Consider the following 144,179-nt stretch of genomic DNA (forward strand, 5'->3'; position numbering starts at 1 on the left):
CTCAAAGGGCTTATTTATTCAGGCCCAATGCACTTGGGCACAAAAGGAAACCAGGACCCGAGGAGGATCAAGAAGGATTCATAGTTGGAGGCAAATTCTCCCACCAGTTTCATGCTTTCATACTTTTTCCACCTACATCTTTATATTTTCTTTTTTTATTTCAACACTAATATCCTTTAGAGTATGATAAAGAGTGTATTGTTTTCCTTTTCATTCTAAAGTGGCGATGGTTACTTAACATTACTAGTTGAAATAAGTTTTGTAATGTTTCTGGTGATATGTTTTCATTAGTTTTCTTTTTTAATTTATTTCAAAGTCACAAAATCAAAAAAATTCAGCAAAATGCAAAATTAGAGTTCAAAATTAATATATATATATATATATATATATATATATATTCCTACTAGAAAATGTCGAATACAACGAATTTTTTTGTCAACCCTCTCACACTCAAATGATGAAATTGTTCTCTCAAACGTTGTGGTGGGAGAAAAAATTGAAGTAGACTGGAACGGAGATATGGGGGTGCAACGGAGATTATTTAAAAAAGTGAGGTTATGTTTCATTTAGAATTATTTAAAAAATTTAAAAAGATTAAAACTAACTTTTTTCACAACTAATATGGAGGTGGAGGAAGAATTTGTAGAGACAATTCAGACATGAGTCCAATATTTAGAATATATATCATTAAAATATGAACTTTAAACATAATCAATCTTAAAAAAAATTTAGTTCATAAGGTGAGATTTACGGATGACATGATAAACCACATAAACTATTGTTAGAATAGACTTATACCATATTAAAAAGTAAATTTTAAGTTTAACTCAACCTTACCAAATTAAGTTATAAATTGAAGTGCACCTTATATATTATTATATCTTTATCTAGTAGATGTGTATCTCTAATGTCAATTTTTTTTCAATTTTTTTCATTTTTCAACTAAACCTTTTTTATTTATACTCTATTTCTCATTTTTTTCCCTCTACCAAAATAAATATAGGTTGAATATATTAAATTTAATATAACATAAGTTTCATACAGTAAATATAGGTTTAAATATTTTTTAGTTCTTGCAAATCTATCAACTGTGAGTTCTATCGAAATTTATTTTGTATGATCTGTGTAATTTTTAAATCTTCAGTTTTATTTATAAAAAAAAATGTTTATGTGACTTAAGGAATTTCTACAAGATAACGTTACCTTACAGAAGTGTTTACTCGCTAACATCATACGGAGTGGCACACGTTTTTTTTTTTTTGGTAATTGATACTAAAAAAACACCAAAAACAAAAAGTTAGGAACTTACGAGGCAGTGTTTAGTTTTTTTTCTTTAACTTTTCTTCTTTTTTAGTGAAGATGTTGTTATCACTAGTTTACAATCCATGGAAAATCGGAACTGTGGTAAGATGAAGAATTTTAGGAGGGAGAATAGTGACTTTGATGATGAAAATAATTAGCATGGAAGATGGTTAAGGGTAGCATTAATAAAAAAAAAATTATGTAAGAAATCTGATTAGGAAGGAACAGGCAAAAATGATGTATTTATAAGAGATGAAATGTTCTGAGTTTAGTAAGGAGAATGTTTTTCATGTATGGGATCTAATGAAATTGACTGGGTTGTAAATAGAGCAAGTAACTGGTGGGTTAATTCCGATTTGAAGGAAAAATAGTTTTTAGATGTCGAGTTTCTTTAATGGAAGGAACTTTTCTATTATTGAAGGGTTTTGGAAGGTAGAGAATGGGTTTCAAGTCACAATTGTGAATGTATATTATTCTGGTTTTCTAGGAGAGAAGAAGTTGGTGTGGGAGGAGATTAGTGACTACAGGTTGAATCAGCTTTCAAAGGCTTGGTGTGTTATTGGGGATTTTAATTCAATTAGAAGACAAAAGGATAAGAAGAGTTCAATTTTTGTGTCAGACTATAGCAAAGAAATAAATGGTTTTAATAATTGAAAAATCTGAATTGGCAGATATCCCGTTGGTTGACAAAAGTTTACCTGGTATAAACCTAATGGGTTAGTGAATAGCATAATTGACCGGGTGTTTGTGTCAAAGGAATGGTTGGAAGCTTGGTCGCATTGTAAATAATTTCTCTTAAGTAGATTTGTCTCTGATCATTGCGCAGTTCTATTAAAAGATGTTATTTACTGGGGTCCTAAACCATTTCAGAGCCTGTACGTCTAACAAAGCGATAATAGGTATAAAGAGTTTGTGACAATTAAATGGCCTAGCTACGAAGTGCAAGGAGAAGGAATGTATATTTTCAAAGAAAAATTGAAAAAACTTAAAGCAAATCTAAAGGTTTGGAATAGAGAAATTTTTGGTAATGTCCACGGTATTAACGAAGGCTTGCTTCAGATGATTAATGAGTTAGATACAAAAGATGATGAAAGTGAATGAGAAGAGTCTGAGAGGGTGGAAAGAAGGTCTCTTTTAGCATAATTTAGTAGAATTCTCCTTAAACAAGAGGCGAGAGTGCACTAGAAAGCAAGACAAAAGTGGTTGAAAAAGGATGATCTAAACACAAAGTTTTTTTCATTCGAAAGTAAAATGGAGGAGTGCAAGGAACAAGTTACATGGGGTTTTAATTAATGGTCAATGGTGTGAGGATAAGGATGTGGTCAAAGAAAAGGTCAAAGAGGTTTTCGAAGCTAGATTTGTCAGGAATGATGTTTTCCAGCTTAAACTGGACAACGTTAGTTTCAATTCTATTTTAGGGGAGGATAATGAAATTTTGGTTGGTGATTTTTCCGAAGAAGAAATCGGGGAAGTTGTTTGGAGTTGCGATAGTACGAAGAGTCCTGGCCCAAATGGTTTTAATTTTGGGTTCATTAAATTTTGTTGGGATTTAATTAAAAAAGGACGTGGTGTCAGCGGTGAAAGATTTTGCAGTCAATGGTAAATGGCCTAGGGGGTTAATGTCGTTTTTATGCTTGATTCCAAAAGTAAAAATCCCTCAGCAGTTTGGTGAGTTTAGACCTATTTCATTGGTTGGATGTTTATATAAGATAATTTTGAAATTGTTGTCATTACGACTGAAAACGATGATAGGCAAAGTTATTGACGTTAGACAAACACATTTTGTTGAAGGAAGGGGTTTGCTGGAGAAGCTTGCGAGAGGGCGTGAAAAATTGTAGGATCTCTCTCTGGTGGAAAGATTTGAAGGAGGTTTGGGGTTCAAAAGGATGGGGAAGGAATTTTGAAGATGCTTTCAAGTGGAAGATTGGCAATGGAGAAGAAATTTCCTTCTGGGAGGATTGTTGGGTGGGCGATGAGGCTTTAAAGAATGTCTACTTGAGGTTGTTCTCCTTAAGTTCTTGCAAAGATGCTAAGGTGGTTGAGCTTGAGAATTGGATTAATGGTGCTTGGGAGTGACAACTAACTTGGAGGAGGAGTTTTTTTGAATGGGAAAAGCCTTTGGTGAGTTTTTTTTCTAGGTTTTTCAAGGGTTGAGCTTTGACTTGGAAGAGATGGAAATTGGATTTGGAAAGATGGGGAACTCTCAGTTTATACATTAAATTCTACTTATAATTGTTTAAGGAGGGCACGAAAAGGGGAGAATGTCTTTGCGTATAAAAAGTTTTGGAGGAGTAAAGATGTTCCCTCTACACTTATATCTGCTTGGAGGGTGATGGAAAATAAGATTGTTACTATGGTCAATTTAGAAAGGCACGGGATCGCGGTTGAAAGTCTTTGTGGGGTGGAGGAAGAGATTTGTCGCCACTTGTTTTTTGAGTGCATAACAGCTTGGTGTGTTTGGTATCAATGTTTTGCTTGGCTTAGTGTGATGTCAGTGTGTAATGCCTTTTCAATTAATGATATTTGGAAAGCAATTTGGATTGCAGTAGTTAATGGGATTTGGAAGTACAAGAATAATGTCATTTTCAAAGGGGAGGTGGTTGACGGTTTAAAATTGTTTGCTATGATTCAATTAAAGGTTTGGTCTTGGATTACCTTCAAGTCACACTATGTTTTTTTTTTCTTGAGTGGTGCATTTATTCTTTGTTTTGTATGAGGTTGGTTAAGTGATGTATTGTCATGTAACATTGAGTTGGTTTGCGAGATTTGACAGGTTTAGTATAAGGATTGGACTACCCTAAAGTGATTCTTATTTAATTTATTGTTTATCGCTTATTAAAAAAACTGTAAAAAAAATAGCTAAAAAATCTTCTATTTTTAAGACAATAACACGTTCGCTTCCCAAAATTTAATGCATGTTGAGGCTAAAACTACGTCTGAAAAAAATAATTTAAAAAGTGATAAAAATAAACTATTTTTTTTAAAAAAAAGTAAATCAATAACGCACTGGTACGTTTAAAATTGATAATTATTTATTTAAGAACAAGCTGCACAAGATACAATATCCTTTTAGAAAAGGAACAACATTATTTTTGTGACATTTTTAGTAGAATTGAAGTAAACAATTCTAAACACTCTTGGTTAATCAACTTCGATCATCCATCCCTTCTTATCTTCAATAGTACCAGTTTGAATTCCTGAAATGGTATCGTTCAACTCTTGACAGATGGTTCCGGAACCCGTTATATAGTCCATCCTGCATGTACACAACTTCATGTTTCAGCCAAATTTGGATGCGTGTCACCCATTCATATCTCCTCTTCTAAACAATTGTTATAAAACATACTGTAGTAACAAAGTCCTATTATCTAAAAACAATCTGATAATATAATTTATAAATAAAGTGTAATAATGGACTTTTTAGTAAGAATTATTATTATTTTATTTATTTAAAAGTTTAGTGAAGTATAAATATTATTGGCCTTCTCACCGGCGATTTTGGATGTCGAGTTAAGAGTTAAATTGTATGTGTGTTTGTAAAAGGGTTGAACTATCCTGAAGTGGTTCTCATTTATTAATTTTTTATTGTTGATAAAAAAAAACTAAAAATTAGACCATTATTTAATACAATTTTTTTCTATGTTTAATATAAATTAGGACATTATTTACCTTTTATTCTGGTAGGTGATACTCCCTACCGGGGCAACACCTACTGCAGTTCCTGTGCAGAAAACTTCATCAGCCTCAGCCAATTCATCCACACCAACAGTACGTTCTTCTACCTGAACCAAATTGGCCAATGTAAAAGCGTATTTCAAACAGAAACTCACAAAAACAATACAAAACTTAACTCTGTAAAATCCATTAGCCAATGTTTCTAACATCAGGCCTAAAAAACTGTCTTGTGGTCAGTTTTGAGCTCTTTTTTCTTACTCTCCAGTTAAATACTTTTTTTTATCACTATTTGTATTATCTTTGAACCGTCAAGATAGATAGATCATACAGTAAATGTTCACGTCTTTCAAACTCAATATTTATGTACATAGGAAGTTTATACCAGTTATAAGATCAGCACTCACTTGAAGGATAATAGACAGTTAGATTGAGGACTCTTCGGAACTTTAAAGAGCATTAAGCAAGAAACAATTAAAGGATAAATAAATATTAGGTTGCGTGATCATGTAGCAGCCGCATATATGTAATTATATAAATATAATACCTGATAGCCATGATCACGGGCAATTTCAATTACACTTTTTCGGGTAATTCCGGAAAGAATGGTTCCATTGGTAGCAGGAGTAGCGATGCATTTTCCCTGTGAATGGAAGCAACTAGTTAAATTAGCCTGTTATAAACGTATATGGCTGAAGATTTGTCCTTAAAGTAATTTTATTAAATCGTTTAAAATGTGCACAATTAACAGAAACAGTTATAATGAAGGAGAAGATGAATAATTCGAAGAATAATACCTTGGCAATAAAAATGTTACAAGAAGAAACCTCCTCCAGATTTTGCTTGGTGGCTGAATCAAGGTATAACACATCTGAAAATCCTCTTTTCTTGGCTTTAGTTTGTGCCATCAAAACCTACACGTGAAGACGAAAAGCAAATTGAGCACTCTATTTTGCACAAGTTCTGAACCCTATGAAGGTCACGATCTGATTCATTTAGTTGGTGATGCGTTTCCTAGTTAAATTATTCCAGGATCTACCGCTAAAGAAAAATGAAAAATATTTTATTAATATCCTCTGTCACTAACACAGATTTGGCCTCGCTTATGTGACATTAATTGACGTTGCAGACGTGATATTTGATGAGGATGTGACACTGGCTCTATATTATAATATATGACTCGTAGCACATCAAAACTGGTTACTCGTGTGTCTGTAAGTGGTTACTTATATAACGCATGCAAAACTGGTTATGTGTGTAAGTGGTTACTTATGTGACGTTTATGGCCACCCACTCTTCATGAAAAAAAATTCAATTTTTTTTTAATAAGAACCATATATTATATCGGTTAGATGACTTAACCGGTATAATAAATACTCAACCATAGGTTCCTCCACATATACTGGCTCACGCAAAACTGGTTATCCGTGTGTCTGTAAGTACCTATGTGACATTTATAGTCACCCACTCTTCATGAAAAAAAATCAATTTTTTTAATAAAAATCATATATTACATCGATTAGATGGCTTAACCGATGTAAAAATCATATATTACATCGGTTAGATAGTTTAACCGATGTAATAACTCTATCAGAGCTAGTTACCCAGCCACAAGTTCTGGCACACGCAAAACTGTTTACCCGTGTGTCTGTAAGTGGTTACCTATGCGACGTTTATGACCCACCCACTCTTTATGAAAAAAAAAATCAATTTTTTTTAATATAGGTCATATATTACATCGGTTAGATGACTTAATTGATGTAATATGGGTCATCATGAGTAAAAAAAATATATTACACCGGTTGTTTCTAAGGACCGATGTAATATATTCTTGTTTACCCTATATTGAAGTTCGCACTGCTCATTCGCGTACAATCTAACTTTGTCACGTCATTGTCACATTTGTAATGTAAAATGTGTGTCATGTTCATAGGTGTCAATATATTATGACAAAAAAATAGGCTCATTTTATACAAGAGTTGATTGAGTTTTTGTTGTTGAGTGAAAGACGTGAAACGCATACCGGTGCATAATTGGAAATGGTTTTAACGTTTCCAGTGCCGCGGCGAGAAGCACGGTCAAAGTTCTCCTCCACATGCAAGTTGAGCGCAGCCGAACCCTCCTGTGGTGCGAATAAACCACTTGAAATGTTTAAGCCATAAATTGAAGTAATTGTAATGTGTAGCGTAGATAAAGAAAATGAAGTTTGACAGACCTTGAAATAGTTGCGAACAGGGGAAGCGTATATGAGGAATGTGTATTCAGGTGCAGGAGCCAAACCCAAAACTGGACCCGTTCCTAAGAGCAGAGGCCTAAGGTACAAGGATCCTTTTCCCGGCGGAGGAATCTGCTTAGCTTTTATTTTTAGAATTGAAACTGGAAGCAATTAATAGTTGAATAATATAATTAATTGTCGTACCCAACGTTTATTAGCCAAGACAGTTTGTTTCAAAGCATGAACAAAATGATCGATGGAAGGGGATGCCATGCACATTCTTTCTGCACCAATCTTCATGCGAATGCCATTTTGTTCAGGACGGAAGAGTACCACGCGCCCATTTTCTCTTCTGTGTGCTTTTGTACCTTCGAATAATCCCTGTTTTCGTATTTCAACAACAATTTCACCATTCCCGCAATAAACAAAATCTTAAATTCAGAGTTCTTACTGTATCATATCACTTTTCATTCATCAAATATTCGGTTTTCCTTCTGTTTTTTTTCTTTCCAGGAGTTAATTAGAAGGCATCTAAGGGACAGTCGCCGCAGAACGAAAGCTCATAGCTCATAAACATGTAACTATCAAAATTACAAAATAAAAAACACCAATTTTACATACTTTTATGAATTTATTATAAAATTAATATTTTTGTTAACCATATTTGTAGGAAATAATTATTAATTATTTTTCTAGAAATAAACTAAATTAAAATAAATTATAGAATAAAGGAATATTTTATTTTATAAATGTTGAAATAAATTATCTTTAAATATATCGATATTGAATTTGTTTTTGTAATGTTTACACAATACATGTTTAAAACTGTAAATATACTAGAATTTACAGTTAGAGGAATAAAAATGATACAAGTAAAAACTGTTAATGTTAAGAAGATAAAATATTTGTTAAAAAAAATAAGTTGTTTATTATACACACATATATAATATTTAATAACAAAATTAATAAATAATATTTACAATTATTAATTCAATATAAAAAGGTTAATAAATTCATTTAATTATAAATTAAAATTATTTATAATTCTAAAAAAGTAATATTATAAAATAAAAATTATTATAAAGATATGCAAAAAGAAATCGTCTTGACTTAATTGTATGTAGGTAACGGATAAGACTAGACCGCACATGTCTATGGCCCAACTTGAGGTCAGTGACCTAACTTATATTAGGTGAACCTTTATTTCCGTGTATTTAATTGAAAAAAGCTAAAGTTGGATAATTGCAGAGTCTTTAAAGTTTAACAAACTATCTTATTTAAATAAATATTAAATTATATTTTAAAATAATATTGTTATATTAAATTGTATATCTATTTACTTTTGAATACTAAACATTTGACCAACGTATAAAACATAAAATTACAAATAATTTATATTTAGATCTAATAAATTTAACCTACTTGTTTTTAGTTTTGTTTTATGTTTTGAGTAATAACTATTTTATATTTTACAATTCGTGATTTTTTTAATATATAATTTTTTTCATTGGCTTATTATCTAATAATTCTATCTAGATATATTAATTCTATCTAAAAAACTTTAATATCCAATAAATCTATATACATGTTATTAAGCTGTACTAAACGTTAAAAATTCAAACTAGACCAAAAAAACAAAACTAAATAACATACCAAACTTAGGCTTTAGATTTCTAATGCAAACAAAACACGTTTAGACAAAGTTTTCCCTTACTATTTTCAACCCTTCCTACTTTTAGTAATTTCTTCATTCAAACGTGTTTGATAATCTCAATTGCTTATAAACTAATATGGTTACAAGAAATTTGCTTTTTATGCGAATTTATTTTAATAATTCTTTCCTGGAATTTTTAAATTGCTTGAAGCTTTTTTATTTTTTATCAGTAATTTATTTAAAAAATCTTTTTTTTTTCAAATAACTGAATATGATCGTTTATCCAATTTATATATATAATAAGCCAATTTGAAAACTATTTATACCAAACTTTGAGTGAGATTATGAAACACGCAAGTTCTTTCAGTGGTACACACGTCCATATTGTAGAACCATACAAGGCAGCACATGTATAGAGTTAAAGAGAATTTGAAATCATACATACCTGACCATAATTTAGGACCCCAGCTGAGGGACTGAGTTCAATGTTTCCATAACGACTGAGTTGACCTTCTCCAAAACTTTGGCCCTCACAACATTTACTAATGTACATATAATCAGTAGGCATCAATCCAAATCCAAGGTTGTCCCAATTCACATCAGCATAGTCCTCATCACTGTGTTTTGTTTTGTTTACAAAATAAAGAAAAATAAGAACAAAGTGTTAATTAGTTGATACACATTATTAATTCCAAATATGGGTATGTATAATAACCATTGCTTAAATTGGTAATTAATAGATTGTATAGTTTTTATACCTGTAAGTAGGGTTGGGGCTCTCAAGAGGACAGGGCTGAGAAGCAAACCTATTGTAAGTTCCTATCTGTTACAACATAACACTACACTTTAAGTAAATGTTTTAATCAACTTCACAATAACAGTACCATTTTTTCATTTGTGTTGTTAGTTAGGTTGTTGGAGTAGAAGTTTGGTGTCCAATTTTTCATTTTTAAACAACCTCCACATGTTTTCATTTAATTGCACTTTTTTGGATTTTCTTGATTGTTATTGTTTAGTTCTCATAATCTTTAAATGCTTGTTTTTATATTAAATTTTATTCAGTGATTAATCAAAATATTCATTTGTATAAGTATGCAAAGTAAGATAAAAATTTAAGAAAGAAAAATAAATAATGATTGAATTTGTTAAACGACTGTAGCCAGTAAAATCTTGTTCTTTAAAACTTGGTATGTAAATAAAATAAGCAGAAAATTGTACCAGATAATTAAAAATATGCGAATACACCTATATACTTTTTAATAGATATATTTATCATATATAAATTCTGTTTGATACTTTATTTTTGACATAGAATTTTGTTCAAGAATCGATTGTGAATGATATGGTTAAGTGATTTAGATTTTAATTAAAATAATTGACTAAACTAATTACAAAATTAATAGATTATTTAAATGATCAGTTTTGGATGGAAATGAATTCAATTTGATAAACACTCCACTTTTATGAAATATAAGAATAGAAAACGTGGGAGAAACGTATAATTTGATAACACTAAGTGAGAAAAGAAGAACACTAGAAACATCTTCCCCTAATATGAGGATAAGGTAAATGTCCTCATGGACATGGAAATGATAGGGAGCCAACCAGAATTAAGAACATTATCTGCAATTTCATTAACAACATTATCTGCAATTTCATTAACAACATTATCGGCAATTTCATTTGTTGATGATAATAAACTTTCATTTAATATTGCTCACTAGATCACGTGTCCCCATAGAAATAGAAACGAATAATGGACATGAACTTCATTTTTTGTTAAGTTCTTGTATAAAACTTATAAAGAAACACAAACAAACTCAATATGGAAAATACTTCTTTCCTAAACAGAAACACTGACCGGCGCTTATAGGTCTTTTGGTACAAAACATTTAGAGTAATGGATTCAAATCAAATCTCAAAAACTATGTATAATGAATACATACATATCTACATATACATATACATATATGTATTAAACTTTAATTATTAATACTAAATTATCCATTATGTGAGAAATATAAATTATAAATCTTTTTTACACAAATTTTACAGTACGAACTAAATATTATCTTTAAAATAACTTTTTTAAATAATTATTATAAATTAAAAATCATAGTATTTAAAGGAAAAAATTATAATTGGATGAATAAGAAGCAGTTTCTTATCTATAATTGTTGAATGATGTTAGAAATAAATTTATCTCTTTAAGTATTATGTGAACTTATTTTGTATGGATAACCTCCACATGGTACTACTGAATATGGTTAACACTAATTAAATTTCCGGTGTGACGTGAGGATCAGTATCCTCATCTTAATATATGTTTTAAATTATTAAATTATTAATAATTTATTAAGGGACGTAAATAAATGAATATTTATTATTTCCTTTGATTCTTAGTTTAATATTTTTTTATTTTAAATTTTAATTATTCAATTTGTTCAAAACTCACAAATTTAGAAATATATTTTTTTATCACAATTTTAATTACATTTTTTTTTTGTTTTTTTGGTTTTGTTCAAGATTGTTTACTACATTTCAGGAAATACAAATTTTAAAATTGAGAAAATACAAATTTCAAATACATATATTGTTTATTTTTTTCACATGAGAATGTTTTAATTTTAATTTTAAGTGTTAAACGTTACACATTTGTTTTACAAAAAAAAAATCATTATTTATCAAGTGTACTTCTTCAATATTTAACCAGTTTACTCTTCTTCTTCTTTTTCATCACAAACCTTACTTACACATTTTTTTTTTCTGTGTGATTTTATTTAAATGGTGTATTACAATATTTCTCAATTTCATCCAATCACTTAGTTTCTAGAGTTTAAGATTTAGAATATTTGAATTTTATCCAGTTATTATTTGATAGTTTGATTTCACAATTAAATGTGTTATCCTTATAAAACTATTAGATGGGAGTTTAAGGGACTGCTAAGCACATGCTAATTTTTTGGACAAGAGTTACAACATTCCCTCCTAAGTTTCCAATTTAATTTAATTCATAATTTATTGATAAAAAAATCTACTTAATTATAATTTATTTCTTGACATTTGGTATTGATAAAATAAAATATATATCTTTTTTTTATCAGCAAAAATATATCTTTTAACATTATATCCTTGATAATCATGTTTATTTTTTAAAAAATTTAGTTAATTAATATTTAAAATGAGGTGTATGAGCGTATCTATTGAAATAAGAAAAAGATTTCATATATATTAATATGGAAACTAGGATATGATAAATTTTGACTTTTAAAATAAAAATAATGAAACTACACCTATATTATATTCCGTTGTTATCCCTAATCATTATTCCACTAGAGAAGATATGTTTGTTTTATTTATATTTCTTCATCTTTCATCCATCAATTAAGAAAAATAATCATAAAATGAAGATTAAAAAAAGTCATTGGTTTAATTGAATCTTTAAACCACATAAAATTAAGATCTCACTCATGTAATTGAATTTTCATATTATTTTAAAAAAAATTCTTATGAAGAAAATACACATATTATCTGTTTAGTGTAAACAATATAATAACATAATTATGGGATCTGGTTTAGTTTTCCATATTATATAATTTTTATAAAACCATTATATTTTTACGGTTAAATGGTTCTTATAATTAGTCCTTCATATAAGATTGGTTTGGAAGATAATATGTTAAATATAATTAATTAATATGTTTATATATAATTCTTACCTTTCAGATGAAATGGAGTTTTTATCGGATAAGGATCATTCAAAATATATGACATGGACAAAATTCAAACCTAGACTTCAAAACAAAAACGAATTTTAAGTTCTTCTTCAAGATGACGTGGTTTTCTCTCTGTCTTCGTCACACATGAGAATCTTCAGGAATGTGTACAGTGTCCCTAGATCTGTCCATTTTTGTTCCATTAAATAATATTTTTGTATTATAAGAAAATTCATAACCAGTAATGTATATCTACAAGATTAGCAGCATGTGAGGTTTGTCTCCTTTACAACCAAACAATGAGGTCTAAACTTAGAATCATATACTATAGTGGATTTGAGTTTGATGAATAAAAAAAATTGTATTATTATAATTTAGGTCATAATTCTTATCATTAATCATATATTTTATGTTATCAAAAAAAAAAAACGCAAAAAATATACGAATTATCAACCGCATACATTAACAGTGTAACCAATTTTAATGTTGCTCTACTGCATATGCTAAATCTGTTCTTTTGGTCGATTATATCTGAAACAATGTACGATGAACAGCATGCATTATAAGAGGAAATTATAGTGCGGATGGAAAAGAGAAGGTAGGGAAGTAAGAGAAACCTTGGAGAACGCAGAAGCAGAAGTAGTCTGAGGAAGTAATCTCCTGAAACTGGAGAAGGACACAGTGCTTCGGATCATTGTGCTCGGTCCAATGGTGAGGAAATTAGGATGCTAAAATTAGCACTGGTGTTGTGTGTCCCCGGAACACTGTGAATCCGAAACGCCAAATAATTGAGAACAAGAAAAAATGTTATAAGAAGATTGAAGAGAGAGAGAAGAGAGGACCAGATACACCCACCTCTGCAATCAGAACATCCATTATTTATACATGCAGGAGTTGCTTTCTTTTACTCCTTTTAAACATTACATATGTGAAAAACATATTTTAATAAATTTTAAATGCACGAGTTGCTTTCTTTTTTCCTTTTAAACATTACATGTGAAAAAGATATTTTAATAAATTTTAAATTTAATTCAATTTTATAAAATCAGTTAATAAAGTAAATTTTAACAAACTTTTGTTATGATATATTTTAAATAAATTTAATATTATATTAAAAAACGATTTTAAATTTAGTTTAATTTTATAAAATTAATTCATAAAAAAAAATATATTGTTTATATATTATTAAATGTTAGTTTTAGTGATTCGACATAGATTGAGACCCTCATCTACTTCTTCTAAAACAATAGATTGAGATCCTCAGCTACTTCTCCTAAACAGAATTATCAATTTTTAACTTTAATTTATACTCATTATTTCCTTATATATTAATATAAAATGTTAAAACTATTGAAGATAAGGATAAATGTATTGAAAAGTTTACTATCTAATCCTCTCATGTAAAAGGTAAAAGGATGAATCGTAAATGGCCAGCACTGCTAAAGGTGGCTGTACATATCCAATATCCAAAATCCTTTGCCCATTACCTTACCCATACCACGTGGATCCACATCCTCTTTCATCCTTTAGTGGAAATTAATTATTCATAAATATCTGGTAAAGTGGAAAAACACATCAAGCTAAATCCCATACTTCAATTTTATCTTTGATTTCAAAAATGAAGGCTCAAGCAAGTTTCATTTATGTAATGAGTCTATATAAAAACCCAATTTTAATTTAATTAAAAAATAAATAAAACTTAAATTTAACTCGTTTGCCTCATTATTATTTGATTAATTAATTGAAATTTAAATTACCTCTTAACTTTATCAATTTACTTTTTGTTTAATACATTTCGATATAAATGATAATCTGTATATAAAATATGCAGTATGTAGACTTCAAACGTTCTATTATTGCATTTATATTGGCCAATAAATAAAAACTCAATTTATAATTTTTAAAAACAGAATTTGAATTTAATTATAATACAGAACTATTGAAACTACTTCTAGGTCGATCCGTACATTCTTCCTTCCTCTTCTCCAAACGAACTCCTTACTTCCCTTTTGTTAAGTATAATTTGAATTGATGTTGAGAAATACTTGAATATGAGAATTTAATGAAGTTAATTATCATAGAAATTGTTCCTTAGATAATCTGGTAGGCGTTTCGTGGTAGGAGTATGGTAAGGTGTTTTGCTCTTTATGTATAAGGGTTGAACCACTCCTGAAGTGGTTCCCATTTATTTATTTTTTATTGCCGATAAAAAAAATTATGGTAGAAATTGGATAAGAGATTAAGTAATTAAATTATGATGGATGTTGACTTATTTGTGAGGAGTTATGAACTTTCTGGTCGTTGAAGATGAAGATGAGATTATTGTTTTTAATGAAATGTTATGTGTTGAATTACTATATTTTGATTAAAGGATAAAGTGTTTTTTTATAATTTAGAGTTATTGTTGATCAATTGCATGTTTGAAATAGTTGGATTCTGATGTTGTAAAACCTAAATTCTAAAATTAATTTGAAATTAAATGAATATAAGGAATGATTGCATCTAAACATTGTTTGAGTTATAATTAAGTTATGTGATCTACTTTGAGTTTGAGATAATCATGTTGAACTAAATCAAGGTTATACAAGTTTGGAAACATTGATGTAGTATTAAATATTGTTTTAAAGTTGGTTGTAATTATAATGTTTTTTCTACATATTTTTGTGACTTGAAACATTTCTCACCCAAACAAAAATGAGAGCAAGATAAATCTCTCTCTTTTAGATGATTCTCACTCTAGTTAAAAATTATGAGAACAATTGATTTTTTTTTTTGTTAATGTTCGCTCGAGCAAGATTTCGTTGCTCAAGTGAAATTGTGTTGCTCAAACAACTTTTATATGATGAAATTAATATATTTTTAAATTGATAAATTTTATGTATATAAACAAAAATAGGTTTGACCACTAATCAAGAGGGAAATGAATTGTTTTTATATATATTTTTACTATTAATAGACTTTATGAAGATTGATTCTTCAATAAATTGATATGAGAGTAGGTTGCTTTGCAATTATAAAGAAACGTTAGAGATAAAATAAGAAGATAAAAAGATTGCACAATACATTTTAGACTGGTTTGAATCTCCCCAATTCTACACTTATTATTGATCAGTTAACTTTGCAATAATTGTCTCCCCTATTTATAAATGTTTATATTATAACCACAATACACTTGTGAAACACATAAATAAACTCCCAAGTAATGCACATATCAACCTCTTGAAAACCCTTAAGAGATATTATGCCAAGGAAAAATTCAACACCGTGTGATTTTTACTAAGTGTAAAGACACCCAACTTTAGACATGATCATGCATAATCTAAAAGGCGATTGATGTTCAATAAAAAAAATACCATGTAAAATGCAATTGTTTCTTCTGATAGACGAAACAATATTATACAACATTTTCTTTTATATAACATAACACTTACATAATAAGAACATACATTTACAGTATTAGACGTTATGCACAAATAACATTTTATCGTTTGAATGTGTTTGTGTGTTTACTATTTTTGCATACTGGAAATATTCACTGCCTTTGTCTGCCAAAGACATTTGTTAAAGATGAAAATAAAGTCAACGTCAAATTATAATGGTACACTTGGTCAAATAGACAAATGTGTTATGTGGTGAAAAATGAATGAAAATTTTGTACACTAAATTGAAAGTGCGAGTCTCCGATACTCAACTAAAAATAGAGAAGCATTCTGTCAATTGAGATTGCCAAAAGGATTTATACTATAGTAAGGCAGATTACTATACTTCCAAAGTTTTCAATAGGTGTTATAGTCTCCATGTTCAAATTTAATACTGGTTTTCTGACCTCACTCTTTAGTCACTTGATGTGATTTGTGATAAATAATTGTTGACATTATTCATATAATTAAATTAAATGTATTATATGTCACTAAAAACATTAGCTCATCTTTTTGTTTTATATAGATACAACATAGTTCAATATGTATATTATACAATCATATATTACATGCATCCAAACATATACTTTAAAATGAATAATATACCTATAAATTTCATTTATGCATATTTTCTTCATTTTCTCTTGATTGAAAATCATCAAGAGAAAATGATTTGTCTCTCTCTCGTTCTCGTTCAAACAAAAGTCTCTATTTAAGTGAAAACATTATCATTTGAATGTAAACTTGTCACTTAAATGATAAATTCTCATAAAATTTAATTAATTTCTATATCTCTATTTCATTTTCATTTGAACAAAATAAACCAAAAATATAAATTCTTTTTAAAATTTTCAAGCCTTCCAAAACTTATTCTATCAATTCAAACATCTTTAACAAGTTTAAAACCTCTTTTAATTCTACATTATCAATTAAAAACTAATTGTAATTAGTCTAGTTCAAAATGACTACCTAAAACTAAAAAATAACATACCATTATATAATCCAAAAAAGTTATCACATACAAAAATTCTTGATTAATAATACACTTTTTTTTCTAAATACCAATGTATCATATGTTATCATATTCTCAAATTATATCACACAACTAGTTTGCTAGTACATTTAAATCATTTCTAATTCCTCAAAAATATGTTATTCAACAACTCAAAATCTAAGGCAAACTTGGGACAATCTCAACTCATCTTAAATTATTATATTTCAATTTAAGATTCAACTTTATACAAAATTTCAAATCTAATTTATCAGATTCCTTACTTTTATTATTGTTCTCTTTTATAAAATAATCCAAAAATTAAATAAAGTTAGAGAAATAATTTCTCTTATAAAATATGATTCACAAACAAAACATATCATTCCATACCTAACTAATAAATATTAATATATTCAACTTAGATCCACATGCAAACCATAGAAGAAAAAAGAAAATTAAAAATTCGATAAAAAGAAAATTTTATCGAAAACACAATTTATTAGGGTCAACTTATCCTTAAACCCATTTGTCTTCTAAATTGTATATTATAACTGAAGAAAATATAAAAAAATGTTCTATTTTTTTAAAAGAAGATTGAGAGAATATGGAAAAAAATCACGTTTAAAAAATAGTAAGATTTGTAAAATTAATTATATAATAAATATAAAAAATAGATTACACAATAAACCAGTTAAAAAAACTCACTAAAGTCTATTTTCTAAATAGAAGGTAACTTTTCAACTTGTCTTGATCCTATATTAATCCTAGGTCGGATCAACATATAATTTTAATTCACTTTAAAAATTTAAAAAAAATGGAGAATGAAAAAATTAAATAAAAATTAGAAACTAATTTTTGTAATAAAATCATATTTTAAATTATATAATTTTAAAACAAATCTTCACTTTTATATCTAATAAATGACATTTATTTTTGTATTTAAATAAAATAATACTTACTAATTAAAAATAGCATTAATAAAAATTAAATAAAATACATTTTTTAAATACAAAAATTAAAAGAAAAACACTGTATGATTTAACCATAAAAAACTATATTCATCTCTTCTAAGGTTTTCTAAAATAATATTTATATTTTTTAATTTAAAAATAAATATTCACTTTACACTCATTTTCATTATTATTATTATATATAATAAAAAATTAATAAATTTAATCATATATTTCATAAATGTTTATTTTTATATTAAAATAATATGCTGTAAAAAATAAATTTTTAATTTTATAAGAATTTATAATTGAGTGGTAATATATTTTACATTATCATATAATAATTAAATTATTTAGTTTTTATAATTAATTTTTAGTTTAAATTTAAATTTTATAATTTATATTTAAGTTTATGTTAATATATTGTTTTCATATAAAATAAAGAAAAAAAAAGTACTAATTTATTTACACAGATGGGTAATATTTAGTGAAATATAAAATATTAATGTAAAAGCTAAAAGAGATGTCTTTGTTATTTAATTAATTATTTATTTTAAATTATGAAATATATGAGTATCATTTAATAAGTTTTTCCTTTAAAACCTAACTGACAGCATTAATGGCGAGTGTAATAGATCAGTTATGGAGACAGTGAGTGTTGGGTGGGTCTAAATCACCCATCTTAACTTTCAGTCCGTGCAATGATTAGGATTCAAATTTATGTAGAATAGAAAATTTTAAAATTTAAATATTTATGATTTGTGTGTGGGAATTATGGACTGTGAACAAGTTAAGATGCATTGTGTAGTGAACACAAATTATTGAGTTCTATTTTTCATGAACTGAGATGCATTTGAGTTTGGCCATTTATGTTAAGCTGCTGGGCTATGTAAAGTAAAGGCATTGAATTCAGCATCCCATACTTTAAGCGTTTCTTTGTTTCTTTCTATGGATTTCTGGTTCACAAGTAAAAAAAATATGAGAAATATGAGATGCCAGCTATTTGAATCTTGATTTTGTGAAAAAGAGAATGAGAAAATATATAATGGATTTTTTTTTTCTCAATTCATACGAATTACTTAAAAATAAAATGATTTTTTAAATTATTATTAATGTATAGTTTTTATATGATTTTTCACTCTTTTCTTAGTTTCTTATTTTAAAGCAACAACAAGAATAAAGAAAAAACATACTCTCACATTTTCACACCAAATCTCACATATAAAATAAAATAACATTCATTTTAAATCTCTCTCACACTCCATTTTTTGTTTTTCAATTTTGATTCATCCAAAATTACTTTTGTATATATGTTATATTTCTATCATCGTAATAATTGAGTAAAAGAAAAAATGTGAATACAAAAACGTGGTTGCGCTTGGCTTTTCACTAGTAATTATTATGTTTATGAGTTATAATTTATTTAATTATAATTTTTTATGAAATTATTTTTTATTGATAATTACCTTATATTTTTTTTAGTATTTTTTATTTTTTATTCTTACATGGTTTTTAATATTAAAAATAATATTTTTATTTATTTATATAATATTCGATTTATTTTTTAATTTTATAATACAGGTTTAATATTTTTAAAAATTAAGTGGAGTCCCTGTTTTTATTTAATTTGTTAAATACATTTTTTTTAATTATAATTTTTAAATTATACCTATTTACATTTAATACATATTTATTTTTTCTAAAGTAACATTTTACACCTTTAAAAAAATTTAAAAAATTCTCTCACAACCATCACATCACTCACAAACTCCAATAAACTTTCTTCACACATTCATCCTAACATATTCTAATCCAAACATCATAATTTTCTTCACATTTTTCTCTCACATTCTCATATATTCACTCCCTCAAGTCCTCACACATTCTCTTCCTAATCCAAAGACACCCTAAATGCGCACCCATAGAATTGGGAATTTCAATTTTACCCTCTCCAAATAAAATATTATTAGACATTGAATGACTTTGGTTTTTAGTAGTGGTTGGTGGTGATGGTTGGTCATGTTGTGCTATAGTTGATGGTGTAATTTGGGTGAATGTTTCATTTTTATTTTTAGAATGAATAATTTGATGATTTTTTTATTGTAAAATCTAAAATGTTAGTTAAAATTTTGTATTTTGAGATGTACAATTCAAAATATAAAATATGTATTTCGGAATATTCAATATAGAATATAAATTTTGTATTATGGATTGTACATTCTAGAAAACATAATTCTATTTTGGAATGTAAATTATGAAATACAAAATTACATTCTTGATAGTGAACATTATGGCTGTGTACTCAGACATGCTCAATTTTTCTTGTATGATATCCTCTACTACATTGTTTGATTTGTTTATTTAACAAGAATTTAATATTATTTTAATTCAATTTAAAAAAAGTTGACATATTGTAGGTAAAGTGATGATCAATAGCAAATTATGTGAAATTACATATTCAAGTATGACATCAATGTGTCCACAAACAAATAAGGTCAAAATAAAGGATCCTAAAATAGTCGAGCAAATAGGTTTGCTAGATCTACAAATTGTGGGCCTTTTACTTTGAACATGTTGAAGCCATTCATTCTATGCATGACAGTTTTTCTACATGGAAATCAAGCAACGAGAAGGGAAAAAAGATAGTCCACATGAACATGAATCCTTTAATTAGATATGTATGTGATTCTTAGATGAATTTTTGTGTGTTTTGAAGTTCTAAGCTTTGGTATGATTTGATTGTGTGATTTTGGATATTGTAAGATGTGGAATATGAATCTTAATCAAGACATAGTATTTTCAGGAGAGAGAATACTCTGTTAAGATTGTTTAGGATGTGCATTTACCAAGGATTCGTTTAGAAGGAGGTATCATAACTCTAATGATATAATTAAATCATATAGATGAATTTATTCAGGTGGTGAGAGTCGAAGGAGGTTCATATGAATGAGTCAGTTGTTTGAAATATAACTAACATGACTTGTTATATGAGTTAACCATGTCATATTGGGAGATGTGATATTGAGATTATTTATGTGCATAACTATGTGGATTTCACAGTGAGATAGTATGATAGGTGCAAATCTCTAAGTATAAGTCAATGCATGAGTCTTCCAAAAGTATAGTCAAGTGTCTGAGTATGTTGGTCAGTAAAAATCTGACATGAGAGTAATTTGAATGATGAATTATGATAAAATTCTTTTATAGTTATCTTATATGTGATTATCGTGTATTTACACAGGAGCAAACAATGTTGCAGGTGATAGAGTTTCTCAATGAACATTTGGAGGATGAGACGTGTTTATATTGAATTTTTTATTTTTAAACTTTTTTTACATATTAAAATATATATAGAAAAAAAATAGTTTGAAATATAACATAAGATAATTATATATATTTATACGTTAATTATATAAGTTTATATGTTAATTATATATTAAATATTTTTTATTAAATATAGATAAAAATATGGATGTTAAAAAAAGTTCATTTTCATGAATACTATTAACAGGAGGGACTTAATTTATTAACAATTAGAAATATTTAAATTTATGTAAAACTTAAAATTTAAATAAGTCATTCTTTATTTTTTTTTCATGTGGAAAGAAAATGTAAAAAAAAAAATCAAACAAAATTAAATGATAAAAACTAATTAAAAATATACAAATTTTATGTATTCAATAGAATAATTTTTTTTAAATAATTGAAAATATTCAAAGATAGTATTTTGTAATTAAAACTTATTTTTATTATTGTATAGTTTAACTAATATTTATTAGATTTTTATTATTGCTTTTGATAAATATTACAGGAAATAGTTTATTTGTTTTGGTTAGAGGAAGGGGCACAAACCCTATCATTATGGTAATATTAACTTTTTTTTAGTAAAGAATAAATTGAATTGAAGAACACTATAAAAAAAATAAAGTAACTTCTACAACACCTAACCTTAAAATTTCAGAATCACAGAACATTTACAACATATAGGTATTAAAGAAGGTAAACTCAAAAACTAAATCCAAAAACTAGTTGTTACTGGACCAACAAAGTTGTTGTTGGACCGGCATTAAATTGGCAGCTTTCCGAAAACTAGAAAAAGTCCTCTGCTGCATCTGCCCTCAAAATAAACACCTAAGCTGCTCTTTTACAGTATATGACGAAGGTTGGCCCAATACTATCTTGTCGTGTTCCATGTTCTGCTGCTTCATTCATTCTCGCAAAACACTTCACCGCTACATCATAACCTGCACTACAACACCTTCCACACCTCTCAACCAGCTCAAAGGTAACTTAACATAACACTACATTTTAATATCAAGATAATATATAAGACAAATTTTAAGCTCCATACCACCAAAAGACAAATAGTGAATAATCTAGCAAAGGTAATATAAAGTGTGTTGCACATCCCTCTATGAAGACATTTCATTGTATATAAGTGGGTATAAACCTCACCTTATGAGCCAATTTTATAGGGTTGAGTTAGGCTTAAAGTTCACTTTTTAATATGTTCTACCATATTGATTATTTTGTTGCTATATGAATTCAAGGGGAGAGAATGAGAACTCAACTTTTCATATTTTATGTTTTATCCATGTCTATATATGACTGGACTTGTATCATGGTAAAAATTTCCTCCGCATTTATCTTTGTTTGAGTAAAATAATCTTATTTCTATGCTTCGAGATGCACCAAATGACAGAAATCCAAAAACTTTTCCACAAACTATTACCCTTTTTATTAAAGCAAATGCATGAAAACTATTCAAAATGATTATCCAACACTTTGTGATTCTAAACTGATCTCAAGCCAACTATGACACATATTCCAAACTGTGAATGATACCTTACATAAAATAAGAATGTGTGATGTTGACTCCTCTTCCCTCCCACAAAGGGTGCATATTGTATCCCTCAATATAACACCCCTTTTATACAGGTTGTGCTAAGTTGCTATCTTGTTCGATAAAGCCCTCCACACATAAAATATTAAAATTGAGTTGAGGGCATAACCTTTAGATTCCAAAGATATGCAAACGACGAGATACACCCTCCAGTTCAATGATTTGCTAACTTTGTATAAGCAGATTTTACCGAGAATCTATAATAAGGGGTTGTTCCAAAGCCAAAGATCCTCCTTATCTGGATGTAGTAAAACCTATAATAAGATTGCCATAAAATCTTCTACCATAGGTTTTTCCCACTCAAACCACTTCCTTCTCCAGCAGAAAACCCACTCCCAACCTCCTCTAGTCCATCTTCCGAACCTACCAACAGGTCCATCTTTAAACATAAAATTATTATAGTTTCTGGAGTAACTCACTTTGAGTTGAGGGTAAGCTAGCCACTCGTCTTCCCAAAATTTGAACTTTGAACCAGATCCAACTTGCAAAATCACATTTCGAACCATCTACTTCCTTGATCTGAGAGGCTTGCTTTGAATAAATCATACCACCATCTGGATTTATACTTATTTCGATCTAGTGTAGTTAAATTTACCTTACTCCAAGAATCGTACTTTGATTATAGGACATCTTTCCATAGGGCAGTCTCAGGGGATTCCAATCTCCATAACCACTTTTCCAAGAGTGCCTTGTTAAATATATCAATGCGTATGATACCAAGACCGTCCTCCTCTTTCGGTTTACAAATTCTCCCAACTAGACCATGCAATTTTCCTTCCTTCCACACCCTGTCCCCACATAAACTTTCTTTGTAATTTTGTGATTTTCTTACAAACACCTATTGGGGCTTTAAAAAATGATAGGAAGAACAAAGGTATGAAATTAATGGCAAATTTTATAAGACACGCTCTTCCCGCGAATGATAGGTTTCTCCCTTTCTACACCGAAAGTTTCTTTCTGATCTTTAATAGTACATGCTTTCAAAAGGAACACCTAGATGGATTACCTCCAACAGGAAGACCAAAGTAGGTAAATGTAAATCCATTAGGTTACAATGGAGTATTTCAGAGTACATATTAACTACGTTCCTATCAACTCCTATTACACCTATTTTGCTCTTGTAAAAATTTACTCTAAGACAAAATCCTAATTGGAAACATCTTAGTATAGTTTTAATACTCATAATATTTTACACACTAGATTTGTAGACAAAAAGAGTTTCATCAACAAAATAGAATAAATTCACATCTACATTCTTGTTTTCAACTTTTATTCCTGAAATCATATCCCTTCTTATCGTTTGATTTACCAACCTAAAGACACCTTAAAGAAGCCATCGAGTCTCGCTATCTAAAATTTGAATTTTTATTATTATTAGCAATTTAATACTTTTGTATTTTCTTTAATGCATCATTTATTTCATTTTGTTTCTTAATGAACAATAAAAGAATCCCCCACTAAAACCTATTCCATAATAAATTGTTCTCTTTGGACCATTCCACATCTCTCTCCATTCTTTCATCTTCAACCTCTCACTCCTTTCACTATATCTTCTCTCTCAGAATATCATGGTCTTTGATATCTTTAACCCAGGCTTCGACTTGCTCTTGGTCCAAGATCAGTCACAAGAAACACTGCACCATTTACTACTTTTATTAATATTTTTTAATTAATTTATTAAAAATGTTATAATATATAAATTTTAATATTATAGTAACATTTTTAAATGTTACTATAAATAATATAAACTTAATATTGTAATATAATATAGATAAATATTACTATACCAAGCTAATAAATAGTATATATATATTTTTAAAATATCACTAAAAATATTTTTCTTTTAATTAAATAAATAAATGAATTATAATTATTCTATATTTTTCAAAATTATTATTCTACTACATATAATTTAATTATTTGTCTACTTGTCTATATTTAAAAATAAAAATATTTAATTATTATATTCACTAAATTAATACTACTAGAAAAACAAATATTTTCTGTTAATTTTTTTGAGAAAAAATTTATTTAAAAAATACTTATAGATTTTTCTATAAAGTACAATTTGCAAGAAAATGTATTTTAATAAATTTGACAAGAAATCTGTAATCTATTTATTTGTATTTTTTTTATATTTTTTGCAAAAAAAAAAATGAAACATTGATTATTTTGTTAAAGTAGTTATAAGAATTTTATTAATTATTTTATATTTATATGTTTAGACATGTAAAACTTTTTTAAAAATTCTTAATCTCAAATATTTATTTAATCATAACTAATTAAATTTATTTATTTATTTTATATAAATATTTCTATTAAAATTTATCATAAACTATAAATATTATCATATTTTTTATTTGATAACTTTATATCATATTAAAATAAATATGATATATAAAACTTTCAGACTATTTTTCGTAGTGTTCGTGGGTTTCAGCACAGTGTTAGCCAGTGGTCGGTGTCGGTGTCGAACGCGGTGCTCGCGGACGGTACAAGTCTTTCCGGAGCGGTTGGGAACAACACTGTGGGTTTTTATGTTTTTGCTTTGATTATTTTTTTCTATTTCCTGATTCGTTACTTGATTTGGCACGAATTGATTGCGAATTTCTTGATTGGTTGCACGAGTGAGCGCAAGCAGAATTTGTTTGATTTTGTTTTGTTTCAATTGTTCTTTGATTTTGATGTGGAATCCGATTCGGAATTCATCCTTTGAGCTGATTCCTTGAAACTCTGCAATTCAAATTACTGGTGATTTGACTTGGAATACGTGTTAATTCGTTGGTGCATTCCACTCGGAATTGTTGAAGTTCTGTCTAATTGGTGAATGGGAAGCAGTTGACTGCAGTGTTGGCGATCGAATGGCGGCACTATTCTGGTCATGACGTATTCATTGAATTGATTGAAACATTTCATGGAGCACTTGGTAAGCATTGTTTTCAGTTTATTATGAATAGTGTGTAGAAATGGTTAAATAGTCAAAATATTAACACTGCAGAATTTTGGAAACTATTTAATAAATGGTACGGGTGAATTTTAACCTTATTCCACTTTCAATTCAAGAAATCACTAAAGAGCGTGCGAGTTGAGTCTATGAGCATCTCATCCTATCTACCATCTTTACAAATGGCTAACTTTTCCTACGTAAACCAGTTTTATTAATAGAAGAACATAAAATTGCAAATTCATTGGATCGGAAGGGACATTTGTGAAGGGTTAGCAGAGAATTTTGTTGTGAAGTAGAGAGCCGAATCACCTAACTCAGAATCCTGGTTAAGTTCCATGGAAGAAGAGCATCAATATTCTGAAAGTAGTGAAGAACTACAGACCCAGAAACCGGATGGAGAAGATCAACAGTTGCAGCATCAATACAAACTACCTGGAGCTGAAGAGAAATTAGTATTGCAATTTATGGATTCAATGCATAACTACCTATCTCTCTTTGATACAGTGTCCTCCACACTTCGACAGGTAAAAGCGAAACCCATTCATTACAAGAAATTGGTAGCATCTTTTTTATAGGTATAATTTTATGGTTTACCAATTGCTTGAATTTAATTTTCGGACCTGTCATTCTGATAGAGAAAATGTTACCAATAGAAGGTGAGGTATAATACTGGTTGGATTACTTTATCAACTATTTTTTTATGATCAAATGGAGAGGTTGTGAAGTTTTTTTGAATCAGCTAGTAACTCTAGTTGAACCCTTAATTTGGCAACTAAAAGTTTCCTTAGATATAGTATTTGTCCTTTCCTTTTGGTAACCATTTATAATATATTAACAGGGATGGTTTGACTTAGCAAGTGGTAGATATTCCATGGGTGCTGCTCGCATTAATAGTTCTTTATTGGACCTGAAATTCCATTCAGCTGCTACAACATTGAAGATAACCAACTATGATGGTAAACATTTTTTACTAAAGGAAATGGTTGCGAGTTGAGACTGCTTGATTCTGGTTGTGTCATTTTCTCACCCTAGTGTGCTAGCATGCTTTCACTTTCATTTTTATGAAGCCTTTCTGTAACATGTTCTTTTTATCAATTTAGATGGAACCTCTGTTTTAATATATGAACACGCTTGTCTCAACAGGTATACAACCATGCTTCATGTTGAGTAAATGGGTATCCTCTGAAGAAAAGAGTGGTCATGAGTTAGAAGATGAGAATGTGCAGCCACAAGATAGTAGTAGTGTGAAATCTTCCGGTATGTTTTCCCTCTCCCTATGCATCAAATAATGGTTCTTGTAGTTCATTTGTTATTTGATTCTGCTGCTTAATGCTTTAGTAGCTGTTAGCGTTTCTCATTTTGTTACATATTTGGTTGTACAAACTGCTGAGGTGATCATGGCTAAGAATTTATCAGGACGTGCAGATAATGCTGACGTAAGTATTATACAAATGTTAAACTTCCTCTCATTAACATATATTAAGCATTACAAGTAGAATTGAATTTGATCTCTAATGTAATTGCTATCACGAAATATGGTGAATAAATCATAGAATTTTCTTAGCAAAAGTTCCTAAATTGTCAATTGAGCTACTGTACAAATCTTGATAGTGTCTTTTTATAGATTCAAAAGGAGCGATCCAAGTCCTTATCAGTTTTTGGAGTTCTAATTTCCCCCAAGCTTCGAGCCTCCCAGCTGTCATTTGAGAGAGGTGAATAACAGGACTAAGGATCTTAATTCCCCTCACTTTCTTTGCAAATGTGATTTTAGTCATCTGTCTATATATTGTACTTGTCATGCAGGATATATCACATTCTGTAAATTGAAATTTTTGCAGCACTAGAGACACTAGTAGAAATAGCTAATATGCAATCCTCATTGTTATATTCTTTTCACCAACTTCAGAAGGTGGAAGATACCAAAGAATGAAAGTATCATACCAGCTCCTTCTGGTACAGTTTTAACCTTATTTGCTTCTGTTTCTCTTTTACTCCGTCTGGTATTGAGGATTTTTTTTTTTTCCTTTCAATTGCATATCAAGACTATAGTGTTTTATTTGTTAGACAAGTCAGATATCATTGTAGTAATGTAAATAATGAACAAAGATGAAAACAAATATGCAATATATTTGGGCAAAATTATACTTTAATTCCCCAAGGCTTATGATAATCAAATTTAAAGTTCACTATTTTTTCATTTGATATGAGATCCTATTGTTTAAAGTTAAACAAAATTAGTGTTTTCTATAGGAACTGGATGTGCCAGTTTTATAACACTAGGTGTGTTTTTTTGAAATGTAATTTTTTTTATAGGTATATATAAAAAAAAAAAATCACAAAAATTGTTAACATCTTCAGTTTCAAACAGATATTAGCATGAAATAAGAAATTAATGCGGTTTGGTCAAACTGACATTATCATAAGGGGGTAACTTTATTTTCCTATACAAGATTCTCTTAATTGGGGGCCAAAAGCTTTTTACTTTTCCCTCCACTTAAAGGGTGGGGGAGGAGAGAGAGAGAGTGTGAACAAGAGAAATCGGTTTAGAATAGGTTATTGATTTACCCCTTCTTCCATGGATGTACTGTTCAAGAGGAAGGATGTGAGTGGATATCTATGATTTGGATCAAGGGATGTGCAGAAAAGTGAAAAAGAGGATATACATGTGAACAGTAAATATCTTCCCCCTCAAAATGAAGAGATGTAGAGGGAAAACTATGTCAGCGTCCCTTATTTCCAAATTTACAATGCTTCATTTGAATGTATTAGTATTTTAAAAAAATTATTGTACAATGTTTAAAATATATATATATATATATATATATATAATATTTAAAATGAAGAAACAAATCATAATAAAATTTAAGGAAATTTTAAGTTTGTTTATTATTTTATAAAATATTATAAATCAGTGTAAAAAAAATATAGTTAAATAAAATATTTCATTTATATATTAGTTATTAGAGTATATCAGGTAATATCTATTTTTCAAGTTCTAATCAGATATTTTATTAAATGTGATTAGATTTAATTAAAATTAAAAATATTACCTGGGTTGATCATGGCCATCACCAAAAAGTTATACTAAACATTTTTCATTTATTTTATACTAAATATTTAATTTATTTAATACAAAAAATCTCTAAAAACAATCCATCATTTAAAATAATTTTATTCTAACTTAAATTATTCATTAGAAACTGAAAATATAATTAATATATTTCACGTATTTTTACATAATTTATTAATAAAAATTACACTTTATTATAAATATTAGTTATTAAATAAATTTAACTAACACAACTATTTAATAAAACAAAATAATAATAATAATTAATTATTAAACTATATCGAATTATACTACTAATACGTTTTTATTCTTATTTTTTATTATAATTTTTTATGGAATTTTTTTCTATGGTTAATTAAGTTATATTTTTGTTACCGTTGATTTTTTAAATTGTTTTATTGTGAGGTTTTTTAATATTAAAAAATAGTAATTTTTTATTTATATAAGATATGATTTATTTTTTAATTTTATTGTATATGTTTAATATTTAAAAAAATTATTTGAAATTCTGTTTTTTTTTATGTTTATATTAATATATTTATATATATAGTTATTATGTTTATGAGTTATAATTTATTTTATTATAATTTTTTTATGAATTTTTTTTCTATTGTTAATTACGTTATATTTTTGTTGTAGTATTTTTTATTTTTCATTTTCAAAGAGTTTTTAATATTAAAAAATAATATCTTTTTATTTATATAGGATTTGATTTATTTTTCAATTTTATTATTTGAAGTTCTATTTTTATTTAATTTGTTGAATACATATTTTTTTTAATTATAATTTTTATATTATACATATTTATATTTAATATATATTTTTAATTATAATTTTTAAATCTACGAAATGTGAAAGTTTTTATTTTTAAACAAAAAACAACTCATTTTATTATTAATTTTTTTAATAGACAAGGGTTAATTTGTAAAGTAACATTTCACATTTTTAAAAAAAAATTAAAATTCTCTCATAACCATTACATAACTCACAAACTCTCATAAACTTTCTTCACACATTCACCCTAATATATCATGATCGAAACACTCTCATTTTCTTCACACTTTCCTCACACATCCACTCCATCAAATCCTCACACATTCCCTTCCTGATCCAAACATAGCCTTAGTAAGAATTTAGCGGAACACGTGAAGATGATTTTTTTTCCCACTTTATTAATTTCTTACACACCCTGCTGCTGGAATGCATCACTTGTGGACAATCTGATTTCAGTATTGGGAATCCAGCATTTGCTGATTATTAGATAATTTACTAGTTGTTAGATAAAATAAATTTGATGAAGAAAATAATTTTAATTTAAAAAGTAAAAATTATTTTCCTAAGATGGTGAAAACATTTAAGTCCATTTTAATCAATAATACCATTAACAGGAGGGACGTCACTGATGTGTTTTATATATTCTGCATAATTTACTGCAGGTTTACATCAGAACCAAGATTGAGAACTGTGCCTGGTATCACATGCCAATGATTGAAAACTGAAACACTACCAACCTTAGTTGAAAGCCAAATCTTTTCGACATAATTTTTTTTCTTCATTTCACGTTCCAATATTTATGACAAGTTATTTGTATCTCCTTTTTACTCAATAAATAGTGGGGTAATAGATCCATAGAGAAAGAACCAGATGCTTGGTGATTAACGACAATAGTGCGCAAAGAGTACCGAAATGATTACGTAGATTGCAATCAAAACCAAAACTGTATTCATAGTGCAGACAAAAGTGGTGGCTTTGTTGACATGGACGATTGGTGAAGAAGAAAAGTAAAAAAAAGAAAAAAGAGAAGCATGTGGAAAAGCCTAACTATAAGCACAAACCCCATTTCTCAGTGGTTGATGGGCCTTAGAGCCCGGAACATATCTCAAACCTTATCTCCAACATCCCATCTTCCTTGCAAAAATCAAAATTATAAAACATCCTTCAAGTTTGTTGGCATAGTTACTAAGCACATTTTAGCTACTGTCCATCTTAATATTTAATGTCTTTTTCACATTTTTATCCAAATATATGTTTCAGTGATTTAAAAAGGAGTTTGCAAAGTTTCGGTCTTAATTCTTAATATTTTGACCTTAAGTATATAAAATAGAATACGCTTTGTGTAATATCTGAGGTATATTGTCACATTTACAATTTTCATTAATTTCTACTAAAAAAAACTTTTTAAATTTTCGACTTAAAAAATTTAATATTTAATTATGTATATCATGTAAAATTGAATCACATGAATGAATTTTCATTACTTTATTGCCAACTTCTACGCACCATAACCATCATCAATTCATCATCATAATACTACTTTAGAATCAAATACCCAATCATGCCAAATTATTGGTTGGTCCACCTACTCTATCCTTGGCACCATGTCAACGTGGCACCGTTGATTCATTTGCATCTGTGAAAACAAAAAGGAATCAGTGTGTACGTGCCACTTACTTTGTTCACCAATTTGCTAGCAAACTGCTAAGGAACAAGATGATGAGAAAATCAACATTTATTGGAGAACCAGAATCAGTGCTATGCTTAGGACATCTATCCTTCATTTTGAAGCTATCCATGTTTCTTTGTTTTCTCTCTCTGGTTCCATCGTTTTGGTGTCTAATCCAGTACATTTGGAGTATGAGACTGTTTTTTTTTTTTGTTTAATCCCAATCATGATTTGGTTTAATTGATGCTTTTGATTCTCTATGGTTAAGTCAATATCTATCTAATCTGACAAGAGCATTGTTGGCTTAGAGACTATTTATACACAATATATGTTTTCATGATAGGAAATACTTAGCCCACTTAATTAGTTACTATTCTTTTTATCTTAAATTATCTTAAAAGTTCATCAAACCTATTTTATAAAATTTTAATATTCATACAGAACAATTAAAGGTGTAGAAAATTCAAATAATTAAGGATAACTCATCATTTCAATTTCTCAATCATGATCCATTGAACTAATTGATTCGTCGGTGATTCATGTCAATCATCACCGTGCAATTATATTTTCTTAACCCTATTGTCTTATTTAAACTAAATATATACATTACTTCTTCTTAAATAACCATTTGAGCTCCGTTTTATTAAGCATTAAATATACGTATTGACCTTTCTGTATGTATTCGTATACTGGCCATAAACCATTTCTTCACATTTACGAATTATAATTTATGTTTTATGTTCACCAAGCAGTGCAGGATAGGTTTGATGGCCTAGTCTTGCTGGTTTTTTACTTCAAATTCTCATTCACACCACAATTACGAAACACAATACTCTTAACACCCCTTCACGCCTCTTTTCTATAATTTTATAGTTTTTCAGCTTGTGGCATTGAGATTTACCAAATAAATAATGATTAGGTGTGAAATTCTAAGGGTTTAAAAATTTCATCATTAGGTTGTCATTTTCTAACCCCATAGAACTGAAAACAAATCACTAATCCAAAGTTGACTTTAATCTCACTCACAAGCAACTTAACCTTGTTAGGAAATCCATGTAAAAAAGCAAATTTGGTAACAAATGCATAAATTTAAAAAATTGGTATTTATTTTTCATAATAGAGTTAAAATAGTACACCCCTAAATAATGAAATCATGATGATGGTTTCAACTATTGGATTCAAAGATTAAAAATGAGAAAAAAAAATGCTTGAGAAACATGTTTGCTAGTGGATGTTGCTTTCATTTTTCACTTGTCATTTCTTGCTACCTTGATGGGTGCGTAGCTACCTTTCAAGTCTAACCACAACTCTGTCTTTTTTTCTTCACAGGCAATCCTTTTTTTTTTAATTATAAAAACAATTATTTTAACTTGTTGAACAAAAGTTTATTAAAAGTAAAATCTGGAAACATCAAATTAGTTTAAATATTAAAAATGTCATAATATTTAAATTTAAATTGTGTCTCAATCCTCAGTAATATTAATAATAATAATATTTAAATTATTTAAATATTAAAAATATCACATTTTTGTTGTTTGTGTCTATAGTTAGACATTTCCAGTAACATTTGAATCATTGTTGGATAGAGTTCAGCCTTTTTGTTTTAGTATTAAAAATAAAAGTTATTATTGCTTCAGTCTCAAACATATCCTCTTTTTATACTCCAGTCAAAACTCAAACAATTTTATTTATAAGAAAATAAGTTACGTATATTTCCCAACATTATGTTATGAGATTAAAGAGTATAAAAGTCATTTTAATAATCTCAAATGCTACATTAAAATGTTTTCACATAAACTTATTCATTCTCCAAAGATTAGTTAAAAAGTATTAAACGCAGAAAATATATTTTTTTTTTTTTACGAGACAGAAAAAGTTAGTAAACAATACTTAAGAAGTTTAAACTTTTACTTAATATTCATTAACAATTAATCAGTTAATATAAATTAATAGATTAATTGAAGTTAATATTTAAAACAAAATTAATGAGTGAATTAATGATATTTGTAAAGCTGTTCTTGAGTCAAGGGTGGATATACATTATGGATATTGTGGGATATGTCTCCACAAAATGTTTATTTTATTTGTTAACGTATGAAAAAAAAAAATCATTTCCATATATATATATATATAACTGTGGTTAATGCTCAAATATAATAAAGATGATAATTTCTATTAAAATAGTTAGTGTCTCCAAATTTAAAAATAAAATTAAAATTCGTACTGATAATGACTACAATAATATTGTAATTAAAATTACCATAAAAAGAATAAAAATAAAAAGGAAATCGAAATTAAAAATAAGAAATAGTATTTGCAAGGAATAAAAACCAAAAACGAGCTAAAAAAATTCTAAAAAATACTTTCATTTAAAAGTAGAATGCGATTTACATACCACGTAGATATGAAAGTTTAGTTCCCAATAAGAATTTGTTCAAATTTAATTATTATTTTTTTCAATCGTGGTTTAATATTTCCTATAAATACTTTATATTTTTTTACAAAAACAATTTAAATGACTCCTTTTAACGACATACTGTGTTTTAAGAATTAATGCATAAATTTATTTAAACGATAAAAAAAAGTTAAACTAATTGTATTTATATAACTTTTTATTTGTAGTGATTTTTTTAAAAATTAAATTATTAATGCCATATTTATAATTAAAAAAATAGTTTTTTTATTGTAAAGAATAGTATGTTATAGAAGATACAAAATTCAATGAAGTTTTCATGTTATGTAGATCTGTTCTATTAAAAAAAATTACGATAATACATCTTAAAACTATATTTACGTTAAAAATGCACTTATGTACTATTTCGATTTCAACAAATAGAAAAACATATAATCAAATTAGTCAAATAAAAATAATTACAATGACACGGTTTTGCTATTTACAATAAACCGCCTTATGGAGGTAACAAAGTTACATATATTATTTTACGAAAATTATTATAAAGACGTTGATAACATTAAATAATTTTTTTCTTAAATATATTGATTAAATATAATTTAAAAATAATTATTTTAAAAAAAATATTAAAATAAGACTAGTAGAAAATGGTTTAATTAATTTTTTAAGTTGAAATTTGTATATTTTTAATTAATTTTTTATTAAAAATTTTGTTCTACTTTGAATATTTAAAATTTATATATTTTTTCAATTGAGTCATTATCATGTAAATTAGATTGATGTAGTTGTTATTTTGCATAGTAATTATTTACATGCCTTCATATGAAAAATAAATAAATAAAATGTTTGAATTAAGTTTTAAAAGTTTAGTAAATTGAATATTTTGAATTGTGTCTCTATTAAAATATTTTTTTATTTAGTATCTAAAATTTTTATATTTTTCAGTTGAATTTTTATTGTCAATTCGAATGATATGGTCATTTAATGTTTTGTATTTTTAAATAGAACATCACGAATTGGACAATAAATAAAATGAAGTTCTGGAACACTAATTTTCTTATCAAACATCCTTGTTTCGCATCTCTATATGGTTGATTTTTTGATGTTTTGTTTGAGCCGTCAAAGTTAAATGGTCATGTTACTTCCATTGACAATATAGACTAAATTGAAAATATAAAGATTTTAAATACTTAATAAATCAAAAAAGTTGTCGACTCCATTTATTAACAATTGAAACACTCATAAAAAAAACTTAAAACTTATTCAAGTCATTTTTTTTCAAAGATTTTTTTTTAGCAGAGGTATATATATATATATATATATATATATATATATATATATATATATATAATAGAAGTTGAGAGATATGATATTAATCTTGATAATCTTGTTGAAGTTGTTGTTGACTAGGTGGAGGTGGATCTCTTGTTGGTCAAAAGTTAACAAATTTCCTGAAGATAAGGGCTGCTTCAGGATCTCAGGTTGAAAATTTTGTTAGTATATCCTCTTTGGAGGATGTTCATGAATAAGATTATTTGCTATAAAAATATGAGTTGTTGTCTCTTGAAAATGATGGTCTTTTAGAAGGATTCTCACATATCAAATATGTAACTAATGTAACAAGTCTTAAATTAATTATGGTTAAATTGGTTACTTCGTTTCTCAAGATTTAGTCTTAAAAAATTGTTTTAAATATCTTTCAAGTGATGAACAAGAGACTTCAGAGTCATGTCTGGTCATCTTGACAACAAAAATAGTTGAATATATCTTGGTTGATATTTTCTTAGAAGAAACCAATTTAATCTCTAAGTTGTGACTGAAAAGATGGATAAGGAAGAATGAACTGGTTCAAACCTTCACGAGACCAGAACATCCTCCTAAATCTAGAGTGAAAGCCAATAAGATGATTTCCAAAAGAGGTCAACTCAAGAAAAAATAATGGTAATGACGTTTATCAATATCATAAGATTGTATTACTATTTCTGAATGCAAGCAAAGATTATTCTGATTCGATTTTTGAGATTCAATAGTTCATCTTTGTTGTCTTTATGGAAATTACACATTAAAGAATATTCTTTTGTTTGTCTTCTTGTGTTTATTTAATTTTTCTCTCTTTTAGTTTAAACTCTCAATGCAATTGCTTAGGCTACTCTTTCAAGATATTTCTTTTTTTGTTTTTTGTTTTTTTCACATAAGTTTGATATAGCCTCTCACATTTATTTATGTTATTTTTCATATAATGACACTATCTATAATGAATTTTATTAAAAAATATCAAATCCTTTTCTATTTTTAATATAAAGAGAGCTGTAAAAAAATAAAATAATAAAAACTTAATTAAAATATATAAAATTTAAATATTCAGTAGAAGGAATATCTTTTAAAATAACTCAATTAAAAATATTCAAACTTTTTTTAATTAAAACTTATTTTTATTATTGTATAGTTTAACTATTTTTTAATAGATTTTTATTATCACTTTTGATAAAAACTTTCTATTACCGGCAATAGTTTATTTGTTTTGGTTAGAGGGAGGGGCACAACTCTTCTTATTATAGGCACTATTAGTAATTTAAAACACTGTATTTTCCTTTAATGCTTTATTTATTTCACTTGTTTCTTAATGATCAATAAATGAGTCCCCACCAAAACCTACTCCATTATAAATTGTTCTCTTTGGACCATTCCACATCTCTCTCCATTCTTTCATCTTCAACCTCCCACTCCTCTTTACTCATTTTTCTGCAGACTATTCAGAAGATTGATTGGTAGCTACATACTGCATCGATTCAACGTTGTTCACTACATCTTCTGTCTCACAATATCATGCTCTTTGATATCTCTAACCCATGCCTTCGACTTGGTCTTGGCCTCCAAGATCAGTCCCAAGAAACTTGCATGAAGAGCCATGAACAAAGGCAGAAAAAAAAGGAAGCCGATCCACGTAACAGGGCTCACCCATCACTTAGGTTAAGACCACCCCATGATGACGCAAACAATAACCACCAAGTTACAAAGACTGATTCCGATGAATATTTTAATTTTCACCCTCATGCTTCTCCTGCCAGTGCAGTGTCTTCGTTTTTTAACTCATCAAGCTTCATCAAGAGAGAGAGAGATCAGTTGGCGGGTCAAGAACTCGAGTTAGAGGTAGAGAAGTTTCCCTCGAACTTAAGGGTTGTGGATCTTGATGAATATGGTTGCTCCAAGAAGAAGCTTAGGCTCACCAAAGAACAATCTGCAGTATTGGAAGATAGCTTCAAAGAGCATTCTACTCTCACTCTGGTATATTTCATTTCCAACTCATCAATCAATAACTCTTAACATCTCTTTTCTACTTTTCCAAGAAAGATTTGAACGATTTTTATATTTTCAAGATATTAAATAATTTCTTTAAGGGCTGAAAAGAAGATATTTATGGTACCACATAAATTTAATGACAGAGGTAGTACTGTTATTTATTTATTTTACTAATCAATCTTTCATTTAATGAAAGTTCTCTCCTCCTTCTTGGTTTTTGGCATGTCTAATAAGCTTTTCAGTTACTGATCCGAAAATAGTAAATGCATTAAAGTTTTTAGACTTTTCTGAATGCAGTTATCTAATAATTATTATCAGTTATTAGTCATTTCTAGTGGATATACTATTTACTTTATTAGGTGTAGTTTAAGTTTTTCTAAATTTTTTTAAATCAAGCATTATTTACATTTTATTTCAAATAAATATTAAGACTAATTTCATAAATCAAATAAATGAGAGAAATATTGTTCACTAATTAATTATTGTTGCATTAAAAATTATAAACTAATTAAGTGGGAGAATGATTTAGTATTTTAATTTATTTTATAGAAAATACTATAAGAATATTTTAGTAAAAGTTTACAATTCATTAACTTATTTAATATTTTTTCAAATATGTGAGATAAAATCTTAAACTTATAAAGTAAAATGGAAGGTGTAATCGTTTATTAATGATTAATCTCCTGTCTCAGAATATCACGGTATTTCTCTAATAGTTAAAGTTCAAATACTAATAAGGAATATGATTTTGATTCTTAATATGGATGATGATGTTTTAAAATAACTATTGTTGGCATTTGCTTCAGACACATAAGCAAGAATTGGCAAAGAAACTGAATCTGCGAGCAAGACAAGTGGAGGTATGGTTTCAGAACAGGAGAGCCAGGTGAGTTATAATTGCTCTCATATTTGGACTACATATTCACTACAAATCTTTAAGAAGTTATTTACATAATAATTACTATAATGAAATAATGAAAGATAATAATCATTGTAATTATAATATATAGTTATATATAAAAATATATAAAAGAAGATTCATTATAACTGGTGTAATAATTTTTTTTATTCTACTTTTATTTAATATATCTCATTTTATTAATATAATAAAATATTTTTTCATTTCATATGAATTACTTAATTTTATTTTTTTAAAATTAATATTAATGTACAGATTTTATATGACTTCTTTACCCTTATCTTAGTTCTTTATTTTAAGACAATAAAGAAAACATACTCTCACACATTTTCACACAAAATCTCACATATAAAATAAAATAATCTTTACTTTTAATCATTATTTGCACTCCATTTTTTACTTTTTTTCAATTTTGACTTATCCAAAATTATTTTTGTATGTATGTTACATTTCTATCATCATAAAAATTTAGTAAAAGAGAAAAATGTGGATACACAATAGCAATCGCACATGTATTTTCATTAGTAATTAATAAAATAGATTATTTGTCTAACTATTTTCTTTACGTATACATTATTTCATATTTTAATATAAGTTTTAATAACCTTTTTTATTTTGATAATTGTCGTAATAATTACCTTTTAACTCTATTTTATTTCTATAACTATCAAAATCATTATTTCTTTTTTACAATCTTATTTTATTTAATTACGTATAAACCACATCATAAATCTTTCACTATTTACTATTTAACCTAGATAATTTACTATTTATTTGTTTTTATGGATTTGTTGAACATGTAACGAGATGTTTCTTATTCAATTACTATTGTTTATATAAACAATGTTATGTATGTATTTTGATCAATAAAAAATATACTTTCCAGGTCAAGAAAACAGAATAAATAAATAAAGCACTTCAATATATACTTTTAGTATTTGAAGTACAATATTTTTTAAATCAATGATATATATAGTATAAGATCTTCAAATTTAAAATAAACCATTCATTTAAGTTATATAGATATATTGTAATGATATTGAGTGTGTGAATAAGAATATATAAGTGACTGGTGGCAATATTATTGTTTCTAATGTCATTTATTATACATATGCGTGGTAGGAATAAACTGAAACAAACGGAAGTGAACTGTGAGTTACTGAAAAAGTGCTGCAAAAGTCTAACAGAGGAGAACAAGATTCTGCAAAAAGAGTTGGAAGAGCTTAAATCGATGAAAACAGCATTGCAGGGACCCATTTTTATGCAGCTTCCAGTGGCAACCCTTAGAATATGCCCTTCCTGTGAGAGAATTTGCGGTGGCAGCGGCGCCACCACCAACAATGGCTCCTCTCCCACCACCAACTCCACCTTGCTTGTGGGCCCAAAGCCCCCTCATGATCACCACTTCTATAAAAATAACTATACATTCACACAATCATCTGCAGCTTGCTAGCTACCTACCTAAGGAAGCTAAATAATACAACTTAATTAAATATTAATAAATAAAACCTTTTTTACTGTTAAAAATCATTTAAAATTATGATAAAAGTGTATTCACGATATCCCTTATTTTTATCATTTTTTATAATTTTTGTTTCTTAAATAGTACCTTGTGTATATACTTGTTAGAATTTTTTTTTTTCTTACAAGAATATTTCACTTCTACCAATGATATATATATATATATATATATATATATATATATATTTCACTTTTACCATTGTTATATATACAGTATCATCCTCCTCCAATTATTTAGATCTATCTTGTAATATTATTGTAAACATGCAGCTTATTGTTAATGCATGTGATTAAGCTACAAGAAAGTGTATTAATTTTTGCGAATCTCATTGGTTATGAACTACAGAGTATGGGCTGATAAAAAAATGGATTAGTGAATATGATTATCCGTTGATTAATCTTTAAATGGCAAGAACGATTTACTTCTTGCATGTGATTTACTTGTTGTACATATAAATAATAATAACAATAACAATAAATATATTTTTTAATAATAAAGAAAGAAATTTATATAATAATTATATTAGTTATAAAAAAAGGTAAAGATAAAAATAATAATGTTATTTAATATAAAAATAAGCTTTTGTCAAATATTTATAATTATAAATATTTTGGTTAAAATAATTATAATTTATAAATAAATAAATCAAATTAATTTTTTAATAATTTTTAAATATAAGGGTAAATTTGTAAACTTACATTTTTATCAATTAAAAAAAATATAATTTTAATCACACTCTCATCAGATCACTCACAAACTTTCATAAACTTTTTTAACACTCTTTACTTTATTTATCTTAATCCAAACAACTTCATTTTCTTCACACTTTTTCTTTAAATCATCTCAAATCAACTTTTTCAGATTTATTCCCTAATCGAAACAAAGCATAAATATACAAATGAGATAGTTATTATACTTCTTTTTAGAAGTATAGAGAATCTTTCATTAGTTTTGGGTTCTACTCCTATCCCTCCTATTTTATGTTTATGAACAAAGTTTATTAAAGTTTGTGAGTGATGTGATAGTTGTAAAAATATTTTTATTTTTTTTAAATGTATAAAAGATAAGTTTACAAAATTATTCTTATTTTTAAAAAAATTAAATATTTAAATAATAAAATATGAGATATGTTTGTATAAATTTAATTTAATTTTATTTGAACTTCAAATAAATTGATATAAAAGACATAATTTTATTTTTATTCTTTCATAGTTTTTATATTTATATTACTAATTTATTTTCTTTTACTATTATATAAATACATTGATATTATTATTATATAAATACATTGATATTATTATCATATAAATATATAATTTTTATTATTATATTATATTATTATAATAATTAATTATAATATTATTAAATTTATAACCTAGTCCATTAAGTTTAATATATAATCTATTATGTTACAAATTTTTATAACATCATGGATTTTCATAATCCATTAATTATCTTATAAAATTTATAAAAATACTACACATCAAACAACTTAATTTATTATGTTATAAAATTTATAATTAATTTTTATTTATTTATAATATAAATATTTTTTATTGTAATATATAAAGTGTTATTTTATACGTGTATAAAAACAGAGGGTAATTTTGACTTTTTGACAATAATATGTAAACTTTTTTAACTTTCTTGTCTTTTCTTCGTTCCACAGAGGAGGCTGATTTTATTCCTCTCCCAAATCTTTGTCTACGAAGCATTAATCTTATAGAAGTTTACCTTAAAGCTAGAAGTCACTTCGGAGGATGCTCTTCAACATCAAGATATTTTGGGTTCTAGCCTTGTAGAAGAAAATTGTTTCATCTGCGAACTGCAACAGATTCACTTCTAGATTTTTCTTTCCCACCTTTATCCCATCCAACATTTGTTTTCTTGCAACCTACTTAACTAATTCTGCTAATCATCCCATCACTATTAAAACACAGGAATGGAGCTAGCAAATTCCCCTTTAGTTGAAACGAAATTCTTTGTTGAACTTTCATTAACTAATAAGATATAAATTGTACATGATTCTAGACAACTTTTTATTTGCTTAATCCATTTTAAACAACAAAAGCTAGTTTTTTTTTATCATATAATAAAAGAATTATCAATTAACTGAATCATACACTTTAGAAATTCACTTCTTCAATCACCTTACTTTCTTCTTTTTTTTCTCCTTATTTCATTCACTTCTTCGATCACCTTACTTTCCTTCTTTTTTTTTCTCCTTATTTCATCCACCACGTCCTACAACATTCTCTAATAAAACATCTATCTTCTATAAGTGCACATTGTTTATGGTTAACGAATTTTTGTAAAACTCTCTTATTTATGGATTGTTTTTGTTATTAGGGATGATAAAGTGGGTCGAGCCTAGGGTCGGTCCACCAACCTGTCATCATTTAGGTGGCATGGGTCAACCTTTTGAATCCGTTATAGTTCGTATTGGTTTGGTATACCTAATTTGTCAATCCGGCTAGGCTAACCTGTCAACCTTACCTTTTTTATTTTTGTCACTTTTAAAGAGAAATCTTATGTTTTTAGAATTAAAATTGGTGGTGATCAGTGTTTTATATAGGACTTTACTTACATTCATTTCTTTATACATAGTTTAATTCATTAAAGTATTGTTGATATTTACTTTATTTTGTTTGACATTAAACCTTCTTTGATCAAAATATTAAAGTTTGATTCATTTTATTGTCAAAGTGATATCAATAACTACAACCAAATAAATATATATAAAACAAAAAAATTATAAAAAAATTTGAAAAGTGATGGATAAGCTCGCTAGTTCACCATATGATGAGGAGGATTACTAATTTCAACAATGATATAACTTTGAATGGTTAGCCCGATCCACCTCATTTTTAGTGGGTCATTGGCAAATCGGGTTAAATCAGATGGACCCATTTTGCGCCTTCTATTTGTTTTGTAAGCTTGGTGACAAATTTATAATTTTTTAAAATGGTAATGTTGTTACATCTTATTAATCCTCTTAACATTATATAGAAAAATAAGTAAAAACACAATTTATAACTTAAAATATTAAATTAAATTTATTTTTTATATTTTGAAATTAATATTTTTATAAAATATTTGGTATTAAATATAAAAATGTTAATTTTTCTTGTGTATTATTTCATAATAGAAAATTATATTTTGACAATTTTTAAACGAAACATTCACTTTACAATTTACTTTAATAATATATATTAGTATTTAAATTTATTTTTTTAAAATATGATTAAAATGTTAATTTTTTTTCTGCTGTTTATCAAAATATGAACACCCAAAAATAATATACCTTTTAAATTTTTAAAAATAAGATTTGAAATCACTAAATAGAAACTAATTTTAGAGACAAGATTAATTAGTTATTATAATGACTAAATTATATACTACTTTAGAGACTTAAAAAAATGATTGGTATCTAAAGTAGTTTTTAAAATTATAAAGTAGTTTTTAAATTGGTATCTAATTAATTAATTGGTATATAATTAGTTACCAAAGTTTTAGCTACCTATTTTGGAATCTAAATAGTTGGTAGTTAAAACCCATCTAATTACCTACACATTTTAGTTGGTAGCTAAAACCTACCTTGGTAACTAATTATATACCAATTTAAAATTTATTTTATAATTTTATAACCTATTTTAGATACAAATAATTTTTTTTTAATTTATAAAGTATATCTAATTTAATTAATATAATGACTAATAATTTTTAGTTTTTAAAATTGATTTTTATTTAATAATTTTTTTAATAGTAAATATTTATAAACTCATAGATAGATAGTTGATTGGAGACAACCTTCAGCACTTGGTCATTTATTTACTGAGTTGATTTGACTTGAATAAGAAGCCTCTCTATGTTATGTAATTTAAAACTGGTTCAATAGGTTTATACATGGATATAAACTAGTTTTGAGATATTAAGGTTGTTTGAATGGATATAAATAGTTTTTGAGATATCCCATCTCTTCACTTGTACGTACTTTTGACAAATAGTAAGCTCTTCATATAGGAACAAAACTTGAGTTTCATGGAAACAGAACACATTAAAATAAATAGTAAGATAATGAGAACAAAATTGTAATTTAGGTCTAATGAAATTAATACTATCACTATTATTTTCTTGATTGAAAATAAACTATTTACTTTTTAACTATTATTATTCTTGCTTCTTTTTTTAACAGAACCTGAAACTAATAGATACTGCTATACTAAAGCATTCCAAGAAGAAGTAATTTGGAGACTGAAAGAAACACAGAAACTTAAATGAAGCGATCCTTGCAATGTTTTAAACATTCACAATTTGTTTAGATTATAGAATGTAAGAAAATAAGGAAAGAAAAGAATATGTAATGACAAATAAATTTTTTCAAATTAAATAAAAAGAAAGTAAAAAAGAAAAATTAAAGAAAAAATTACCAATTAATTATTTAATGTGATAAAATAAAAATATAATTAAATATGAATAAATATTCAAAATACTTATCACCCCGTTTTTACTTAAAAAAAATTATTTCATTACAAATTGATGTCTGCTTAAAATATAATAGTAGATTATTTGAATTGCATAATTTAGATAATATTATGCAAAAGAATTTAAAATATAAATTAAACAAAAAATAAAATTCAATCACAAAATCTAGGTAGATATATTTTTTTCCCTAAGAATTGATGTAGATTATCAAACTTAAATAAAAATTAATAACATCTTCAACAACATGAATGGATGATATATGCTCAATTTGAAAAATTATAGTTATGAAACTGGTTTGTTTTGGTCGCAGAGGATAAGTTAATAGAGAAAACTGTCACATGTGAATAAACTCCAATGTGAAACTATTGAAAGATGTGTTTTAATAAACTTATAAATAAATAGTCAACACAATGAACTGTAATTCATCTCTTTAATTAAAAAACTGAGAGATAAAAGATGTTGCGAAAATATTTGGTTCTCTTTCTTTTATAATATAATGTAATTTTTTTTAATTCAAGCTTTAGATTTTATGCGTACTTGCTATAAAAAAAATTATTAGAATAAATTACTAATTTTAATTTTTTTTAACAAACAAATTTTTAACATAAATTATATTATAATATTATAATTAACATTCTGATCAATAATTTTATATGAAATATTTTAATATCTTATCCCACATTAAACATAAATTTGTCACACAAAATTCTAATGATTTTATTTGAAGTATAAAATTTAAATTAAAAACGAAAACCAATATAAAATATAAGAAAAACAAATATATTTAATCTTAAAATAAATTTAGAAATGAGAAAATAACGAATAACGATATAAAATCATGAATTTCTCTACAATAATTCGTCAGACGTGAGACATTTTTTGAATTGTTGTCACATCTCTATCTCAACTATCTTTTGAAACTAATTAGTTAAAATGGTTGATGATTAAATTTTCACGGATTTCTAATATAATATTTTGTTCATCGGTAATACGTTCTTAAGTTCCAAACATTTTGTTGATTTCTAATATGTGGTTGGTAATTTTAATTTATATAGATTTAAATTTTTTTTCTTATAAACAATAAACATAAAAATTCGTTAGAACAAGTCTTAATGATTTGATTACTTACTACACTATTATACTTTAATACGATTAAATTGGTGATGTTAGGTTTCTCTTTCAAAACAAAAACAAAAATTATTAAATAATTTTAAATCACAATATTTATATTGATTTTCATATAACATGTAATGTTTTTAAAATTAGAAACTTAGATACGCATGGTATAAATTTTCTGAGACTATAAACAAACGATCCTATTCCTTGAGCATCAAAAAAATTATTGGAATAGTGGATTTTTCTTAATTTTATATTTCTTTTATCTTGTTTTTGTTCTTCACATCGACACTATGGCATTGTTAAACATCTCCTTCCTTGTTAAGCTTAAAGACGGAACGATGAAGCTGAAAAGGAAAGCCACGATAGCAGAAGAATAATAGGAGCAGCTATGATGAATTGAAATGTAGTGTAGACAGTGATGAATTGAAATGTAGTGTAGACAGAGATGAAACAACTTAGTTGAAATGAAGACGGTTATGCATAACCAACCTGGTATTCAGCAAAGCGCACAAAGAATTAAAAAAATGTTGAAAATCAGAGTAGAAGATAACACAACCAAGAAATACAAATTCCAAAGTGAAGAAGACGCTTATAAATCGATTGATACCACCAGTGAGGAGTCACCCTTGTCAACAACGAATGTCTTGGAAACTTTCTCTGCTAAGGTCACAACTTCCACCTTGTATGTTCCACTGAAGCCTCTGAAGCTGAATTGCCCTTGCGCATCAGCATAACCATGGCTGTGAGACAACCACTCTTGTTTGAGAGCAAGGAATCTTTTCCCAGCTTCATTGAGTTCCCCTTCTGCATCCACCAGGTGTGAATTTTCCCGGCTCATAAACAACTCCCAAAATCCCCAGAGCATTACACCATCTATTGCTGGGTGTGCCATAGTTTCCCGCAGCATAACTTCTAGATCATCAGCTCTGACATATTCATTGGTGGATGACACATCAAGCTCAGTAAACCATATTGGTATACCAAGAGTGCCCAATTTATCAAGGGCAGAACAAACAATAGGCCCCACAGGACTATCTATGTGACCTTGAATTCCTATTCCCCCAACTGGGGCACCTTGCTGCTGCAAATCAAGAATATGTTGAATGTACTTTTCTGGGGATGATCTGGTGTCACATCCATCTTCAACATGGTAGTCATTCACAAAAAGAGTAGCAGATGGATCTAGTTGGTGTGCAGTCTTGAACATGTTTGCCCTTATATCCTTACCCAGTCTATCCTGATAAAACGAACCATGCAACATTTCGTTGTTGACATCATAGTGTCTGAACTTACCCTTGTAGCGAGTCAACAAGTCATTCAGGCGGTTTTGGACAGCTTTCATCAAATCAGTTTTATTTAGTGATTTAATCCATTGCTGAACATTGCCGTCCACTTCCCAGAAGATACAATGGCCCCGAGTGTCTATCTTGTTTTTCTGACATAAGTCTAGCATTTCATCAGCATCCTTGTAATTCAGATTCCCTTGTTGTGGCTCAGTCCAATACCACTTCAACTCATTCCCAAAAACGGCCCAGTTAAAATGTTTCACAAAGAAGTCTACAAAATCTTCATTGTCAATATTGCTTCTACTGATGCACGTTCCTATGGGAAAATCATTTTGTATTTGTCTAACTCTCACCAAGGTTCCAAGATTTCCAATTGAATCCAAGCCAGAGAATTTTAGGGTAATATCACGCTTACGGATCTGCATGGAGGCAAGTGCGAAATAGTTGAAACGAGAAACGGGGGAAAACTACAAAGAATGCAAGCTGTGACTTGTTCTATAATGCATATAATGGAAAAGGATTAGGGATTATAGTCTGATCTTTTAAAAAAAAAAGCATTAGAGTCTAAACATATCAAGCTTCCTATAACATTTTTTTTTCTGCCGCGTATAGCATTTTATTTTGTCATAAAAGGGAATGATTTATGTCAGTTGGCAGATCATACAAAGACATAGCCATGGGAAAAAGGAAGTAGATAAGCATGCATTATGCTTCAATCTTACGGACAAGACAACATTGTAAAATTTCAAGAAATATTTCGGTCCCATTACAATCTATTAATCATTTTCTGAACATGTTTGAGTATGGAGACTAATGGCCACCAGGCACAGATATTTCCTGCACCAGAGAATTATCAGCAGATCATTTGAACTTGAGTTCTTATACCATTTTTTGCTTTCTACTTTTGGTACGGATGGGGCATGAATGCAAGACAAGTTGGATTTGATAAATTAAATGAAAACAAATGGATAGTAACATATGCTTTAGCTCTTGTAACTGTAAATATAGTCAATTTGATTTTAGTCCTCCAACTTTTTTTAATTCCAAAAAGAATCAATTAACTTTATACAATCCTATCACCATTTACTATTGGTCTGAGACATTAATCTAAACAAGTCATGTAACCTGCTTCAGAATGATCTCTATCGTGATAATTTTGATGTATATCATGTCACTGCTAAAAGATGAGGAACTATTCTTAAAATCTATGAAAACTAAAATCAATCATGTTTTTAGAATTATGACAAAGTGTAATCATATTTTCATGATTAAAAACATATTTAAGTCTAATAAGATATAAAATACTGATAGATTTTACCTTGTCTGTCTGCCTCCTCAAATATTTAAACCTCGCTTGTCTGTCAACAGCAAAAATTTGAAGTCCAGCAATCATTAAATCAACACCAGAAGCAGGACCTTGAATATAAACCATAACCTTAGATGCCTGCTTTTCAATTCTAAAAGACCCACAAATTTCGTGCCACCTGCCATCAGCAATCTCAACTTGTCCCCCATTGACCCACTGGTTATCAACACTAAGAGCAACATTAACATTCTGAGGCCCAGTTGATCCGGAACCGATCCTGACCCAAGCAGATACTTGATAAGTTAGAAAGAGTTTAAATTTATCAGTGATCATCTGAGCAGGACCCATCCATGTTTGTGTGCGATTGGTTACAAGGAGGTAGCGCCCACTCAAGGATTCATGAGGCCCAAGAGAGTCTCTTGCCATTGGTGGAATTATACGCGGTGAACCACTCTGAACGCTCAAAGTACAATTACCAAGTGGAAACCATCCATTGGTTCCATTGCCCAGATTACTGTTTTCAATTATGTTAACACCAAAAGCAGCAATCTGCAAAAGCAAAATTAATCTTAAGTGCTTAAAAAACATACATAGTTGATCATTCAACAAAACTGTACCAATATGCGTACAAACTATTGTCACATTTTTTATTTAAACAAGGAATGAGCGCAAAGAAATTCCAGCAATTACTGATTTGATATATGAAAGTAATTTACAGACAATAATTTGAAAGCCCAACCTCACAATCTGGTGGTGTTGAAGGTGGTGTTTTAGCTGCATGTTTTATAACCAAAGTATTGACAAGAATGTCAGTGCCTGGAGGGGGGCCTTCTAAATAAACTACTACTTTTGATGGGGAACCATTTAGAAGGAATTTTCCCTGCATTTGAACCCAATCTTTATCTGTTGCCTGCACACTTTAAATACAAATAACTTTTAATCCAATTATAGAAGCATTCTGATATCAATCATTGATCAAATAATAGTGCACCAAATTCGTTTCTTATTTTTGTGATTAAAATAATAAGCCTATGAGAAACGATGCAATAAAGCATTAAGATGGAAACTAACTTGGCAATGCCTATATACTGCTCCCGAAGATCTGGTGCTTGAACCCACAAAGTAGCCCTTACATCAGAAGTGGTGACATTGTTCCCAAATATCCGAACTAATACAGTAACCTCGTAGGCAAGCTTGCGCTGCACTCTTCCAGTAATCTCCTGCTGAATCCCGTTCCAGCTTTGGGTACGATCTGTTGCAGATGCAAAGAATTTACCAGACTTCGGAAGAATTTTCCCATCTTCCATGGAGTCATGTAAGGCAATCTTGCAGCCTCTTCCAGACCAATTATTCAGGCCATCATCAAACTGGGGATTTATTATGATGTCTTCATCTTCGGTGGACTCGCACCCCTTGTTTATTATCTTCTGAAATAAGGGGAAAACGCATCACATGTTAGTGTTTGTGAAAATATAAAGATTTCATGAAACAAAAAAGAAATGAAATGGCACATCACACTTGTTGCAATTTTGGTCTAGCATTTGAAAAGGTGGAACCACAGCAAGTATGAGCTTAATGCGAAATACATTAGATTTTACCAAGATGTAGAATTCACAAACATCTAACAGTATTAAATTCATTATTACTGTATGTTCATAATCATTTGGACTGGAGCAGGTAATGATGTTCACTGATTTTATAAGCAAACAAGGGGTTTAGCCAAAAAAAAGTCATGATTTAATAAAATATTAGTAGTGTGGCTCCCACCAGGACCAGATATGTTTCCCTCCATTTTCTGCCAGAGAAAACATAAAAAAAAACAGTTGGAAACTTGAAGATCAACTTAGGCATGGTGTTTTATGAATTGTTTGATTGTTTGGCACTCACCAGTCAGGTTATTTTGTAGGTGAATAGGTTTTTTTTATATATGAAAGAAGAGTAACATTATATTAACAAGGAAAATAGTTAGGAAGTACTTTAGTTCTAGATGAACCATATTCTATTATTTGCTATAACTTCCTATTCACACACCTTAACATTTCAATTTGGTAAATACAGGGCTCTTCTTGTTAACAAATGTAAAAGAAAAAGCAACAGAATAATATGAAAACATGCTGAATAAGGAGAAGTAAAAGTGCATGCCTCAGAGTGGTTTCCTTCATTGATCTTCGGTAAGTTTTCCATGGCTTCTTCAGACTTCTAACCCAATAAAAAACCAACCAGAAGACCTTCAATTAGGAAACAATTTTGACTCACTAAGAAGTAGGAGCGAAAGTTGGAGACTCTGCTTGTGAAGGCAAAGGGCCATAACCTCTTCCATATATATATACACACACAAAGTGAGTGAGGAAATTTGAGAGTGAAGGCTACGAAAAAGTGTGGGGCCAAGCAGCCAAACTCATAAACGAGAACCCCATTGTGGGAATGCCGTTAGCTTTCGTCTGAAATGAAATACATAACTGATTGTTATTAAATATCCTCTAAAGTAATCCCAAAAAAGAAAACAGAGTGAAGGAGTTGGCTTTCTGTTTTTGCTTATATTTTTCATTCCCTGTTGCTTTGTCCTGCAGATAACCAATGCTTGAATTGGAATGGAAGCCTAAGGCGCCTAGGTCGAGGAACAGCGCTTTTCTTCCTTAATTTAACATTACCACTCATTCATTCGCACCACACTTCAAGGTTTTGCCACAGTTTGGTGGACATAGCTGTTCCCATACACTATCAATTTCTTCCTAAGACTACTAATCTATGAGGTTCGGACACTTCTCTTAAATGACATATTTGTATCGGGCACACGTACACACTAGTATGATACTTATAAGTGAAGTGTTCAATTCAAAAAGTATTTGTTAGATTTTTGAAAATTCTAGCATGGTTCTATAACACAATTTTAAAAGATATAAATACAATAATTTTCTAAAAACTCAAATTTATTGTATAAATTTTTATTATGATTATAAAAATAAGAAATAAATTATTTAAATCAGTCATAAAAATATTTTGTCTGCTCCCAAAAGAATCTAAAACATACTTTTGCACATAAATATTTATTTTCAATTTATATAATTCAAAATTATATAATATATAAATTTGTGTCTATGTGTCCTACATTTTAGAAATTATACATATCTGTACTAACATAAACTCCTTTTGTTATTCTATTGTACTTGCTACTAACATAAACTCCTTATGTTATTCTATCGTACTTGTGTGTGTTTTCTTTTACAGAAAGCATTTACTTTTTCTATCTTTAATATAATTTGATGAGATAGGTTATTTATTACGCTGTTAATAATAATACTTAACAAAAAGGTTTAACATATGTATTATCTTAACGTATATGATAATATTATATTTTTTTGTTTGTTAAAAGTTAGACGATATGTGTATATTTATTTCTCCACAATTTTTTTATAGAAGAGAAAAAACATAAGCTAATTTATAAGAGGTTTTTCATATAATTTATTTCAAAAATATATATATTTTGTTCGTAAAATATAGTTTTAACTTAACATAAATTTAATTAAAAATTTGTCAATTATTATGTATGTTTTATACATACATATTCTGGATTGGAATAACCATTATTTAAAAAAAGTTGAAAGAATATTATTTTAAAATGGGAAAAATAATACATAAATGATGACTATCAGATAAGATTCTCATGTAAGGGAAGCATATCAAATTATCATTCTCTTTTGAACTTGCAAGCAACAAATATGTAATGGTGCAACGTTGCCAAAATATCCAAATGAGATGTTGGAGATCATGAGATAAGGGAAAATGAATTGTTCAATTTGAGTTTATGTTTATCTATCGTGATCTAATGTGATATATTAAAAAAGATTCCTTGTAAGTGAGGTGAACCATTGTGCTTGCAGGGGTTCTTCCTTCTTGAAACTTGCAGTTTTAGCAACTAAGATGATTGGATTGGATTAACAAAACTCATTTTCGTTTTTGATTCTACTATATACTTATTAGAATGGAAGACATTGAAGAAGAAAGAAATCAAAGTTGGCATCATTGAGGAGGAGAAACAATAATAAAGTGTTTTTTCTTTCAAAATTCTAGTTAAAGAAGTCATTATTGAAAATGATGTTGGACATTCAGTGTAAACATGGTTTCTGCAGGGATGCTTACCTTCTTCTCTCACTTCCATAGATTTTCGTATTTCCAAAATATTCTCTCTGTAATATTCCAGATTCCAGATTACATAATCCGGAAGTCATTTTTTAAATTTGTAATTAGCTTCCAGATTATATAATCCAGAAGTCTTTTTTTCAGATGCATGATTACTTTATGGATTACATAATTCAAAAGTCTTTTTTAACTTTCGGATTATGTAATCCGGAAGTCTTTTTCCAAATGCGTTTCCAGATTACACATAATCCAGAAGTTATTCTATGGGTGAGGCACAAGAAGAATAAAAATGTATTTTCATATTGTGTATGAAGGTGCCAGAAGAAGATATGGAGGTACAGGAAGAAACAGTCTTTCTGCAGACTGTGGTCAAAGCGGCCGGAGACAACATAAATTAGGAAATTTCTTCCAACACCTTCATACTTTGTTTCTGCACCTCATATTTCTTAGAGTACTAAAATTATTGTGTGTATTCTATTGATTTTTTTTTCCAATTTCACAATGTATTATGAAGACTTTCATAATCAAAGAATCTGAAAGTTGATGTTTAGAGTTTTTTCAATTCTAAATATAAAATTTGTATTTTTATAATCTAAAATATAATATAAAATTTATATTCTAAATTATGTAATTTAAAATATCATATATTTCATTCTGAATTATATAATTTATAATTTAATATAAATTTTATATTTTAGATTGTAAAATCTATAATACAATATAAATTTTATATTTCAGATTAACATGTATTTTGTATACTAAGCTTTAATGCATTTGTAGATGTTTATGTCTTTGTAGAAATATCTTGTACATATTTATATGCTTTTGAATATTTGGATTGACATATTTTTTATCATTTTCATCTTCTTCTTGGCTTACAGGAACGTATCGTGCCACCCCAAGAACCTCAAGCACATCCTTCGCATGCAGTCTTTTATAATCTCCTCGAACACCACGACATCTTCAATAATATATAATGATAACACCTGACTAATGCAGTATAAAACCGTTGTTTTCAAGTACACCCTCTCAAACATTCCATGTCTCACTAGGTTAACCGTTCTGTCAATAACCGCCGCTCCATCAGAAACCGCTTGTGGTGTATGGACAAAGTGAATAAGAGAAAATAAGAGGGGTGCTTCAAGGTTTTTTTTTTTAAATTAAGAGTCAAGTAGTAAATTCACCAACTCATGGAACTGTGGAAAGAAAATATGAAGGTGCAGAAAAAAACTGGCCCATAAATTATGCGTACTCCTTTCGTGGACTTTGAAATATAGAGGTTACATTGTTTTTTTGGCAATTGCTTCCTGACAATTTCTTCCTACACCGTATCAATTTCAGCATGCACCCAATCAGTTCTAGAAAATGATAAAAATATCTTTTCTAAATGACGAAAATAACCTTACACAAAATGGAAAAAATTATTTTTGAAACTTTTATCTGAAATATTTTGGATTTCAATTTTCGGAACATATTTTTCAATTCTGAAATTTTTTATTCAGAATGTGCTTTTAGTTTTGTGTTCAAAATTTCTTTTCCAGAATATATTTTTTTATTTCTCAATTATAGTTATTATTTTGAATTTTTTAATTTGAAATAAGTGTAATTTTGAAAATTTAAAAAATTGATATGGGAGAGGTTAAAATTGATATAGTGCAGAAGGGTAATTTTGGAAATTTAAAAAATTGATATGGTGCAGGAAGAATTTGCCTTGCTTCCTGCACCATATCATTGCACCCAATCACAGGGGAAATACCGAAAATACCCTTAAGAAAATGGGGTACATATAAAATTACATTCTGGACCCCCTTTTCCGGAACACAATAATCTCTTCTGGATAATTTTTTCCGTAATGTATTATTTTCAGTTTTGGATTTTTTTACCTGGAATGGAATTTTGATTTTTTTTCCGGATTTTTATATCCGAAACACAAAAACCTCTTCTGGATTTTTTTTTTCCGGAATGCATTATTTTCAATTCAGAATTTTTATTTCCAGAATAAAGAGTATTTTCGGGATTTTTGAAATTATGTTGGGTGCAGGTTCAAAAGTGTTGGGTGCAGGGAGCATTTGCCTGTTTTTTTTCTCTTTTTTTTTCTGAGGGACATGGACTAATAGGCCCAAGCCAGTAATTGAGATTAAAAAGTTGATAATTTAAAGTGGATAAATGTTCGCTTATGGTTTAGAATTTAGAGTTTAGGGTTTAAAGTTTATTTTTTTTATATTGAATTATAATTTATAACACTCCTTTACTATAATATGTATTATGGATTGTAAAATATCTTTTGGATTAAACAATTTGAAATACATTTTAAAATTACATTTCAGATTTTACAATCTAGAAAGTAATTTTAAATTTTACAATCAGACATACATATTATAGTAAGAAGATGTTATGATTATACAATCTAAAAGCTATTACCAAAACACCTTCTAAATTGTGTAATCTATAATAAATTTTTCAAGAAAAAAAAAATATTCTGAATATTAGATTGGATCCAAAAATATCTTTTGGAATATAAAATTATAAAATATTTTGAAATTATAAAATACAGAAGTATTTTTTTAAGGACGGTTCTCTAACCTATGAAATGTCCGGAGAACTATATGGAAGTCCAGGAAGAAACAACATTTAAAGTGTGAATGCATTTTGGTTCTCGTCTACGTAGGTTATCCTCAAAATCCGACATGATATGATACAAATTAACATAAACAATTTTTTAAAATAAAATAATAATATTTGATTGTGAAGTGAATGTTGGTATCTGTTAAGAATGTCTACCTATTATTGTTGTTTGTATACCTTAACACACTTTCTTAACACAATTTCAACAATTAACATTTAAAAAAATTATTATTTTATTATAATATAATATTTTATTCCAAATAATTCTACTCTTACATTTTTCTACCTCATATGTTTCTGTTCTAGACAGGCTAATTGGAGACCTAAACCCAGAACATTCAAGGTAGTCAAGAACAAGTGTGCTCTTAACCTAATTTGTGATCTGTCTATATGTGAGGTTTTATCTAGTATATATAGAGTAAGTCTTAACCCTTTGTCTGCCGTTTTTTACTGCATGGTTAATGTTAATTAATCCACATCCTCATCCTATACTATTTTCTTTACATTATTCATTTACATCAGCCTCTTACCTAAATGAGAAAAGGTCGACCCAAGGCCCATAACCCAACATGCCCCCAGCCTTATGCACAGGCAAATAAGACTACTATTAACTTAAAATTGTACTTAATCACCAAGTTGGACTACACACGTAATAATTAGATCGACGTCCTTCCTTAATCGCCAAGAGTCGGCCCAAGACCATAACCCAACCGTTTCAAAATAAGGTATACATTTAACAGGTTAAAAAATTTAAGAAAAAATTCACAGAATTAGAATTTAATAATAAAGATATATAATTAACTAAATAAAAAAATATTAAACCTCTCATTAATATTTTACTCTAAATTGTAAGTCTTTTTTTTTTTGCAGAGATCAGATATTGATATGAATTAATCATATATATATATGCTTCTTCTTTTTTCTGAAAGAAATCCTTCTTAAGAAATATTCAAATAAATCTTGTGACAATTTATATATGAAATTAGACCCACTTTATTTTTTATACTCACAATTTTTTTTTAAAAAGTCAATGTAATGATGGTTGTTCCACATAATAAATACGTATATGGATAATACATAATTAATCTATATATTTCTTATAATATTGTAATTACTATAAGATCCAAGGATAGATGTAACAAAGTTCACATTTTGAACTGGTAATATTTTAAATCCATGGTATGAGGAGTGTTACATCTACTTCAACTTATTTTTTATCTAATTTGTTTGCAAACAGATATTTACAATACCATTTTCAATCAACAGTTATATGCAGTATATTTATCCAACTTATTTTTTATAATCAAAAGTTAAAGTTCGTGTATGAGTACAAATGTCTCCACAAAGTGAAAATAATATATTTAATTTCAATGTCTAATCGAAATCTTTCCAATAATTACCACCACCACCCAACCCCAAGGTTGATTGTGAAATGATCACCAAAGACTAAACATTTATTATCGTAATAAAATTGTTATATAATCAAATACAAAATTATAATTAATGAAAACTTCATTTTAAAAATTCTCTTTTTACATTTAGTGTCAAATCATTTAACTTTCCTATAAATTAACACACATTTTATTAATTCAATTAACTTACCCTGAATAAAATAAATACAAAATAACAATCTTATAAGAATAAGTTACATCTTTTCAAAATATTTTTTCAGCAATCATTCCATCCAAAATTTTATTTATACCAAATTAAATTTAACTAAACTTTTTGGGTAGATTATTGGCAATCAGAATTTAATTAGAAAGAAATTCTGTACATAAATAGTAAACTGATCTAATGTAGTAAATAAAGTTGATACAAATTTATTTTTTATTATTTTATTTTAAAAAGTGATATATATTTGATAGAAAGTTCCAGCTTTGGAAGTTTGCTACAGAGTACACACGTGCCCAAAATAGCATCATCTATCAAATAACATACAGGAATTAACGAAATTAAAAATATTATTTGTCCGTTGTATTAGACAAAAGGATGGAAAGAGAAGAAAGGCTAACAAACTCAAACATTTTTTTTAAAAGATCAGTCGCCTACTTATATCGGATACCTAGTATGATACTATGATATCTATTGGTAAAGTATTAAATTTAAAAAATATTTATTAAATTTTTGATAAATTTAATATGATTTTAATACAATTTTAAAAAGTAAAAATATATTAATTTTTTAAAAATTTAAATTTATTATATAAATTTTATTATAATTATAATTAAGAAACAAATTTTGTGTTAACAAATCATAAAAAAATTATTTAAAAAATAATATAAAACTTACTAAAATAATATAATAGTTATGTATATAAATCTTTATTATCAATTTATAATTATATATATTCGTGTTTAGATATCATATTTATGTGTAATAAGTGTCTCTTTTAGATAGATACCAACTCTTACAGTAACAAAGTCACAGCCACGTGGAAACTGTACACCTCATCATCGTCATCATAAATCCACAGATATTTTTATGTTACTTATCATTGACTCAACCTCTGTTAAAAATAGGAAAACCGCATGCCCCTTTTACCCCGCACCACACCAACCTTATTATATATTCACTATCACTCACCCCCAACAAACAAACACAAACCAAATCACATGATACCAAACGTTCAAATACACCTCTGGGACTCCGCCGCCGCAGACGGAGGACCACTCTCCCCGTTCTCTCCCAATGCGCCCGACACCGCCTCCTTCTCCACCGATCATTTCCTGATGTTTCAGTTCAAGGTACTCACCTGTCCACGTGCCAGGTCCCACGACTGGACCGAGTGTCCCTACGCCCACCCCGCCGAGAAGGCTCGCCGCCGGGACCCCCGCAAGTTCCTCTACTCCGCCACGGCCTGCCCTGATTACCGGAAGGGGAACTGCAAGAGGGGTGACACGTGTCAGTTCGCGCATGGCGTCTTCGAGTGCTGGCTCCACCCTTCTCGCTACAGAACCCACCTCTGTAAAGACGGGACTAATTGCCGCCGCAGAGTTTGCTTCTTCGCTCACACCAACGACCAGCTCCGCCTCGTACCCGAATCGTCCTCTCTTTCCTCTCCCACTTCCGTTATGAACTCTTCCTTCTTCGATTCTCCGCCCTCTTCTCCTTACGTACACAACATACAAGAGATAGTTAGCTCAATGCGGAGTGTTCAACTGGACGATGGGCTTTTTTCGGGTTTGACCCGGTGCGTGTTCGGGTCGCCACGTGGCGGTATTTTAAGTGGCAATGCGTGTGAGGAAGAAGAGGCTGCTATGGAGAGAGTGGAATCTGGGAGAGATATTAGGGCGAGAATCTACGCCAAGCTTAGCAGGGATAATTCCATTGGAGGTTCTGCTCCTCACATTGGATTTGGTGGCCTTTGATTTCTCTCTCTACTGTTAAGTTGCATAATGCAATGTCAAATAAAATAGAATTTTATGTACATAGTTGATGAGTTCAGAAAATACTACTGTGTGTCTCTGCTTTCTACTTCCTTCTCTCACCTATGTCTGAGGAATGCCAGAAATCTGAAGATTCAACACTACTGTCCTTTTTTTTATCTGCCAAGTCATGTAACGCATGTTGGATTCCCTGCTTCCAAGTGAAAATTCGATTAACTTCACACCCAAATTCTCCTCTCATTTCACCACATGCAATTGCTCCATTGTCTCTAGACTACTTCTGTATGATAACTCGTTGTGAAGCTTAAATTCTTCAAGCACCTCTTTCTGGCCTCTGCTGTATATTATTTTAATGCTCTTCATTTTCTCTGATTTTGGATCATTTCAATTCTGATTATGTTTGCATAAAAGTTAGGAAAGTTATTTTATAAATTTCGACGTACTGTATTAAATTCTAATGCATACGACGATGAAGGAAGAATTTGTTCTTTCCTCGGTAATTTTTTAGTCTCCCAATTCCAACCACGGAGATGGTATAATAACATTACATGAAATACATCCCTTTAAAAATGTACTGGAAGAGTTTATGGATTTTTTCATGAAAAAATAAGAGAAAATAATAAATAAAAAAAAGAAAAAAAATAAATATATATATATATATTAATAAATAAATTTTACATTTAACTCAACTTTATATGTGATTTGATATTGATCCGATTGTGGGTAATGTTATAGAATTAATAAACTCGTTAGAATATTTAGATAACTCTAATATCATATTAAGAAGTGAATATTAAATCTAATTTATTTTTATAAAATTAATTTATAAGGTTACACTTACTTATATATTATTATGAAGGTGATATCCAACAATTAATATATATTTTTATAATATTAAAAGTAAAAAAAATAATTAAGATAATCTAATTAAATGATCTAGTGATGATCAAACAGGTTAGATAATATAGTGTTAATTAAATAAATTAGATGATCTAGCATTAAAAAAATACATAAAGAGTCTATTAATAGATTAAATGGTTTAATGAAAACAAGCAAATTAGATGATTTATAAAAAAAAATCATCTACTAAAAAAACTATACAATGTAAATAAATATAATTTATACATAAATTAGACGGTCTAATGTAACCATATATACATGATAAACAACGGAATAAATAGTTTGTAAAAGTTACTGATGCCAGAATGCTAGCAGACAACGGGGGCAAAGTAGAAACCAAGGTAAAAACGAAACATTGTTATCTTCTTCTATAATTCAGTTATTTCAGTGTTTGAAATGTGTGTTGTGTTGCAATGGCTGCTCTTGTGTTTAGAGAAGGTGTGTAGTAAACGACGTGAGGTGATGACATTTTAATTATTTTTATAATCCGAAGGTAAACAATTTGCACAACGAAACCACTTTGTTATCTAATATAGGTTAAGCTTGGTTGAGGTAACTTGGGGTCCAAGTACTCAAATGGAATTTAATGATTGAAATTTATGAAGCTTCTTGGTGAATATCAACAGAAATGATAATACCTCACTTTTTAATACATTAATCTAAATTTGCATGGTAGATTGTGTATTGTACCTGACAAAAATTGTTTTACATGATTAAAAATTATAATAAATAAACAGTTTGCTTACACGAATTGTATTTTAACTTTGCAATAAAAAATTAAATTATGATATAATATTATGTTTAATTATTATTAATAAGTAAAAATATGTATATTTAATTAAAGTATAAGTATAGAGAGACGGTGATTACAGGTTATTGAAAGAGGAAATATTTGGTTAATTGTGAGTATGCAAAGTACACTTCTAAAATAGAAAAAATAATATCGAGAATCTTTAATTTGAAGAGTGGAGAGAACGAAAGTTTTATTTTGTAAGTTAAATATTCTAATTTAATATATAAAAGATGCTTTTTATTTAAGTTATATTCTAAATCATAAAAACTGGGTCAATTTCATCTCCTATTAAAAACGTTCTAATTTATAATTTGATAGCTTTTGATAAATTTTAATTAATAAAATATAGTACATTAGGGAATACTTTGTTATTTCTCCTCTTTTATGAAATATAATTTTGTTATATGCACTTTTGGTGGCATGTACTAATAAGAAGTGAAAAATGAAATATATAATAAGTAGGACATAAATATGAAATATATAGTAAATAATAATAATTATTATTATTATAGATAAATACGTCGAGATATATCATTATTAGTTATAACTCTCCATAAAATATATATGTCTCCATCATCATTGACTTTTAAAGAAACTATATACAACTAAATAACATTAATTTAAAAAAAGGTATAATTATATTTGACTTCATTTTCTAACATAAGTATAATATACTATATAAAAAGATTATACTATGAACAAATCCTAAATTGTTATACTATTAAAAACCGATTGAGAATGAAGAAATAATAGAATATTGTGAAAGGTTTATGAGTTATGAGTAATATGAAATGCTTAAAGTAATAATAAAGCAAGATTAGATAGGGGATGTGGATGGCGATGCTGACACAGCGAGGCTTATCTTGTATTCTAAGACGAATCTTATAGGTGTTGATCCACTTGGTGCCACTTGTAGTTGCTACTTGACTCTTTCTTTATTGCATTGTATGAACAAAAGAAAACAATTAATGTTGATAATATCCACTCATGTGAAAATCTAAGAGTTGGAAGAGACAAGGTGTGGTCAAGGATGCACCATTTGGAATGGAGGGGCCCTTGTGGTTGTTTCAATTTTAAGCAATGTGATGAATAAAGAGCGATTGTAGGCAACAAAAGAGCGCGTTAATGACTATGGGTAAGCAAGATTATAAATGAGAAACACGACAAAAATGGACGGTGGTTTCTCAATTCCATCCAAAATCGACCACGTTTTCTAAATTCTTAGAAAAGGACAAAAAGGTTACTCTAGTTAGGAGATGCTGCGTGGAACCATGCCATCGAGATTATCCATCAACCATCACAATCCACACACCCATGTTTAGGATAGTTTGGTGCTTGAAAATTAGTAATTATCTTTTTTTTTATTATATTAATGGTTGTGTTTCGGTATGTAAATATAGTTTCACATTGTTTAGGAGGCGAGGTTAATGGCAGGTTATACACTCTCTTCTCCCTCAATCTATTGAGACGTCTTTTAAGAACAAAACTGTGACGGAACACTGACCTTCAAAACGAACAATACTTCAAATGTGATAATTGATCCTAACGATACTATCTCTCGGACTTGAAGTCGGAATAGATTGAAAACAATTTTTTTTTCTCTCTATCAAATATTATATAAATTATATAAATTAATAATAAAAAATTCAATTGAATTTAGTAAAAAAATTTAATTACACTCAAACCATTTCAACCAGAAATTATGAACATAGAAAAAATCAATTACACACAATTTTTTTAACTAAAATAGCCTAATTTCGTAATAGAATCATTTGAAGATTTGAAGATGAACAACCATTCTATATTATATTCAACTCCCATTGCTATGAACAACTAACAGCTTGACTTTACTTAAAGAGAAACTGATCAAATAACATCTACAATAAAGAGTTTGACTTAAAATAGGATCAATTCTCGTTAAGAACATCTGTCATTTATTATGTTGGACCTTAAAATTTATCTCGGTCACATAAATTAAAAGTCTTCATTTTTTAAATCATTATATCAATTATTTGTTGTCACCATCATTACATTTTTTTTTTACTATTGGTTGTTTAATGCGTATTGTATAACGAATTATAATTCTTGTTCCTCGTATAATATTATAATAATATTAATAATTGAATTGTTTGAAAATTTCATGAATTTATCACTACGTAAATCCTCGTGCATGATTTAAAAGATATTATATCATGACAATATTTGACTATGTAATATTTTGAATGTCTCAAATTCATTATAGTGTTTTTTAATTACACTACTTCAGTAGCATCATTACTAATTGAACTTATGAATTTCAACTAATATCAAACAAAAAAAAATATTGACATAAATACTAATTATAACATACGTATATATGTATTGACATAAATTATATATATTTTTTTCTATTATTTTTAAATTAAAATAATAATCATACGTATATATGTATCATCTTAAAAAATATATTTAATATAATATTTTATTTATGAATTTATTAGCATGATTGAAATTCAAATTTAATTGAAAAAGATAACATTATTATAATATGTTTTTATCTATAATTATGTGCGAAAATAATATTATGAATCAATTTAACTAATTTATTTAAATAAGAAAAACTTAATAAATAAAAAATAAATTTATTCAAAATTAATATTAATTTTTTTAATGAAAAAAACTACTTTTTATACATATGATTCATATACTCAAAGAGTAGTCCACATACAAAATGGACTAATCCAAACCATATTTTATTAAATTAAAAGTCAAATGTAACTTGGATTCTTTCTTCCTGCACTTCTATATGTTTTTCTTCAACCTTCATAAATTTTTGATATTTTTTGATATTCCAAAAATGTTTTTTTTAATATTTCAGATTACGTAATCCTGAAGTATTTTTTCAAATTCGTAATTAGGTTTTGGATTATGTAATCTGAAATCATTTTTTCAGATGTATGATTAGTTTTCGAATTACATAATCCAGAAGTCTAAATTAACTTTCGGATTGTGTAATTCATAAGCTTTTTTTCAAATGAGTGTATGAATTACATAATCTGAAAACTACTCTAAAATCCAGACTTTCAAATTATATAGTCCAAAATATAATTTTTAAAAATATATTCCAAATTACATAATTCATAAACTATTTTCAAATCTAATATTAATTTTCAGACTATGTAATCCAAAATATGAGAGTGACACAATAAAGATAAAAAAGTGTATTAAAAAATTTTGTATGGAGGTGTAGGAAGAAACAGTTTGTAACTTGGGGTGTGGTGGGTGTGCTCGCTGCCATACTATTATCCAGTCAACATTGCTTAAAGCGCCACTTGAAACATTAGTTGAGCTAATATTACAAGCTACTAAAGTAAATTTATTTACCGAACTAATAATTCGGCCCACTAAAAAACTATTAATATGGTAAATAGCATTTTAACTAATAAAAAAAATTATAGTTTAAAATTCTCTGCAAAACATACTCTGTAAGTAAGGGTATTTTTCTAGAGTTTACTGATATAGTTAAAGTGTTATTGACTACAAATCTAATAAATAACTAGTCGTAATTCACCATCTATTTAGGTTTTTTTATCATTGGTTTTAGAAGAAGGTATTATTGTACGATCATCAATACAGAATCAGAGAAAATAGGTTAGATTTTATTAATATATATCAGAGGAGAGGAGGTAAAAAAAAAAGATCATTTTTTATACATAAACCAAGGATGCACTTATTTTGAACTAATCAATGTTCTAGGTTTAAGGTCATTCAACCTTGTAGTCTAAAACATAAAACAATTGATATTGGTTCGTATTGGATTTAAACAGTAAAATCTAAATCAAATTTTGGAAATTAATTTTTATGTTGTATAATTATGCAGTGCTATAACTTTTAATCAAGTTTTTGTTTATCTACTGTTTTATTTATAGAGTCAATGACCCGACCCAATGCATTCTGAGTACCAAAAAGAAGAATTGAAAAAAATTGAATGAACTAAAACCGAATAATTTTGATGCATTTGAAAACAAATACTAAATAAAGTTGCTGAAATTGGGGTCTCGAGATCGGAGTAGCCCACAAGAGGAGCAACTTCCAACAATGAACGTAGCCCAACATCAAGGCTCCAGTTTATACTCATAGCCACTACATTAGTATAACACAAAAGTTCTATCTAATTATATTTCTTTGATTAATTTTTCATCTGACAGTTTGGCCGAGTGGTCTAAGGCGCCAGATTTAGGCTCTGGTCCGAAAGGGCGTGGGTTCAAATCCCACAGCTGTCATTTTTTTTTCTGATAAAAAATGAAACATCTTGCTCGTTAGTTTAATGATTTTGCAATTAAAATTTTAGGGATTAATTTCTTTAATTAGAATTTTAACATAATTAACAACTATTTTAAATTCACATTAAGTTGCAGAGATAGAGGTAGAAGGCCTTTAAAGCTTACTCACAATTTTCATTGTAATTGTTTGACATAACAATTCTATTTATTTTATGTTAAGTTTAACAATAGTTCAAATCCCACAGCTGTCATTTTTTTTTCTGATAAAAAATGAAACATCTTGCTCGTTAGTTTAATGATTTTGCAATTAAAATTTTAGGGATTAATTTCTTTAATTAGAATTTTAACATAATTAACAACTATTTTAAATTCACATTAAGTTGCAGAGATAGAGGTAGAAGGCCTTTAAAGCTTACTCACAATTTTCATTGTAATTGTTTGACATAACAATTCTATTTATTTTATGTTAAGTTTAACAATAGTTTAAAGGATCTGTAATGAATTGGTTCTCTTTCAATATAGAACAAACACAATGGCAAAATCAAGTAAGGAAAAGAGAAATGAGTATGAATGTATGCGCTCAAAAAGTATTTTCATTGGGTTAACACACAAACTTATTTATAAAGTACACAGAGTCATTTGAAAGATTCATGCAGTAATTATTATTATATGTGGATCAGGGACAATGGGGTAGGTCTCTTCCGGGACCTCCAAAATAAAACTCAGGTTCGATCCCAGGTCTGGCATCATTGACGGCGGTGTAACAAAAGGGTTCTTGAGTCATTGGAGTTACATCTCTGGGATATTTAAGTTGAAGCGAATAATCCACAATCCTTATGTTCCGCATGAAGCATGACTGTTGAAATCGACCATTTGCGAACTCTCCACTACCCATTTGTGTACTTGTGTGAGGGGTTTTCTTTCCTACATTCATGCTTGATACTTGTCCCCCCCACTGAACCGCTATCGCACTGTGTCTTAGTGACCCCATTATTTCAGCCGGCCAATAACCAATAGCGATATTGTTCTTCAATTTCAGATACCAATTTCCCGAGTTTGGTTCCTACATCATACACACCATGTTAATCTTCTTACTATCAAAGTTAACGTACTGATAATTCAATACCACATTTTAACATTATTTTACCAGAAACATTCCAACGTTAATATCATACTGTTGTCCATAAAATGATGATATAGGTCCTATGGTACCACCAAGCACTACTTGCCCAGTTTGCACAAATCCTGAACAAGTAAGATCGAAGCAACCGGTTGACCTGTATGAATCCCTCTGCACCACATAGCCACCAAGTCAACACTCCAAAATTACACCAATGTTTGATTCTCTCCTTCATACTTCATCAATGATAAATGAATATATATACTTACTGTCCAATAGGCAAAAAATCGAGTGGCTCCGTCACCATATAGTTTGGGATTCACCTAAATCGTAATAACAAGGAAGCTTTAGTGATGTGTGTTATTTAGTGATGCAATATAGTTTGTGAAGGGAACTGACCGTCCATCCTGATTCAACGCTTTCAAAATAGGGGCCATTGTTGTTCTTAAGCCAAATCTGTGCTGTGGTGAAGTCGTTTGTTTGAGCAACCTTTGGATTCCAAAGGTTGATGTCTGCTTGTGCACCAATATAGTTGTATCCCACTGTCAAAAGATATGCTGACTGCATCACCATGTCACCTTACCATCAATTCTATCTATTACTAAAATCTATGCTGCATTTATCAAATAAAAAATGGTCACATATAATTGCAGAAGATAGTGATTGATTGAGATCATTACCGAGCGATTTTCGGGAACATATCCGTTTGCTTGGTCTGTTGAATTCTCATATTGATGTGGGGGTTTCCGGCCAAAGTTGTCCAGAGAAGCAGCTCTGAGTAAATCTTCCCTTACAATTCTGCGAATAGGGATGGTTCCTTTTGGACAGCTTCCACTTTTCTGCCATGTCTGAAATATCTCTGACTTCAAACCTTCTTCTGTGCTTGATTTTTTCAATTCTAGCAAATAATTCGGCATCATCTGCACAATCCAATCGTTGGATACAAATTACTTACTCATAATTGGAATAATAGTATCAAATTGTGATCATTACTTCCAAACCCAACAATAGAGGTAGATGTGTACACATGAAGTTATTAATATAGTAGTTACCTTAATAAAGGAGGATGTTTCATCATAGTTATAAAATTGAAATATTAAATATTTAAATTGTGTATTTGATTATAAATTTTATGTGATTTTTAATGAAAAGAATGCCATAAAATTGTAGTTAAATATGTGGTTGTTTGAGTGCCAATTTTTATCTACCAATTATCATTTTTCATCATAAAAATTATCAAAGAGTAAGAAGACCTTGATAGTGTGATTCTTTAAAGCCGGATGATCAAAAGCAGGTTGGTCATAAATGTTCACACAATCAATAATGTCGCCATCTTCACTCTGCATCAAACAAAAATACAAAAATTGAAATAACATGGAATTAGATTTTTAGAAATGAAATGCTGAATGAGATATTTCAGACTCTATACAAATAAATAATAACTGATTGATTTTCCAACTAATCATTTTTTTTTTTGCAAAGACTAGCAGCTACCTACATAAAATCATTAATTACACATATTTTATACCTCTATATCAAATTGGATTTCGAGAAAAAAAAGATATTTTGCTTAGTATTTCGTCTCTTGTACGAACTATCTATTTTAAAATTTTTACATTCTAATCATTATTAATTTTTTTTTTATGTTTTAATTCTTATAGGTTATACAATAGTAAAGTTCTCAAAATATATTTATTATGTTCCTTTTAGTCGTTAGTTTTTTATTTAAATTTTATTGTTTGTAAAGCTCAAAATTATATTGATTATCGATTATACTTTTATATTTGCAAAATGTAAACAATATTTTTTTCATATTTCTCTTTTATGAAAAAAAGAGAAAAATCAATAGTTTATTTTAAAATTAAATATAAACTATGTTATGGTAATAGAAAAAAAAATACTTTATTGCAGATGGAAAATATATTATTCAGAGTAATTTTTATGTTAAAAGATGTCAATATATTATTAAAAAAATAAGAAATTGATTAAAAATTAAAACTTAATAATTTTATTAATTAATTTGCGTAACCAAACTGTAAAGTCAGGAATTAACAACACAAGTACTTTCTATAAAAAAAAAAAAAAACAAATGAATGTTAAAAATAATATTAGTGTTGGACGTTATTCTATTCACTTAGAATTTTTTTAAAAAAAATTAGCAAAGTCTCTTTGACTTTAAAGACTGTGTAAGAAGAATTTTATAGTAAATAAAGAAGAGAGTCATTTTGTTGAAGAAAGATATTCTGAGGGACTAACATAATATGTATGAAAAAAAGAGAAGAAAGGTTATTTGAGAATTTTAAATATCTATAGAATAAATATTTTTATTTTATTTTTTCAAAAAATAAATTATTTTACATATTCAATTGGATAATTTTATTCTGAATTTTGACAATGAAGTTTTCAATGAAATTTAAAGAAATTCTATTCGATATATTTTCTCTTTTAAGATGAAAAATTAACTCTCCTTCCAACATGGTTACATCTTGAAGCATTAGTGATTTGGTTTATGAAAATAAAGATTTAAAGAGCATTGAAATAAGGTAAAATGTGATATAAAAAGAGTGACACAATGTTGAGATTGCAAACCTTGATGGTTTTGACAGCAGGCTTGTTGAGTTGCTTCAATTTTGCTTCAATTTGTGTTTCTAGAGTTGATGATGACTTTGCTTCAACATTCAATCTCATACACACTGCAAAAAATACCCAAAGGAACAAAACTGTACCCTTTCTTTTCCACATTTCAGTTTCATGTCTTCTCTCCATTTTTTCTGCTATCTCACAAAGAGACCTCTTTAACTTATATTTGCATACCTGTCACATATAAATATTAATGACTCATTTATTGATGTATTTATTATAAAGTTAGCTTTTTTTTTGTATTTGTATACCTCTTCCTCTAATCCTACTTATTTATTGTAATTGCATCAGAAAAAGTTGACTGCCTTAAATTAAGGTTATTCTTCCCCTTTTTTTATTCAATTTTTTTTTCTGTTTATAAGTTATATGTTTAAAGTCTAAAACTCCATTAGTTTTTTAGTTTACTAATTATATTTTATCATTAAAATTTAAAAGAAATATAATAAATGAATTAAAACTTATATTAACTATATTAATATAATATTATAAATAATTAATTGCTTTTAGAAATATGTTTTTTTTTATTAACATCTATGAAGTGTTGGGATAATACATTACTTTTTATTTAGCTCTTTTTTTGGGTAAAATAAGTAAAAAATGTTTTTTTTAGATAAGGATTGAAAATGGTCATACTAAAACATTGTACGTGATTAGGAAAGTAATAAAAAAATTTATAGTAGAGGGTAATTTCTAAAAAAACACATCAGTTTAAATTTTATTATTATTATTAGTGTTATAGATTATAATTATTATTTAATAATTGTATATACCTTAAATATTGATGACAAGAAATAATAATTTTCTTCAATACATTTTATTTATTTTATATATATATATATATTAATATAGAGAAAAGACAATTATATTAGTTGTTGATATACATTTCAAAAGAGAGATAGAGGGAGAGAGAGATAATGTTTCCATAATAGAGATATGCTAATGTAAAATGGGATAGAAGGTTGTGATTAAGCATAATTCATTTCACTATACTCTTAGAGTAAGTGGATCTCACTCAAATCTATTTTATCTAAAAAGTTAAATTTATAAATCTAATTCAAAAAGAAATATGTTAAAAGAAAAAAAAAACGTTAAAGATTAAGTAAAAGTTCAACTAAAAAATGGTTGTAGTATCTCAAAAAAAAATGTTATATTGGCACTTACATAATATAATATTAAAAGTTGAACACTCTTTCCATAGCAAATAAAATGACATTGTAAGAAGATAAAATAAAGTTAAAAATTATTTTGAAAATTGCTCAAGGGACATTTGTATCATATAATCAAGATGACTCTGATAAAGTTTATAAGAGGATGAACCAAGTTAAAGATTCTCACAAAGTTATTTAAGATGTTGATTCTTTATGCTTTGTTTTCTTTCAGAGATTAGGTTGGAGTGAGGATAGACAAATAGGTAACTATGTTGTTTGTGTCCACTGTTTTGAAGGTGTCTATATGGATGGAGTAGCGAGTAAGTAGCAAATTGTTATCTTCAAACAAATGCTTGGATTTAAGAGGATTATACGTAGGAGCATACGTTACGTTGATATCCTTATCCTAACATGTACATGCATCACAATTTTCCAAGGGAGAATCAAATCTTATTTAACTTTTGGTTGATGGAATAATCCATGATTTAGACAGAATTACTGTGTGAGATTATAAAATGATTTAGAAAGAGTTGTTGTGTGGGATTATAAAATGATTTAGAAAGAGTTACTGTGTGGGATTATAAATTGACAATCGATCTAGAAAGTTATTGTGTGGAATTATAAAACCGGTTTATATAAAGTCAGAATCGATTCATAATTAATGGTAATTAATTTTAATTAATATTAATTAATTTTAATTATTGTTGTTAATCTTATTATATATACCGTATATTCTATTTTATAATATAATATTATGTAATAAGAATAAAATATTTTTCAAAAATATTAAAAGAAAATAAATAAAATTATTAAACACTACATAATAATAAAATAAAGTTATAATATAAAAAAATATATAGTTATATGTAATAAAAAAATTATACAATAATTATTATTATTTTCATAATTTATTATAAAACTATTAATATTATTTAAATGTAATGAAAAATTATTTATATTTTATTTTTTAAAATTATGAATATTTGAATAATTTATTTCTGTGTAAGAAAAATTAATTTTTACATATACTCATAATTTTCCATCTAAAAATTATTACAATTATGAATATTATCATTTTATTTTTTAATTGAAACTCAAATCTAAAAAAGAATACTTCATACTTTATTATTCAAATATTTTAAAACATAGAAGTAATGATGATGAAGAATTCAAATATTTTAAAACATAGAAATAATGACGAAGAAGAATTTGTTGAACAAGTTTTTAGATTATTTCAATAAAGACCCATTCTTCACGGTTAGAACAGATCAATTTCTGTTTGTTATTTTCTTGTTATTAGTGGAGCTAGTTGAGTCGTATCCTTTATTATCGTTTTGCAGTTTTCATGTATTTTCTATAAAAGGCATTGGAACCTGTGAATAAAGATAGATGATTCTGGTGCATTTGCCAAGTCTCTGAAACTTAAAGTTTACATTTGGTATCGTAGTCAAAACAAAACGAAAATAAAGGACACGACTCAGCTACCTCCACTAATAACAAGAAAATAGCAAACAAAAATTGACCTATGTTCTAACCCTGAAAAATAGGTCTTTATTGAAATAATCTAAAAACTTGTTCAACATTCCCTCCTTTGATTGAGTTCAGTTCAAGGGAAGGAATGTTGAACAAGTTTTTAGATTATTTCAATAAAGACCTATTCTCCAGGGTTAGAACAGGTCAATTCCTCTTTGCTATTTTCTTGTTATTAATGGAGTTAGTTGAGTCGTGTCCTTTATTTTCGTTTTACAGTTTTTATGTATTTTCTATAAAAGGCATTGGAACCTATGAATAAAGATAGATCATTCTGGTGCATTTGCTAAGTTTCTAAAAAACTTAAAGTTTAAATAATTTCAAAAAAAAAAATGATAATGATGATGAAGAATTAAATTTTTGTTGGAGTATGTTTAAAACTTATCTTCCAAAATTTCAATGAAAATTTTATAAAATTAATTTGAATTTTACATAAATTTTGAATTTTGCCTATTTTTGGAGTCTAGCATTCTAATTTCCACGTACAATTTACATTTATTTATATGTAAATGGGATTTAAAACCCGATATATAATAAGAATATTGAATTGTAAATACACAATTATGCATAAGTAATACTATTCACATTTGTTAGCTCAATTTATATTTTTATCAACTTTGAATATTATCAAATTACTGAAATAAAACTGGATTGCTCTAACATTTGATATACAATCACACATTCGTATAATTATAAGATAATCATTAAATATTAACTAAGTTTAGAGATAAAAAATAATTAATCACTAAATTAGATACTAAAAAATTATTCATATCTAAAATGATTTTTATTATTAATAAAAATTTATAAAATAGTTTATAAATTTGTATTTAAATTAGCTACCTAAGTTTTAGTTACCAATGTTTTAGATTTTAAATTGGTTTCTAAAAGACTAATAGAGATTAAGTTAGAATATAGAATAGTAAGTAGCTAAAACCTTGGTAGCTAATGATGAGACCAATTTAAAAATCATTTTATAATTTTTTATTAATAATAGAAACTACTTTATATATCAATAGTTTTTTTTAATTTATAAAATAATCTCTAATTTAATCAACTAGTAACTAATTATTTTGGTCTCTAAAATTAGTTTTTATTTAATGATTTTGTGTATCTTAAATAATTTAAAACTTCTTGAAATAATATTGAATTGCACTTAATCAATGAGTAACTCTCCTTCCATTTCTAGTCTCTCCTTGTCAACATGTGGAATTTTTTATTTATTGAAACATTAATATACATTGAATTTTATTAAATAAAAATTTTCAAATGATTTCACCATTATAGTAGCAAGCTCAATAATATTTTTAGATGATTCATTTTATTGTACAGAATAACATTAAAAAAATATCCAAGATAATAAGACATTTTAAATCTGCATATGTTGTCTGCTAACACACCTCAAACAAATGCCACAAGATTTTAACATTTAAATATTAGATGATGAAAATCTATCCTTTGTAGTTATTTTCACGTATTAGTATTTTTTTGAAGTTAATATACAACATATATAGAGTGAAATTATTAATGATATTAATTTGTTTTATGGGAAGTAAAAATCATCTCATAATGTTTCAAATCAAAAAAATTGTAGGTCAAAATTTTAGGATTAAAAAATATAGAGGGAAGCTTATTTTCATTGAAAATAAGAAAAAAAAAATGCTTCAAATACCCTATTTGAGAGATTCTTCTTTGGAGAAGAGAGAGAAAATTATATTTTATTACAAAGGTGGAATATAAGTTATTCTACGAAAAGAAAAGAAAAATTGACACTTCATTGTGGGAAAGAAAAATTGTTATTTTGAGCGATTTTACGAGCAAAAATGATAAGGGTATCATTGGAAATAAATTATAAAACTTATTAAAAATTACAGAAGCTAATGCTTTTATTGGTTCGTAAATTTAAACCTTAGAAGTCACATATTAAGAAACAAAGGAAGTGTATGATGACATTTTTTATAAACCATCACTATTTTTATAAATAAAGTAATAGAATTATCCACGATAACAAAATAATCGTTAAAAGGGCCTTCAACTAGGATATTATTAGAAATAAACTAAGCTTTATTTGAAAATTATGAAAGTTATTTTCTTTTAGTTTGTAAAGTTAAATCTTTAGGGTCGTCGAATGTTAAGAAACAAAAGATAATAACAAAATTATTGTTAAAAGGATTATTTTTTGGCTTTCCACTAGTAGGGAACAATTTCTATAAGCATAAGTACAGTGTCTTTGAATTTCAAATCAAGTACATCATGAATTAACTACATCACAACATGTAGACTACACTCCGATGGAAGGGTGATGGCAGCTTATATAGTTTAAGGAGGTACTAATGGCTTTCTCTACCAAAAGTTTGTGTTGAATTTGTGAAAAAATGAAAATAAATGTTAAACATGATTTACTCTTTTTTTTTTTTATAACTTCGTCATATTATGTTATTAGTTATTTTTTATATCGTGGATGGATATTGTGAGATCATTTTCACTGACAAAAAGATAATGTAGATTTATCTTTATCTTCGTAAACTATTTTACAAAGTTGATTGAAATCAAATTCTTGTTAAAGATAAGACAAAACAAGTTCAGAGCTTTGTGTGAAAAATATTGTGAAAAATATAGTATTCCAACTTAACATCATCATAGATAATGACAAACAACAAATAAACAAAAAATTTGGAGAATTTTACAAGAGAATTGACATTCGACATGTAACTAATTCATTTGCTCTGAAACAAATGGACAAGCCAAAGTTACAAATACGGTCATTATGGAAGAGCTAAAAAGATGTTTGGGAATTGTAAAGGGGAAATGAATGGAGGAGATGGGCTTGTCATTGTACAACTAAAGTGCAAGAGGAGAATCATCTTACAACTTAATATATGAAATCGATGTCATGATTATATTAGTCGAGATAAGGGAACAACTTATATGTTGAGGCATTTTTTACCTAACCTTAAACGAGAATTTTTTAGAGTAGAATTTGATCTTATTGAAGAAGTACAAGACAAAGTGAAAAATCGAGAAAGAACATATAAAGAGAGAGTAGTCTCACAATACAATTCAAAGTTGAATAAAAAAAATCTTCCAACAAGATAACTTACTATTATATGTAATGTATGATCGAAGGGCACACACCCAGATATATACCATCGTACACGCTTTGACACATAGTATAACCACATGCCTAATATCTAAATCAAAAGTGTTGTGTAATGTATTATGTCAGAACTAACACGGAATTAAAAACAATAATCATGCTAATCAAGAGTAGCACCTCCAAACTTCAACTCCACTCTATAAATAAGTTGATCTCACGCAGACCAAAATACGTATTTAATAACAATTAATACTCTAATCACTTTGTAGTGATCTGAAACACATTTTGAGGTATTATAATTAAGTATATTTATTGATAATGCAAGGGAAATTGATCAAGGACAATAGGGTGGCCTTTGTCCAGGGCCTCCAAAATAAAAGATAGGATCAGCCCCATATTTGACATCATTAAGGGAGCTATAGCAATAGGGCTCATCAGCCATTGCACTCACATAACTAGGATACTTTAATTGAAGTGAATAATCCATAATCCTGATCTTACGCATAAAGCATGCATCCTTAAATCGTCCACTTGCAAACTCTCCACTACCCATTTGGGTTCTTGTGTGAGGAGTTTCCTTTTTTATATTGCTACTTGCCACTTGTCCCCCCCATTCAACCAATATCGCACTGTGTCTCAAAGAACTCAATATCTCAGCCGGCCAATAACCTACAGGGATATTGTTGCTCAGTTTCAAATACCAATTTCCTGTGTTTGGATCCTACATCATGCATATCACGTTAATCTTTTACTATCAATTTTAAGACAATAATAATAATAATAACATTTTTCAACATTTTTTTACCAAGAACATTCCAACGTTAATGTCATATTGTGGGCCCCAATGTGATGATATAGGTTCTATTTTACCACCAAGCACTACCTGCCCTGTTTGCACAAATCCTGGACAATTAAGATTAAAACAACCTGTTGACCTGTATGAATCCCTCTGCACCACAATCCACCAGAGCAAAATTAAACCAATGTTTGACCTTTTCCTTCGTATTTTAAGTGATAAGTAAACTAAGATCAATGAACAAAATAACTTTTATTTGGATCAATAAATGAGTATATATTCTTACTGTCCAATAGGCAAAAAACCTGGTGGCATCATCACCAAGTAACTTGGGATTCACCTGAATCATAACAGTGAAGAAGTATTAATGATATGTGTTATAGTTATTATTAATAAGTTTTGTGAGGGAGACTAACCATCCACCCTGATTCCACGCTTTCAAAATAGGGATTGTTGTTGTTTTTTAGCCATATTTGAGCTGTGGTGAACTCGTCTGGCTCGGGAACCTTTGGATTCCAAACGTTGATTTCTGCTTGTGCGCCAATATAATTGAATCCCATTGTCACAAGATATGCTGACTGCATCACCATAACATTCAAACAATGTTTTTGTTGCATTTATTAAGTTAGTTAGCCTCACCAAATACAAAATGGTCACATGTGTGTCTTCACAACACATGACATGCGTAATTATGCATATTAATTGACAAATACCGAGCGATTTTCTGGAATAAATTGATTTCCTTCGTCTGCTGTTAAATTCTCAAAATGTTGAGGGAATTTCCGACCAAAGCTATCTAGAGAATCAGCTCTGAGTAAGTCTTCTCGTGAAATTCTGCGTATTGGAATGGTTCCTTTTGGACAACTTCCACTCTTTTGCCATGTCTGGAAAAGCTTCGACTCTGAATCATCTTCTGTGCTTGAATCTTCAGATTTTAGCATATAATCAGGCATCATCTACAAACTCAAATGTATTTATTTGAGGTAAGATAAATCATGAACATAATCCCAATTTGAATGTCAAAACTACTCATTTAAAATTAGATGACCATATAAAAAAAAACCTGGATTGTGTGGTTTTTTAAGGCCGGATGATCAAAAGCAGGTTGATCGTAGATATTGACACAATCAATAATATCTCCATCTTCGCTCTGCATAAAAAAAATATAATAATAAATTTTATATTCACATTCATTAGCCTTTCTAATTTGTTTCTATTGCTTCAATTAGATATCATATATACTGCAAATGTGTTATATATTAAAGGCAGAAGGATATCTTTTACAACATGTTGCAAAAATATTCAAATAACAATAAATTTTCTAAAAATAACGAGATATTTTACCGTCTATAGATCTCACGTCGATTAAAGATGAGGACAATTTATTGTATATAAATGAGTGCAAACTTCAACCTTATAAACTGATTTTATGGAGTTGAATTAGACTTAAAGTCCACTTAGTAATATTTAAATAAATAAATAATAATTAATTAATTTTTTAACTAATCATAATTTTTTGTAAATACTACCAGCTACCTACATTAAATAACTAATCACATCTATTTTATACCTCTATATGAAATTATATCTCAAGTTAAAAATATTTCGTCTGTAGGAATTTTTCATTTTAATTTCTACATTTAAATTTTGTACTTTCTAATTGTTATTAAAGTATTTCCGTTATGTGTTATAATTCTTATGATATTATTTTGTGTCCATTTTACTCCTCTACAAAATTAACAAGGACTAAAGTTTTAAGAAAATAGTCATATATGAAATAAAACAGAAAGTTTTATTTTATTTTTGGTATAAACACTAAAAACATTGACGCAAATATATAATTACTTAACTTTTTCATATTTATTAGCATCAAAAGGTTCTTTATACTTTATACAATAATCAAGCTTCCAAAATATGTTTATTATGTTCCTTTTAGATGTCAGATTTTTATTTAGATTTTATTTTTTGTAAAGCTCAAAACTATATTAATTGTAAATTTATCAATTATATTTTTATTTTTTGAAAAGTTAAAAAAAAAATCATATTTCTCTTTTGCGACTAAAGAAAAAAATAATAATTTATTTTAAAAATACAATATAAATTATTTTATGGTAATAAAAAGAATTAATGTTTTATTAAAAATAGAAAGTATATTATTCAGATTAATTTTTATGTTAAAAATATAAAAAAATAATAATAAGTATATTATTAAAAATAAACTAAGAAACTGATTAAATATTAATGATTTTGTTAATTAAATTTTGTAACCAAACTTTAAATGTCAGGTATTAAAAAAACAATTACTTTTCAATAAAACAATCAAATGAACATTAAAAATAATTTTAATGCGTTGTACGTTATTTGTACTCACTTAGAAGTTTATTTTAAAATTAGCAAAAATTCTTTGACTTCAACAATTGAAGATGACATAATTAAGTTTTTTTACTTTGCCATGTACTCAGACATATATTTTTATAAGATATTTTTATCATGTTTATATAATTTTATATTTTTATTTTTATTTTATTAAATATTGTAAGTATTTGTATTTTATATTAATAAAAAATGAGAAGAGAAATTTTGAAAAATATTAATATTAAAAACAAATTTTATATATAATATACTTTAAAATTTAATTATTTGTTGTGAATGTAAAAACTATTTTATATTAAAAACAAAAAGAGAGTAATTTTTTTTAGAGGACGGACCAGAATGACTGAAATTATCTTAATGGATAGGAAAAAGAGAAGAAAGGTTATCTGAGAATTTTACATATCTATAGAATAAAAATATTTTTTATTTTTCAAAAAATTAAATTATTTTACATATTCAAGTGGATAATTTTATTTTGAATTTGAGAGTGAACTTTTCAACCAAATTGAAAGAAATTCTATTCAATAATTTTCTCTTTAAGATGAGAAATTAACCCTCCTTCCAACATGGTTACATTTTGAAGCATTAGTGATTTGGTTTATGAAAATAAAGATTTAAAGAGGGTTGAAATAAGGTAAATAAAAAGTGTAATAAAAAGAGTGAGAGAATGTTGAGATTTCAAACCTTGATGGTTTTGACAGCAGGTTTGTTGAGTTTCTTCAATTTGGCTTCAATTTGTCTTTCTAGAGTTGATGATGATTTTGCTTCAACATTCAATCTCATACACACTGCAAACAAAACCCAAAGGAACAAAACTGCACCTTTTCTCTTCCACATTTCACTTTCATGTCTTCTCTCCATTTTTTCTGCTATCCCACACAAGACATCTTCAACTTATATGTGAATGTCTGACACATATAAAATATTAATGACTCATTTATTGATGTATTTATTATAAACTTAGTTATTTTGTATTTTTACACCTCTTCCGGATATTCTATTTATTTATTATAATTGCATGAAAGTTGACCGCCTTAAATTACGGTTACTCTTTATCCCTTTTTTTTATTCAATTTTGTTTTCTGTTTATATGTTATATCTTTAAAGTCTTAAACTACGTTAATTTCATATTTAATAATTATATCTTTAAAATTAACAAAAAATTAAAATACAATAAATGAATTAGAACTTATATTAATATATTATTATAAATAATTAATCATTTTTAGAAAAAAAAAATTCTTAACATCTATGATGTGTTGGGAATAATATATTCCTTTTTATTTAGCTCTCTTTTTGGTAAAATAAGTAAGAAATGATTACTTTTAGATAAAGATTGAAAATGGTCTAAAACATTGTATGTGATTATGAAAGTAATAATTTTTTTTTTATAGTAGAGGTAATTTCTAAAAAAAATATCAATTTAAATTATTATTATTATTATTATTATTATTATAGATTATAATTATTATTTTAATAACTGTACATACCTTAATATTGATGATAAGAAAAGAATATTTTTTTTAATACATTATATATATAGAGAGAGAAGACAAATATATTAGTGTTGAAAAAATCAAAATTAATTCTTCCTCTTTCGTATATGTACAAAATGGATACTTATGGAAACAATAAACATACAAAAGAAAATAGGGCAAATTAGAATAATGATATTGAGAATTTGTAATGTGGAAACACCTTTTCAACTTAAGAAATAAAAACCTACGGGACCTAAACACCCTAAACCTATGGGACCTAGTTCAAAAAATGTCTCCACTATGAAAGTATGATTATAATATTTGTTTCTCTCACTCTGAGGGTAACACTTAATCTCACCTAACAATGATGAAATACAATATCTATTTAATCTCTCTCTAGCATTTTAATCTAGCACTATGATGGATAACAACTCTGTCATTTACTCTTTATGTTGCTCTTCTTACTTGATTGTTTTTCTCTTTCTCACAAGTTTTATTTATATAGAGAAGGAGAGGAAGGTTTCTTCATAAAAAGATAATGGATAATTAATGTTTGTCATAATTTACAAGAGATATAATTCTAAGACTTTGAAATGACCATCATTGAATATAGATCAATTATCAAAATTCTTGGATTGTGATCCCATTAATTAAAGATGTATAATTGTTAGCATACATTTCAAGAAAGAGATGTTAGTGTTTCCATAATAAAAATATGCTAATATTAAATGAGATCAAAAGTAAAATGAGATCAAGGTTGTGATTTATCATAATTCATTTCACTATATAATATACCTTGGAGTATGTGAATGTGACTCAAATTTATTTTATCTACAAATTTAATAATACTATTATCGATATTCTTAATATTGTTAATAATATTATTATTTTATTAATATTATTATTAACACTATTATATTAATAATATTAATAATAATAATAATATTATTATTATTAATATAATTATTACTATTACATAATAATAATAACTATAATAACAATATTAATATTATTATTAATATTAATAATTATAATTATAAAAATAATATAAAATTATTATTGCTATTAGTAATAATAATCATAATAATAATAATAAATATCATAAATTCATAATTTTATGTATAGTTTTTCTTGTGTGGTGCTCATAGATGTTGTGTGTTATAAGACATGAGTTTGATACCTCTTATATAGCAAATTGATAATAATAAAAACGTTAATAATAAATATTCATGATACTTACTTGTTAATAAGATTTGTAGATAATGATATAAAGAATTTTAAATTCTTATTTTTTAGTAAAATTTGAAATTATTAATTAAGTTATTCAATCTCTAATAAAATTTCACTGTAAGAAAATCATGAAATAGAAACAAATTTTTAGAGATAAAAAATAATTAGTTGTTATAGTGACTAAATTAGAGATATTTTAGAGACTAAAATTTGTTTGGTTTTTAAATTAGTTTATATTATTATTAAATGGTTTCTAAATTGGTATTTAATTAGCAACAAAAGTTTTTGCTGCAAAATTTATAAACTAAATAATTGATAGTTAAAACTTTGGTAACTAATTAGATACCAATTTATAAACCATTCAATAATAATATAAACTAATTTTAGAAATCAATTTTTTTTTTTAGTTTTTAAAATGATCTCTAATTTAGTTACTATATCAACTAATTATTTTTGACATCTAAAATTAATTTCTATTTCATGTTTTTCTTGTAGTATTATAGAATTTTACCTTTTTTTTAAATGATTATTCAAACAATATAGTTTGTGATAAAGCATCTCAATTTCTATAAAAAATAATTACCATCTTAAATTTCTCTATTTAAGCAAACTATTACGGTAATAATAACAATTTTTTCTTCGTGCTTCAGAAAAATATTTTGTTTTCCTCTTTATAGGTTTGTTAGGAAGTTAATGATACTTTTTTGTTTTAGTTTTAAATAAAATATTTAAGTTGGGGGTAATAATATTCTTCTTTTCTAAATGTTTGACTTAAAAATATAGAAGAAATTGTTTTGGTTAATAATATAAATATATATTTTAAAATATTAACGGAATATGATCTAAAGTCTTAATAATAAATCACATATTATGTAAACATTGTAATAGATGATACATTATCTATCTTCTATAATAAATAATATATTGTCTATATGCTATTATATTAGGTAATACATTCACACCTTATATTTGATGTATGTTTAAATTATACTAACAATGTCTATTCTAATAATTATACTTGATGCATCATCCTCGTAGGATCGAGTTGTTGATGTTAGTAATTGGTTTTTTGGTACAACTCAGTCTGCCACGAAGATATGGATTAGTTGTTTTAGATGTTATGTCGTGTATTGGTTTTGCTGTGCTTGACGCTTGGGTTTGGTACTTCAACCTGTTGCCAAAAACTTTGTTTTAGTAGTTAGATGTATTTAGTTGTTATATGTATGTCCTTGATTGAGGGTGTGACATATTTGGTGGGGTGAGGTAACTGTATTTGGTGGGTTTATGTATCTTGTCTGGATTTTTATCTTTAATCTGTAGTGCAATGTCTGTCGGATTCCTAGTTGGCAGGGTACTAGGAAACTTGGTGTCGGGGTTTTGTATAAGGGTTGAAGTGTCTCATTTTATTTTATTTATTCTTTGCTGATAAAAAAAAATTCTAAATGCTTTATAGTTTGATTTGAGTTTAATGTTTTAACGAACATAAATGATACTTTTTGCAAAATGTCAATACAGTGCTGCATAAAGTATAATACAAAAGCGCATTTTGGGCGCATAAACAATATACATTTAATGACTCTTGTTTAAATTAAATTACCAATGTCTACCTTAGAATTTACATAGTTTAATTTGAGTTTAATGTTTAAATGACCATAAATGTTAGTTAGTATTATTAAGCTTCCATTATTGTCTTTTTGGAATTTGTGGGGAAAACTTCTATTTACAAAATGTCAATACAATGTATTACATAATGAATGGTTAAAAAGGTGTTTTTGAACATAAAAACATGAGGGGGGAAAAAGCATGTTACACTTGAAGATGACGCATCTCAAGTTAGATTAACAATGTCTATTTACATGTTACATAGTCTAAATTGAGTTTAATGTTTTAATGACTATAAATGTTATTTAATATTATTAAGTTTAACATATTGTCTTTTTGGAATTTATGAAGAAAACTTCAAACTTGCAAAAAGCCATACAAGTGTTGCATTAAGTTGTATAAAAAAAACATATTTTAGCATAAATGCATGAAAAATATATTTTTTTTTGCAAAAATCATAATTAATTCTTCTTGGTGTATATACAGAATAGACACTTCCAGAAACATTAAGAAAAAAATAAAAAAAATATAATAATGACACTGAGATTTTTTAACTTGAAAAACTTCTGCAACTTGAGAAGTCAAAACTCACGGAACCTAATCTAGAAAATGTTTCTATTATGAAATTATGATTACAATAATATATGGATAACACTTAATCTCATCTAACAAGAATGGAATACAGTGTCTCTCTAACCTCTCACTTGTATTTTTTAATTTAACACTATGGTGGATATCTATTCTCTTATTTACTCTCTATGTTGTTATTTTAACTTGCTTGCTTGTATCTTTTTCTCACAAGTTCCCTTTAGAGGATGAGAGAAAGATTTCTTCGTAAAGAGATAATGGATAATTAATGTTTGTCGCATTTTCAAAATATCTTAAAAATATTATCTTCAACTTTCAAGATTGAACTTCATAGTCTATATAATTCCAAGACTTTAGAATGTCCATTGTTAAATATGCTCAATAGATCAAGTAGTAAGATTAACTGATAATTGTCTTCCATTAAAATTAACCCGGAATTTCCAACACTTTTGATACAAGTTAATTCGTTGCATAAGTTAAAAATAGTTTATCAAGTAAAAGTAAACAGTACACTAAGTTATCTTGTTAAATGAAACCACGTTAGTGAATCTATTCTCACCAGCGAGTAAACGATGCCACCTACAAATATTTCTCAACTTGTGAGTAATAACTAATTTTTGGAAAACATCTATATAAAACACTTTCAAAACATGAAGATAAAGATTCTGACCATTTTATCTATTTGTTAAGCTCTTTCTGAAAAATCCTGATTTGTACACTTTCTTACTCAGCTCTTGACTTATAGAAGGAAAATATTATAAAAATTATATATTTTTTAATTATATACATATATTATTTCCATTATCCTATTACACATTCTCAATCTAAAGAATCACAATAAAAAATTAAGTTTAATTCAATATTCAACATATTACTTTGTTGTAATTTTCACTTTTTATTAAGATGTTTTGTTACACTCAACACTTTCAAATAATTGTAATATATATCCCATCAAAGATTAATATACTTGGTTAAAAAAATAATGTTGAAATTCCCATTATGTCAAATTATAAACACATTAGGCTTAAAAGGCTTAAAACTCATTTATGTTAAATATCTCATATCTTAATATTTTTAGTTTAGATTATCCTTTTAATTTAGATTATTTTAATTTAGATTAATATACTTTGTCACCAAAAGGTTTAAGAGCGTTTTCTTCACTTACCACCCTCATGACATCCCTTGCAGTTCTATTCAGAGCTTCAAAATATAACCTATTGATCATTGGAGTTTCATCCCATATAATTAATTTAGTTGCAATCAACAATCTGGCTCAAAAACTTCCTTGAGGTATGTTGCATGTTGAATATTCATTTATTAACAAAGAAATGCAAAACGTAGAATGAGTTGTTTTTACTCCGAGTAGTAATTCGACCTACAACAAATAATTTCAAATCCGTGATAGGAATTATCATTAGTACTATAATACTATAATTAGTACACAATTCATTGTAAGAACATAATGTAATTAACAAACTTAAGAGGTAATTACATTCTTGTGGTCCCATGTGTCCAAAGTTTCGTTGAGAGCCCTACTTGATATTTCTGCTACGCAATTCAGAAAATATATTTTTTTCTTTTTCTTCTATCATATTTTGCATTAACAGGATCCAAAACTAAAATAAAAGTAATTAGAAAAAAAAGTTATAGATAAAATTAAGTTTATCATTGGTTGTCTCAAATAATGATGTTGTGTTCGGATTTTGATGTTCTCGAAAATAACACCCATGAAAAAAAAAGTCATTTTATAGAATAATATAAATAATACATGTAAATAAACAAATTATTTAAGAATAACCAAAAAAAATTCTTCCCGCTTCAAGTTTTTTTTTTTTTTTAGATTTTATTTAAGGAGAACATTAAATATTTAAAATTTGTATTTATTTAAGACTTTGAATAATTTAACAATCTTATTTATATATGACATTAAATATTCAGAGTTTCTTTCCTTAGCAATTTTGAATAATTTTAAAATATTAATTTATTTAGGATTTTTATTTAAGTAGTACATTAAATAATTTAGGTTTTGTATTTATTTAGGATTTTGAAATTTTTAGAAATTTTATTTATTTTACATTATTATTTAAGTAGAAAATATAATAATTTAAAATTTTGAAAATTTTAGAAATTTTATTAATTTTAGATTTTTAATTAATAATGACATTAAATAAATTAGGATATGAATTTATTTAGAATTTTAAATAATTTAGAAATTTTATTCATTTTAATTTTTTATTTAAGAATAAAATTACAAATTTTGGATTTTTATTCATTTAGGAATTGGAAAAACTTAAAAAATTTATTTATTTTAGATTTTTATTTAAGTAAGAAATAAAATAATTTCAGGTTTTTGTATTTATTTGAGATTTTGAAAAACTTAAATTTTTATTTAAGAATGACATAAAACAACTTAGGATTTGTGTTTATTTAAGATTTTGGATATTTTAGAAATTTTATTTATTTCAAATTTGTATTTAAGTAGGACATTAATTAGTATTTATTAAGATTTTGAATAATTTAAGAATTTTATTTATTTTAGATATATATTTATTGTAATTTTTTTATTTAAGTATGACATTAAATAATTTATTATTTGTATTTATTTAGAATTTTGAATAATTTAGTAATTTAATTTATTTCAGATTTTTATTTAAGTAGAACATTAAATGATTTAGTTTTTATATTTATTTTACACTATTATTTAAGTAGGTAATAAAATAATTTAGGATTTGTATTTATTTAAAATTTTGAAAAAATTAAAAATGTAATTAAATTAGATTTTTAGTTAATAATGACATTAAAAAATTTAGAATATGTATTTATTTAAAATTTTGAACAATTTAGGAATTTTATTGATTTTCAATTTTTATTTAAGAATGACATTAAAACTTTTCTAATTTTTTTATTTAATATTTTGAATAATTTACAAATTTATTTTATTTTATATTTTCATTTAAGTAGAACAATAAATCATTTATATTATTTATTTATTTTTTATTATTATTTAAGTATAAAATAAAATAATTTAGGATTTGTATTTATTTAGGATTTTGAAAAACTTATAAATTTTATTAATTTTATACTTTTAGTTAATAATGACATTAAATAACTTAGGATAGGAATTTATTTAGAATATTTAATAATTTAGGAATTTCATTAATTTTATATTTTTATTTAAGAATGACATTAAAAATTTTGAATTTTGTTTTTATTTAAGATTTTGAATGATTTAGAAATTTAATTTATTTCAAATTTCTATTTAAGTAGAACATTACACTATTATTTAAGTAAGAAATAAAATAATGTAAGTTTTTTTTTATTTAGAATTTTTAAAAAACTTAGAAATTTTATTAATTTTACATTTTTAGTTAATAATGGCATTAAATAACTTTACAGTATGGATTTATTTATAATTTTGAATAATTTAGGAATTTTATTGATTTTCTAATTTTTATTTAAGAATGTTAAAAAATTATGGATTTATATTTATTTAGAATTTTGAAAAATGTATAAATTTATTTATTTAATGTTTTTATTTAAACAATAAATTAAATAATTTAAGATTTTGTATTTATTTAGGATTTTGAAAAATTTATTTATTTAAGATTTTTATTCGAGTATGATATAAAGAAAGAACTATAATGATTGTAATGATCAAACCAACTTACACTGCTACAGTCTTGTATAGGTTAGTCATATAGACCCTCTTGTTGCCACCCAATAAACTTTCATATGTTGCATTCCAACTGCAGCGCCATAGAGATTTTCATCAGGTCACGAATGGAATTGGTATTTTCTCCAATTTGTTTTTGGATAACATTTCCCTTAAGAACTTATAGATGAGTGAGATTTTACAAAACTTAAAGTACATGAGTTGATTTTAACTTGCTCATGAAACCCAATACATTGTATTACACAAATCAATCAAAGAAGAAAGTAGTAGTATAGGAAAATGAACTTGCATCCTACTTCCTCACATTTATCCTTCTAGAAAAATGGATTCTCAAAAAGGTTGTAACAAATAATGTAGTTTACCTCACTTTTGATTCTCGTGTTTGTTCGGTTCGGTTCTCAAACATTTTACTTCCGATCCAACCTTGTCAGTTCTGATTCCAAAACGTAAGACCTGACATAAAAAATCTCATGGTCAACAATTTTTTTCCTTTCCTTTCTTTACCAATTTTTGTAAGTAGCAACCAAGTAGAACATCTGGATTTAAGTAGTATGAAGTGTTACAAAAGAGTGAAAAGATGAAGAACACTTGAAGAACTATAGATTACGAATGAAAACAACAAGGAGATGAAAGAAATTGAACTTAGATGGTTGAAGAACCGACTGGAATGGATTAGGAGAATGATCACGCCACTTGGTGATGGAGTCCCAAGGTGAGTGAAGAAGCCGCCACTTGAAGCTCTCCAAAAGCTCACAAGATGAGACTATGATAAGGAGATCAAAATCTCACAAAAGGCTCTCTCAAAATGAGTAGAGTTTCTCTATATCAATTATCCAAATCTGAATTTACAATAGTTCAACCTCTCTATTTATAATAGAAGAGGGCTGAAATGAAACACAAATGAAACTCAAAGTTCCCTCTAAATTCAAATTCAAATTGGTGCCACATAGTCATGAAGTAAGTGTGATCCACTTCCATTTTCAACACCTCCTAAAATGCGTCTACACCCCCTAACTATTCACACTTTTTATTTAATATCCATACCACCTACAACTATACAAGAGAAATAAGAAGAGTCATCATGTGATGCTCTTTTCCCAACGTTTAGCCATGCTCCTAGTGATCCTTTGGGCTTGGGCCCCTTCTTGGGTTTGGACTTCATGGACTTGAGCTTCCTCTACTTGTTCAACATTCTGAAAATATAATTAAAAAGTTAAAATCTCAATTTCAAAAGAAAAATTTAAAATATAAATAATATATTTTAAAAAAATTAAAAGCAAAATCGTGAAACATATTTAAAAAAAAAATATTCCGAAAAGGTGTTTCAAACAAATATTTGAAAACCTAAATATTAAATTATATTTTACTAAATTCAAAATACATTTTGACCTACATCATTTCACTTATATTTTTATTATTTCATATCAATAATTGAATGCAGGTTCAAATTTATAGATTGCAGGAAGCAAAAGCCTTTTGAGAGACTATCGATTTAAAATATACTTTTTTGACAATTTTAGAGTTATATATAATTTTTAATATGATAAGTTTAAAAATATATATATATATATATATATAATATAATAAAAATAAAATAAAATAATATTAAAATATTAAAATAATAATATTAAAATTATAATATGGTTATATAAAAATACGAGTGTTCAATATATCATTACCCAATAGTTTAATGGGCCAAAAGAGACTACAGTAACTTTTCCTCATCTTACGTGAAGAGTTTGTTTCTTACACAAAACATGTATGCAGCAATAAAATGAAATAGAGCATATAAGTCAAACATTCAATTCTTAAAATAGGCTTTAGGGGTATTAACTTCTTCATGATACTGAAAATATTCATTGATTATTCAATATTTTTGTAATAAATACTTCAAAGTTTCAAATCAAACAATTTACTGTCATTTATTTATTATTAAATAATGATCTTATAAATGATATTATATATACAGGAGACTTATTTAGTGAAAAATAATAATTTCGAACGAAAATATTATTGTTTTCTTATTGATGAATAAGCATATAAATTATATGTGATTAGATATTTGTAGATTTAAGTTTAATAACTATTAACAACAACTTTAATAAACCTATGAAGGCTATTAATGACTTATGTTTTAAAATCTTAGATATGGAATATTCAGTAAATAATTTGTTTTAAGATATTAATAAATTAGAAATAGTTTTAAATAGAAAAAGATAAAAATATTTTAGTAATGTATCCACGAGGCAGTGTTTGTCTTTATTTTGAATGTTTTCCTTAAGGGGAAGGTGAGTGGGGTATGTGATGGACACTTCACCTTTTCGTAACAACTTTATGTCAAATACAAATTTGGTTAAACAGTTGTGAATGGTTGTATATCTGTTTTAAATCTATTCAGTTCTTATAAAAGAAAATGAAAAAAAAAAAAAAAGTTGTTGGTTGGTAAGAATGTCATTGTTTTCCTCGTAATTCTTGCCCAATCAATCGCACCCAACTCACTTCCAACAGGACATTCCAATTCCAACTCCATTTTGCCATTATACCCTTTGCATACTTGGGCCATAAATTCAATAAGAGCAATGATATATGAAGAATCTCATTTTTATTATACAACTACATTATAATTTCTAATATTATTATTTTAATACATTTTTATATTATTTAATTATAAATTTATCTTTTATTATATATATTTATTTCTAAATTTATCATATTATTATTTTAATACATTTTTATATTATTTAATTATAAATTTACCTTTTATTATATATATTTATTTCTAAATCTATTATATCTGGGTTGTATACAACTCTACACTATCATTTTCTATCAAATTAAAAAATACATTTTTACTTGATACAATTTTTTAATCAAGGAATAAATATAAATTTTATTTCTTTATTCAAAACGCCACTTTCTTTTTGTGTTTTTAATTAAATTTAACTTATTTAATTTATGAAATATTCATTTTATGTTTTTTTTTTAATGAAAAGCCCAATCACAATGTAATTTTTTGTTTCTGAATGGACTTTTTCAATTCTTTTAGGTTTCTTTTCTACTCTGAGTTAAGATCAGCCCGATTTGCATTTGCACATATAGAACAAATATTCTAAAAAACTATGTCTTTTTATTAGAACTTCTTCCTTTTCTGAATTTATTAATGTTTTCTGTAAAATAGAATATATGGATATGATAGAAGTAGTGATCATAGCTATATTACCAATTGGTTTTTTCTAGACAAAGTTTCAGTACTTGATTTTCTTGGTCCAATTAAGCCAACCATAAATTATTCAAAATTTCTCATTATAATTATTTTGTTTTCATAAATTTATTTTTATTTTATCTTTATTAATATTTTATTTTTAATATTTCAGTCATTTATTATTTTTTAGATGTTTTAAATAACTAATTATTTTTATAATTAATTAAAAAACATTTTTTTTATTTCATTTTTAATATAATACCCTGTCATTTCGTAAAAAATAGTTATTAATTTAAAATTTTATTTGTGAAATAGTTTGTCAAAGATAAAGTGAAACAAATTATTAAACGATGGAACAATTTTAGTTTGTTGATCAGACATACAGTTTTTTTTTTATATCTTCATTATTTTAAAAATGATAGTTTTTAAAATATAAATATGATAATAATAAAAATAATGCAACATACACATATATGTGGCTGTATTCTCACTAGTCATGATAATGTTAGTAGCATTAATAATGCAATAAATTATTGTTCACTATGTATTTAGAGTTGAGTAATATGTTTTTTTTTCTCTAAAATTTATTAAAAATTTAAATATTTTTTTAGTCTATTAGGAATACCGTTTTCTTATATTAATTATTTATTGAAGTAAAAGTATAAATAAATTTAAAAATAAGTCTGTTTCACCCATTAAAGGTTCGATTTGTATAAAATGTGATGAGATACATTGGCACGTTGCTTAATCAATTAAATTGATCTTCTTATTACTCACCAAATCTTCACCTGTTTATTTTTTAATAACTATTCATCAATACAAAATATCTTTCAACTTTATTGATAAATATTTTTTGTCAGACCATTTGTAGACATGTGCACTGTATACATATATTAATATGCTTAAAATAAATAAATTTTTACGACAACAATCATGATACGGTGTATTTGGAATAACTATTTTATTAATATCGTCCTTGTATCTGATTTTTTATTTTTATAATATAGAAAATAACTGAAAAATAAAATAAAATAATAAAATAAAATATTAATAAAGATAAAATGAAAACAAATTTATAGATATAGATTATAAAATAATAAGAATGGTTCAAAAAGAAAGAAAGTATTTTTTAGGAAGAAGAATTATTGTTGTTTGGTGTGTGGAGATGATTCTCCTGTAGAAGTCATAGAGGTTCATGATCTACTAATTATTTAGTAATAGAAATAATTGAAAAAACAGAAGAAGAAAAAACAGAGTTGCCTAACTTTGCAGCAGAACCAGCTGTAACAGCACAGCACCCACTCAAATTATAATGGCCACTCTGTAAATTCCTTCGCATTCCCATAATACCCTTAGTTTCTCTTCTCATTTCCCTTCTATATAAACACTCCTTCACCTTCTTCTTCACTTCACTCGCCGCAATTCGCCTTACCTTTTCTCAATACACTGCTTCCATCAAAACCCTAAATCACTCATAAACAATGGCCTCTTCTCAACTCCTAACCATCACCACAATGGCGGTACTTCTTGCCGTCGTCTCCGCCGCTTACGCCGCCGATGCGCCGGCACCTAGCCCTACCTCTCCCGCCTCCGTCATCTCTCCCTCCTTCGTTGCGGGTTTTCTCGCCTCCGCCGCCGCTCTCGTCTTCGGATCTTCTCTCGGGATCTGAACATGCTGAGCTTCCGCCTTCAGATTTTCAATTTCTCTATTTTTTGTGTGGATTTACCAGAGATCGAGGCTTGACTAGTAGTATATAGCTCTCTCATGTGTTGATGTGCAGAGATTTCATCTGTTCGTTTCTGGATCTTTAGTTATTTTGCGGTTTCTTGAGTATTATTATTTGTAATAATTGTTTTGGTACATAATTGATTTCTTTTATATATTAATTTGTGCTTCTTTCCAGTGTTTTGTTGTTAATTATATTGTTTTTTTCGTTTTGTTTTGCTGTGACTTCAGGCATCCATTTCAATGGATGATGTTATCGGTAGTCTGAGGCCATTCTTTAACTTTGATAATGACTTTGGCAGTATAAGAATATTAAGAGAAGATAGAAAATTTTACATTTAATTTAAATAATGACTAACGCCAAGTTTGGGTTTCAATTTGGAGGTCCTTCAGATAAGTTAAGAAAGTAAAATTTACAGTAATAATACATTTTTGAATTTGAATTGGGTTTGATTATAAATTAGGTTTTGCCATAATTTTGAAACCGAGGAGAAGAGAGATTGCTTTACAAATTCAGTTCAAAAGTAAAGTTTATTCAAATTTTAAAAAATAAGATACTTATTTGTTGTGTGAATTCTGGAAGATTGATAAAAAGGCATCTTGTTTTCGTAGTTAAAAACAAAACTTGTAATTTACGTTTGTGGTGGCAAGAATATAAGCGAATATGGAATAATAATTTTTAATGAGAATTTATTCTGGCTTCATTTGTGCTTACACGTAAATTAAATTTAGTGAGTGCCTTAAATGCCAAAACAACATATGTTGCTACCTTAGTAAGTAATATTATTAAAATTTTGAATTTCTGTTTAATAGTTCGTAATATGTTTTGTTGAAAAGGTGAAAATCTGCATAATGTGTTCATGCTTTTTTTAAGGGATTTTGTTTTGATGATATCGAGTTATATTTTATCATTTTCTATTATACATGCTTTTGAGAATAAACTTCAATTTTGATTGAAAAAATAACACTAAAAATAATTATGATATTAAATCTATTTTTTTAAAATAATTCTTGTGAATTTTAAAACAAATATAAATTCAAGTTTAGCAAATCACGGTCCTTTCCACGGAGAGTCCAAAATACAGTTTCGAAATATAAATTAAAATTAGATTCAATTATATTTTTAGTTTATAATAAATTTGGGAGCTTTTTTAAACCATTTTTAATTCCTCAATATTAATTTTGGGAGATTAAAACTGTATATTTTTTCCTATTTTAGTTTATAACTTTTACAAATTGTACTGTCATTTACTTTCACATATATCAAAGTAAAAGATAAAGTGATACAAAGTACTACAATGGTAGGACCCACAACAACAATTCCAAACAAGGGTTCCGTTGGGCTCAATCCAAAGTTGCTCTCTGTCTGTTCTCCACTACAGTGAACAATTAAGCGAGCAAATAGTTAATTAAACAATTAATAATCCTTGTTATAACTCCATAAGTGGTTCCCACTTCAACATGAGGTAAATCCCTAACAGGCCTCTTCCAAAGCATACATCGCCACTGCATTAGTCTTACATTTAGATAGAAGTTATTTAATATTTTAATAATTTGTTTAATTACGTTTCTTTAAAAAAGAATAGCCAGTGAAAATTAAATAAAATACCTGAAAGTTGACTAAACCACAAGGATTTGTATTTAAATTTAGCTTGGAAAAATGAATTTGTATCTAGGATTTTAAAACATCATCACAACAATGCTTTTTAAGAGCAATTGCTTTTATAAGTTGTAGTGGTATAGGAGAATTTTTTAGATTTTTATTAATTATTGGATCATCACTTGTGTAGAAGGGATACATGACAATCTTCAAGACAATCATCAAAGCAAGACTAAGTCAAATATAGATAGAAACCATGGCAAAAAAATAAAAAAGAGAACTGGAACAAATTCGAAAACTACAATTTTAAAAGGAAAAACAAAGACAACACACATAGTGATACCCAAGGCCGAACAAATTCCTTTTGGCACAGATAAAAAGATCAAGAATCATTCACTTAATAAGAGGTTATAGAAATATGAACTTCAGTTAAACAAAGGAAATTAAATTATTACCGCCTTCCAGAAGATGCTCATTTTTTAAAGATGTTTGCTGCTAGATATCAGTGACAGAGTAGAAAAAAAAATGAACTAAAAGAGGGAGAAAAAGGGATAAGGATAATTTAAGAATAATTTTTTAAAATTAAGGTTTACAGAGGAAAGGTAAAAATATACAACTTCCTACTCTATTTTTTAAGCCAATTTGGGAGAGTTGTGTTAACCCACTCACTTGCTTCCCACCAAAAAAGATACTTTTAATGGGGTGGAGCATGAAACTGATCATTTTTTAGATAAATAAGAATAATAGCATAAAATTTTGAATTTAAGATTTAAAATATTCTACATTAATTTATAATAATAAATTTTATTTCTTATTCATAATCATTTATAAATGAGGAATTATATTTTTCATCCCATATTTCAAAAGTGGGCCAAGACATACCGAACCCATTATCTACAGAGTAATGACAAGGGGTTCAAAAGATGGTTAGCTGACTCATTCATTTGCAATTACATGCAAGATTTTCCTTGAACTGATATTATATTATGAATCACTTTGCTGATTATACAACTTCTTCTCAGGTCTGGTAAAAGTCTCTGAGAAACCATTTGCTAAAAGAGTGATATTATTTTAACTTAAAATTATTAGAAATAGTGGGAGGAAAAGAGAAATTGTGTGATAAAATGAATAAAATAGAAAACGCTGTAAAAGGAGTTGAGACAGAATTGGGTTAGTGAAAATGTCCCTCCTTGACTGTAAAATTGGTACCTAGTCATTTGCAATTCCAAAGCAGTATTCCAGACTAGGAAAATGAAACGATGAAGGAGATTAAGCTAAGCAGTGGCAAAGCTAAAATATTTAATATTTCGATTTCGATGAGTTGGCACCTATCTGTGATGCCATGCCATGCTTTACAAAATCCAGCATTTCCTACTTCGTTACCAAACATAAAGCTTAGCACCTTCACTTTTCAACATTCATAGCCTCATTCACTTCTCTCTCTACTCAGAGTCAGACTCCATGTTCCCCATTGCTTTCAAACCTCTTGGTCTCTGCATCAAAATAAATTATATTTCTTTACTTATGTGCCACAAAAATAATGTCTTCACATAATTGCAGAAATGGGGATCTTCCTCTTTTGTCCCATTCCATTCCATTTACCTTTTTTGATATTTTCTTCTCCCTAACCTCGTATCGTTCCAAGGTAAGATCGCACAACCATGCGCCAGGACTAACGAGCTGTCAAACAAATCAAAGAATATTCAGAACACAGATCACACATGCAATTATCTGGAATTTCAATACACAATCTCAATTAAGACAGAAAAGAACTCAACAAAAACAAATAAATAAGAATGGGTATGGTAGATACACACTTGCCAAGATAACTATTATTTTATACACCTCATTTTCTCTAAATTTTTAGTTGTTTTTTATCTCATCTCATCACATCATCATTGAATTTGTTTTAATGCATGTTTAGGAGAATGCCAAACAAAAGTTCACTACCAAGAAAATCAAATATTAAAGTAATAGATAAATGCATTTCCATATTTACTTCATCAATGTTTATAAATAAAGATACAGGGTAAAAAAAGATAAGAATAAAATAATTGCATTTTCATCTCTACTTCATCAAAGTTCATAAGGATGCAGGGAAAATAAAAGAAGGGAATAAAAGAAAAAGATTTAAACTAGAATGCAAAGCATAGACTGACACATAAAAGCTAACAATTTTTTTTTCTTCAGTTCTCGTACCAGAAAAAAAGTGTATAAAATTATGTGACACACATTCTTATCATTCAAAAACCTAGAAATAAAGATTGTTTATATAAGCAATAAAAAAAATTGTAAAACAAGAATGAGAATGAAATAGATCTTATATATTATTACACAAGGGTATAAATTTTTTTTTTCAACTATTTCTATACCATGAGTAATATTTTGGCTAGATGAGAGTACACAAGAATTTCTTCCGGTAAGGAGAAATCAACCAGTTTATGAATTTGTCCGCTAGTTCATAGGACTTTTGGTCTTTTATTGACAAGTCTGTGTAATGACTATTCCCATCCCATCAGGTACATCCACTACAACTGGCACCACTCATTCCAATCAGAGGATGTAATCCAGTATGGTCGCTAATACTTCGAACATATGAATCCAACCAACTAACTAGAGCCATGTGTGATAGTCTCTTATTTATTTATTATGTCTTTTACTTAATTTGTTTTTTCCTCTTGATTAGATACACATTCAGTGGCCAACTATCAATAATAATAATCCTTTGTCATGATCTAATAATAATAAAATAATATGGCGTATATGATTAAGATCACAGTTTTACTCTTGATTAAAGAGTAAAACAAGTGATTATTAAGATCACAGTTTTACTCTTGATTAAACAACTGAATTTTCAATACCAGGTACGGCAAAAATTAAAAGGAGCCACGTACGACACAAGAAGCGAAACGATTTTTTTAAAAAAAATGCAAGTACTGCTGCACACAGATTATTATACTAATCAGGATAGGTGTGGGCATCAAATTCAAGAAAACTATTCACTTTCTTCATCCTTAAATATTGTTTTACCATAACTTGTTAAAAGCTTCTTCAGCATCCAGGGAAGGGATTTGTTCCTACTAGGCTAATTTTTATCTGTAGACACTTCTAATAAGTAATAATGGAAAATAAGTAATAAAGCACATAAATAGATATTATTAAATATTATTATTTATAATAAATTAAAAAATAAATATGTCTGACACAAAAGTAGTATGACTACGTACAGGTGGTGGGGACGTTAGACTACTTAATTATTTTGGTGATTAACTATTCGGTGTGAGCCAAGTTTCCTTTGACGTGTGTAAGGCACTCCACAGCTGCCACCCATGTATGGCTTTTCCAGAAAAAGGGAAAAGTAAAATACCAAAGGAAAAAAAAGACACTCACCTAAAAGAATACCACCACAAATCACATACTAAAATTAGAATATGCTACAAATAAATCTGTCCCAGAATTCAACTTTTTAATAAAAAAATATAATACTATTAAAAATTATCAGTAAAATTTTCTGATGGGTCAAGCTTTATACTAACAATATTTTACACCCACTCTAATATTTTGCTATTAAGCCCTTACTTAACAATTTTTTTTTGCAGCAAAATAATTATTTCTTGTTGAGTGAGTACCAAAACAAAGTCATAAAACCTCTGTCAGAGAGTGCTTCATCCAAATCCTGGAATTTCATTGAGATTTGTTTTTACTATTGTCATTGCATAAATCTACTACTAGAGCATAAATTGATGGAAGCTGCTATGATTTAAGATATTGGGCATAATGAAAAGATCAAGTTGATGTGATGCGTAATAATAATAATAATAATTAAGTTGAAGAAAAGAATGAAAAAACAGAAAAGGGGAAGTGAGGCTTACATTGAGGGTCCGTTGAACGAATTTAGCTCTCTTCTTGGGTCTCTGAGGCAGCTTGGAGCCCTTAATGGCGAGAAAATCTTCTTCCTTCTCCTTGTTGGTCAAGGCAATCACGAACTTCGGGGGCCAGACCGGCGGAGCCGCGTCACCGCTGCCGGAGGGCGACCCCCCCTTCTTGCTATCGTGCGCAGTATCCGATGAGGCTGCAGACTTGTTGTTGTCATTAAGATGGTTATGGGTCCCTCTCTTATCGTGCGCACCCCTGTCCGGTGAGGCAATTCCCCTAACGCCCCCGTTGCTTTGTCCTCCTCTCATGGCACTTGAACCTTCTGTGTTCCTAAATTACAACCCAAAAATTAAAAACGCAAGCACAACCCACATGTAATTATCCTATGTGTCTTTCTTAATCGTAAGAACGTGAATCACATCACATAAGACGACATAATAAATAGGGCAAACGAAGATGCATTTCAGAGGTTATTTTAGAGTTAATAAACATATATACATATACATATATATTATATTATGTATGAAAAGTAACTAGGGAGTGGTGAGTTTACGGAATTAACCTTGGGGGATTGATCTAGATCCAAGGGTGGGAGAGGCTGGAATCTATGTAGACGGATTTTTTAGCGTAAAAAAGGGGTCCTATTTTGGACCTTTGCGGGGCTTTGTAATTGTATTTTGGTTTCAAGGAGAGTTGGGTAGTTAATTTATTTTGATTGATGAGATGAGAATTGGATATTTGAGTTCAGCCAGGGGCCTAGCTTAAGAGAGAAAGTGTGTGTGATTCCCTATAACGGCCACAGCTGGTTCCACGGCTTGTTTGGAGCCGTTGGATTTAGAGACCTTTATTATTGGGTAACCAAGATGAAGATTGCTACGTGTTGGATTGATGAAGGAGACGGGACGGATCTGCGACCTGGTCCCTTCAATCCGACGGCCGAAATGGAAAAGGACGTTCGGTTAACACGTGGAAGGAAACCGTCCATTCCATGGTTCCAACAAACTCTGTCTGCTACTAATCCATGTGAATAATCAGCTCCTGCTTCCGCCACCTAGATGTAGATCCACAACCTGCAAATGCCCCCCTCTCATCTAATCCTATCTACTCCCACGCACAAACCTTCTTCATTCCTTTTCTTTCTATCATCTAAATTCAACAATTTTTTTTTTATAATTAGATCTCACAATAAATTAAATACCGGACTCAGATTTGAAAGAGTCAAAATAAATATCTTCACATCTTCTTCATTTATTCCACACATGGAAAACTCACCAAATATATAAAAAAACTAGATCTAGAAAAGAAAATGTCAACGCCAAAGTATCAAGCACACCAACCTAAACCTCTTAAGAAATCCCAAACCCCCTGTTAGACGTCAGAAGCAAAGCAACAAGGTTTGGATTATTAACCTGATTTTCATCCAAATTGTAAAATTGGGCGTTGCTACCCATGATTCCAAGTTGAAATGTAAATTATTTTTTATTTAAAAATGAAACATCGAAATTAATAAAACAATGGCTAAAGGAGTCCTCCAAGTTTCGAAGCGATGTTAATCCAAATTCAGAACCAGATATTAATACCCTATTATGATGTATTTGTGAGGCAGAGATTAGAGTATGTGTCTTAGCTTAGTGATGAGGATATCTCCAAATAAAATATGACGGAAGTAAAGAAGGGGATCTCACGCACTTACCGTGAGTTCCTCTTCATTCTTTAATTTGGATGAGACTGCAAGGACCTGACCAATTGGAGAGTCGACAGAATATAATAAGCCTTTGTGTATTGAGCCCAGACGAATTCAAATATAATAATAATTGGAGTAGTGGCCCAAATTTTTAATTTTTAATTTTAATTTTAAATTTATTTACAGTAACGTCGTTTGGATGAGAAATGTGATTTAGAAGATGCCTCCATGGCATAATTTGGTGGCAGACATGGCTCTAAACAATTTGAAAACCAGTGTCTATTAAGAGGGTGGATCTGCCCCACTACTTACTTCCCACTACACTTTGAACTCATGACCATGTCCACGCTATGCTTTTTTCCCTCCTACTTTTGTTTCTATTGTACCAACACCCTAATTCACTTCCAACCACTTCGTCAGATATTTTTCTACTCATGCCCATGTGCATGTGCTGCTTGCTTCCAAACTATATCCACCCTCAACTCTATATCTTCATCTTTCGCTCAAAATACACAAAGACTACATCTACACCACCACCACCACGGTCCGGCCGCAACCCAAACCCTAGTTTTTTTTATTTTATTTAATATAAACAATATAAAACAGATCAAAACAAAACAGTGACCCACGCGGCAGTGGGCCACCAGCACCATCCTTGCCCTCCAGATAACTACGGATGGATACACACTCAACCACCAGAGAAAAAGAAAAACAAAAAAAACAAAAAAAAAAACAAAACTATTAACATATGCAATTTTAAGGAACAATTTTAAACTTTATGAAACACAATACACAAATCTCGAATTTTAATTTTCCCTCTTTTCGGTATAAAATCAAGAATATTGCCAAAGCCCTATTCTCGGATCTCATTTCAGTCTTCCAAATCAGTTTTTGTTTTAAAAAAAAAGATTAAATCATATTCATTTATCATTCATGGAGAAAGAAAAAGTAACAAATGAATGATAAGAGCTTTACCTGAGAATTCGTGGTTGCGGCGAAGAAGGACGTTGACGGAGATTTGGATACCCGTTATTCTGATTATGATGATGATTGTTATTGTTATTATTATGAGTGTGTCCAACTCCAAGGGTGTTATTATTGCCACCGAAGCTGGGCTTATTTAAAGAATCCTTATCGGTTCTAACGACCCGGCGATCCACCCGAACCGTTGTCCTCTGAACCGGGCCTGAAGAATCGTCCTTAACCTGCACCTTCATGCACCTTAACCGCTTCCGATTCCCCCACTGCAACACCAAATCCGACGTCGTTCCCTGTCTAGCGCCATCGGAACTCGCCCTCAACAGCAACGATCCGTCCCCTCCGCTTTTCTCTCTAGCACCGGACATCATGTTATGGCTTCGAATACTTGACTCTTTCTCCATCTTCAACCCTTCCCTGCCATCATCATCATCATCATCACCATCTAGGGTAATTTAACTACTAGATGAAATAAAAATAACTAGAATTAAGATTTAATAATTCAAATTGCTACATTTTAAAATTGAAATTGAATGTGTTCTTTCACAACAAGGAACACAGACAGCTCTCTCTCGTCCACATCCCAATTGACTGAGGTTATTACACTGTTTAACAGGATTTGCGCATCGAATGGTCCATGGATTCCGAAAAATAAAATTGTATACTGTGAGTATCTTCTTTATCTGGTTCAAGACAAAAATGGACGATGACAATAACAAGAGGGAGAGGAACTGAAGACAGTGGAAATGTTCTGTGCACATGGAAAAAGAAGGTTCAAATTCAATATTTTGACAGGACAGCTAAGATAATGTGAAAACGAGACATCAAATCGATTCAATTCAACTGGTCTTGGGCGGTTCTGCTCAATGCCTCATTTTTTCAAAAGCGACACTAGGATTGTATTGTGAGGGTTGAGATTTAGAAGAGCACCAAAAACACGAGTTAGGCCAAAGAGATCCAGAAAAACTGGATGGGTTACCTTACAAAATTAACACTTGAACAGCAATCAATTCCTTCTGAAACCAAATGGATTTTTCGTGTTTTCCTGCAGGAGATTATGAAGAAGAAAGAAATCAGAGAACAATAGCAAGAAGATATGAACATCAAAACTGAATTATGTGCTGCGGCCAAGACTGCAAGGTTGCGATTAGAATCAATTTATTCAGTTCTAATTTTGATTAAGTACATTAGTTTCTCTCACCTAAATCAGGTCCGGTCAGGACTTCGTTTATGACTGTAGGAAAAGTGTCGGGATTTCAGTTCTGAAGCTATGGAAAATGTAAATCTATGTTGAAAATTCAACTAATAATGACATTTTTCAAAGCTTCTATCAACGATGGATATAAACTCGGGTTTTACACCCAAGCAAGCAACGATCGTTCCTGTAATTACAGGACTAGCAGAAGTTCAGAGCTTCAAAACCCTTTTTTTCTCAGGAGAAATGTATCTGCAGAGGCCAAAAAAGATTCAGGAATAACTTACACAAAACAAGGAATAGAGGAACGAAACAAGGCAAACACAAAAACAAAACTCGGGTCTTATTTCCCAACCTTCAAAACTGGAAAATCTTCTGTAACTTATTAATCGCAATGATCAAAGGAAATCTCCAGAACAGTTGAAAATTTAAAACGGAATTCGGACAAACTGATGGAAATAGTCTTGTAACATGCATCTGAAAACATAAATGGGCCAAAAAAAATGGAAGAAGAAAAAAGGATTCGAGATTAAAACAAGTTTGGTTGTGTGGGTGGGCAAAAGGAGGAAGAAAAGACGAAGAAAGAGATATTGAGGCTGTCTATGTGGCAAACCTCATTGTATGTTGAGAAGGTGTCAGATCCTGAAGATGAAAGTTTGGGTTAGGTGAATTAGCGTTGTAAATTGTGGAGAGATGAAGGAAGGGAAGAGAAGAAGGGGTTGAAGAGGAAGCAGGTTGATGTTGTGATAAAACGAAATAGTTTTTGTGTGCGTGTGTGGTTTGGTGTTTCCATTGAAGGACCTGTTTGTGTTATATACATCTTGTAGTACACACACAGACACTCCTCTGCACCACACCGTAGATCAACAATCTCACGGCTTTCCTTTTTCCTCCCTCTAACCTTTCACGGTTTTCCCTTACACACCCCCTTAAGCCGCTCACCCATGCCCTTACGCCGTTAATGCTTTCTCAACAAGTTAACGGAATCTCTACACTCCTCACATTCCAAATTCCAATTATTATTTCAATGTTAATCCTTATTATCTACTAATCACGCATTTCTTCAAATATTATCTTTTAATTAATCCACCATTTTAAATAACTTCTACATTTTATATTTTCGTTTATCACCAAATATCAGATAAAAATATTTTAAAAGAAGTGCTAGATATTTCTCGTGTTAAATTTATTGAATTTTTAAAAAAATTATTTGATATTTTTAAATTTATTCTGTAACAATATATAATTATTAAATTCATTATAAAATATATTTATTAATATTTTTTCTCTCACTTGTTCATTTCATTCCCGCTTCCAGAATTAATATTTAACCACAGTTAGTTAATCTCCTCTTTATACTAAACCAAACCACAACACCGGTTAAGTGGCAAGTAATAACTACAAATTTGATTTCTTCAGAATTCTGTTTAGTACATAAAAAAAAAAAAAAATCTGATTCATACTTTAATTTAGTAATTACATATTTACCAAATCTGGTTCTCATTCATTAGTTAGTACCAGTCTCATTTCACATTCAAATTATAACTTAAATTTTTCAAATTTCTTTGATAAAACACACTGAAATATATGGGCCAAATTATTTTATAATTTCAATAATGTTCAATATTTTTTTAAGGTTGAAATAATCTTTCCAATATTATTATACTTTTCAAATCTAAAAATTTTCTTTAGTGACTAACTAATGGGTATTAATTGCTTTTTACAGTTACATCAGCAGCTTTTTCACTTTTTTAGTATTAATTATATTTTAAAGTTTATTTTATAAACATATTCTATTATATTAAGAATTATCACAATGGGATGACTAGTTACTGGCATAAAATAAAACGAGAGATGGGCTTACAAACACGATATTGTGCCCTGTCACTAGAAGTTCCAAGGGTCCTCATGGTTCAACATCTATTTTATACAAAATTACAGAGTTGGTTTAAGAAATCATGACCAAAGAACAGTACATGACACAATAATAAGGCATAAGGTTACAACGACTATGTTTGGTCTTCAATGGAGGGCATTTTATGAATTGTGCACTGAAATCGCTGTCCCGAGAACTCCAGGGAGTTGCAGGAATACTGACACATGTCTGTGCATAGGCTTCAGCCATTTGCTCTTTCCGTATTCCAGCATCGCATAATATGGCAAAGGACCTCATATGTTTCATCCCACACTCAGACAGGGATCCACAATGTGTCTCAAAAGTCCTAACCCGAATCAACAATAAATTAAGACACAGCTTTAGTTCAATCAATAAACAAATTATACTTTATAGTTCAAATTCAACATCATTTTATAGGAAGGGAAACACTGCTGGAGGCCCTGCTACCATCTCATACTATAACTATTTGAACTGGATAACTAATAACAAACAGAAAAGCAATGATTCAATCATAGACTGATTCTAGCATCTACAATTCTTAAATTGGAGCATCTCTGCACCTAGATTTTTTACTTGTTATTGTAGGTGGACCATCTATCTTTGATGTCTTTTTTGCCAAATCAATGGCTATAGAATAAAATGGTGCATTGTTAGAAAGGGTCTCATACAATCAAACTCAACAGAGTGAATCAAGGGAAACTGTACAAGTGTTTTAAGATAGTCTCAGTCATCAAGAAGTGGTTGTCCAACAGCTCTCACACTGCTAAGCAGTTCTGGATCCCTTTCAATGCTAAATAAGAGCTTCCCCATAAGTTTCATGTTTTAGTGAGACCTTACTTGAGGGATTTGTTTCTGAGCTGCAGTTTTCTTATCTAGATAGTTAAAAAGTTCTGGTGGTTAGTGTAAACCATATATCTACCTCTTATGGCAATTTGGTTCTACAAATAGGTTAATAGCCACTCCCAACCTAAACCTTGGAAGCTTCAATCAAAAGTAGGATGCCACTGAATTGTTTGGAACATGGAATGAATGTGGAATGGAATCTATGAAAATCACACTTTCATTTAACATCTCACAACTATGAATATACCCTTCAGATATAAATTTTGGGAGCAAAATGATGATGAAGACATGATAAAAAAAACTATTTTTCAACAGTATGATACCTTATCCCAGAAATGGATGAGATCTTCATCACGTTGGTCGACTGCTTTTGAAGGTGGCACCTGTGAGTTTTACTCCAGGGAAGTAGAATTATCATTAGCGAGATTTGTACTCAAATATAAGAAGAGATAGTTCTTGCTAACCTCTATGTCACCGTACTAACCATAGTCTGAAACATAACCACTATACCTCCTTGAACCCATCAAATTTCAGTTCAGAGACTCAAACAAAACAGACAACTTTTCTCATGTATTTAAGCAAGCAAGGTATCAAATAACATTCAGTTTATATTGATTTATTAGGTAACCAAACTAAGTTTGAAACATGATCTTACCATAAATTTAAGGGTGTAGAGGGAAAAATACTGGTCTGTAAAACACCTTACAACATTACTCATTAGAAAAAAAGTAATCTTTCTAACAAAGAAAAAGTTATTAAGGACATAAACAATTTATTTTATATGTAAAAAACGGCTTGGTAAAGTACAAATAATTGGAAAATACAGTTTTATAGTAGCATGTTCATATCACAGCATTCACAGGAATTCATCAAGGTCATGGGAATTGCCTAACTGACTTCTGCTGCTTTTGCAGATGTTGTTGCATAGATATTCAGACCTTCAGGAAGAAGACCTTCAAAGATACTCCCAGATTCACATGCCTCTAGACAAATACCTGCACCATCATTGAATAAATCATTAATGCTAAAAATTAAAAGTAAACAGATAGAGTCAAGATTCACAACTACAGAGACTTTTAGCTTTGGAAGTATATGCAGAAGTTCTAGTTTTTGGGAAAACTATATTGTAGTTGTTGCTAAAATTTCCAATAACCATTGCATAATGTAACTTACATTCTATTCAAAATCAAGCAAAAACACACATAATCAACCCACAAAAATTACAGGAAACACACATTTGCCATTAATAATTTCCAAAAAAAAGAAGGCTCCACCGGGCTGAATGCATGTAAAACCTAGCAATCCATTCAATTAGTGCATACACAATTTACTCTACAAATCATCACTTGTTCTACGTTTTCATACCATTATTACTTTCTTTAAAATATCAAAACTCAAGGGTCAAAAGTCACTACTATCAAGTTTACATTTCGAATCAGTGTCCAGCACTTTGTTTGGATAAGAATTGAAATTGAGATAAAAGAAATAGAGGAAAGAATATAAGAAAATTAATTGAATTGATTTTTGGATGCAGCCTTGTATAGTTTGGATTGTTATAATCAGATAGGATCGAAATGAAGTGATTTATTTTCATTTGTTTTTGGTTATATGGAAAAGTGGAAAAGTGAAGGAAAAAAATGATTAATTCACTCATCTAAGTATATGCAAGATAATCATTACATATATTGTGTAATTAATATAAGTTATAACAATAATTTTGTATTTAATCATGTATCAATTAAAAAAAATATTAAAATAACTGAAGAAAATATAAATAGTCAAACTAAATTATTGTCTTGCATGTTGTAATTTGTTTTTTTATATTAAATTAGGCATGATATTACTTTAATATATAATAATTATAAGAGGTAAGTGTGTGTTTCTTCAGTTCCACGACAAAATATATAAAAATGTTGAGGAGTTGAGGTGAGTGACCTGATGCCTGCAATTACTTTAGTCAAGTTTCATGATGCCACCATATGCTTGGAAGAACCTGGAAGCTAGCTAGGAAAGTAATCGGAGAACCTGGTGGCGGCCACCGGAGAGGAGGGTGGCAGTGAGAAAGAGTATCGGAGAAGGGTCTGTGATGGGCGTGGAATTGAAGAAGGTTGGAATAAAATATGAGGATGAAGATGGTGAATCCCTCACCTACAATTTCAGAGTTGTTGATGTTTCCCATTAATGGTGATTCACACTGTCACGGTGAAGGACTGAGATACTACAAAATAAAATGTCTATCAGAAATTAAAATAACAATTTAATTTAAGTAGTATTTGATTTTAAGTACTTGTATCTAATTTAATTAATGTTTTGTCTTTTAGTATTTTTTATTTTTCATACAACCTTTGCTTTTATAAATGTAAAAGGTTGTTCAAACATTTATTTTTTTGACCTAAAATAGGCTTTTTTGTCTATTCATCATTTCACAAATTTCAAAAAAAATCATTTGATGAATATCCACCTTTCATTCTAAAAATACAGAGAACAAGTAAGAATTGCAGTAAAAATTCAAGAAATCTGAAAAATGAATAATTGAGAACAAGTATAAATAATTGAAGGAAAAAAAAAAGACTAAAATGTAACCTTTCAACAAAATAAGTGAAAAGATAATGGATACGAGAAACACTCTCATGCATGAATGACTAATTTTTTTAGTCAAACTATTCAAGATATTTTTAATTGACATGTAAATTTTTAGTAAGTACATAATCAAATCAGGATTATATTTATCAAATTTGATTTGAAATAAACAAAGCATTCTATTTTTTAGCCTAATCTTAGTTAAAAAGTTGTTTTTTTCAATCTATTTGTAATTGATTTTTTTATAGAAATAACATTTCAAAAGAATATATAAATATAAATATTTAATGTAGTCTTATTTTTACTTTTGTGGAAGGAGTTGTCAATATTTCTCTTACTTTAGGCGGATTTTTTTTCAATAAGTTTCTCTATATGATAATCACTTTATAATAGATAATAGGACAATTTTTTACAGTAGATAAGTATTCTGTTATAAGTTTTTTTTCTTATGCAAAAAAATTGTTAATATTTTTATAAGGGTTTTAATACTTATAAGAATATGATCCACACAAAAATAGTTAAAAACTACAAAATTAGATGCAAATTGAAAGCTATCAATATGACTTGTTGATATATAAGTATTTTACAATTCAAATTTGTTTAAGTAACTTAGACTATAAGTTGTTAAATTGTCTCATTATATATTTTTTATTTGAATTAATGCTACTATACCTTAAATATATATTTTTAAATTTAAAATAAAGAGAAAATTATATTTATATTTTCTCAGGTAGTTAACTAATATTTACATTCTCTAATTTTTTTTTAAAAATAGGAAGCTTGTTTGAAGTTTTTTTCTATAAAATAAAAATAATATTCTATTTAATTTAATTTTAAAATGTATTTACATTTAGTATATTTGTAGAAATACACATTGATTAAAATTTAATAAAAAAATATGAAAATCATTAGTTTTTAAATTTATTAAAGATTTTAATAAAATGTCACACAAGTCACTCATCTTATTCATTTTTCTTCTAATTTAAAATAGACATTTGTATATTTTGGTTTGTAAAGCATATTTTATGATTATTTATTTTTCTATTAAAAATCATGTTTTTAAAAAATACATAAGACAATTTATAATTAAGTGCTACTATACCTTGCATAATATATATATATATATATATATATATATATATTTTACAAAAAAAAACATTTATAATTTATATTTTAAAGCTATTATTTTTATTTAATTTTTAAAAATTATTTTTAAAAAATAAGAGAGATAAATGTTATTTATTGAAAATACAAGGGATGCAATTGTGTTCTAAATTGTTTATTAAAAAGTGTGAGTATTATTTAATATAATATTAAGAGAAGAGTAAGTTTAATTTTCTCACAACAAAATAAAAATATCATACTTTAAAACGAACACCATGTTTTCATAATGTTAATTTATGTAATAGTTAAAAAAAATAGTGTAATAGAAAAAATAGTATCTATCCTAATCAATATTGTTAAATCTAATGTCAAAAAATAAAACAAATATTTCAAGTGATATAATGTTTAAAGTAGAAGGTGTATCATTAAATAATATTACAAAAGTAATAATTATTTATCATTATTAATATATTATGTAATAAAACAATAAAATAAGAAAATGTTATATAATATAACAAAAATTATAACTTATGAGGAGAATATGTATATATATATATGTAGAAAAAATATAAAAAATAATAATAAACAGTTTAAGGATATAATTAAATAAATTAAAAATATAATACTTCAAATAATATTTAAAAAAATACAAATTAGTAAAAAAGTATTTGATTATCAAACATTACTAATTAAGTCAGACAAACCTTTCAGTTAGTAAAAAAATTTAAAACTAACTAAAATGACAAGTAAAATCAGTAGAACATACTTTATTAAGGATTTTTTTTAATGAATTTCTCTTTAGAGAAAAAAACTTATAAATTAAAATATAATTTATGTATGAGTTAAAAAATATATAAATTGCATGAGAGAATTTATATGAATTAGTTTTCACATAAATGAAATTTATAAATAATATTAATATTTTTCTTTTTTTCCTCTTTATAAGGAAGATTTTCCAAACATGCTATATATATATATATATATATATATATATATATATATATATATATATATATATGATAAATGAGAAATACAAACAATATTTTCTTCCTCATTCCTTCAAATACTCCTATTTAATAGTTAAAACCTATTAAAAACCACCAATCTTTGCACTTTTTACTTTAGTGAGTCCCAGCAAATTTAAACTAATAAAAATATGTTTAGAATTTTTTATTTTTTTATAATAGTTATTTTCAAAAAATTGTAGCAGTAATTTTTAATTAATTTATAATATAACATTTTGTACTACAAAAATAAAAATCCATTAAATTTATAATATATATATATATATATTTTTCTCTCACTTTATTCACTTCATATTTGTGTATTAAATTAATATATGAGAAGGGTTAATCAGATCAAAACACGTGTTAGCTACCACGTGGCAGATGATAACAGCGGATTTGATTCCATTGGTGTTGTGTCTGATTCATACTTCAATATAGTAATTAGGCATTGACCAAATCCTGGCCATCCATCCACATAACGTTCAAATTAAATCTCGAAACTTTGGGATATGTGGACCAAATCACTCTTACGCTTGTCTTATTTTATTAACGTCTAATACTTTTATGATTCAAAATAAAACGATGTTCTTGTATTTTCTAAAATATGTACGATTAATTTTACAATTATATTTGCTTGTTATTCTATGTTATCTTTGCATATTTTAAAAAATACTATTAAATAAAAATATAAAAATGAAGGTTGGGGATATTGTGCACTATCATTAGAGGTTTTTTTTCTAAATATTGTTATTCCATATGTATATCTTAAAATAAATAAAAAATAATTATTTCAAAATTTAACAACTAGTACATATGTAATACGATTTGATTTTAGTGAAATCTGATATAAGTAAAATTATATGTCAAGAACAACTTTAATTTAATATAAAAATTGAAATCATTTGATTTTAGAATAATTTTTTTCCATTAAAGAATAACTAATGAAATTACACCTTTTGCTTAAGTTGCAAGAGTCCTTATGGTCCCACTGTCTGTGCTCAAGTAAAAGTAGAATGGCTTGTTTTAGCATTTATATGGCCCGAAATTACAGCGTTAAAGATGGTTCCCCAGCTTCCCATGTGTATTTACAGTGTTGGAATAGAAAACCATGAGCAAAGTACAGTACATGATACAATGATAAAGCACAAGGTTACAACCACTATTCTTGGTTTCCAATGGGGCACATTCTATGAATTATGCACTGAAACCACTTCGCAGAGAACTCCAGGGAGTTGCAGGAATACTGACGCATGCTTGTGCAGATGCCTCGGCCATTTGCTCTTTCCCTATTCCAGCATTGCAGAAGTTTGCAAAGGACCTCATATGTTTCATCCCATACTGAGACAGGGATCCACAATGTGTCTCAAAAGTCCTAACCTGAATCAACAGTAGATTAAGGCACAGCTTTGTCAGAAATCAAAAGCTTTAGTTCAATCAATAAACAAATGCAGATTTATACTTCATAGTTCAAACCCAACATCAATTATTCCTAGGCAAAACACTGCTGGAGGCCTTGTTGCCATCTCATATAATTAATACCAAACAGAAAGACAATGATTCAATCATAGACTAATTCTAGCATGCACAATTCTTAAATTGGAACATCCATGCACCTAGATTTTTTATTGTAGGTGGGGTGGACCACCTATCATTGATGCCTCTTTATTTTGCCAAATTAATGGCTACAGAATAAAGGTGCATGTTAGAAAGAGTCTCATACAATCAAACTCAAGAAAGTGAATCAAGAGAAACGGTACCAGTGTTTTAAGGCAGTCCCAGTCATCAACAAGTGGTTGCCCAGCGGGTCTAACACTGTTAAGCAGTTTTGGACCCTCTTCAATGCCAAATAACAGTTTTCCAATAAGTTTCATGCTGTCGTCTATATGCATTCTGTGAGACATCGCTTCTAGAATTTGTTTCTGAGCTACGGATTTCCTAGAAGAACCCACAGGAGCTTTGCGGTACTGGAAAAACAGAAAGGAAGTCAAGAAGATAGAATATAATTAGTGAAAGCAAAGGCTTACCAAGGGAAAAGACATCAGAGATATACCCCCTCCCTCCCCCGTCTTCTTTTCTTGTAGTTTTAGCACATTAAAGCCAAATTACCAATATTTCAAGGAATGAAAACTACTAGCCACTCACTTGTGTAACATAAAGGCACGGGATTCACACAATTTTTCCATGCTTATCTAATAAACAAGTTCAAAGATTTCTTATATAGCTAGTTAAAGTTCTGGTGCATCTAACATATTGTTGGTGAAAATCAATAATATATCCACTCCTATGGCACAGTTGGTAGAAGGAATAGGCTAATACCCACTACCAGTCTAAAGCTTGGCAGCTTCAATCAAGAATGGGATGTCATAGTGAATTTTATTGTGGATGTAGGTTGAAGTTTGTTAATACTTCAATCGAACTATGTTATCTTCCGTGGCACTCTTTCTATGAAATTCTACTGTGGTTAATTCTATTATAAAATGTTGTTTGTGGCAGACGATAGTGAACTTGTGCGTGTTGATTCACAAAACCCTTCAAATTCAAATTTTGGGGGCAAAATCATGAATTAATGGTTAGGCAATTATCTAACAAAATAAATAATAATAAACTGTATGATACCTTGTCCCATAAATGGACTAGATCTGCGTCACGTTGGTTGACTGCTTTTGAAGGCGGCACCAGTGAGTTTTTCTCCCGAAAAGCAAAATTATCATTTGCAGGATTTGTACCCAAATATAAGGAGAGATTGTTCTTGCTAAGCCCTATGTCACCATACTGCATCACGTGGGAACCATAGGCTGAATTTCCATTTATAGTCCTTTGTTTCACCTGTGAGCATAGATGTCATTCAACTGAAACATATCTACTAGCTTCTTGGACCCACCAAATTTTAGACAATTTTTCTCATATATTCAAGTAGCAAAGGTATCAACTAACTTTCAGCTTGTACAAGTTGATTTCATAACATAACTAAGTAAGAAACGGGATCTTACCAATTCAAATTGTTGATGTAAAGTTTCTGTTTGCAAATTGTGAATGTCACTGTTGAAAAGTGTAGAGGGAAAAAGAGCAGTCAATAAAAGACCTTACAACATTCGTTATTAGAAAATATAATCTTCCAAAAAGGCAAAAGTTAAAAAAGGGCATGGAACAAAACTTCTTTCATGTAAAAAAAGGGCATGGAACAACACTTCTTTCATGTAAAAAAAGGGCATGGAACAAAACTTCTTTCATGTAAAAAAAGGGCATGGAACAAAACTTCTTTCATGTAAAAAAGGGCATGGAACAAAACTTCTTTCATGTAAAAAAGGGTTTGATAGAGTAGAAAATTAGGGGTAAATACACATATGCAGTAGCCTGTTCATATCACAGCAGTCATAGGCCTTCAACAAGGTCTTGGAAATTGCCTGGGTAAAAGGTATTGCATCCAATATATCTTATTGATGGTTCCAATATATTTTTATAATCATTTAAGATTTTGAACAATGAATAACACTAATTTATATGCTTCTTTGATACGCTCATATAACCATACCTGTCTTCCATCCAAGCAACACTGTACAAGTCACCCAAGCAGGTTTCATATTCTGGGGGGGGACTAGGATACTCCCCGGGACAATACGTTCCCCAACTGCTTTCTTCTGCATTTGCTGCTGTCGTTGCATAGATATTCATACCTTCAGGAAGAAGACCTTCAAAGATACTCCCAGATTCACATGCCTCTAGATAAAATACCTGCAGCAACATTGCACAAAATATAAATATTGAGAATTAGTAAGTAAATAACCAGATGAAGATTGATACAAACATTAAGTAAATCATAGCTAGTAGCAACTTACTAGGCTTTTATAAGTTTCAGAAGCATGCTTTTTCTTTAAGACTTCAATCAGATCGGACGCATACATGTATGGACTAGTAGGCATCCCTGAAATCCATCCCCAAGGAAAAATACCATATAAGAAATACATTGTTCTGTAAAGTAGAATAAAAAAACAAGAAGATAATAGAAGAATCACCACCAATAAACAATAGTATGCACTAAAATGATCACGGAAAAAAATGGATAACAAGACATTGACACTGAAGACCATATACTCCACTTCACTCTTCCTACCAATTCTTTTTTTTCTTTTGCCTTCTCTTTTTTTTTTCAAGCGCGGGGGAATATGCAGCTTCCCCTGGTTTCATTTTTTACCCTTCAAGTTACCCAAACAAGGAAGAAAAATAAACAAAGAAATAAACAGAAAGCATAACTTAATAAGAACATTTTGAAATCCTACTGTTGTTCGAAAAAGGGAAAAAAAAGAGTTGCGAAGGACATGATAAATTGTTTAGTTAATAACTATACGATGAGTATATATGTCTATACTGAAATCAACCCACAAACATGTTGCACTGTTCCTCTATGCTGCATGATACTACGTCTCCTCTTTAAAAATCCAAATTAAATACTTGGAACAATCTTAAGAAATGAAAAATATCCATAAAACTGGTATGAAATTTGAAATATGTTATTTTAAAACCAACATTTAAGAGTTCAAAGTTTTCAGTTTATTGTGCTTAGCTTGACAGCTATAGAGACTTTTAGCAAGGGAAGTGTACTGAAGTTCCACTTTGTAGAAACTATATTATAGGTAATGCTAAAATTTCATATGACTGTTATGTTCAATTCCAAATCAAGCAAAACCACATAATCAACCTAGCAAAAATATGCAGGAAACAAACATTTGCCAGTAATAAGTTGCAATACAATAAGGCTCATATTACAACATAAACAGTCCATGATTTTCATAACAAAGCTTCCATGAAAGGTTCAGAACTACCAACCTAACACTCCTGGACCTCCATGATCAGAATAGTATATAAATATATGATCATTGGGACCACTATCGATAACCTTCCCACTGCCACCGGTAAGAGCTGATTTATTTCCAAGTATAGCAGCAAAAAAGTTGTTAACAGTGACATCTTCACCAACGTAATCCTGCCGCAACCAGGTCCATGTTAGGAATCTTTAAAACTCAAATTGGAAACAGGATATGGGATGCCAAAGTAAAATAGCATACCTTAGGGACTCCCTTGTAAACATCATTTCCATGAGGGCTGTTAATAATGACTCCAGGCCGTGGGTTCTCTTCATTGAAAGCAATGTCATCATACATAAATACCACAATATTTTCTTCTTTCAGACCACCTTTTCTCAGCAGTTGATACGCATGGCAAACATCAGACTGATGAAATGACAAACTTTGTCAGTTATTTCCAGAATTTAAAAAGCCATGCAAAGAAGAGTTTAATTCTCTGTTGTTGTGTATACCCTAATTTATGTTTTTCATTCAGTTGATATTATGTTCAATGAGAAGATCTTATGTCTTAAATCGAGTGGATTTGAATTAAATTGTCCAATAAAAAATTCGGGTCTGGTCACAATAATAAACCTGATCCAACTAAACCCATGTTCACCCATAACAACAAATTTACCTGTAGAAAAGCAGAGTCTAAAACTGATATATCCAAGCGCAGTAAAGAACTACTTAGAATCAATTAGACAACTTACAAAATATACACATATAGCTGAGAGACTTCATGACTGAATTTAAAAAAAATGATAATTAAGATGGAATGAATGATTGACTTTCCTGTCCTACCAAACAAACACATACAACGAGGAAAGAGAGTGAGAAAAAAAAAATGTGGTGAGGTGCATGAATGACCTGGTGTCTGTAATTCCAATAGCCATTGGATCCGGCAATTAAAAGGGCCCACCTCGTACCCTCTTGGTTCTGATCAGCAGCAGGTGCTTGGAAGAATCTGGAAGCTTCGGAGGGCAAACGGAGAATCTCGTCGCGACCACCGGAGACGAGGGTGATGAGGGTGGCGAGGAGAAAGAGGATCGGGAAACCGTCCATGATGGGCCTTGAATCGAAGAAGGGTCGGTTGGAAAGACAAACGATGATGATGAGGACGATAGCACCAAACCAACCAACCAACCCTTCCTTAAACTATAATTTCAGATTAATTTAATTCAGGAAAGACAAGACATAAATTGTCTTGCGTGTTGTTGGGGTTGGTTTCCCTCGCTTTCTGTTGTAACTTGCACTCTCAGGTTTCGGAGTTCTCTTTTTATGGTAGGCCCCATCACTCCCTCCTTTTCCAAAAAAACGTATTTCAAAACTTATTTCCCATCAGAACCTATCTTCTAGGAACTATATTATCCATTTTCTTTTAGATATTTTGATTACGGATTAAAAAAATTATTTGAATATTTTAGTTTAAAAATCATAAAAAAATAAAAGATATTATTCACCTGTATTCCTAAATCCATATATAAAAAGATATGTAAATATTTATTTGGCGAATATAAAAAAAAATGTATTAATTAATTCTTATGGTGAAACTTTCAAAGTTTTTAGTTCCTTAATTTTCATCCTTACACGTATTACCTTTTTTCTTTTTACATTCTTTCTGCATATGGCGTTTTATTTAAGTTTTAGTTTAAAAATATATATATATATATATATAAAGGAAAGATAAATGAAAATATGTGAAAGTTTGAATAAAAATTAAATGTGTTTAGTTGAAAATAAATATCCATTAAGAGACAGAGAGAAAAATAAAAAATAAAAAATAAGAATTCTATCTATTTTTATCCAGATAATTAATAATATTTTCATACTCTACTTCTTATTTTTTATGTTATCAAACAAGGTATTAAGTCTTGCATTGTGTTTGGATATTTTTTTTGAGAAAAGAATTCGTTTGTTTGTAAATTTGATATGTTTTATAATAAAATATGTTATTGGATAATATTTTTTTAAAATTGAATTTTATAAGAGTATTTTCAAATATTTTAATTTAAATAATTTTAAATTTCATCTTAAAATTAAAAATTCTTTATAGTTATACCATATTTCTTCTCTTTATATTCTTTTCTACTCAATTTTAACCTGAAATCACTTAGTTCATTTAAACCAATACATTATTGAGATGCTCTTTTTTTATTAATGTTGATAATAATAATTTTCTTATTTATTTTGTTGGAATTATATTTATTATTGTATATTATTTTTATTTCAAGTTCAATATTAGTCATAATTTCTCAACCAATACTAAAGACGACAATATTTTTTTTTATATATGTGAATTATTTTTTTTAATTGACATATGTAATATTTTTTGTATGCTTTTAGTAATTTTTTTTACCATTAATACCGGTGTTACTCGTTTTTAACAATTTTGTGTTGATATTATCATTATACCAATGTTATTATTTGTTGTTAATAACTTGTTCAGATTTTTTTATCAACGTTGATTAAAAAAAAAATCTGCATAAAACTATAATTTATTTTGCTAGTATCATTTAGCTGACTTTTTCAACAAATAAACAAAAAAATACTCTAACTAATAACATTGTGAATACAATATAGATTATGTTAGTATGAACAATTATGGTTAATATTAATTAAAAAAATCGATCAGCATTAACAAAAAAAGGTTTTGCCAGTGTTAGTTAAAAAGATATTCATAAAAAAAGATAACATCAACTAATCACTACTAAAAATCACTAATATTAATATTTTTTTTAATTATTAAAAACATTTGGCATATAATTTTTTTGTATTTAATAGTAATTGAAATATTTAATTCAAATGATAAAATTAAAATTAATAAATTTTAATTATTTTATCTAAACAAAATATTTTAAAACAAGATAAATTAAATTATAATTTTTAAATATTAAAAATTATGAAAGAATAAAATTATATCTTTCTTGTTTCCAAACCTGTAGGCCCAAGATTCCGAAACCACATAAACTTTCACTAACATTACACTTGAGTTTTGTCAATAATGAATCAAAACTTTACAAAAAAGTAAAAAGGTAAAGGCAATTGCTTCCTGCCGGTCAATTGTGACTGTCACCGATTTTTTTTTTAAATCCTAATATTGTTGCTAACTATTAGGATTAGTTGTTTAAATATAATTATTAGGTACAATAATTGATGAAGTATTATTATTATTATTATTATTATTATTATTATTATTATTATTATTATTATTATTATTATTATTATTATTATTATTATTATTATTATTATTATTATTATTATTATTATTATTATTATTATTATTATTATTATTATTATTATTATTATTATTATTATTATTATTATTATTATATTAATAATATTTTATATTATATTTTTGATTTTTTTATAGTATTTTTTGGAATTTTTTTATTAAAGTTTCTTACTTTTATCATTTATGTCGATTCTTTTCATCTCTTTATCAGTTTGTTTCTTCTATTGTTTTTCATATTGTTGTTTCTATGTTTGTTGCAACATAAAAATGATTTTTTTTTTGGTTTTTTTATAAAAAATTGATTGCTTTTGATGTTTCTATTGATATAAAAAATAACTTAAGATTTAAACTATATTATAAAAGTAAAATAAAAAATTAATGTTGTAAGTGAAATCTGAAAAATAAATAAAAGTGAAATCATAAAACAGTTATTTTATGTATATGACATTTTATGGTCAGAACAAATACCACAAAGAAAATCATCAATAAAGAGTGTAATAAATATAAACATGATAAATAAAAAATAAAAAACATTTATGTAAACATTAATATGAAAGCAGTTAATATATCACCAACGTATCGGAAATATACGCGATGTTCTCCTTTAAGATCATAAAAATGAAGTAAGTTCCCCCATGCATGGGTTATTTCAGGATTCAGCAAATTCATGTTGTACATCACAACATGGGTGTTCCCGTTATTATCTGCCAGCAGCTAGTGGTCATCAAGTTTATTTTGAAATTCAATAGCAAAAGCGCGATCCACAATACCATACTGTTATTTAAAAATCAAAATAAAAACTGTAAGCAAATCATTGAAGTTTGGAAAATCAAATATAATAACATAACCAAGAAAACACATACATCACCCTTAACACTCATTGTCCATAACATGTCTTTGATATCCAGTCCGACAATTTTCTTAGCAGTTGCTGTTATCATCTTCATCGTAAATGAAAGGAAGAAATCAAGAGAAGAATATGAAATATGAAATGACTTATAGCACAAACAATGAAAGAGGATTATGTGTATACAATAATCTTAGAAACCACACCTATAAATAACATATTAATATCCAATACGTGAGACTTTTGGGTTTTTCAATTTGCCACCATTTTAAACATTTTGAAATTAATTAATATTAATATAATATTCCATTTCATTTCATATTTTTAGATTTGTAAATATTAATATATTAAAATATTAATTAATATTATAATTGTCAGTAGTTGCCATCAATGTCTTCCTAGTAAATGAAAGGAAGAAATGAACAGAAGAATATGAAAAGACTTACCGCACAAATAGTGAAATAGGATTATGAATATATAATAAATAGCATATTAATATGTAAAATGGGAGACGTTGAACTCCCTCAAAGCATTTAAAAATTAATTAATATTATAATTATATTTCATATATTTGGCATTTTTAAATTTTAATATAATAATATATATAAGTATAAGTTATATATAAAATAAAATCATATAATATAATATATTAATACATTGATTAGTATTAATTTATAATATAATATATATATAATATATATATATATATAATATATTAATATATATATATATATAAAAAGATTTATATGTAGATAATTATTGAATTATTGAATAAATATTTATATATACATGTGGGTTTAGGGTTTACGAAGATGAGTGTTGCGCTGTAAGGTTCAATGCGGAAATGAAAAAGAGAAAAATGTATTGGGTGCATGTATTGGGTGTAGATCTCTCACTAACTTAATGTCAATGTTAATTAATGTCAGTTTAGTCTTTTCCTCTTTACAATTGGGTGTGGGTCACAAATGTTAATGATCAGCCAAAGGTAAATAACCAATCTCTTGGATGCTAAGAGTAAGAGATTTTTTTTTTCCTTAATAACACTTTTTTTAACATTATTTTTCTTTCTACATTTAATTTTAGCCTTTTACTTCCTACACCTAACCAATTATAAACCAATCAATTTTAAAGTGCACCTTATCAATGTATGAAATTCTAGAATTATCCTTTTACGTATTTTAGAATGAGAAATATATTAAAAAAAGGAAACTTGACATAAATTCTTTTGCATTCCATAGATGAAATTTCCAAATAGAATTAGTAAAATCAAAATTCATTTAAAAAGGTTAAATTCAGAATATAAATAAATAATTAATACATTTTAGAAAAGAAGTATAGAAAAAAAAATCTAAAAAATATATTTCGAGAAGACTATTATGAAAAGGTGTTCAAACTCTAATATGAAAAAGAGCCTAATATAAAAAAAACTGTTTGAGAAATTCAAATCCACAGTTGTATTCGAGAATAACAAATATAAAATATTTCCTTACCTGCACTCCATCCCTGTTTTAAAACTAAACAAAGACATGTGTAGAATTTGTTGAGGTTTGAAATACAATTGATCATAGGAATTATTGTTTTTTTTGGAATTTATTTTAATTTTATTATTATTAATGCTCTTACGAAAAATAGATCTAAATAGCTTTACGATAAAGGATATAAGACTCTTTTGTGATGTCGAATCATCTAATCGAGGAGGAGGAGGAGGTCCATTAAAAAAATAATTTGATGCTTAAGTCATAATAAGTGATTTAGTACGATAGATTAGTAAAACGTAAGTGAGTGAATTGTTCACACGCACAAATATTCTTATTTGTTTTTCTTTGCACGATGTTAATTAATAATTACTTAAATAACTTTGTATAACAATTTATTAGTGTTTGATATTATTAGACGTTTAGCTATACATGAGGAGTTATTAATATTCAGTTACAATATTAAGAGCAAGAGTTTAATTACTTACTAATGAACGTTACATCAAGTTAAAGAGGTAACCGACGGTTATTATGAGTAGGTAGAATTATTATTATTATTATCATTTTAAAGTTTTATTATAATTTTATAAATTTATTTATTAAATTTGTTATTATCAATATTTATTATTATTATTATATGAATTTATTTATGTTATTATTATGTTTTATTTAATATTACCATTATTATTATTATTATTATTATTCATTATATAATTTAAAAAAAATATGCTTTATTATTTAAAATATTTTTGTAATTATACTATATAATTGATTATGTATATATTTACGTATGTAATAAAATAGATATATAATAAATTATTGTTGTTCTCCCATTGTAATACAAAAATACAAGGATAAATGCATAAATTTGTCCTCTCTACTGATTTTTTAGCTCTTTTCTTCATATATTTAAGGATTTGTTAAAATATAAACTATCATTCTTTTTCTTTGTAAATTAGTTTATGCAAATGTGGTAGTAGTAATTGATTTTTTGGTTAGTGGAAACAGTACTCCTTCTCAGACATCAATTTCACATATATCTTTTTTGGTGAGCTAAACTTACGTTATTCTATGAATGTTGTTTAAAGTTTATATTTTTGCTTTAATTTGAAAAAAAAAAAAATTCACAGGAAAAATTATCACCTTTATAGATGATATATCATTATCATATAAAAAAATTAAATACTTTCATATTAAAGCTAAGTCAAAATGATAAAATTTCACAATTTACCCAATATTTCCATCATCATCGAGAATTAAAATTTACTGTACATAAACATTAACTCTATATTTCTTTATGTCTTTTATATCACAATGATGAGTGCCCATTTGGCGGTGAAAAACATGGTTAATTTGCACGGGCTTATTTTTAATAAAAATAGGTATAAAATTAAAGAGCTTTTAATATTATTATTTAATTAAATGGAGTTAATCTCAAATTAATATTATATATTTTTATTTCACTCTTTATCAGATAAATGCCCTGAGCATAAGGGTAAGTCGTGCTTTATTAATTTTGAACTTAATTTTTTAATAATTGTGATGTTTAAAAAAATTAAATATTAAAAACATCTTTTGCAAATAAAATCTATCATGATGCTGTGACAAAGCAATATACAATTATTTACTAAAAATAATATTTTTTAAATCCCTATTAATATTTTTTTTCTTTTTTTATAAAATTTAAACCAAATTTCACCCTCCTCCCATGATATACAAGTTGGTATAAAAGGTTGAGACCCTCTCTTTTTCTTCTAAACTCTGAATTTCCAGAGTCGCAGTACTCACTCGACTGCGGCAGTTTTCTACTCCGCCGGCTCACATAGAAGCATTGCGCATCGTTCTCTCGGGTTTGGTTTTTCACTGCAGTGCCAAGGTAACCTCCAAATCTTTTCCATTTTATCTTTCCACTATGCTGTGTATGTACCCTTAGTGCAATCTTGTGTGGTTTAACTGCAATTAGTTTTCTTAATCGCTCTATTTGAAACAAATGTACGCACCGTTAGGGTTTTGCTGAGTACTGCTTTTCTATGTTTAATCAAAATTGGACTCGAACGTTAGTAGACTATTTTTTTAATTTTGTTTTCTCTCCAATCCTGCGTTAATATACCACCCCCGTTTCATCTCCCTGTCTTTTTTTTTTTTTTGTTGCTTTCTGGTTTTTGTATTTGAGATTATAGTTCTCCTGATAATGTTTTGTATGTTCATGGTAGTTGACAATTGATGATGCTTCTGAATACAGGTTAACTGTTTGCTATGGAGAACGGGGATAACATTCTGGATGTCATATATGAGGAGGGTGAATTAGATGATATGGATGGTGATGTTGACATGGCTGATGTTGAAGAAGGGGAGTTGGTGGAGCCAGATACCCAAAATGTTTTGGGACAAAGCAGTGCGGGAGATGTCAATGAAGCAAATCAGGAACCTCTCAGTAAGAACCGCAAGCGCAGAGCCAACAAGAAGAAGAATAAGAAGAAGAGGAAGGGTTTAGGATCTAATCCCACTGACATAAACAGGTTCAACTTTCTGCCCGATTTAGTTTTGAAAGGAATTGTCATGTTGGCTAAAATATGATCAACCCATTTAACGTTTTAGTTCATGTTCTTTCACCTCCATAACGTTTGAGGTGTAGAAGAATGTTGTTCAATTTATTACTGAGCTTGGAATCCCTTATTCACACATGTCCTGAATAAATGATAGCAGAACCATAAAAAAAACAGTTTCAATTCACCCCATAGTTCCATATCCAAGCTTTGCACTAAGTTCTTTGTATAAACTTCAAATCATCATCTTTTGCAGTTTCATTCCCTTCATTTTTTGTTTTTTTTTTCTCTTTCATGTTGTGTGTTATGAATATATGGTGGAATGGAAGCATAAGTGATGGTAAGGTAAAGGAAGAGGCATGGTTTGGGAAGAGGTGGAGCTCCATCCAGTGCTTGCTGAGGAGTAACAAGCTCCAAACTATAAATTCTCAAAAATGATAAAAATTACTTTAAACTCGTTCATAATTAGCAATAAAAGGTCATTGGGGGTCTTAAAACAAAAGTCAAATATATAAGTTTCCTAGGAATCATTAATTATCGATCAACATCTTCTAAATCCAAGACTTCTGCTTATCATTTTCACTGGCTAGCTGTGCACTATTTCTTTGACCAGTACACAGTGCCGCTATAGCACACTTTTGTCTACTACAGCTGCTACACTAAGCAACTGCCTTGCTGTGGCAAGCCCTATAGTGATAGGGGCCTCTCAGCAGCTAGAGTGTTGTTTTTTAAAATCATGGCTTGTCTTTTTCTTTAAAACATCCACTGTGATAAGGACTTGGTAGAATCACATCACAACCATTGCATGTAGAGCCTAAGGCCTTGTCGTTCCCTTCCATTTAATTGCATCCAAACATCCCACTACACTTTGCAGCCCTAGCACCCAGCTGGCTAGCCATGCACTATTTCTTTGACCAGTCTTAGGCAAACACTGCAATGTTGAAGATTCCATACGTGCTGTTTTTGTTTTGCAATTGAGATACATGGTGGAAGGTTGTGATACAAACTGATAAGAGGAGAACCATATCATAAAAGCTACCCATTGTAGTTGGAGAGACCATGGCCATATAAATCCCACCCTAGAATCCCATATTTTAAATGTGAGCTGAAGTTATACCTTGCAATTGGATACTAATGCACCAATTTGCACGTTCTATAAACAAAGATGGAAAAATATGTTTGTTTATGGCTTGTAGCTCCAAAGGCATTACTGTTGGCTTAATAAACTCATTTACCTTTATAACCCAATATAATTTGGAATCCTAATATTAAGGATGGTTGGATTAATATTATTTCCTAAGAAGCCCGGACACGGGCACGGATACGGAGATACGGCTAAACTGAAAATTATAGGACACGGGACACGGCTATATATAAATTAAAATGTAGTAATATATTTTGTTATATGAAAAATAATCAAGAAAAACATAATGTTTAACTTTTACCTTTTGGAGATTTTAATATTTTGTTTGAGATTTTATCATATTTTATCTGAGATTTAGTGTGGAAAAGAAGAGTTCTTTAAAACACTGAACCGCGTTTTTTTTTCGAGCTTTTCTGGCGTGTTCAAGGAGGGAAACCTGTCCCCTCCGGCGTATCCAGAAAGAGGGCCGTTTCCGGCCCAATAAAAAGTGTCCGACACCGTGTCGGGCACGCTTCCGCCGCGTGTCCGTGTCCGCGGTGTATCGGACACACCGATGGCACATTTTTGGCCGTATCTGAGCTTCATTTATTTCTTAGTTTTATGATTGTGTTTTGCTTTCCTAACAATTCTTCTTTTATTCAAATAATGGAAGTTGTACTAGCGAACATAGAAAAGTATATGCAGTTTATTGGTGTAGCCCCAAAGTCATTGCCGATGGTATAACTCATTTACCACTGTGACCACCCAATACAATTTTGAATTCTAATACTAAGTATTCAAGAATTATGTATTTGCTTCTTTCTTTTTATATGGTCATAAATGGCAGTATCATTGTCTGCTCATTTACCACTGTGACCCGATACAGTTTTGAATTTTAATACTAAGTATTAAAAAATTATGCATTTGCTTCTTCCTTTTTATATGGTCATAAAATGCAGTATCAGTGTCTGCTCATTTGTTATATTAGCCTTAAACCTATATGGTATTTGAATCCGCAAACCTGTATGAACCTAATATAGATATAAAGTTGTTTTTCTGTTTGTCCCTTTAAATTTTGTCAGAGCCTTTATGTTCTGTGATTGAATTTTTAGCAATTTGTCTGTTTTTCAGATTTGTGTTAGATACGTGTCGACGACTGAAAGAGAAAAAGTCATACATGGTATACAATGCTGTGGGCTGTCTTGGGATCTCTGCATTAAGTGATCTTGTCAATGAGGTATTGAAACCCTGCTATGTACTCAATTTTGGTTTAATAAGCCAGTTTACTGTGTTTGCTAGTATATAGATGTTAGATTTTGTGTGAAATACCATGGCCAATTGGAAATTAGAAATTAATTTAAGAACCACCAAGCAACAATGCATTATATGACTTGAATAACATTGATATCTGGCAATAGTGTTCAATAACTGTTATGATGATAATTACTGCACAGGAGGATCTGTACCATCCAAATGGTTTACTCCTGACTCCATTCCTGCACTGGAATTTGCTGTCTCTGTTCAATAAGTTCTTACCCTTGTTTCTTGTCTTAGTTCCTACTAGTTGTTTCTGTCATTTGGACGCCGATTTCATATATCTGAATTCGTAGTTTTGCTAATTATATTTAAGTTTTTGTTGTTAAGATTGATTGTCTATGGTGATATTAGTTTGATGCGATTACTTTGAAGTACTGCTGCACAGTAGTGATTATTTTCTTACAGTGTCTTATTATATCAGCTTCTTTAACTCCTAATTTGTGGTTTCTGCGACCTCTTGTTCCAATTTTACAAATGTTGTTGGGTTCACATGGTCCTATGACTACTTTCTGAATACTCCTGATTTTGGCTTCAGTCACTAGCTTAATGTTCTTCTCTCTTGATTTCCCATTGGATTGCGCTTTGTATTTCTTTGAAATTTGTATTTATGTGAATTCATTTCTTCAACGAGAATGTGGATATGTTTGGGAGGAGACATAATTTGCTCACCTGTTTTGGAGCTAAGGTCCTAACATATTTGGGTGAGCCTTGAGCTGGTTATTCTAATCCACTCTTTCAAGCACCAAATGGCTATTCATATTCTCTGATGCATGCAATTTTGTCCCTAACCTTGCAGATTTTTCTTCCAGATGCTAGTTTGCTCCTTCCAACTCTCTACTTGAGCCTCGATGTTCCTGGCTGAACCACTAGTAAGCCTTTTCTCCATCAGATGTTGGAATCATCTTCAAGACTTAATACACACAGCTCTACACTCATAGCTCGAATACCAGTTGGTAGAATTGGTTTAGCATAATCTATAATGTGGCTTAGGCAAGGGTTAGAAGATGCAAAACAAATGTTTTCTTGGATGTTCAAGATCAGGACTCTTTTCTCTGTCTAGAAGTCTAATCCTTTGTGAAATAATAGATGATTTCTCTCTCAAATCTCAATCTCCTCTTTGTTAGAAGCAAAATATGCTGTTTGTTTTGTACTATTTCTGTCTGCCCAAGCCCAACTAACTAATTTCTCTCTAGGACACCTAACTAACTACTTATAGGAAATCCCTCAAACCCTCATTTTCTACTAAAATCCTCTCTTTTTATGATTTATGAACCTTTCAAATGATTTTAAAATATCTTAAATTCATCTTAAACCACCTTTTTTTTAGAAATAAAGATTTTCAGCTTTTTTAGGCAGTGTGAAACGTATGGAAGGACTTGATCTAACAATAAAATATATTGTGGAACTAAATTTGAGTGAAGATTTACCTGGTGACCCAAATAATACGTTTAAGTAAAAAAATACTAATTATATTTTGTTGCATGTGTTTTGTGCTTTGTATGGAATCACAGCGCGTGTATTAACGAGACGTTTATACTTCAATTTCTGCTGGAAGTACCCATTTTTGTTCTTGTTTTGTTAATTTCTAATCTGGGCAACTAGTCTAGTTGATACATTGTAAACTAGTATAATGATGTGGGGAAGTTACAGGTATATGCAATACAGTCTTGTGGAGGTCAGAAAACAGCTGATGGTAGACGTTACCGGACAGGGGGTGGCATACTGTGGAGCATCTTAAAAGTTAGGGAACCAAAGGTCTTTAAAGAGATAATGAAAAAAACAAAGGAGTTTGAGGTGTGTGACTTTTAACCTTCACATTTTTGTTGTTTTTTGTTAATTTCTAATCTGGTCAAGTTGTTTTGTCGATACACTCTTTTAAAAAGATAAAAAGTTTTGTTCCCCTTTATGCAGCGACAACGAAGTTTTTTTTGGAGGGGGGTTAGTATCAACTGACAATTTGCCTAAATGTGGTTTTTCACTGAATAAAATTTCTACTATTTAATCACTGCAAGTTTGTATTAAGAAGGGATTTTTTTTCCATCCAACTAAATTAAGGAAGGGCTTCGTTGGTTCGCCTCTGATTTCTGAAGTGTGTGGTATTCATATGGCCTTAAAATGTAAGGGTGAAAAGGTTATGGTTAACATTTTTTTCACTTGGATCCCTTAAAAATGTAATTTGTAGTTTACTTAAGTGTGAAATAATGTCAATTGATGAGAAAATTGAGTTGACACATCCATGATGATTTACGGAAACCCCTTAAGGATGAAGCCTTGCTATGTTTCTCCTTGTAATATGTACCCGTGGATGTTAGAAAAGTATACTTTATTCAATTATATTCTAAGATTCTATAATATGGACAGGTTTTCTGGTCCAGCAACTTCAGTTCTACCTCGGAAGTCTGAGTATTAGATAGTTTATCATAGGCAAATTAACCTTATTGAAACAGAATAATATGGACAGGTTTTCTGGTCCAGCAACTTCAATTCTACCTCCAAAGTCTGAGTATTAGATAGTTTATCATAGGCAAATTAACCTTACTGAAACAGAATAATATGGACAGGTTTTCTGGTCCAGTAACTTCAATTCTACCTCCGAAGTCTGAGTATTAGATAGTTTATCATAGGCAAAAATAACCTTACTAAAACAGAATAATATGGACAGGTTTTCTGGTCTAGCAACTTCAATTCTACCTCCGAAGTCTGAGTTTTAGATAGTTTATCATAGGCAAATTAACCTTACTGAAACAGAATAATATGGACAGGTTTTCTGGTCCAGCAACTTCAATTCTACCTCCGAAGTCTGAGTATTAGATAGTTTATCATAGGCAAATTAACCTTACTGAAACAGAATAATATGGACAGGTTTTCTGGTCCAGCAACTTCAATTCTACCTCCGAAGTCTGAGTATTAGATAGTTTATCATAGGCAAATTAACCTTACTGAAACAGAACAAATCCCCGCTTTGCAAAGAAAATTTGTTTATCAACTCCAATGCCTCTATGGCTCTTAGATGATTTCATTGGTGAAATTTGTTTGCCTTACTGGTATTCTGTTTTTGGGAAAAATTTGTGATTGAGATTTTTGAAACAAGCAAAAAATTTGGGGAGAATTTGTGATCGAGAGATATCTATTTTAATTCGTGTTCAAACCATTACTGAATTGTTTGGGTATTACTAACTGTTTTTGTTTTTGCCTTTGTGTTTGATGTTTATCCTAATGCAGAAACAATTCAAGCAGCCTAATGTGGCGCAACGACCTGTACCAAAGAAAGAGGATTCTTCTCAAGGAGTGCCCTTTTCATTCTCTGGCAGGGATGAGGGCAATATTTCGGACAGTGATTTTCATGTATCCGAGCTGCAAAATCAACATGAACCAGGAACTTCTTTAGAAAAACCTATATCTGTGCATGATAGGTTAAGGATACCAATATCATATGATGACGATCTGCTGGTAGAGAATCCAGTCAATGATGCAACCTGAATCTGGAAGTAGAGTGGAATTATATGGATACATATCTCATTTCCCTCTGGGACTAGAGCTATACTTCATTCTCCTTCTGTTCCGTTTTGATCTCCACGCGGCTCTCCTTTTTTTTTTTTGGCTTGTGCAACTTTTCTCATTAAAAAGAGGGTTTTATTCATTTTGCCTTACTGCTATCGATTATATACTTACGCTGGCAAAACTAAAGAATAAAAGCCAAAAAAATGTAAAGAAAAAAGATATTTACTGCTGGACCTGTTGATATTATAATTAGCCAACGCTGTCGGAAAATTTTTGGTTGTCTTCCGCATTTTTTATCTTTTTTTATTCTAAATTTGACGGAAATACTTATAATATTTAAAATATAAGATATATATGAATTTATATATTATATAATTATAAATTTATATATATGAATTTATATATTATATAATGTATAGAAAAAAGATATTTACTGCTGGACCTGTTGATATTATAATTAGTCAACTTGCAAATTTTTTGGTTGTCTTCCGCATTTTTTATTCTAAATTTCATGGAAATACATATAATTTAAGATACCATTTATATATTATATAATTATAAATTTATTATAATTATATAAATTGAAAATAAAATTTTATATCTAGTAAATTTTTTTTTCACGACTGGTTTAAAAATATTTATTTTTTATTTTTATAATTATACTAAAAATTTATTAAATAAGTTTGAGTATATAAAAAATTAATATTTTTTCCTTCTTAAAATAGTGTTAAAATCGTGTTAGAATTGTTATAAATTCAACAAATATTTTTTAAATTGGATATTCTTAGAATGTCGGTGTTTATGTGTGTTCAATACGAACATGTCATTTAAGAGGAGTGTTGGAGTTTTATGTCATTTAAGAGGAGTGTTAGAGTTTTATATGTTAAAAAAAACTTGTATATCTTTTTCATTTATTTTAGTTTCTCTCTCTATATATATTTATATATATCAATGGATAATTTTTTCCACACATTTTATTTCTCAATATATCTCTAATTATTCATTAATTCACTTAAAATATTTTATTTATTTTCTTCTGTTTTATTTCTTTTTGAATAAATATTAAAATTTATTCTCTCATTCAATAATTAGAATTATTACAACGTATTTTTCACTGATAATATTTGGAGAGTTTTATGTTTTAGTGATTTATTGGATGTATAGGGTACGGTTCACATATTAGTTATATGGTGGGATATAATTTTTTATAGTGATGAATTATATTGTTAGTAAAGTATTATCTTATTACACTCTTTTAATATTATTCTTTTTCTTTCGATTTCTCACAATTACATCGTTTATTTTTAATTCTGTGAAACCTGGTTGTGCAGGGTAATACTCCTGATAATTAACCAGTTTTCATCGCCTGACATTAGCCTTGTTAATTATAAATCTAAATTATATAGAGGTTGTGTAGAAAAAAGAAGCCATCATGTATTAAGTGTAGAAGATTATACGATAGGAGAGATACATGGAGATTTATAAAGTAGAAAAGAGAAATAACAGAAGCACTACATCTTCTTTATCAGCTATCTATGGCTTGTATTTGTCATCATGGATTTCCACTTTTGATGGGTAGAAACTGTGGTTTCTTCTGGAGGAAGAGGCAAACCACAGTGCAGTCATCAGGCTTAGAAGAAGGATACTTGTTTTTCCATGCTAAAGCTGATGCTTCCACTACAGCCCTTGCTGCTTCATTTTCAGAGTCTGCTGCCCACACAATTGAGGAAACCTCCTTGTTGCTTAGTACATCCCACACCTAAATCAGGAAAAGAATAAGTCAATAAAGCAAAATCCAAAATAAGCAAATAAACGTGAACATGCAAAATAAAACACTTACCCCATCACTTGCAAGAACAATAAATTGGTCGCTAGATGTTAGAGTGCGATGCGAAATATCCGGGATGGCAATGATACCGTGGTCTTTGAGCACGAAATCTCCAAAAGCCCGAGACATGGCTAGACCTGGGGAGTTCTCATTGGGTAACCACACTCTCTGGATATGCGGTTCTTCCTTCAGGGCAAATACACGCCCATTGCAACTTTTTATGCGTTCTGCTTCGCCTGCATTTCAATGTACAATCACAAACATCATCTCACGTTATTTACTTTTTACTTAGTTTTAACAAGACAATCAACAAGAACGGTGGTATTAGCCTTACAAGGTAATCCAGGTTTCATATCCGTGGTCAATTGAATGGCCATGATTTCACCGTCCGAGATTGTCCCCAAGATTGCTCTCGAGTCACCAAGGTTAGCCATGACAAGATCTTCACCCTGTTAATTTATCCTTATGCATGTTACTTCTTATATATTTTCTATTGTAAATAGCTAAAACTGAGCCACATATGATCAAGATTCAGTCAATGATAGTTCCACTTTCACGGTTTGGTAGGTTGGTTTACCTGTCTTATGATAACCACAGCCGTAGTTCCACTGCATGAGCAGTCCAGATTCTCTTGTAGCTTCACCTCCTTGTCCATTACCCTGAAACCATCAAGAATGGCTTCTTTCCATTCTTCAAAATTCTTGTTTAGTGGAGCTGATGAGTCGTCTTCAACTTCGTCCACATTGTCTAAGGTGTTCGTTTTTTCAATCTTTGCATGCACTTTTTTTTGGTTCAGTATGAGTGAACACAAACGGCTGTTCACTATTTTGCTGACTACGTGACCATTCCTTCCATGCCCATCAAAAACACCACAAAATGCTGTGTTTTCCGTCCCATAAACCTAATAAAGGAAGCAGGAAGAGAAGTTACAATAACTTTTACGTGCTTCTACTGCGTATAAATATGGATATATACTATACAGCTTGTTTAAAGTACCAATACGTTAAGCATTACTCAAGTTCAATCTTAAATTTGTGTGCATCAGAGAACCTTCATTGTGAAATACTAACACATCTTATATATAATCTTAAGCGATTACTCTTTGAGTCTCAACTAGGATTCAAAAAAAAAAATTTGTCAAATATAGTTTCATTTTAACAAACAACATACATACCTGACAAAGGGTTGCAGCATCTTGGTTGAGTCCTTTGCTACCTTGTTTAGAGTAAGCAGAGGAAAGTCCCCTTAGAAGCTTGGTTGCTTCAAACACCAATACACTTTCATCACGAGCCTCTTCAGGCGCTCCATGAATCGCTGAAGATTCAGAGGATATGCAGATACCCATTGAGACTTTTTCTCCTTTATTCTATTCAAAATATGAAACAAGTCTAACACTCACGAATTAGAGGACCCAATATATAGCAATCATTTGCAATTTAATAAGCGAAGTTGCTTATGTGGTTCCTTGTGGGAAAAAGCTTAAGCTAAAAGGTAAACGCAATAATGGACGGTTTTTTAATGGTTATTTATTCAACTGGAATGTCCCAACACTGGCTTTAAGGGACAGAGTACGTCTATTCCTCAAATAAACAATAATCAAATGGCTCTCATTTTCTATACTTCAAATTAAGATCCCTAACAACACCATCACAGATTCTAACACTTATGCAAAACTATTATCTCGTTGAACTATTCTTCTACCCATGTGATGAAGTAACATTTTAACATATTACGTTTCAGTTATGGACTTTTGTGAAATACGGATCAAGTTTCTTGTATTCTTGCAAAATCATTTGTTCTCAGAATGGTGCATGGATGAATCTAGTATCTTAACCACTGATTAATTTAACTTTGAAAATAATAAACAAAAACGCATGTTGATTTAACGTTTTTATTTTGTAAGCATGGGTTGAAGAAAGGATGGATCCAATAATTAGATATCTTATTTGAATGGAACAACATTTTAATATATTTAATTGGTATTTGACTTTCATTATGTTTTAATGATGAAAACACAGATTCAGAATAATTGTTGTCATCTACCAATACTACGTGTGTAAGACGGGTATTTTAAATAAAATAAAGATAATGTTTCATACTTTTATTGTTAATGACTGGTATATAATAAATATAATATTACATATTTTTATTATTAATCACCAGTGTAAACATAAACGTAATTTCACGTTCATATTTTCGTGATGTAATAAAAAAAAGTAGTTATTCTCATAATATAATTATTACTAAAACAATAAAAGTAAAATCATAAAAATAGCTATCGTATTTTTTATATATAGTATAGACGAATTATTATTATTATATAAAGTTTAATTTTGATATAACATGCCAATTAATAAATAAAACGTCAAAGTATCTAAGTATCTGTACACGGATTAAATTTTCGAGGTTTTACTGTAAAAATTAATATAAAAAGAGTTATTTGAGTTATTTGTTTTTTTACATAATATTTTTTGTTTTATTATACTATTTCCAATCATGAAACTATATATAATTAATGATTAAATCATAACTAAAAGTAAATAATTAAAATTTGAAGATATTATTATTATTATTGTTATTTTTATTATTGTATATTACAATATATATGCGCAATACAAATGGGTTGAGTTAGATATTCAACTTGTAAGGACAAAGAAAAATAGTCTTAGAATAGAAATGGTACAATTAAAATGGTACTTGAATATTTTATTATTAAAAGGAAGAAACTATATAAATAGAAATTTAGTTATTTAGAAGAATCACCATCTCTCTAGAAGTTTTTTTTCCTTTCATCTCCTTTCTCTCTAAGATTCTGACCTCCTTACTCATCAATTTGACGATCGTAGTCTGCCATTTGACTCTTGACATTGAACTCTACGAGATTGCTTAGATAGAGTAAGTTCATTCTTGATTCATTTTCCTTTGAGTTAGTTTTGATCTGGTTAGGGTTGCCTTTTAGTTTAAGTTTGCATGTGAGGTTATTATCTTCAGAATTAGTCTCTGTTAGATCAGGGTCCTAGTGATATAATTAGATTTGTGATTAGGACTTTGTGGTGCAGGTTAGGTTATGCTTAAGCTTTTGGTGGGTTGGAGCTCTTAGTGAGCATCTGCTCAAGTCCAGATAAGGGAATCTAGTTTTATTTTTAAAATAGAATCCTAGGTTAGAAGATTTGAATGTGGGGTGATGAGGTCACCAATTCCAATTTTTGCTTGCAGGATTGTCTCTTTGAAAAGTAAAGTAATATATTGACTAGAATTGTTGATTTTGAATCTTTTATATTGATTTTAAGGTGAATAAGTTTTTTAAAGTGTTTGAGAATTGAAAGTGTTTGAATGATAATATAAATGAGTTGAACTGTTTTTTAATATTTTGTTGAATTACTTAAATGAAAAGTTGGATGATAAGTGGTTGTTTGGTTTTAGATGATGATTGATTTAGAGAGCATATATTTGGAACTTAGTCATGTGTTTAAGTGGATTTTGAGATATATTTGAATTGTTTTGAAAGTTTAAAATATGATCCGATTGAATGATGCTTTGATGTGTTAAATGATGTATGTAATAAGGTGAAAGTGTGATCAAAACATAGTATTTTCAGCAAAGAAAATATTGTGTTGAGATTGTTATTATGGTGTATTGATTTGTGAGTGTAATGTGAATGAGACGATCCTGACTCTACTGATATAATGGTATCACATAGATGAAGTTACTCCGTTAGTGAGAGTGGAAAGAGGTCCATTTGGCTGAGTCTGAGTTTTGAAAGAACTGATCAGAGCACATCAAATGGATTTACCTTGTCATATGGGATGATGAGATATTGAGATAATTATGCGTGTGGATTTCACAGTGAGTAGTATGATAGGTGCAGGTCTCCGGATGTTAATTTTAATACACGAGTCTTCCGGAAGTAGAGTCAAGTGTTTGAGTATGTGAGTAATAGAAATCTAGCAGGAGTAACGTGGATGATGAACGTGATAGACCCTTGATGAAATTGTGAATATTGATGGTTTATATTGATATTTAAAGTTTTATATTTGAAGTTTTAAACTAGCTTTGTTTTGTGTTTGTTTTCTTTAATTTGCGATGATCGTGTTAATTTACAGCGGAGCATATGAGGTTGCTAGATGAACAAATATTTTATTTTGAATGTTTTATTTGAAAATTTTTGTATATATATTATAGGAATGTTTTTTTGAGATACAAATATGAGAAAGTAGTATATATTTATATGTTAATTAGATTATATATATATATATATATATATTAGTAAATATGGGTAAAAATTTTAGAGATCTCACGTTACTTATTCTTTATAATATATATTTTTATATAATATGTAATATGAAGATTCTCTCATTTAATTTGATGAAATTATTTTTCTATTTTATCTTAATAATATTTTTAAATTAGGATATAATTTTTATAATAAAAATACTGATATAAAGTAATGAAAAAATAGAAAAAAAAAGTCACAATATAAAATTTGAAAAAAAACACCGATATAAAAAAGTACAAATATAAGGGAGTAAAAAAATAAAAGTAAGATAACACATAATAGAAAGAGATTCTCACCTAAATTAGAAAAAAAATAATCATCTCTATTTTATGTGTAATTATATCGTTAATATTTGTAATGATTGATTCTATATAATTAGATTTTTATTATGATATAACTTTAATATAAAGTAGAATAAATAATGCATTTAATTATTTTAATTTTTTAATACAATAAATAAAATAAATAGTAGTAATAATATATATTTTTATTTATAAATTTAATAAAACAGCGTAATAAAAAAATGGTTACATATGTTTCCGCACATTTAAATAATATGGATAATTAAAAAAAAGCCAATTTTGAACCAGTGGTCACGTGACCAATGTCTGTGTCTTGTAAACTTGTAACGGAATAATATATAGTTATAGTAATATTTATATTATTATAATATTTATTTACTTTAACTGATTTAGTTAAGTATTTATTGATTCGATCACTATTATTGTACCTCAACCGATTTAATAGTCAGGTTAATTTTATACAATATTATTACTTTCTTTGAGATTAATTCAAATTAAAATATTAATTTAATTAATAATATTAAATTTGAATTCAAGATACGTAACTATATTTTATACTCAATAAACGATATTCATAAACATGATCTAACTTCTAATCACATATTTGAGAAAGAGCATTATCTCTCAAATGTATTATAGAATGTTTATCGAAAATTATATATATTATTTATAAACAATTACTCAACATATTCGTGAAATGTTCATGAGTGTAATAAAATACTAAGTATAAATATTTTATAAAAGTAAAGTTGTATTTTGTTACTTTATTGATAACTACTCAGCACCTTACAAACAAAGAGTTGAATCTTGTTTATTATATAAGATGATGTTTGGATAAGTTTTTTGGTATAAGTTTTATAAAAGGTTTAATAGAATTTTTTAAAGAAATTAAATTGTTTTAATTTTCTTAAGATGAATTTATACTATTAGATAAGTAAATTTTTTTCACAAAAACACTGATGCAAAATCTTAAGAGTGTCGAAATAAATAAATAAAATACTCAAATTTAAGGCATTTAGAGATGATAAAAAAGTAACATTAAATCAACATATTTTATTTATTTTTATTTAATTATATTTAATAATACAACAAAATAACCGATTTAATGAAGTTTACACATTTATATAATATAAAATATTATTATTTTCAATAAAAAATAGTTTTAAAATTCAAAGTTTAAAACTATTTTTTATAATTATTTGTAAAAATGAATTGATGAAAATAGTTTTTCCATTCTCCTCTCTCTGTAAACATCTAATCTTATTTTGTTTTCATCACCATGCACAACTCTAAACACAAATTTTGATGATAATTTTACTATCTTGTCAAGTAATGCTCTAAGTGCTATTTCACATCAGTAGTGTACGGTGTTCAGTGTGTAGAGCAGAGTCATCATGGCTAAGAGTTAAAATATTTGGATCTTCTGCGATTGATCAGGTCTGGAATCAACTCACTGTGTTTGTACAGAGAGAGATGCTTCTTATTTGCTTCCCATGGATACTCAACATTACTTCAATACTTTTTCTTCAGATTGTCCCTTTTGTTTCCTTTTCCTCTTTTCCGAAGGCAAGTTGTCTCATTCCCGTCTAAGTCCCACACCGTTTAAAAGCAAGGAAATATCCATGTTTATAATCAGGTTTCCAACCACAGCCATTGTCCCTACGGGGACATCCGATAAAATTGGAACGATACAGAGAAGATTAGCATGGCCCCTGCGCAAGGATGACACGCACAAATCGAGAAATGGTCCAAATTTTGTTTACATTTCTCTCTGTTCATAGTTTTTTTTGCGATTGTAATACTGCAACGTAAGTTCTATAAATGCATACCGTTGTTTTATGACATTTTGTAAAGTCAGGAAGTTTTTTCTTTTCATTGCAAGAGTATGATTTCACTTCCCAAATATTTTTCAGAATTCATATGATTTTGTAATTGTGTTTATGCATCTTTTGCTAGATAATATATTGCATCTGATCGGTGGTTTGGTTGGCTGCTTGGTTGGCTGCATATAAAGATCTCATAAACTTGTATGTAATATGTGTAAAGAATCTTAGAATTTGTATCCAGTTCTCATGTTTTATCTACATCATAACTAAGGAAAAAAAAACTTACTGATAGAATTAGTACCAAATTCGGTTGTATTCCTTAAATCTATCTATAGTTACCTTTTTCAATTTTTATATTCCTTGCATCAGTGTCTCCACTCTCAGTAGGTATTTTTATGGTGAAACAAGAAGAGTAGATAAGTGCATGCAGTAAGCTACACTGCTATGAAATATCCATCAAGTTTGAGTAATATTCATTGCATCATCACAGTGACAAACGAAGTGTGAGTTTTTTTCTCATGTTGAATTGAAAATGGTGCACTTTCTAGCCATACGAAATCCTATTTTCTCCTTTTTGGTGTTCTAAAACTCTCTGTTTGTTTGTTACATCTAATGATATGTGTATTCGTGATTCAAGAGTAAATTATATATGTCTGATGTGGCTCTCTCTTCAACTGTGGGTTAAAATGGTTGAGGTGATAACTGTATAAATTTCAAAAGTGAAAGAACTTTTCATTTATTATTGGTGTCTTTCTATCTATTTTTTCATGAATATTTTTCATAATATGGCTAAATAAATAATATATACAATAAAACATTTTGTGTGTCTTAGCTTTTGAAAGAGATATTGAAGAAGAGAAAGGTAGAAAGGCACCCTGAATCATGTAAACAAAGATATGCAGAAAATGTAAAATTGTATCGTTGAAGTTATAGAAAACAAAGGCATATGTTGATATATATAGGAAAGTGGAGGGCATGAGATGCATATGCATGTGATATGCATCACCTAAGTTATGATTGGTTTAAGAACAATCATAAGTTTATTCGAAAGGTTTGGAAAGAAGATCCCAAAGATAGTTAAGTTAATAAATCTACAACTTAACAGGAAATAAGATTTGGAAAGAAGATCCTAAAGCTGGTTAAGTTAACAAATCTACAACTTAACAGGAATATGAACAAGCTTTAAACGATTCTGCTGGACGTGATTTCGAACGAAATGTGAGTCAAGTTCAAAATATTTGGATTTTGAGTATAGAGTTAGCTGCTACCAAAACAATTCTAAGGTTATTTGAGTATATTTTTTATGTGGCAACAGAGACACATAACTTATTGAGAAAAGGCTTTAACCAAGTGATTTTAGTGAATACATCATCTATACTTTTGAAGTATGCTGATGCAACTTTTTTGTTTGTGAGAAGTACATGAGATAGATGTTGGAACTAACATATACGCAATAGGCTCGTAATAATTGAGAGATTCAAAGTTGAATGAAGGAGCAAACCATGGTGCGTAGTGCCAACAATGTAATGAAGAACTTCTTGATAACTTTTCAATGGTAATCTTGAGCTTGATGCATATACCGACAAACTACCTTATCAACAGGTAGTGTAAGGCGCCCATCATAATAGAGTCACAAACAGCTAAAGATTCATCTTGAGTTAGTCGAATAGAAGAAATCATGGGTTTGGGTTGCTATCAAACCATTTGAGCACGATGCGAGACATGTTGAATTATAAAAAAACTAATGTATTTATAATAAAAACATATTAAACCTTATTATTAAATCTAATTAAAATTCTATGTGAATGATAATTAGTATTGTTGCCACATCAATTTTTTCTTTATATTCACTAAAATTACGAGGATGTCACTTTTTTTTATAAATCTTTATTTATGTTTTATTGGCTCATGCCCTTTATGTATGTTTCACGGCTTTTAATAAAGTTTATCTCTTTGGGGGGGTTTGCCAGTCCCAAGAATGCCACTAAAAAATGTGAAAGATTATAACTGTGGTTGTCATAAATTAAAAAAATACTGCATAATTAAAAAATAATATTCGATTTATTAGACATTTTCAAAGTATTATCAATTAAAATAATGAGGATTAATCAATTTCAAGAATTTTAAAAAATAATCAAAAGTATATGTTAAATTAATTAGATATTTTATGGTTTAATAAGAAAAAGAGGAAAGGGTATTTTACTAAAGACGGAAACGAAATAGGTTAAAGCATTAATCTGATGCAAAAAAATTTAGAAAAATAGTAGAATGGGTAAATTTAAGATTACCTACATAAACAATAAGGTGCTCCAATGCATTAATTTCATTTGCGTCAATTTTATTTTAAATTTTAATAAAAAAAGTTTATTTTATTGCACAATTTGAAGTTTAACTTTACACACAAAGAAGTAGTATGTAATCCTATGAATATTTACTTTTTTTCAAATAGCTAAAATCATATTTGTTTTTGTATGTTTTAAAACATGTAGAGTTGTATAGAGACATACAACAACTGAGATCGTATTTGTATAATATTCTTTTACTTTTTATCTTTCGAAATTGATACTCTTTTTTTTCACTTAATTCAAATTTTTAATAATAAAAATATAATAATTCTACTTTGCTATGATTGTAATGATTTTATGCATTATCACTGTATCATTCTTCTAGACATCGCATTATAAACCTGCAATGGGTGTTCTATCAACAAGACAATCCAAAATGAAAACTCAAGTGTCTGATATTTCTCTACATATATCCAAAATGAAAACTCAAGTGCCTAAACTATAGTACACTTCTCATACATTTGAGAACAAGATAGTGGGTTGTAGGAATTGAATCCAAACTCAGAAATTGTTCATGCTAGTAACAATCATTCCAGTGTCAACCCAGTAACACAAGACTCCAACAACTTTGTTATGATCATATTCCATTACCCTTGAGAGGTTGACTGTGTGCAAGGGCAATCCACTTCCGGATTCCTGAAATTGAAATGAAAAAACAAAAAGTTCATTAACAAATCTTTTGATGCCTGCATAGCAGGGAGATAGAATCTTCCAAATGGAAAATTGCTTAAAAACTATATAAAAACACCTGTGAAGAGACCAATTGACAATCTATACAAATTTTCAACAGTAAGAATAACCTTGAAAACTGAACAAGACATGTTAAACTACACTTGATTTTGCTATCGAACAAACTACTCAAACCCTCCTCTCCTCTCCCATATCACGTTAAAAAATATTAAACCTTACTTATACAACATTAACAACACATCAATACCTACAATCACATGAAACAAATAAGTAAAAAAGACATTAGAGAAGTAAGTATGCAATTACATTGTGTTATTGGGAGGCTATGGGAGCGGTATCTTCAGTGGCCATAGGCTCCACCTGAGAAACCTTCTTTGCAATTGACTTAGGAATGTCATGATACTCCTGGATACAACGCTGCTGAGGATGGGACAGAAGTATGAGGACGTGACGGAACAGAATACGTGCCAACCCCTGTCCACTCTCCAAGATAAACCCCTCATATTCACTGACATGTTCGAGTGCCTCCACCAGTGTGTCATAAACCTCCTGAGGGCAATTATCAGGTCCAGGCTTATCATGAAGGTACATCACATCCAAAGTGAAGACCTTCTGGTTCACCGGCCACTGATGCTGAGGTCGCTCTGCTGATCTGCAGTAGAACAGAATCTACAATGGAGTAGCACGTAGCAATTGCATATTAGGATTCACAATCATAACTGCAATTGTGCGATGTTAATGGCAGCCATGAAAACACTTACAACTCGAAAGATACGACCCTGCACACGGGATTTCTTGGCTTCAAGAGCGGCCAGTCGGAACAAAAGAGTGAGATCGGGTGGGCCGGCGGAAGAAGAAGCTGAAATGCCCCGCATTGCTGCGATTGTGGAGTCGATTTCAGAGCTGAAGTCTCTCCGCACCTGTAATTAGAATTGAAATTAAAAACCCTAGAACAAAATGATTGGTTTAATCGAAGAGGAATAAATAGGTTATGGTGGAAAGAAACCCAGGAGATGGTGTTGGAGAGAGTGGCGAAGGCGAAACGGTGTTGGGGGTTGATGGTGAGTTTGGCATTGACGAAGAGAATGATGGCTTGCTTGATGGAATCCAATCGGGTGAGTGGTCTGCCGTTGGGTCCGGTGGCCCCTTTCATCTCGACGAGGCATTGAGGATCTACGTCCACGCATATCAGAATATCTTCGTTCGAAACTCGCGACGGTTTCAGACTGTATCTGCTGCTGCTACCCTCACCCCTTCCACTTCCATCTCCTTCAATTCCCTCCATTTCCCTCTGATTCCTATTCTTCTTCTTCTTCTTTTTCTTCTATTCCTCATTTCTTCTTACCCTAACTATTCTCATTAAATAATCACTTCCCTCCTTTTTCCAATTTTTATTTTTCTCCTCTTTTTTTCGTTACCCAATTTCTTCTTCCATTCCTAAATTTAAATTTTTATGGCTACTGCTTATAAAAATTAATATTACTCATAAATAATATATATTTAGTTTAAAATACTTTTATCTGCAACTACTATCATTAGCATGTGCAAGCATTTCAACTCATATTTTTATTTTATTTTTAATTATATTTTAAAATTGAAAAAAAAATCTTATTTCATCAAAACAAATCATTTATTGTGTTTTACGTTATTATTATTATTTTCTTTTTTAAAATATAGAAACTATGAATAATAGAAGTCTTACCTATTGATTTGAATGAGAGTGGAGTGATGGTTGGCTTAGTGTTTGTTGAAGTGAAGGTGCATGTGCCTTCCAACTTCGACTTTTCGATTCGCAATTCGAAATTGGTTGGCATCAACGTCGCCTCAGACTCTCCTTTTCCTTCTACAATTCTTAGTCTCAATCGGAATTTCACAGCGTCAGAATCATCAATTTTAACGTTCTCGCATTCGCATTTCAGTTTGTCAACTTCATCGATTTAACCTCATACTCCTAAAACATTTACCAAACCCTATTTGTTTCTCTGCATTTTAGCATCTTCCATTCTTCAGTTCGACTTGTCCATTGTGAATTGCTATGGTTATCATTATCGAATTCCGCTTTAGTCACTCTATGCAGGTTTACATGTTGGCGTGATCATATAGATTATTTCTGCTTTTACTGTAGGGTAAACTTAGTATAGGAAAAACAAACACTCCGTTTAGTTTTTGCTATGAGTTCGTTACGGCTTTGAAAGATATATTGGATAATATTTGTCGTGAAGTGACATCGTGGAATAGTAGAGTTAGCCATTTTATTTCAAATTCAATAATCTTTCATTTTTTTTTCTTTTTGTGAATGTCTACCAGCAGCCAGCACTTGTTTTTTTTTCATCGCCTGTGAGTAGAGTTTGCTAAGCGAAATGTTTGGTCACTATCTTTATTTTTCAGGTTATGTTCTGATGTCAGAAATCATGGCTATGTTGGTTACCATTCCAATTGTAACAAGTCTTCATCTCAAGCATCTTTATTTTTGTGCTCTGACTCCAACAACAGAAGAAATGGCATGCTCGGTGGGCTGCTTATTATGAACCTGTCTTGCAGGAAAAACCTAGTTGGCCCTGCTTCTCATTCCGTGGAGATTAGTGCTTATGATGCGGCTGCCTTAGAATCTCCTTCGCGTGTTGCAGTAGAATAGTTGGCGTAATCTAGGAGGACCAGAGACATCGAGTAATGTTCAACCTTTTCTGTTTAATCTTTCCGCGATTCCTGAATGTTAAGTTTGCTTTTTGAGTTTTGTCGAATTTTTTTTGTATGTTTGTATAATTCCGTATTAGCATTAGTACAAATTCATATTATTTGTATGATAATGTGCTTCTTTTATTGGGATAGCATATCGTTCGTCCCCCAAGGTTGTTTAGGTTTCTCCAGCGACCATTTGCTAAAATTATTTTCTGTACTTGGGGCTGCTAAATCCTAAAAAGGGTATGCTGCTATTGGGGTGGCATCCTAAAGTTTTGGGATTTGATAAGATTTTATTGTTGGGTTGTTAAGATTTAATTAGTAGATATTGGGATTTAGTTAGTTAGAATTTAATTAGTTGGGATTTAATTAGTTAGGATTTAATTAGTATTTTCTATCATTTATCATTACTTGGGATTTAATTAGCAGGTTCTATCACTTATTTCTAGCATTTGTAATCTTTAGTACTTTTATAAATATATGCACCTTGTTTTACGAGAGAACCTAGACACTTGTACACATGATTATTCTTATCAATTGGTATCAGCTTGAACCTTCCAGTACTTTCAATGGCAAATTCAACACGCTCCGCTCAAGCTGCTAAGGAGATGGAAGATCGAATCTCCCAAAGGATGGATAATAGGTTGATGGAACTCGCGACTACCTTGCAGGAAACCTTGACTCTTTCTATGAAAGACACCATGCAAGAATTACTTACTCAACCTCGAGGAGAAGGCCCTATGGCCTCTCAAATGAGAACATGTCGCGTGGACCTCGAACAAGGTCTTCTTATGTTTGTGGCACAAGGTTGACACGCATTGAGTTCCCCATATTCAATGGAGAAAATGTTAACCAGTGGATTCATCAATGCGAAAATTATTTTCTCATTGACAACACCGGAGACGAATTCAAGGTGAAGTTGGCAATTGTGCATTTAGAAGGCAAGGCCTTCCAATGGCATACCGCACTTATGAAATCAGGTTTAGATATGGGTGCACCTTCGTGGACAACATTCACGAAAAGTCTAATCAATCGATTTGGTGCAATTGGCGATGATCCCATGGCTGAGTTGATGCGTCTACGACAAAAGACTTCAGTTGATGTCTATCATGAAGAGTTTGATTCAATCATTACAAGATTGAAGTTATCTGATGATCATATTCTAAGCTTCTTCCTTGGTGGATTAAAGAAAGAAATCCAAATAATGGTAAGAATGTTCCAACCTACGTCTCTACAACATGCTCTACAACATGCGTAGGACGTATGAAGTGACACACGTTAAGTTGCGTGTTGGTTTGGGTTTGGGGGCCGCATTGATTCGAGCGACAATGATACAGACACTGGTGTTGGACCCAAGACTCCCCTGTTGAATTTGGCCATCGAATTGCTTGAATTGGCGGTTTCATACGTCCTGGCAAAAGTAAACACATGTTGTAGAGACGTAGGTTGGAACATTCTTACCATCATATGGATTTCTTTCTTTAATCCACCTAGGGAGCAGCTTAGAATATGATCATCAGATAACTTCAATCTTGTAAGGATTGAATCGAACTCTTCATGATAGACATCAACTGAAGTCTTTTGTCGTAGACGCATCAACTCAGTTATGGGATCATCGCCAATTACACCAAACCGATCAATTAGACTTTTCGTGAATGTTGTCTACGAAGGTGCACCCATATCTAAACCTGATTTCATAAGTGCGGTATGTCATTGCAAGGCCTTGCCTTCTAAATGCACAATTGTCAACTTTACCTTGAATTCGTCTGAGGTGTTGTTAATGAGAAAATAATTTTCGCATTGATGAATCCACTGTTAAACATTTTCTCCATTGAATCTGGGGAAGTCAATGCATGCCACAAACATAAGAAGACCCTGTTCGAGGTCCACGCGACATGTTCTCATTTGAGAGGCCATGGTGGCCTTCTCCTCGAGGTTGAGTAAGTAATTCCTGCATGGTGTCTTTCATAGAAAGAGTCAAGGTTTCCTGCAAGGTAGTCGTGAGTTCCATCAACCTATTATCCATCCTTTGGGAGATTCGATCTTCCATCTCCTTAGCCGCTTGAGCGAAGCGTGTTGAATCTGCCATTGAAAGTATTGGAAGGTCCAAGCTGATACCAATTGATATGAATGATCATGTGCACAAGCGTCTAGGTCCTCTCGTAAGAGATTTCGAAGAATGATTAGGCTTTGGAAAAGGGAACCCCTAGATGGGCTTCCGATTATACCAAGAAACAATGATAGAGAAGGAAACAAGGTGCATATATTTATTCATATCTCAGATAATAGTTCAATACTCTATTTATAGATTACAAAAGATAGAGATAAGTGATAAAAATTGCTAATTAAATCCCAACTAAAGATAAATGATAGAAACTACTAATTAAATCTTAACAACCCAACAATAATATTAATCAAATCCCAAAACTTTAGAATATAACAGGGTGGCTCTTCTCGTAGAATTACGGATGACCATGTGGAGTTAAAAAATTTCGTTTTTCTCATTATATGTTGTGCTTTTACACTTCTGCGACAAGAATATCAAGTTGTTTTACATTCAATGAAAGTTATGTGTATTGGTAATTCTACTTGAATTAATAAAGCTTTTATGGTTCCTTGGGCTAGTGCATTCACTGAAAAAGCTATTCAGCAGTAGGTTCTCATGCTTTTTTGCCTTCTATATTATTGTCCCTACACATCCATTTTCTCTTTTCATAATTAAATGACGTACTGGACAATTAATTGTGAATTACATTATTTGTTCTCACCTCCACGGGACCACCTTAGACTTGAGTCTAAAAGGAAAGGTTTGTCTTGTAGGACAGATTAAGAAGGATGATGGAATAACAAAGCTTGTGTTGTGGTAGGTACTACCCCTTTATCCCCATTTTTCTATATCCACATCATGGTCAAGCATTCGTGTTCTCGAGTATGTATTCAGGTATTGTTTATTGGTACTTTGTGAATGCCCTTAGGTGATTAGGGGATTATTATTTGTTAACTGATATCTGTATCGGGAGGGTTCCTACGACCGACATCATGGATCGGGCCTCGGCCATTGGACCGACCGACACCATAAACCCAATTACACTTAAGCAGAGTTAGTGAGACTAATCAACAATCAAGATGTATTTCTAAACATGACTCAAGTTCCCTAGTCTAGCCCAATAAGAAAGGTCTACCATAACAATATAAATAGCATAAATACCAAGAATAAGGTACGTCATTATACAGTATTAGGCATACCGAGTGTCGATTACTAAATCTGACTTGAGCATATGAGTGTTTTCTGCAAGTACCATCCGAGCCGGGATTACGAAAAGACCGAGAGGTGAAACGAGCAGAAGAGAAGGAGCTTGCTGGGAAGGAAACTGAAGTGCAATCCAACCGACTGACCGAGGAAGAAGAGGAGTAGTCTCAATGGTTCTCTATGCCCTTCGAGAACAAATATCATTTAATTCTGGCAAGATGACTATTTGTCTAGGGTTCCTGTTTTCATTATAAACTTCTGGTCAACGGGAAGGTTATATTAAGTCAATGGCTAACTTGATTGAGAAAGATCCAGAGTTTTCCTGAACCAGAAGAGGTAGATTATTATTATGTTCACTTCTTTCAACGTGGTTTCTTACATAAAACGAAGGCTATGACATGTATTTTACTACAGTCTGAGCCATGGTATATATTGTTTTTTCTATGTATATTAGGCAAATGATATTTTTCGGTGCCCATGGTGTACCTGTCAGTTACATTGAGGATGCTGGGGATCCATATCGATATCAAATGGAGGAATGCATCTTCTTGCTCAGCAACAGTTGAAAACAACAGTTGAAATATAGAGGAATTAGTAATGAGCACACTCTCGCTTATCAGGTTTGTTTTGATTTTGAACCCTTTGAACTTACTTTTCTGGCATCTTGAGTTAAATAGAGATTTCATATTGAAATGTTGGCTTGTATTCTTGCTTTCTATGGTGTACTTCTTATTTTTCTGATATCATACTTTTTTGTTGAATGAGTTTCCAGAGTTGAATTTGTCTGCACAGTAGTGGTTGAAACCTTATACAGATGAAGTTCTTGTTGAGCTTGGCCAAAAAGGTGTAAGGAGGAGCTTTTTAGCTGTCCCAGTGAGGTACATTATCATTGGTGTTCTACACTTGTTGATTTGAATTCTAAACGGCAAGTATGTTACTCGATACAGTACTGTTGAAAGTTATGATAATAGCTGAGTAAAAGTACTCCTGTCTTCTTGTATCCCAGTTTTGTGAGTGAGAGTACTGAGACTCTTGAAGAAATTGATATGGAGGAGTACAGGGCATTGGGTCTTGAAGTTGGCATCAAGAATTAGGCAAGTGTACCTGCCCTTGGTCTTGCCCCTTCTTTCATTATAGATTTGGTACATGCAGTAATAGAAGCTGTCCCATCAGCAAAAGCAATGTATCCACCAGTCAGCACCTCTGAAGATGACCCGGTTAAATATTTTATCAAGTTATTCTTTGGTTCATTCATGTTGTTCTTGTCACCCAAAATGATCATGGCATTCAAGAATCATGTTATATGCCTGCTGAATTCGATCCGCAAGCATATAGATGAAGCTATTGATAGCAAACATAGTATGTTTGATGTTTTGCTTCAGTTTCTCTCATT

The 144,179-nt window shown here is 28.8% G+C and overlaps 12 protein-coding genes, 2 long non-coding RNA genes and 2 other non-coding genes across 38 annotated transcripts in view; 7 read left to right on the forward strand and 9 right to left on the reverse strand.

Annotated features, from left to right (window-relative positions):
• Window positions 1–4,312: 4,312 nt before the first annotated feature.
• On the reverse strand, window positions 4,313–13,430 carry LOC137821767 (branched-chain-amino-acid aminotransferase 2, chloroplastic-like). Its single transcript, XM_068626515.1, has 10 exons — window positions 13,177–13,430; window positions 9,602–9,666; window positions 9,289–9,460; window positions 7,394–7,570; window positions 7,190–7,321; window positions 6,998–7,096; window positions 5,772–5,888; window positions 5,522–5,617; window positions 4,972–5,084; window positions 4,313–4,558 (listed from the first exon to the last, which is right to left on the reverse strand). Exons 1-10 carry the CDS (start codon window positions 13,252–13,254, stop codon window positions 4,444–4,446), a joined length of 1,164 nt encoding a protein of 387 aa, XP_068482616.1. The 5' UTR covers window positions 13,255–13,430; the 3' UTR covers window positions 4,313–4,443.
• An 11,784-nt stretch (window positions 13,431–25,214) lies between these two features.
• LOC137821565 (uncharacterized) lies at window positions 25,215–30,504 on the forward strand. 13 transcript variants are annotated; one of them, XM_068626214.1, is made up of 9 exons: window positions 25,215–25,349; window positions 25,633–25,748; window positions 25,976–26,293; window positions 26,608–26,725; window positions 26,913–27,026; window positions 27,186–27,205; window positions 27,394–27,481; window positions 27,608–27,722; window positions 30,276–30,504. In XM_068626214.1, exons 3-8 carry the CDS (start codon window positions 26,105–26,107, stop codon window positions 27,697–27,699), a joined length of 621 nt encoding a protein of 206 aa, XP_068482315.1. In that variant the 5' UTR covers window positions 25,215–25,349; window positions 25,633–25,748; window positions 25,976–26,104; the 3' UTR covers window positions 27,700–27,722; window positions 30,276–30,504. The 13 variants fall into 13 exon arrangements, 10 of the variants coding, with proteins under 10 accessions (XP_068482315.1, XP_068482320.1, XP_068482314.1 ...); XM_068626219.1 differs by lacking the exon at window positions 30,276–30,504 and having other exon boundaries at window positions 27,573–27,919; XM_068626213.1 differs by lacking the exon at window positions 30,276–30,504 and having other exon boundaries at window positions 27,608–27,919.
• Window positions 30,505–36,384: 5,880 nt separating this feature from the next.
• Window positions 36,385–39,551, forward strand: LOC137822907 (homeobox-leucine zipper protein HOX15-like). Its single transcript, XM_068627932.1, has 3 exons — window positions 36,385–36,980; window positions 37,802–37,881; window positions 39,037–39,551. The coding sequence occupies exons 1-3, from the start codon at window positions 36,522–36,524 to the stop codon at window positions 39,365–39,367; spliced, it is 870 nt and encodes a 289-aa protein (XP_068484033.1). The 5' UTR covers window positions 36,385–36,521; the 3' UTR covers window positions 39,368–39,551.
• Window positions 39,552–45,499: 5,948 nt separating this feature from the next.
• On the reverse strand, window positions 45,500–50,075 carry LOC137821766 (endo-1,4-beta-xylanase 1-like). 2 transcript variants are annotated; one of them, XM_068626513.1, is made up of 5 exons: window positions 49,775–50,075; window positions 48,704–49,059; window positions 48,372–48,549; window positions 47,645–48,181; window positions 45,500–46,745 (listed from the first exon to the last, which is right to left on the reverse strand). In XM_068626513.1, the coding sequence occupies exons 1-5, from the start codon at window positions 49,814–49,816 to the stop codon at window positions 45,630–45,632; spliced, it is 2,229 nt and encodes a 742-aa protein (XP_068482614.1). In that variant the 5' UTR covers window positions 49,817–50,075; the 3' UTR covers window positions 45,500–45,629. The 2 variants fall into 2 exon arrangements, with proteins under 2 accessions (XP_068482614.1, XP_068482615.1); XM_068626514.1 differs by lacking the exon at window positions 49,775–50,075 and adding an exon at window positions 49,151–49,243.
• Window positions 50,076–56,910: 6,835 nt separating this feature from the next.
• On the forward strand, window positions 56,911–58,116 carry LOC137820686 (zinc finger CCCH domain-containing protein 23-like). Its single transcript, XM_068624870.1, has one exon. The coding sequence runs from the start codon at window positions 56,926–56,928 to the stop codon at window positions 57,763–57,765; it is 840 nt and encodes a 279-aa protein (XP_068480971.1). The 5' UTR covers window positions 56,911–56,925; the 3' UTR covers window positions 57,766–58,116.
• A 5,542-nt stretch (window positions 58,117–63,658) lies between these two features.
• TRNAL-UAG (transfer RNA leucine (anticodon UAG)) lies at window positions 63,659–63,738 on the forward strand. Its single transcript has one exon. It is a non-coding gene; the product is annotated as a tRNA-Leu (tRNA).
• Window positions 63,739–64,318: 580 nt separating this feature from the next.
• On the reverse strand, window positions 64,319–67,645 carry LOC137821976 (protein neprosin-like). The gene is made up of 7 exons (XM_068626801.1): window positions 67,448–67,645; window positions 66,112–66,198; window positions 65,539–65,778; window positions 65,258–65,419; window positions 65,128–65,181; window positions 64,886–65,029; window positions 64,319–64,801 (listed from the first exon to the last, which is right to left on the reverse strand). The coding sequence occupies exons 1-7, from the start codon at window positions 67,622–67,624 to the stop codon at window positions 64,415–64,417; spliced, it is 1,251 nt and encodes a 416-aa protein (XP_068482902.1). The 5' UTR covers window positions 67,625–67,645; the 3' UTR covers window positions 64,319–64,414.
• Window positions 67,646–73,557: 5,912 nt separating this feature from the next.
• LOC137821381 (protein neprosin-like) lies at window positions 73,558–77,327 on the reverse strand. The gene is made up of 7 exons (XM_068625942.1): window positions 77,127–77,327; window positions 75,133–75,219; window positions 74,783–75,025; window positions 74,486–74,647; window positions 74,356–74,409; window positions 74,079–74,222; window positions 73,558–73,994 (listed from the first exon to the last, which is right to left on the reverse strand). The coding sequence occupies exons 1-7, from the start codon at window positions 77,301–77,303 to the stop codon at window positions 73,608–73,610; spliced, it is 1,254 nt and encodes a 417-aa protein (XP_068482043.1). The 5' UTR covers window positions 77,304–77,327; the 3' UTR covers window positions 73,558–73,607.
• Window positions 77,328–92,707: 15,380 nt separating this feature from the next.
• On the reverse strand, window positions 92,708–100,288 carry LOC137821977 (uncharacterized). 7 transcript variants are annotated; one of them, XM_068626804.1, is made up of 8 exons: window positions 99,888–100,172; window positions 99,630–99,751; window positions 99,281–99,526; window positions 99,059–99,124; window positions 98,077–98,496; window positions 95,414–95,747; window positions 93,144–93,221; window positions 92,708–93,034 (listed from the first exon to the last, which is right to left on the reverse strand). In XM_068626804.1, the coding sequence occupies exons 5-8, from the start codon at window positions 98,481–98,483 to the stop codon at window positions 92,984–92,986; spliced, it is 870 nt and encodes a 289-aa protein (XP_068482905.1). In that variant the 5' UTR covers window positions 98,484–98,496; window positions 99,059–99,124; window positions 99,281–99,526; window positions 99,630–99,751; window positions 99,888–100,172; the 3' UTR covers window positions 92,708–92,983. The 7 variants fall into 7 exon arrangements, with proteins under 7 accessions (XP_068482905.1, XP_068482908.1, XP_068482904.1 ...); XM_068626807.1 differs by having other exon boundaries at window positions 98,077–98,538; XM_068626803.1 differs by having other exon boundaries at window positions 99,630–100,288.
• Window positions 100,289–101,112: 824 nt separating this feature from the next.
• LOC137821978 (uncharacterized) lies at window positions 101,113–104,345 on the reverse strand. The gene is made up of 3 exons (XR_011082901.1): window positions 103,950–104,345; window positions 102,338–103,009; window positions 101,113–101,496 (listed from the first exon to the last, which is right to left on the reverse strand). It is a non-coding gene; the product is annotated as an uncharacterized lncRNA (long non-coding RNA).
• Window positions 104,346–107,708: 3,363 nt separating this feature from the next.
• On the reverse strand, window positions 107,709–112,896 carry LOC137820110 (vacuolar-processing enzyme-like). The gene is made up of 9 exons (XM_068623934.1): window positions 112,417–112,896; window positions 111,769–111,933; window positions 111,530–111,686; window positions 110,542–110,627; window positions 110,238–110,437; window positions 109,696–109,744; window positions 109,322–109,531; window positions 108,463–108,669; window positions 107,709–108,082 (listed from the first exon to the last, which is right to left on the reverse strand). Exons 1-9 carry the CDS (start codon window positions 112,609–112,611, stop codon window positions 107,900–107,902), a joined length of 1,452 nt encoding a protein of 483 aa, XP_068480035.1. The 5' UTR covers window positions 112,612–112,896; the 3' UTR covers window positions 107,709–107,899.
• A 5,948-nt stretch (window positions 112,897–118,844) lies between these two features.
• Window positions 118,845–125,870, forward strand: LOC137821878 (uncharacterized). Its single transcript, XM_068626668.1, has 5 exons — window positions 118,845–118,979; window positions 119,346–119,622; window positions 121,904–122,009; window positions 123,740–123,883; window positions 125,312–125,870. Exons 2-5 carry the CDS (start codon window positions 119,360–119,362, stop codon window positions 125,567–125,569), a joined length of 771 nt encoding a protein of 256 aa, XP_068482769.1. The 5' UTR covers window positions 118,845–118,979; window positions 119,346–119,359; the 3' UTR covers window positions 125,570–125,870.
• Window positions 125,871–126,999: 1,129 nt separating this feature from the next.
• LOC137822509 (probable protein phosphatase 2C 72) lies at window positions 127,000–128,944 on the reverse strand. Its single transcript, XM_068627405.1, has 5 exons — window positions 128,593–128,944; window positions 127,996–128,319; window positions 127,753–127,867; window positions 127,431–127,654; window positions 127,000–127,349 (listed from the first exon to the last, which is right to left on the reverse strand). Exons 1-5 carry the CDS (start codon window positions 128,761–128,763, stop codon window positions 127,143–127,145), a joined length of 1,041 nt encoding a protein of 346 aa, XP_068483506.1. The 5' UTR covers window positions 128,764–128,944; the 3' UTR covers window positions 127,000–127,142.
• Window positions 128,945–133,651: 4,707 nt separating this feature from the next.
• LOC137823215 (U6 spliceosomal RNA) lies at window positions 133,652–133,754 on the forward strand. Its single transcript, XR_011083085.1, has one exon. It is a non-coding gene; the product is annotated as a U6 spliceosomal RNA (small nuclear RNA).
• Window positions 133,755–136,448: 2,694 nt separating this feature from the next.
• LOC137820617 (uncharacterized) lies at window positions 136,449–138,296 on the reverse strand. Its single transcript, XM_068624784.1, has 4 exons — window positions 137,864–138,296; window positions 137,619–137,777; window positions 137,164–137,526; window positions 136,449–136,803 (listed from the first exon to the last, which is right to left on the reverse strand). The coding sequence occupies exons 1-3, from the start codon at window positions 138,140–138,142 to the stop codon at window positions 137,170–137,172; spliced, it is 795 nt and encodes a 264-aa protein (XP_068480885.1). The 5' UTR covers window positions 138,143–138,296; the 3' UTR covers window positions 136,449–136,803; window positions 137,164–137,169.
• A 277-nt stretch (window positions 138,297–138,573) lies between these two features.
• Window positions 138,574–144,179, forward strand: part of LOC137820618 (uncharacterized) — a 5,657-nt gene continuing 51 nt past the window's right edge. Inside the window, exons 1-8 of one of the 4 annotated variants that reach the window (XR_011082663.1) lie at window positions 138,574–138,734; window positions 139,246–139,295; window positions 139,399–139,524; window positions 142,362–142,403; window positions 142,833–143,122; window positions 143,241–143,406; window positions 143,559–143,664; window positions 143,793–144,179. The exon at window positions 143,793–144,179 is cut by the window's right edge and continues 51 nt beyond it. This is a non-coding gene — a long non-coding RNA (uncharacterized lncRNA). Of the gene's footprint in view, window positions 138,776–139,155; window positions 139,296–139,398; window positions 139,525–142,361; window positions 142,404–142,511; window positions 143,123–143,240; window positions 143,407–143,558; window positions 143,665–143,792 lie in introns of those variants that run through there. The other 3 variants (XR_011082662.1, XR_011082661.1, XR_011082664.1) reach the window with 3 other exon arrangements.

This window comes from Phaseolus vulgaris, chromosome 9 (assembly GCF_000499845.2).
Source record: "Phaseolus vulgaris cultivar G19833 chromosome 9, P. vulgaris v2.0, whole genome shotgun sequence".
Lineage (NCBI taxonomy): Eukaryota > Viridiplantae > Streptophyta > Magnoliopsida > Fabales > Fabaceae > Phaseolus > Phaseolus vulgaris.

Bases quoted from the DNA above. Each gene is read 5' to 3' on its own strand.
- LOC137821767 (XM_068626515.1), bottom strand. From the start codon at position 13,254: ATGATCCGAAGCACTGTGTCCTTCTCCAGTTTCAGGAGATTACTTCCT. The intron at 9,667-13,176 runs GTTTCTCTTACT...ATGTTGTAACAG, and splicing joins CTGCTTCTGCGTTCTCCAAG to ATAGGAACTTACAATAGGTT. The intron at 5,889-6,997 runs GTATGCGTTTCA...CTTCACGTGTAG, and splicing joins CCATTTCCAATTATGCACCG to GTTTTGATGGCACAAACTAA.
- LOC137821565 (XM_068626214.1), top strand. From the start codon at position 26,105: ATGGAAGAAGAGCATCAATATTCTGAAAGTAGTGAAGAACTACAGACC. The intron at 26,294-26,607 runs GTAAAAGCGAAA...ATATATTAACAG, and splicing joins TGTCCTCCACACTTCGACAG to GGATGGTTTGACTTAGCAAG. The intron at 26,726-26,912 runs GTAAACATTTTT...TTGTCTCAACAG, and splicing joins GAAGATAACCAACTATGATG to GTATACAACCATGCTTCATG.
- LOC137822907 (XM_068627932.1), top strand. From the start codon at position 36,522: ATGCTCTTTGATATCTCTAACCCATGCCTTCGACTTGGTCTTGGCCTC. The intron at 36,981-37,801 runs GTATATTTCATT...CATTTGCTTCAG, and splicing joins AGCATTCTACTCTCACTCTG to ACACATAAGCAAGAATTGGC. The intron at 37,882-39,036 runs GTGAGTTATAAT...TATGCGTGGTAG, and splicing joins TTTCAGAACAGGAGAGCCAG to GAATAAACTGAAACAAACGG.
- LOC137821766 (XM_068626513.1), bottom strand. From the start codon at position 49,816: ATGGAAAACTTACCGAAGATCAATGAAGGAAACCACTCTGAG. The intron at 49,060-49,774 runs GCATGCACTTTT...CCCTTATTTCAG, and splicing joins ATGAAGGAAACCACTCTGAG to AAGATAATAAACAAGGGGTG. The intron at 48,550-48,703 runs GTTAGTTTCCAT...TTGTATTTAAAG, and splicing joins CAGTATATAGGCATTGCCAA to TGTGCAGGCAACAGATAAAG.
- LOC137820686 (XM_068624870.1), top strand. From the start codon at position 56,926: ATGCCCCTTTTACCCCGCACCACACCAACCTTATTATATATTCACTAT.
- LOC137821976 (XM_068626801.1), bottom strand. From the start codon at position 67,624: ATGGAGAGAAGACATGAAACTGAAATGTGGAAAAGAAAGGGTACAGTT. The intron at 66,199-67,447 runs GTTTGCAATCTC...TGTTTGATGCAG, and splicing joins CTGCTGTCAAAACCATCAAG to AGTGAAGATGGCGACATTAT. The intron at 65,779-66,111 runs GTCTTCTTACTC...TGGATTGTGCAG, and splicing joins TAAAGAATCACACTATCAAG to ATGATGCCGAATTATTTGCT.
- LOC137821381 (XM_068625942.1), bottom strand. From the start codon at position 77,303: ATGGAGAGAAGACATGAAAGTGAAATGTGGAAGAGAAAAGGTGCAGTT. The intron at 75,026-75,132 runs GTTTTTTTTTAT...TTGAGTTTGTAG, and splicing joins TAAAAAACCACACAATCCAG to ATGATGCCTGATTATATGCT. The intron at 74,410-74,485 runs GTTAGTCTCCCT...GTTATGATTCAG, and splicing joins GCGTGGAATCAGGGTGGATG to GTGAATCCCAAGTTACTTGG.
- LOC137821977 (XM_068626802.1), bottom strand. The intron at 95,748-98,076 runs GTAAAGCTCTTA...GTTGTAATTTAG, and splicing joins CCGCAACCACGAATTCTCAG to GAACACAGAAGGTTCAAGTG. The intron at 93,035-93,143 runs GTAAATGGAATG...ATTTTGATGCAG, and splicing joins AGAAGAAAATATCAAAAAAG to AGACCAAGAGGTTTGAAAGC.
- LOC137820110 (XM_068623934.1), bottom strand. From the start codon at position 112,611: ATGGACGGTTTCCCGATCCTCTTTCTCCTCGCCACCCTCATCACCCTC. The intron at 110,438-110,541 runs GTAAGTTGCTAC...ATGTTGCTGCAG, and splicing joins CTGAAACTTATAAAAGCCTA to GTATTTTATCTAGAGGCATG. The intron at 109,532-109,695 runs GTAAGATCCCGT...CTATGCTCACAG, and splicing joins TACATCAACAATTTGAATTG to GTGAAACAAAGGACTATAAA.
- LOC137821878 (XM_068626668.1), top strand. From the start codon at position 119,360: ATGGAGAACGGGGATAACATTCTGGATGTCATATATGAGGAGGGTGAA. The intron at 119,623-121,903 runs GTTCAACTTTCT...TCTGTTTTTCAG, and splicing joins AATCCCACTGACATAAACAG to ATTTGTGTTAGATACGTGTC. The intron at 123,884-125,311 runs GTGTGTGACTTT...ATCCTAATGCAG, and splicing joins AAAAAACAAAGGAGTTTGAG to AAACAATTCAAGCAGCCTAA.
- LOC137822509 (XM_068627405.1), bottom strand. From the start codon at position 128,763: ATGGGTATCTGCATATCCTCTGAATCTTCAGCGATTCATGGAGCGCCT. The intron at 127,868-127,995 runs GTAAACCAACCT...ATAAATTAACAG, and splicing joins CTGTGGTTATCATAAGACAG to GGTGAAGATCTTGTCATGGC. The intron at 127,350-127,430 runs GTAAGTGTTTTA...TTCCTGATTTAG, and splicing joins TTGTTCTTGCAAGTGATGGG to GTGTGGGATGTACTAAGCAA.
- LOC137820617 (XM_068624784.1), bottom strand. From the start codon at position 138,142: ATGGAGGGAATTGAAGGAGATGGAAGTGGAAGGGGTGAGGGTAGCAGC. The intron at 137,778-137,863 runs GTTTCTTTCCAC...TTCTAATTACAG, and splicing joins TCTCCAACACCATCTCCTGG to GTGCGGAGAGACTTCAGCTC. The intron at 137,527-137,618 runs GTAAGTGTTTTC...ACTCCATTGTAG, and splicing joins AGGGTCGTATCTTTCGAGTT to ATTCTGTTCTACTGCAGATC.